Source organism: Tamandua tetradactyla, chromosome 23, assembly GCF_023851605.1.
Source record: "Tamandua tetradactyla isolate mTamTet1 chromosome 23, mTamTet1.pri, whole genome shotgun sequence".
In the NCBI taxonomy this organism is placed as follows: domain Eukaryota; kingdom Metazoa; phylum Chordata; class Mammalia; order Pilosa; family Myrmecophagidae; genus Tamandua; species Tamandua tetradactyla.
Genome location: NC_135349.1, coordinates 48,465,980 through 48,587,875, shown reverse-complemented (window position 1 = coordinate 48,587,875; position 121,896 = coordinate 48,465,980). Strand labels below are relative to the sequence as shown.

Genomic DNA, 121,896 nt, shown 5'->3' with positions numbered 1-121,896 from the left:
CCCGCACTCCGGTCGGGAGGCGGCTCCTGGCACGGAAGCACCGTGGAAAGAGAAGGGGAAGGAAGCCATTCCAAGGCGCAGGCCGGGCCCTCCCCTGGAAGACACCTTCCATCACCTTTAAATAACATTCCATTCGTCTTGTTTGTACACTGTTTCCTCCCAAAAAACTTTTTATTTAAGCTAAAACATGACTGGCTAGTGGTTTTTAAAAAAACAAACAAAAAAACCACCACCCAGGATTCTACATCAGCAGTGCTGCAACTGATGGGGGGGATACATCTCAGTAGAACCTTGCTGCTTATAAATGAAAAGGTTTCCCAAGCCTATTTCCAGGGACAGTAGAAATCTTCCTCGACTTCCACGTCATTCACTGAATTATACTTTTTATAGAAAATTTTTATTCAACATACAACATTTTCCAGCAAAAAGGCAATATACAGGAAGAGTTGGTGTACACTGCTGCTACAGAAACAAACAAAAATACTGGAAAAAGGATGAAAAATAAGTGTGATCTGCTGATTCTATTTTACTGCACTCAAAACTAGACACGCAGCTGGCATTAGCTCCGAAATAAAAGGAAACGAGGCTGGGACTGAAATAAAACGACACACAAGGGGTATCGGCATCAGTGAAGTTCACTTGCAGACTCACCCAACAGAAAGTAACCTCCTCCCAAGTGGTAAATTGTACACGTTCATTCATTAAATATACAATTTCATTTTTCTTTTTTATTTGAACTTTTTTACAAAGTCAACAGCTTACTAACCGACTAGTGAGCATGCCCTCTGCTAAAAAGGCTCTCCTTTTTTTTTTCTGTCTGTTCCATTCATAATGAAATTCTATTTATAATTATTTCCCCTGCTTTTACGAACGCTTGAGATCATCAAGTTTGCCAAGAGGCAGCATAGTAAACCTTAATTGTATTTAACAATGTTTTTGATTTAATAAAAAGACCCCCCAAACGTCTGTTGGGACTGTGCTCAGTGCATCCACTTTGCAAATGGGCTGCATAAGAGTGTCTGACCCAAACGAGACGAGTTTTTATTTAAAAAGACCCCAGGCAGCGGGAGGAGATGAACCCGAGGAAGGGCTGACACTGCACACAATGAAGGAGAGATTGCTATTTATTAGGTTGTGAGTTTCTCGGTTTTGCCTTTACAGATGCACAAAAGGTCATTGAAAATATAACTGAAGGAAATGTCAGCCGAGCCTACACGTAAGGCTTACTAGCTGCAGGGTTGGTGAAGCGACCCGGGGGGGCAGCCAGCCAGCTTATGCCACCTAGAGACAGACTAGAGACCTTTTGCCAGCGACACGCGTCTACTAACCTTTTCCCCATTACGCTGACGGTTGCCTTGCATTGTGGTTACCATAAAATAACTCTCATTGGCATCCAAGCTTTATAAAAACACCTTCATTTTGCTGAAAAAGGGCAGTCAATAGATAGAGAAGCCAAACTGAACAGCCTCAACAAAATAAAATTAACATCAGCAGCAAATCCTCTTGCTGAAGACCTTGGGTAGAGGGCACGTGTACCAAAGTCCCAGGGCTGGTAAGAAGGGGCACACACCCGCACGCTGTCCCTTGCCTTGAACACGCCGGGTCGAAGGTCAGTTGTGGATCTTAATAGCCTTTTCAAGGTAAGTGTAGCGACTCCTCTTTGGGGCTTTATTGAAGTGGTCAAGCCCCAGCCAAGGCCGAGGATGGGACATGTTACCTGGTGAGGAAAAAGAACAAAGAATGGAGACCCAGAGTCCAGCCTAGAGCCCCGGGTTCCACCGAACACCAACGTGCTCCAAACCCGAGAGCAGGTTCAGCCACATGTGATGGCGGCGGGAATGCATGGAATTCAGAGCTGCACACTCACAGGGCGCCAAGGCCACTCGCACCCTATCGTGAGCACCCCAATGCCCGGTAAAATACCGCGCAGCCCCGCCAGGCGGACTGGCAACTCAAGACAGAGCCAGCCACACCTCCACCAGGAGCTTGAATTTTAAAACCACCATTCAGCTCGTGCTCAGTGCACACGACGTACTTTACTCCTTAAAAGAAAAGCTGTGTGCAATACCAATCAAAATCCCAACAACTTATTTTTCAGAAATAGAAAAACCAATAAGCAAATTTATCTGGAAGGGCAGGGTGCCCCGAATTGCTAAAAACATCTTGAGGAAAAAAAAAGAAGCTGGAGGTCTCGCGCTGCCTGACTTTAAGGCATATTATGAAGCCACAGTGGTCAAAACAGCATGGTATTGGCATAAAGATAGATATATCGACCAATGGAATCGAATAGAGTGCTCAGATATAGACCCTCTCATCTATGGACATTTGATCTTTGATAAGGCAGTCAAGCCAACTCACCTGGGACAGAGCAGTCTCTTCAATAAATGGTGCCTAGAGAACTGGATATCCATATGCAAAAGAATGAAAGAAGACCCGTATCTCATACCCTATACAAAAGTTAACTCAAAATGGATCAAAGATCTAAACATTAGGTCTAAGATCATAAAACAGAGGAAAATGTTGGGAGATATCTTATGGATCTTACAACTGGAGGCGGTTTTATGGACCTCAAACCTAAAGCAAGAGCACTGAAGAAGGAAATAAATAAATGGGAACTCCTCAAAATTAAACACTTTTGTGCATCAAAGAACTTCATCAAGAAAGTAGAAAGACAGCCTTCACAATGGGAGACAATATTTGGAAATGATATATCAGATAAAGGTCTAGTATCCAGAATTTATAAAGAGATTGTTCATCTCAACAACAAAAAGACAGCCAACCCAATTACAAAATGGGAAAAAGACTTGAACAGACACCTATCAGAAGAGGAAATACAAATGGCCAAAAGGCACATGAAGAGATGCTCAATGTCCCTGGCCATTAGAGAAATGCAAATCAAAACCACAATGAGATATCATCTCACACCCACCAGAATGGCCATTATCAACAAATCAGAAAATGACAAGTGCTGGAGAGGATGCGGAGAAAGAGGCACACTTATCCACTGTTGGTGGGAATGTCAAATGGTGCAACCACTGTGGAAGGCAGTTTGGCGGTTCCTCAAAAAGCTGAATATAGAATTGCCATACGACCCAGCAATACCATTGCTGGGAATATACTCAAAGGACTTAAGGGCAAAGACACAAACGGACATTTGCACACCAATGTTTATAGCAGCGTTATTTACAATTGCAAAGAGATGGAAACAGCCGAAATCTCCATCAACAGAAGAGTGGCTAAACAAACTGTGGTATATACATACGATGGAATACTATGCAGCGTTAAGACAGGATAAACTTATGAAGCATGTAATAACATGGATGGACCTAGACAACATTATGCTGAGTGAGTCTAGCCAAAAACTAAAGGACAAATACTGTATGGTCCCACTGATGTGAACAGACATTCGAGAATAAATTTGGAATATGTCCTTGATAACAGAGTCCAGCAGGAGGTAGAAACAGGGTAAGATAATGGCCAATTGGAGTTGAAGGGATACAGACTGTGCAACAGGACTAGATACAAAAACTCAAAAATGGACAGCACAATAATACCTAATTGTAAAGTAATCATGTTAAAACACTGAATGAAGCTGCATCTGAGCTATAGGTTTTTGTTATGTTTTGTTGTGTTTTGTTTTGATTTTACTATTATTACTTTTATTTTTTCTCTATATTAACATTCTATATCTTTTTCGGTTATGTTGCTAGTTCTTCTAAACCAATGCATATGTACTAAGAAATGATCATGCATCTATGTGAGGATGTTAAGAATTAATGATTGCGGGCGGGCCGCGGTGGCTCAGCGGGCAAAGTGCTTGCCTGCTATGCCGGAGGACCTCGGTTCGATTCCCGGCCCCAGCCCATGTAACAAAAACGGAGAAACAGAATACAATAAAAACAAGAAAATGTTTAAAAATGTTTCCCTTTCTTCCTTCCTTCCTTCCTTCTCTCTGTCTTTCCTTCCTTCTCTCTGTCTTTCCTTTAAAAAAAAAAAAAAAAAAAAAAAAAAAGAATTAATGATTGCATATGTAGAATGGTATGATCTCTAAATGTTGGGTTAATTTCTTTTTTTCCGTTAATTAAGAAAAAAAAAAAAGAGAGAAGGGATAATTGGAGCTGAAGGGATACAGACTGTACAACAGGACTGGATATAAAAACTCAGAAATGGACAGCACAATACTACCCAACTGTAATGCAATTATGTTAAAACACTGAATGAAGCTGCATGTGAGGTATAGGTTTTTTGTTTTTGTTTCTTTTTTGTTTGTTTGTTTTCCTTTCTATTATTGTTTTAATTCTTATTCTGTTGTCTTTTTATTTCTTTTTCTAAATCGATGCAAATGTACTAAGAAATGATGAATATGCAACTATGTGATGTTATTAAGAATTACTGATTGTACATGTAGATTGGAATGATTTCTAATTGTTTTGTTAATTCTTGTTTTAATTAATAAAAAAAAAAAGAAACAAAACAAAACAAAACAAAACAAAACAAAAAAAAAAAAAAAAAAAGAAAAGCTGTGGGCTGGTTTTGTTTCCGTTGGTGCGGTCAGAGAAATGAGCCAGGTCGCCAGCCGTGGAGGTGGAAGAGTCTCGGGTGCTGAGTCGCGGGCCACCCACCTCCCGGCCGCCCACCCCCTGTGCCCACGACTCGGAGGCGATCTCAGGAAGCCGTCGCCATGAGGGCTCTTACCAGGCTGAGGCTCAAAGTCTTTCAAGTTCACTTCATACTCATCTTCATTTATGTACTGGTGTCGGCCCATCATTACAATTGCAAATTTAAACTAAAAAACAAAAACAAAAATGCCTCACTTTTTCTGAGTACAACTAGCAAAACTCACGACTCGGGCAAAAAAAAGTCTGAGCTATTTTACTGGGCAAGGGTTTAACCTGCTACGCCAGCAGTTCAATCACTCACGACCATCAGAGGCGTGCCTACCTTTTCAAACTCTTTCTCCTGGATGTCTAGCAGGCTCTGAATCCGCTTCATCACTTCTCTGAAATGCTCGCCCTAGAAACGCCCAAGGACACCTGTGGTCAGCGTGGGTGCCACCAAAACCAGTCACCCGGCGGCAAGGGCGGGAAAACACACTCACCCACAGCGACCGTAGCCTCCCAAGTTCACGCGAAATGCTCAGCACACGAGAGAAAGCAGTCTCACCTGGTGTATCCTCAGCAGGAACGGGATTCCGAAGGTCCCGAACACCTCCTTGTGGAAGTGCGCCACCGTGATCAGCATCTCGCTCTCCTTGTCTATGTCCACCTGGTCCAGGGGAACCTCCTGCAGACACACGTCACCGTGAGCGCAGCGGCTGGGACCAAACAGCCACTTCCAACTCTCACTCACTATTCTGACAGCAACTTACATCGTATTTGTGTCAAAAATGCGACACTTGGGTCAAGCTAGAATGATGAAAAGTTCAGAGTGAACAAGATAACCAAGCCTGTACACTAGAGAAAACACTGATTTAAGCGACCAAATGGCCACAGCTCTAAACTCAGCAGTGACCCAGTTTCTGCCCAGACTTACTAGATGGCTCAGGTTTCAAAAATTCATTTAAAATCTGAAAGAACAAAAACACCACCCCAGGAATCACTCAACCACTATTACTAATAAAAACAAATGGAAGCGACTTCTGTACTTGATTGTGACATTTAAAGGAAAAGTGAATGGGCCACTGCACACAGGAGGGTCCTGAATTCTTGCTGGTGCCACAAGGAGGCAGTTACCTCTATTCGAAACGTCCGACTCGTTGCAGGAGATAAACATTCTAATAGCTCATCTTCTTGATGCACACCGATAATTTTGTAGCTTACAATTTCTAGCAGCCTGAACCAAGAGAACCAAACAAGGGAGAAAGTGAACTATATATATATATATATATATATTTACTTTTTGTTGTTGTTCTTTTGTTTTCCATATGAAATATATATCTGCTTGATAACACAATTTAATAGGTTTCCAGAAGGAAATGCATGACCTTAGGAGGCAGAAAGATTTGCTTGCTTCAGAATTCTACGAGTTTCGGAGGATCTGAAGTATCAAAAGCAGGTATATGTGTGTGGGGGGGAGACAACACTGGTCAGATGATGGCAAAGGAAAACTCAGTGATCCCCTTAGAGTTAGGCAACTAAAGGGAAGTCTAAGAGGAGCCTTCCATCAGCACCAGGCTGGACTTACCAAAAGCCATCACATTTGGGCACAGAGCTGTGGGTTACACTAAGTCTCCTAGAATTGTGTAAAGCTTTCCCACGATGAAGTCACACAAGGTAGCACCTGCTATATTTTTTCACTTACTATTTAGAAAGCAGATAAGGTCTCACTCTTTTCTTAATACTACAAAAAAAAACATTTTGGGAAAAAAATAGCCCCAAAGAATGTTTTATCCTCCTGGCTGACTGTGAGGCAAAGTGGTAAGAGCAGTGTCCAATTTTCTGAAATAAAAACTGAAGGTCATCCCCCTCTCTACGTAGGACATGACTCCCAGGGGTGTGTACCTTGCTGATAACGTGGGAGAGAAATCCTAGAATGAGCTGGAACCCAGCATCAAGGGATTGAGAAAACCTTCTTGACCAAAAGGGGGAAGAGAGAAATGAAACAAAATAAAGTGTCAGTGGCTGACAGACTGCAACAGAGTCAAGAGGTTATCCTGGAGGTTATTCCTACTCATTAAATAGATATCACCTGTTTAGTTAAGGTGTAATGGAGAGGCTGGAAGCAACTGCCTGAAAATGTGGAGCTGTATGTTTCTTGAAGATAATTGTATGATGATACGGCTGTCGCAGTGTGACTGTGGTTGTGAGAGCCTTGTGTCTGATGCGCCTTTTGTCTACCTTATCGATGGGCAAGTAAAACATATGGATTAAAAATAAATAATGGGGAACAAATGTTAAAATAAGTTTAGAAGATTGAAATGCTGGTGATCAGTGAAGGGGAGGAGTAAGGGGTATGGTATGTATGAATTTTTTTTCTGTTTTCTTTTTATTGCTCTCTGAACTGATGCAAATGTTCTAAGAAATGATCATGATGATGAATATACAACTATGCGATGATAATGTGCGTTATTGGTTATATAACAAGAACGGAATGATCATATGATAAGAATGTGTGCGCATGTGGTTATGTATCATGTAAAAAATAAATTAAAAAAAAAACTGAAGGTCAAATCTGGGGCTTCTATGGCTGGAAGAAAAAACTGGCTAAACAGATCAAAAGTGACCTGATTTCTTAAATACAATCAAGAGTCGATGCTTTCAATTTACTGCTCCCTCACACTTGCATCACAGCTCTCCTCTGCTTGGCTTTTTTACTTGAAGCTCAGTATTTTTTTAAGGGGTGTGTGTGTGTTAACACCTTTATTGTAAAATTAGATTGAAATGCTAGTGATCAATGAAAGGGAGGGGTAAGGGTATGGTATGTATGAATTTTTTTGTTTTCTTTTTATTTCTTCTTCTGAATAGATGCAAATGTTCCAAGAAATGATCATGATGATGAATATGCAACTATGTGATGATATTGTGAATTACTGATTACATATGTAGAACAGAATGATCAAAAGTCAAGAATGTTTGCGTTTGTTTGGTGTTTTCTGGTATTTTTAAAAATTAATTTAAAAAAACCCTTATAGTAGTTATATAAATAAAATTTCACGTTTTAGCCATTTTTAAGTGTTCAATTCACTGGGCTCTACTGTATTCACAGCACTTACAACCATCACCTCTATCAAACTCCAAAACATTTTTGTCAGCCCATAAAGCAAAATCCAAACTCATTAAGCTGTCACTCTCCCTTCTCCCAGCCCCTGGCAACCACTATCTCTCTACTTTTAGTCTCTACAAATTTGCTTATTCTAGTTATTTCATATAATATTCATACTGTATGGGATCATATAATAGTTGTCCTTGTCTGTCTCACTTTCACTTAGCTTAATGCTTCAAAGTTCCATGTTGTAGCATATTTCAGAACTTCACTCCTTTTTACAGCTGAATAATATTCTTCTATTAATGGACTATTTTTTAACTTTTCGTTTTCATCGTCATTCTCCTTACTAGACTACAAGCTCTTTACAGACAGAGATGTTGTGAAATTAAATTCCTGACTCAGATTCACTTTTTCCCCCTTCTGTACTACATGACCAGTCTTTTCATTTTTAGATTTGTTCACTTTGGTGAAGCTTGAATAAGGAAACTACCTTTCAATTATCATTGTTAAATTGTTTTTTAATTCATTTCAGGTACCTTTTCTTGAACTACTCTAGTTCTTTTAATACAACAGAAATAAAACCTAGCAATTTTTAAACGAAAACTCACCTTTTAAATATAGTTATTTGGTATCAGGTCATTGAGAGAAAAAAAAATGCTTAAAATTTGCTGAAAGATCAGTCTGGAAAAACACTACATGGAATCTTGTGTTTATTTTCCATTCATGTGGCGCATTCTGGGAGAACTGCACCACTCCTACCTTTAACCTTTTGGTCTCTAGGGAACGAATACTTGCCTAAGTTTCCCTGATGCTTTCTCACCAAGCTCTACAGCCTTTTTACATTCTTCTAACAGGTCCCGCACGCACCCATGTTTGTCTGGATATAGTGTTATTTCCTAAGAAACGACAAGATAAAATAGACGCTTTAGAGAAAACATAGGTTTGTTACAAGAAACTGATTTTGCTTGACAAGAGAAAGAAAACTCAATTGTAGTCATCCTCAATTGTCTCTGGCTTGCCCACCACCTCTTTGTTCCCACCTGACAGCCCCAGATTTGTCAACTAGACCAACAGGCCGAATCCTGGTTCTGCCCAGGACTCAGGTAAGTTGGAGAAATGCTGCCATTTAAGGTACAGCTCTTCAGGAACTACCCCCCAGCAAGGCCATCTAAAATCCTCCTTAATTCCTTGAAGAAGACAAGGACATGTTCTCATACAGATGACTGGTGGTAAAGGCATAGCTATGTGATGAAACCAGGAATCAATGATTTTTTACTTCTGTTGGATTTTATGACATGTGAATAAAACTGTTTAAAAATGAACAGACAGATACAACTGCTAGAGAAAATGTGGAGAAAGCGATGTGCTGATTTACTGCTGGTAGGGAAGCAGAGGGCAGTGTGGTGGTTCCACAGGAGGCGAGGGGTGGGGTTGCCATAGGATCCTGAAACCCCATTGCTAGGTATCTACTTGGAGGAACTAAGTGTAGGGAGAGAAATGGACATTTACATACTGGTGTTTATGGCTGCAGTGTTCCCAATTAGTGATGGATGGAGGCTGCCTAAGAGTACATCAGTTGAGGAATGAAAGGGGGAACTGAGGTATATATACAATGAACTACTGGGTGGCTCTAAGAAAGAATTAAGTTGTGAAGCATGCAACTAGGTGAATGAACCTTGAGGATAGTCTGTTGAATGAAATGTTGGGAACAAAAGACAAGTATTATCTAATTTAACTTGTACTGTCAGTTTATTCAAAGACCATAGTTACATGAAATCTTGAATAGTTAGTGTGATGCCCCAATACATCTCAGAGTAATCTGGGCAGAAAATAAAAAAGATTTTTTGCAAAGTCCCCTTAGGGGACCGGGAGAAAGGAGAAAATATTAAACTTTCCCATCTCAGGAACTGATCTTCTTGCAAGCACTGGGGACAACCAATTCAATAGGCTAACCCTAGATCTTGGGGCTCACCCCTACAAAACTTACTTCTGTAAGGAAGAAACTAAACCTACTCATAACTACACCTTAGACTCATGTGCCCCCCACCCCCACCCACCCAGAACCTCTTCTGTTGCTCCTCTTCTGTGGCCTCTCGCTAAGCCAACTTCACAGGTGAACTCACTGCCCTCCCTGCTAAGTGGAACATGATTCTCAGGGATATAAATCTCCCTGGCAATACGGGATGTGACTCCTGGTGATAAGCTGGGACTGAGCGTCATGAGATTGAGAAAGCCTTCTTGACCAAAAGGAGAAAGAGAGAAACGAGACAAAATAAAGTTTCAGTGGCTAACAGATTTCAGAGTCGGGAAGTTATTCTTACGCATTATACAGACATCCCTTTACTGTTTATGGTGCATTGGAGTAGCTAGAGGGAAGTATCTGAACTGTTCAACTGTATTCCAGTACCCTTGATTCTTGAAGAAGACTGTATAATGATACAGCTTTTATAATGTGACTGTGTGATTGCGAAAACCTTGTGGGTGATGCTCCAGGGTATGGACAAATGAGTAAAAATATAAGGACAAAAATAAACAAACAATAGGAGTGATAAGGGGTTAAAAAAATTGGGTAAAGTGCAATACTAGTGGTCAATGAGAGGGAAGGGGGTAAACAGCATGGGATGCGTGTTTTTTTTTCTTTTGTCCTTTTCTTTTTCTGGGGTGATGCAAACGTTCCAAAAATGATCATGATGATGAATACACAACTATGTGATGAGACTGTAAGACACTGATTATATACGCTGGATGGACTGTATGGTACATGAAGACACCTCAGTAAAAGTACTTTTAAAATAAATAAATACATAAAACTCTCCCTGGTTCTTGGAGTGAGGAAAGGAATACATGCCAATCTAGATACGATCAAAAGCCTTTGTAGCCTCCTCCTGATCACTCCACAGGGATGAGAGTGTCTGTGATACATGTCTCAAATCTCCTGGTACTAGTGAGCCCAGAAAGGTTAAAGACTAGGAATCCAAACAGGCAGGGGCTACCTGGGCCAACAATCTAGCTAGATGAGATTTGGGAGGGTCAGAAATTAAGTTTCTGCCCCCAAAATCCAACTGCAAAGGGCAAGACAAGGCTTGGGGCTGAACAAGTACCTTCTGTGTGGGTGGAGCACAAAAAGTTGGACTGGCCATTATAGAAGCTTCAAAATAAAAATGGCAGAACAGAGTCAGGCCGGCTGTACTTGTCCAGGTCTGGCCAAGGCAGAAATAGTTTTGCATGTTTCTTTGAGAGAGACAATGCCCTGGGACAAGTGGCAATGTACAAACGTCAGGGTTTCCCAATCAGTGAGATAATGGTTACTGCAGGACTCGGGTAACTCAACACTGCTGTTCACCACGAAGGCTTCAGAAGGAGGTGGAAGGCGGGAGAAGACAGAGCTTGCTGCCAGTTCCAGTCTTCTAACCCTGCGGCCTGAGCCCTAACCCTTGCTCTCACTGCCTGATTGCTCTCCTTTTGTTGTTCTAGTTTCAAAGGTCAAGGGACAGACTGGAATAGAAAACAAGCTCTGATAAAAACAAAAATTTGTAATATGAAAGGGAACTTACCTCTTCCCTAAACTGGCTGTTTAACCATATACACTTAAAACTTCGCCTGTTTTCAAAGTCTGTGATTTTCATTTTAAGCTATTAAGAAAAAAGAGACTCATTTTAGAAATGCTTCATAAAAAACCCAAGCCTTCTCTTTGTATTACCCACAGTTACGTTAATTGGGACGCATACCTGCTGATAGTAAAGTTTCTTAGGTTGTCTAGGCTTGAAGAATTGTAGAAGATCTCTTAAAGTACCTTCATAATTATGTCTAAGAGGATTACCTGGGCCATCCCTATAACTACACAAGAAAACAGCATATAAATAAATGACTTGTTTATTGGCCTAAAACAAATAATCTGTGAGTGAGCATAAAAGCAAATCACTGGCTTCTTACACCTAGCCCTGACATATGGGCCCATAAGACCCCCAATTCCTGAGAATTCAGCCCCTCTTGCTGTCCCGCTTTCATCTGCTCTGTCTACAATAGGGACCAGTCCATGGCGGCGTGGCAGGCACCAACCCAGCTGGACACATGGGAGGTGCACTGATGATGTCTCTAAAGTGAGTCTGGTTTTAGATGAGGCTATCAATTATTTCGAAATCTTGCAGAGGTGTGGTCAAGATGTGAGCGGTGGTATTTCTATTTCTGAAACTAAGAAATGGAATGTCAGGTGAAGTGGCTAGCTACTTATTAAAATTAGTTTCAAGATGTTTCGATGAACTATGGAGAAAGCATGTGATAAAGAGCAAACAACACATGCCCAGGAGTATGGCTTACCCTTGAGACTTGAAAAACTGCAGCAACATTGGATCCGTGTTAAGCCTCTGTGCAACTGTCTTTGCAACCTGGGAGAAGGAAATGAATCAGAAGACAGAAAGGAAGACACACGTTTTGGTAAAGAAGTGAATTTGCTCATTAGCTTAACAGATGACTAAGTGTTTGGTTAAGTTAATAAAGGAATTAAAAGAACAGCCTGAATTTAAATTCTGCTAGAAATGTACCATACGACAGAAATAGGCTCAACCCCTTTGTTCATCGCCATAGGAACAGGGCCTCTGTGGCCTTCATGTCCATGGTGGGTCCTATCAGGTTTTTTCTTTTTTTTTTTTTAATTTTCAGATGTTTTTTAGTGGTAGTTTCTAAAGATTATACACTTGGTCTGTGGTAACTGAAGCAAAGACGTTATTAAAAACTACTACCTCTTAAATCAAATCATGCCAAGGGTTCAGAGGATGCTGTGGGACAAAAGCTCAGACATGGCACCACTACCATGGGAAAGGAATAAAAAAGAAGTTCTTGTTCCCATATTAGCACTAATCCACTTCAACCAGAAAACGTCCCCCCAAACACTGGGACCATAACAAGCTTTTTCTGAATCAAATCCATTAGACAGCTTCGTCAGCAAGCATTTTAAAGGAGAAATTGATCTTTCCGGTGTGAACTCATAAGGGAAAGGGGAATTTATTAAATACCTGAAAATAATTCATTCTATTTGATAACGTAACGACAAAACCAGGATCATTAGGGATCGTTTTATCACAGAAAATGACATCAACACGGTGGTAGAGGTCTCTGAAATATTCTTTTGCAGTGGGTAATTCACTGTTATCATTTTCTGGGTCATCCCTGAAAACAAAACAGTTTACAGATTGAACAGAAGTCCATGCTGGGGGTGTGGGGGGGTAAATGGTTAAAAAAAAAAAAAAGAAAGCATCATCTTCTACACAATGACATCAATAATTTTTTTTGCGAGATAGAGTCATGTCCCCACTTCAGGACACTAAGGAGCCTAATTCTAACCAGCTCTGTGTACAAGGTCCAAAAAGGACAAATTTAGCCAGAAGACGCACTGTTTATCAGGCACTGTAGGAAACTCCTTACTACAAAAATAAACAAAAAAATAAGCTAGCCTCACCCTCTCCTCTGTTACAGACAGGGAAATAGCCTTAAGACAAAGTGCCTTGCCCACAGAGCTGGCATCTGCATGGGCCCATTTTCCTGACCAGAGTCAGGAAACAACGTCCGGCTTTCATGCTAGAACAGCAGCACTGGATGCATGCTAAACCCGTAACATTCACTCGCTGGCCCCCAAAGCAGTTCCGCACGGTGATTGCTCCTGGCTCCTGCCCCCTTCCTGCAGCCTGGGCTCAGGACCACCTGCCAGAGGCTTGAGGGTGGGAAAAGGCCCAGAGCAACATGAGGTCCTTTCACACACCAAGTGCCAAAACCCCAGACTGTGCCTGCGGACACACATTAATCACCCGAGCAGGCATGTTCACAGGGAACTACGCAGCTTCTAAAGGAAGGAATGCAATTTTGCTATTCTGTAAAGATTTCTCTTTTTGTGCTCACAGTAATCATTCTTACATAGACACTTATAAGAAATGAGAGCATTAAATGATGTAAAAAGATCACCATCCATAATTCTAAAACCCAGAGAATTCAACTTTTGTCAAACATTCTCAGATTTTTCAAACAAAATACAGCTCAGGGTTGAGATACAATTTTGCTTCCTGGTGATAAACTCCTTTTAAAAAGGACATACTTCTGGAACACTATAATGTCACCATCCATCAGTTCATCAAGAGCTTTATCAAGAGACACGTCGTAGTCCTGGATTCTCTCTGTTAAATTCGGTTTAACTTCCTGTAGCAAAAATAGAAAATGGTTACAACGCAAGATTCATCTAATGTTTAATATGACCACAAAATATGTCATTTACTTTTTGATATATCTTTACACGCCATTCTATTCACCCTACAGTTTTAATAAGTTCGAGTGCTAGTGGAAAATACTAGTATCCAGAAGGACACAATAATCAAGGACCCTAAACAGAGACAAAAAACTGAATATAAAGATGGGATGATCACCCGAAATCACCCAAGTCCTCTAACAGTCACTGCAGCCTTAATGGTAGCAAATTCAGCACTAGCTAAACAATCTGTCTCTGCTACTAAGAAAAAATGATTATGGAAAAATAAACCATCCAAACCTCATAGAGGATAAGGCTAGTATCTTGGATAAATCCTGCTCTGTCACACATAACTGGGAGCAAGTCACCTAGGAAAAGGAAAAATAAAAACATCCATTACTGTATAGTACCAAGACTTTAGCAAGATCTACTTCAGAGGCAAGTGCAGTGAGGACTTACGTATTTTACAGGATATCGGCGTGTAGATATGCCCACAGTAATTCAAGCTCCGTGTTTTGGGATCATACATCTTCAAAAATAACATCACATCATCTATAAGGTACACAGACAGGTTTCTTAGGATCCAAACACTCAATACAACGTCAAAAATAAATAAATAACAGTAAGCTCAGCAGCACAGTGACTGGAAACGACAGCTTAAGACAACTCAGAGCTTACTATATCAGATGAGGCTGACTCAGTCCTGTGACTTAGAGATAGTTTCCAAACAGCAAATCCATGAGAAATGCTGCGTTTGAGGCAGTAAAGAAAGATGGTGCTAAGCATTTCCAAAAGAAATGCTAATTGTAGAAGATTTTTACAGGCTCAGGTGACAGCGTGAAAATTATACTTTGGCACTGAAGAAAATGTCCAATTTTATTTAACCGGAGCAAAAGGGAAAGATAGTGAACTCAGGTATCCTCTCCTCAAAACCTGGCGCTAACCATAACTAGCTAGTTGAGTGTTCCCATGGGCATGTGTGTCAGCGGCTATGTCTCTGCCAGAGAAGTGACCGTCCACAGCAATAAAGATCTTTAATTCTATAGCAACTGGCTGCTTCATACCACAGCGGCAGACAGACTACATGGCTCATGCTGCCTAAGATATCTGCCACCTGGCCTTTGATAGAAAAAGTCCGCGACCCTCCACTCTATATCATCTGTCAACCATACAGGAGACCAAAGCGATTAGCAGAACCTGGGGGCCGAGGGTAAAGCTCTAACATCTGTGATGGCTCAACCTAGCTGCTACCTTGGCCTTTGCCCACTAGAAGACATAGCCACAGTCCGATTTTGCTTTGTCAGGAAGCCCTGAACACAGTGGGAATTGGCTTTTCTACAGGGGAAGCACCTGTAAACCTGTGTGTGCAGAACATACAAGCAGAGACACGACTTTTCTGCTCTAAAAGTAACTGGGCATTTTGTGGGCACTTACGATCTTTATCAAACTTGGGTAATGTTGCGCCACTAGCGGCCAGCTCAGGGTCAACTGTTTCCAGGAATATTGTCCAAGGATTCTCATTATCGCTGAGTTCAATCATCTATTTCCAAAAGAAATGCTAATTGTAGAAGATTTTTACAGGCTCAGGTGACAGCGTGAAAATTATACTTTGGCACTGAAGAAAATGTCCAATTTTATTTAACCGGAGCAAAAGGGAAACAAGTTGCACTAACCGCAGAGGACAAAAAGCCTTCTGCATAATTCTAAATGAGATATGGTACCATCAACAATATTTACTGTTTTATTGCCGTCTGCTTCGTTATCTAACATTGCTGGCCGTTTTGTTCCATTACTCCTTGCTTGCATGGGCCATAATCGAATTTGATCTTGTGGAAATCCCTGGAAAAAATTAACGAATGAGTTAAAAATTAGCACACAGTTTAATCACTGACAACTTTGTGATTATAAGACAGTAAGTCACAATTTCAGCTCCTGTCATCAATTTGGACAGTGATGCAGCCCAAAAAACACAAAGGGAAGGATGAATATTCATATTCAACTCCCTTCTTTGCAGATTCTATTCAAAGATTAGGCCAAAAGGGCAGAAGCATGTCATTTCTGAAATCCTGTAGATTTACCTGTACCCAAGTCAAGAGCTCAGTATTTTCTTACCCACCTGTACTCACAACTCAGACAAGAACTGCCATGGGGTCACTGTTGTCACAGCTAGAAGGAACCTGCAAGCTCACTGCCCACAGAGGCCACCTAGGACTTTCCCTATCTAGTCACATACAGAGGGGCTGGGACTTGGGAGTCCAAGGTGCACCACCCCAGGACAGCTGCGCTCACCATGGTCTGGGAGAGGCTCTGGACGAACTCCGCAAGAGAAGAGTTTTTCAGCACTTTGAACACAGTATACTTCACTTTTTCTTCATCATACATATCGTTTCCTTGATGGCCACAGAACTGGTCCTCTGCGACGATCTAGAGACATGCATTGAAACACAGGACCATTTCCAGTTAACGTAAAAACAAACAAGAACCACCACATCCAATCAGACTGGATTTGAAGAGAAAAATGCTAAAATCAAGTAGTCTTTGGTTTCAAAGAAATGTCTTCAAGAAGATAAAAATATCATCAAAGGAAAAGAACTTAATCTAAGTACTTACAAAGACTAAAACAAAACAAACGCTTTATTTTAAACTGTAATCACAGCCATCACCTCACCCATGACTCATCTAACATGCACTAGCTTAGAGCTAGGTATCACCTGTGGGTGATCTCCAAATATGTTCTTAAGATACTTCGATGCAGTATACCTCTTTTCCAGATATTCACCTTGCTAACAGAAAGGTCTCTTTATATGTCCTTATACTGCAAACTGACTTGTGAACCACAACCATCTGAGACAAACCTCCTCCGACAGAGCTGTCCTTCCCTGCCCATCTGCCGTGCTTTTCCAGTCTGCCTAGAGGACCTTCCTCCAGCCCTTTCTTCACCTTGTACCTGCCCAGTCAGATTCCGCTTCTCCTCCAAACTTGAACTCGTTTCATGTTTTGCATCCTTCCACTGAACAACTCACTTCTCTAATCCCCTTTGCACTTTTTGTAAACACGAACCAACAACTCATCATTGCTCTGTCTGGTGGACTCAATTACTTCCCACATGTAAATCCTTCCTCCTTAACTAGCATGTGAATTCCAAAGGTTCAGGGAAGTGGCCTTAGCAGCCACCCAGTAAGTACCAGATTTTAAAAATGTTACGGGAGCTGCCCAGACACACTCATATGTAAGCATGCTGGTCTGTTAACCACTATTCCTGGCCTGAGACCCTCCTGCTGGTCCAAGCACCTGCAGCCGATTCCCCTCCGCAATGGCCCCACTACCTTCCCTTCCACCCGAGGGCCTGGGGCTCACAGACGCTGACCTGCACTTGCATGTAGAGGTGGGCTTCCTGCCGCTCCTTCCGCTTCTGAGCCTCGATCCTCTTCTCTTCTTGTAGTCGTTCCACCAACTGCTGAGGAATATCATGGTCTGTGACAGCTTGTAAAACTTCACCTGCAGTGACAAATGTGTCTTCTTTCACCTTTCTGAGGATTCTATTTCCCCCTCTTTAGAAGGCCCCAACTCTATGTCATAAACAAAATAACCTATTAAAGTGCAATTACTTGATACCCACTTCAAAATCCACAGCCCAACTCAAATTGCTTATGACATTGCAAGTACAGCAGTAAAGGCAGAAAATGTTACTGGGAAGGCAATATGGCTCAGGCCCACTGTTAAGTGGCATAAAATGCCAGGGCAGTGGAGGGATTCAAGGTACAAGAGGAAAAGCTCACCAGGGAAATGAATATCAAAACCAACTTTACTCACTCAGCTTTGATTCCCTGATATAAACTAACATATATGCATTAGTGCAGTGTCGGACAGACAGGTCATCGTCGTGACCCCCGTAATTGTGCTCAATGGCTTCCTCTTTAGTACACCTTGATACCACATCGTCATCAAATTTACACCACTGCAAAGAAAAGCAACAAGGCGATGAAAAGCGCTCAGCATCAGAAAGCAGCATTTTTCTAAAATGTATCAACCGATGATGTACTGCATGTGGACAGGCCTCTAAAAACTCACTTCTTGCCCATTCAATATTCTCTGCTAGCATCCACCCACAGGCAGTTAGGGTAATCTACTCAAGCAGACCATTTTCCACTCAGGCTCCATCGACTGCCACTACCAAGTCTTTAAGGAAATAAAGCTATATAAGAGCATGTATAACTCAGCTAGTAAAACTGAAATATCACGTAAGGTTATAAAATTAAATGAGACATTTTCATCTCCCTCATGACATTTTATCTCAGCTGGTAAGAGTCTGGCTTAAGAAAAACAGAAAAAAGGCCAGCACAACTTGTACATAACTAGTTATCGTCCCATCTTGGGCCAAGCCATTTTAAACGGGACTGGCTATGTCTATAGTTAAAGGTGCTCTTGTTGTGTTTAAGAGCCACCTGGTGCTTTGGGGATCTGGCCATCAAATGCCCTCAGGGTGTGCTGGGCAGGACCCTGTGGGCCCAACACCCTTGTCTGTGAAATGGGCATCACATCCTCTGAGCTGCCCACACTGCCAGGGGTTGGGTACAGGTCGAATGATGAGATTCCCTGAAAAAGGGAACTATGGAGCACTGCACAGGGTTGACAAAGGGGCATGCAGAAAGCATGCAATGCAGGCTTTCCCCTCGACCCAAGCCAGGGGGAGACTACTATTATTCATAAACTGAAAAGAAGCATCCTGCAGGACCTGAAGTTCATTACTCATAATGATGAGATGCCTACATAACATATGCCTCCCTTATTTATTGTTTACCATTCCAGTGCCCATAATTAAAGGGATAGGAAAACAGCACATGATTTAGCAGCCAGAGAACACATGTACAAATCAGAGGCCATGAAAGAACCTTATGGAACAAGTCCATCAAGCAGGAACTGGAAAAGGCTGAAGTTCAGCTTCCAAATGAAATTCCTTTCCCACTTCTCATTTACCAGTACCCACTCCCCCCATGCCCCTAGACTTACTTTGCCATCCCCTTTGGGGTTCAAATAGACCACATAGTGTCCACCGTGATTATCTCCACTGTGAACCAGGACTGCATGGAGAATGTAATTTGCTGGGTCTTTAGGATCTGTTTTTTGCAAAAATTCATCAAGTGGTAACTGTTCGGGGAACTCAAACCTATTAAAAGACATTTTTAAAGAAATCCAGCTTTCATTTACACGTAAAATACTTCACCTTTGGGCTTTTCTTATGGTAAGACCTTCTACTTAATGGTTCTTATTTACTGGGAAAAGCATGACTTTGACTGGGAATGCCTTCTCAACTAATCCTGAGATATCCCCTACTAATTTCACCTATTAATAAGGAATCTGAAGCTAAATTTCAGAGAAACACGCCTGGGAAACAATACAATCTCTAAATAATTTTAAGTTCAAGGGGATCACACAATAGCCAGTCTTGGAATATGTACACTGTCAATTTTCTAGGATGTAAATAATTTCAAATGCTCTGATGAATCAAAGCCCAGGAATGAGACTGCTAAGGATAAATCGCAGTCTGAAAACAACAATCGTTACCCTACGGTTTCTGAAGAAATAGTGAACTTGCCTTGGTTTCAAATTATTTGCTTCGTGAAAATATGACTTACATGGTCAAATTTAATCATCAGGGGTGCAAATCAAAGGGCCTTCCAAGAAGAGAAAGGAAAGGGGGGGTGAGGTGGGGGCTGCAGTCAAGTGCAGAACACATGTCCCCGCTTCCACCCAGGGGCAGCCACTGCCAGGCTTGGGAAGAATGGCCCCAGAGTTGCCAGATGCTCTGATTTCCTAAACCTAAAATAAGCCAGAAATCTAGATTTTCACGTGAAATTCAGTGATTTTTGGCTGTTGGCAACTAATGCCAAGTAAAACACAAACTAAAAGAAGGGGAGGAGCCAACGAAATACACCAGCAGGCTGGAACTGGCCTGCACGCTGTTATTCTTAAGCTGTGGCTAAAAGTGTTTCCTCAATATTCCTTCAGTAAAGGATGAGGAGGGGCGAGCAAAGACTCACTGGTGGTGAGTGGTTTGATTTGGTCACATTCTCCCTCAAATCTGAAGGGTGACGGGCCTACACGCATCCCATGCAGTCGGTGCACACACCCCTCGGGATGAACATTCAGTATTCTAAACAGGCAGGGCGACGCGTGTCATCGCTCTCACCCAGAATGCTGGGACAATGCACATATCCACGTCAGCATACTTGAAAACTAGCACACTCAACACCAACGGAAAGATCATAAAATATCTGAGAATCCCATTTAACATACACAATACCATTAAACCACATCTGAGGTAACATCCACATTCTGGCCAAGATCAAAGTTACTAGAAATCCCAGTAAAGGCAAAATCTGCGACAGAAAGAGCCCTAGCCTCATGGGCTTTAATCTGCCAAGCTCAGCAGGGCAACAGTTCTTGGAAGACACCCATGTAGAACTTCTAAACGTATCAGAGACGGAAAATGCAAAGACTAAACAATGTACTGAGATTAACCCCCTAAATCAGGATCAGGATTAAATCTTAACTTGTACATTCCACTACATATTACCTATCATTGATCTTGATGTTTTGGTCCGTCTGAGGGTCATACATAAATCTCATCAGCTGTAGATGTAACACTGGTGGCAATGTTAGGAATTTCACACCTTTCTCTGCTTCCTGAACATTTAAAAAGAAACGCAAATTTAGTTTACCTCTACTTACTTACTGAAGCAATGAAAGCAATAGCGTTTCACCAAGTTTAGAACACATCTGGACCTTTTGGTGGGGAGGGGCTTGGGGGTTAAGTATCCATCTAGGATGCCTTTAATGTCTATCAGGTTTCCTTACTATTTAAAAACAGACTGCAGCAGCGTATGTGTGCGAGGACGCCTGTTACTTTGGAGTGTAGTTTCCCTTTACGTCCAGCAACAGGGAATGCTTAAGTGAATTAAGATTTTTGGTCACGTGCTATAGTGTTTGTCACTAAATATTGTGAAAAACTATGGAGAAACATGAAAAAAGCACAGAAAGGAAAAGCAGAAACTATGATTACAAGGCAGCGAAATCAGGTGTGGAGCACCTGAACAGGTGCTAGGAGACCCTCCCTTAGGCTCCTCCTGACTCTTGCAGAAGAGTCCACACCATAGTGGCTCAAGAGCGCTTACTGCTCCATCTGCTCTGTAACAAATGTTCTGACTCAGACAACAGCCTGGTCCTTTCCCCAACCAACAGAGCCTTTCCCCAGGTACTGACAGCCTCTGTGCTCCCGGTCACCCCTCACCTCATTCTTGGGAAGGATCCCCACCTCCAGTGTTCTTCACTGCACTCAGCTCTGACCCATCTCTGCCAACTCTTTCTCTGTTCACTAACATAAGCCCCTGGAAATCACAGCCACTGCCCAGCTGTCATGGCCCTCACCACACATCTAAGTCACAGGAGTATTTCCAATTCCAGTCTTCCTTCTGAGTTGTAAACCCACATTCCCACAACCTTGCTAGAGAACCAAGGGACATCTACTTGGCAGTGCTCTTTGACGGGCATCAGCATATCTAAAAGGACAGTGCATGTCTGGAAAGATGAAAAAAACAAAAACAAAAAACCCCTGGAGCCCACACCACACAAAGGAATGGTGTGTGTTTAACACAATTCCAAAGATGAAGGAAAATCATTTTACTGCCATCCACAGAGTCTACAATCCTAAAATATGTACTGCTTACCCAGCCTCCAAAAGATCCAGGGTGGGTAGGGTATGTCTTCTGAGTTGACCTAAATGTTTCCTAAGCACAACCAGTCGCCTCTGTTTTAACTGACACTGGTAAAGCAGCTCTCTGATCTCTAACGGTGTTCTGTGTGGTCTGACTAAGCGGGAGAACATGCAATCTGTGGGCTGCTGCAGATGGGGCACGCGAGCACTGTCAATAGAGTCCTGATCGTGATCACTGGATTCCTGAGGGATGGGGAGCCACAGACCAGCCTGACGCCACCAGTGTCACGTGTCCTATCTGACGGTGGACTGGTGGCCGGTTCACCAGGCTCATGGCAATGTCAGAAGCCCAGAATGCCTGGAGGGCTACAGAAAGCAAGCAGGGCCAACAAGCATCCATGGAACAAATGTCAGAGAGAATGTGTTCCCTCCAAGACATGCTCCTCAGAAAATCACAACTCCATGATTGTTTTTTAACTTTTCTTTTCGGGTGCATGGTCCGGGAACTGAACCTGGGTCTCCCGCATGAAAGGCGAGCATTCTACCACTGAACCACTCTGATTTTTTTTAACAAAACCAAATAAAGTGATGCTATATAACTAAAGAAACGATGTTGTTTCCAGGAGAACTGAGAAAAAGCTCCAGCACTGACACCAGTGAGGCAAGGAATAATGACCAAGGAGGAAGCTGCTTAAAACCCTGTGACAGGCCCTCCTGAGGTGCATGGGGTGAAATGCCCACCTGAGGATCTGCAGTGCAAAGATCCTGTGAGCCCCTCCCTGCTCCTTCCCATTCAACTCGACAAATGACACAATCAGGGCCCTCTAAAAGATAATGTCCAGGCTATGAAATAAAGCCCTTTTGTGTTCTAAATACCAGAAACGTATAAAATGGGACTACTGGGTTATTAATTAGCTGTTAGGCAAAAGGTCTGAAAGTAAAGGGAAGCAACAGGGCATTGGTACTGAGCATCCAAGTTACCTGCAATCCATGCTCCCCAGCGTCATATTTATTGTCGCCATCTAGTTGTTCTACTGCCACATAATCCACAAATGATTCAAATACTTTAAAGAGAAAGACAGAGAAAGTGAGAAAGTTAGCCAGAGTGGTCACAGAAACTTTGATAGAACAGGCGATACAGGTATTTTTAAAATCAATATATTTAAGAACACTAGAGAGAAGAACAGAAAAACCTATAGCTGGGGACAGTAGCCCTCACATCTTGTGCCACTGCCACCCCCACTAACCCAGCAAAAGGCACCAACTCTGGAACCACGAGGATGCTCTCTAGAGTATTACAAATGGATAATAGGTTTGGATAACTCTCATAATTGCATTTTACAAAAGAAGATTTCCAAATTGCCCATAAGCATTTGAAAACATAACAACCTCACTATCTTCAGGGAACTGTAATTTAAAACGAAGATACCATCCTACTCCCACCCCAAATTTCCAAGTCTGATAATTGACATTTCTGGTGAGGTCGCAGGACAACTGAAACCCTCACACCTTGCTGGTGGGAATGAAACCGATACAGCCACTTTGGAAAACATGTTAGCATTCCCTATCAGACTGAACATATTGCACATGGATTCAGCAATTTCACTCCTAGGTATACACTCGAGATGCATACAGACATGTGACAGATCCAAGAATTGTCAAGCAGCACACACTCACATTCACAGTGCCACTGTTCATAGTGCCATTAATCACAATTGCCAAAAGATGGAAGCAACCCAAGTGTTTGTAAGCTCATGAAAAGATACACAAAATGTGGTACATGCATATGATGGATTATTCAGCCATAAAAAGGAATAAAGTTCTAATGCATGTGATAACATGGAGGAACTCTGAGGACATTACATGGAGTGAAATAAGCCAGACACGAAAGGACAAATATTGTATGATTTCATTGTTATGAACTAATTATAACAGGTAAACCATGGGATTACAGTCTAGTATACAGGTTGCCAGGAGATAGACTGGGGTTAGGGAAAGGGGGTTGATGCTTAACTTGTACAGATTTTCTATATATGCTAATGGTAAAGGTTTGGAAACGGAGGGTGGCGGTGGCAGCACATCACTGAGAGTGTTGTCCAGAACACCAAATTATGTAATAGAGTTCACTGTGTTTAGAGTAAGGACAACAGTTAATAGTATAAGAATGACTTCCGTGGATTATAACAAATTTTATGACATTAATGCAAGGGAGTATGTGGGGGGAAAAAAAGTAAACCTGACGTGCACCATAGATGAGAGTTAATGCTATCTGAATAATTTTTCAACAATTACAACTACTGTAAAAAAAAAAGTACAATTATAAAAAGTGCCACCAACAACTGTAACAAATGTTTCATACCAGCGCAAGGTGTTGGTGGTGACGTGGGACACGGGAACTACATTTTATGCAGGATTATTCTGTAAACCCACAACCCCTCTAATAAAAAAATTTTTTTTTAATTGTCAAGCAGCCTTACATGTAACAGTTTCAAACTGAAAACAACCCAAATACCAAGAATGATTTTCAAAATAACTTGTGTTAAAGCTGTAAAATGGAATACTACAAAGCAATGAAAATGATCAAACTACATGCAATCCGGATCAAGCTCACAGGTAATTTTTTTTGGAGAGAAAAAGAAATGAGAAATAAAGACATACATCTGCCAGGGTTACATTTACATAAAAACATAAAACATGCAAAATTATCCAAGATAATGCCCAAATGGTGGTGTCCTCCGAGGAGGGGGAGGGAGTGGCTGGGAAGGAACAAGGAGGGCCTTGTGTGGTGCTGTTAAGTGCTCTATTTCTTGATCTGGGTGCACTTCGAAAGTATACAGTAAATTGGTAAATTACATTTATGATTCGCACATTTTTCTGTGTGTATTTCAATAAAAAGTACTTGTTTAAATGAAGCAGTAAATCAAAGTAGAAATTATCAAAAGCATACATCATTGATAAACAAAACTTACTATTTTTCTTTCCTTTTATACTTAGCTGGATATCATAATAATCTTCTCTTCGATCAGATCTATAGTCTACTTCTTTACACTGGATATAGGACTACAAATAAGGAAAACAAGATGTCTTAAATGAAAAAAAAAATCAACACCTAAAAATCTTTTGCAATCTTTCATTAAAACTAGTGATCACATACCACCATTTTGCCTCTGAATAATTTAGGTATGGTGCCTTCTACACACGTGCCTTTCATTTTATTCTCTACATTATCGAGCAACTGAAAGAGAAAAATTTTGCCTTTAAGAAACTTGACAGCAGTTTATTTAGAAACTCTGACTAGGAAATGTCATGGCCAAAAAACTTCTAGACTACAGGTATTATGACCCTTGGCATGCAATTATCAAAGACATATACAAAATCTTCTTCCTTGGTTGGGTATTTACAAAAATATCTACATGCAACAATTGAGATTAAGCCCTTTACACAGCCCTTTGGAATGAATTAGTAATCTGTAGTGGCTTTAGAAGCATTTTATATTCATTTTACCTCTGGAAAATCATGTAAATTGATCACTAAACTTAACTCGAAATGGTCCACACCAAGAGATTAATGAGGTTGAGCCTGTCAACAGGATTGACTGGTTTGTCCATGGATATTTAATGAACTGGATTCAATCCAGCTAGTGCTGCAAAAAAGAAAACACACCTTGCCCAGCCAATCACCTTGAATAGCCATGTTGTGTGTGTGTGTGTGTGTGTGTGTGTGTGTGTGTGTGTGTGTGTGTATCTTTCTGAGAAGACAAAGATCACCTGCAGTGGAAGAACGAGAATTTGCTAGTGACTAATGGTGGGCACTGGGAGAACCACCAACACAGAAGTCTGCCTCAGTTACAACTTCTGTGCAAAGGAGAGATCGGTGCTATGTAATAACAGAAGTCACTATCTCAAAGTGATTCGGGTCAATCAGGATAGTCAATCCATCGTTTCTCGGAAAACTCATGGGCATGTGTCTATGTGTGTGCACACTGGACAACATCTACTACCCACTACCATTTAAACTCAACCCTTTCCTAATACTTCAGCTTCAAGTAACTGCTTCCCCCTCCCCATTCTTTCTGGCTTTTAAGCTAGTTAGATTCCACCTTTCCTTTCTCGCCTAGTTGTGGTTGTGAACAAAGATGGGTACATTTGAATTACAGTAATGTGAAGTAGGTCTGAGAGATTTTACTCAGTACCAACTTCTGACACTGCTTCAAAACATTAAATGTCAGAACTATACAAACTATTGCTTGAAACTTACCACTCGACACAGCTCCTGAACATCGTGCTGCATGAAGCTGTCAAGTGTTTCCCACCTTCGAAAGACATTAAAATAAGCACCTACATTTCAACTTCCAAATTTCAAATGAGAGTAAATCAAAAAGCAACTAAGATTTTAAAAATAAACTGGAATAAGCCATTACTATTAAATTCATTTTCAATGTTGATTGCTGGAGATAATTTATCAGTGAACAGTAAAATATCTACTATTTTTGTAGCTTGTTCTGAAAATCTTAATGCTGGGGAGGTGATATCTGCAAGTAAATGTAAATACAGTTTTAAACAGTATAGGTTATTTTCTTGAAAAGTAAAACTGTAAGTGGTGAAGCAAAATTCCAAAACAAAGCTTCTATTTCCAAACAGGTACAACAAAATACAATGGTAAAAAACACGGATATAATTAAATGGCTGTCTCTCTCAATTAAATGTGTACATCATGCTCTATTAATTCTTCTATTCTTCACTCATTCCTCTTTAAAAAAGGAGGCAGCAGAATGGGAAAGGGAGATTTCTCATACGTACCCGAATGACTTTGTTAGCTTTTTTGTTCCTACGGGTTTATCACTGTGCTGTAATTCATAGAACACTCTCTGTAATGCTAAAGGGACGCTTTTAGATGAATCATCACCCTCTGTTGGCATCATGTACACAGCCTAAAAGAATTTATTTAGAAGTAAGAATTTAATCTTATGTGAAGGTAGCATCTCTAACATAGCAATGGTTTAAAAACATAGTTGATCAGCTTTGAACTACTTCCAAGTAAGCCAGGAATTTTTTTTTTTTATTTAATCATGAAATTTGAAAATATCAGAGTTCAAAAACCAATTTATTGCCCATATAAGCTCACCAGCCTAAACAATTACTCATTTCATATTACTTCTTGGAGTAACATTTTTAAAATTACTACTCCATTACTTATGAACAGAAGATAGGATGAAAATGGATTACTATGAAAATTACCCACATGTTGCCATCAATAGTTTTTATATTTTCAAAACAACCTTTATGTCATAAGCTTATTTCAAGGACAATAAATCCAAGTTAAGTATGGAAATCACGGTAGTAGGAGAAAAGTTTTATTCATCTAAGTTAGCTTAAAAAGCAGATGACTAGTCTAAGTACTGGGGAATAAAAATACACAGCGTAAGAATTTTCTATGTGAGGACCACACACTGCGGTACAGGAAGGAGACAGTGGAAAGTTTGCTGAGAGGATTTTCTTTATTCCTTAATTTATCTGAGGAAAAAAAGAGCTGGTAGAAGGTTAAGGGAGAGAAATACCATTCATTTACCTTTCGTAGCTGATTTGTGAAAAACAACGTCTGCAGCAGGCTGTTCATGTAACAAGTTGCTCCCTGATTCTTTAAACCGACATAGCCCGTGTGCTTCTTCGAATCCCACCTGAAAGATCAGTTCGAGGTTGAGGGCAAACCAATACCAGGTCTGGTCACACAGCTGCGTCCAGTTGGTCACGCATCCACTTCCAGCCAGCCCCAAGTGCGTGGACCAGTGCACATTCAACCCCAGCGTCCCCGATCGGTACTCAGAGATGCTGCTTAAGTTCCAGATATTTTTAACAAAGGCCTGCCTGCCAGGGTTGTTTTCTTGCACACCCAAAGAAAGGCCACATGTGCGGGCAGCTGAAACCTAGCTTTTCTGTAGGGAGATGTGGACACGGGAAAAGATGGGCGTGTAGACTTGGCAAGTTTTACCTATGATTTCTAAGCCCAAGAGATTTTTTTGGTGGTTCTATTAATACTAAGAAGAAGCCAAAGGGCACCACCCCTTCCCCAACTTCACTCTGTAGATACACAAAAATAAAATCAAACACGACCCCGCCCAGTGTGCCCAATACCGGTAGAGACGCAGATTGTGAGGTTCAGGGTCAACAGTGCCCCATGATTCCAGGGTTAGTCTGAGGTCTTGGAAACAAGCACAGGTACCACAAAATATTAGCAAGAAAACGCAGGAGATCTGAACTACAGGTACTTATTTTAAAACCAAAAATCATCAAAAAAAGATTTACAATAAGTGGGTTTTGACAAGAACAGCGAAAAAGGAAATGTTTTGACTGGGTCAGCTGAAAATTCCAACCGAGTTTTCAGTCAGATGTGTGAGCACATGGGAAGCTTTTAAAAATGGGGGCAGGAAAAGAGTGGGCTAAGCCTACTTAAAATTAGGCCTAAGAGTCACCCCCAGAGAACCTCTTTTGTTACTCAGATGCTGCCCCCCTCTCTAAGCCAGCACAACAAGCAAACTCACCGCCCTTCCCCTCTCTATATGGACATGACTCCCAGGGGTGTGGACCTTCCTGGCAAGGCGGGACAGAAATCCTAGAATGAGTTGGGACTCAGCATTAAAGGATTGAGAAAACCTTCTTGACCAAAACGGGGGAAGAGAGAATTGAGACAAAATAAAGTGTCAGTGGCTGAGAGATCTCAAACAGAGTCGTAGAGGTTATCCTGGAGGTTATTCTTACGCTTTTTATAGATATCCCTTTTTTAGTTTAAGGTATATTAGAGAAGCTAGAGGGAAGTGTTTGAAACTGTAGAGCTGTGTTCCAGTAGCCATATTTCTTGAAGATGATTATATAATGATATATTTTTCGCAATGTGACTGTGTGATTATGAAAACCTTGTGTCTCATGTTCCTTTTAACTATAGTATGGACAGATGAGTAAAATATAGGGATTAAAAATAAATAAATAATAAGGGGAACAAATGTTAAGATAAATCAAGCAGACTGAAATACTAGTGATCAATGAAAGGGAGTGTAAGGGGCATAGAAATAAAATAGGGGAATCAAAGGCTAAAATATACTGGATAGATGGAAATACTAGTAGTCAATGAGAGGGAGGGGTAAGGGGTATTTCTTTTTCTGAATTGATGCAAATGTTCTAAGAAATGATCATGGTGATAAGTACACAACTATGATATTGTGAGTTATTGATTATATAACAAGAATGGAACGATCATATGGTAAGAATGTTCGTGTTTATATGTTATGTTTAAAAAATTTTTTTCAATATATTTAAAAAAAAATGGGGGCAGGGGGAGGAGAAGGCCTGCACAAACAATGTCAAGAGAATAAACATGTGCTTGTCCCCTACCCCAATATTTAAATACCACCCAAGCACATGCGTGAAGAAACTACCTAAGGTGTTCTGTTTCTGCTCCCTAGCTGAGGATTGATAGGAAAGTTACTTTTCTTGGGTTCAAAAAAGAACTCTGAGGAAGTGCTCCCTAGGTAATAGGTCGGGTCTCCGGCCACGGGAGGTCACCACTGGGACAGTTCCTCTAGCCAACAGACAGGGTCCCGAGTCTGGCTGCTCCAGCACCACAGGGCCTTGTCACCCGAGCATGGAGGGACACATGGGAGGAGGAGGGAGCTGCGAGGTCTGGAGACGAAAGGTGCAAAAATAGGATGCCGGGTAAAGAACTGTCATATCTCAAAACTTTCCAAAAAATTTCAGGACTAGCTGGTTGAATTTTACTAATTACTAATTTACTAATTACCTTTTGGAACAGTGAAGCTCTTTCTTACATCATACCAAACAGACAAAGAATCGTTTTGAGTGTACCTTTATTAGCACTGCCTTACAGGCCACCCCGCCCCAGGAGGTCAGGAACGATGAGAATGCACAGACCACCTTCGTTTGCTTTGGGTTCTAATGACTATTAATGTCTCATAATTAAACGAACCATTCATACTGGACATGTAGGTTATTATCATTCTAACTGGTAAACAGATGAGGAATTGGGTGTGGTATATAAACGTGCTGAATTAATTTCACAGACTAAATGAATTATTGGATCAAAAGATGCAAAACACCTATATGGCTCTTGCTTACTCGTTACCATCTTGCAATCTAAAAGGTATAGAGCCACTAAGCAATAAAGGAAGTCTCAGAAGCCCCAGGAGTCACCCTATGGGAGCTCTCACGATCCTTTCTATAAGTTATCTGACTCCGTCTCTGGAAGACTTCTTGACCTAACTTTGGTGGTCCCAATTGCGAAACCTTCTCTTTCTGCCCTCTTTCTTACTCTCCAGTCTCTTCGCAAGAGCTTTACCTTCAAATACCCCTCTGTTACTGCCACCTAAAGTCCTCTTTGGTAGAGCCTAGGGAGCCCGCAAGAGTCCACTGATAAGTGAACACAACCTCTCAAATCCATTCCCTTCCCCCAACCTTCACCCTAAATGGGCTCCCCAGGCTCCTATATGCTTCCCTTCACTCTGGAGTCACCTTTGCAACCACTCTTTTTCTTTGCTTCTAACTCCTCCATCAACCAAACAGTTGCCTGGTTCTGCAGGTTCCACCTCTATGTCACCTCATACCCACCTATGCTCTTCACTCCCAGGACATACACAGCCACAACAAATACAACCTGGGCAGCTCCTAACTTGGCCACCCTATTGCTCTTTCCCAGGTCATACCACACACTCTTGCCAGAAGATAATGCTGGGTGGAAACATGAGCAAGATACCAGTATCTGTCATATCTCAACTTCTCCCTATATTGTATTTTATTGTTTCACCTGCATACAATCACCTTAAAAACAAAAAACGGTCTACAACCTGATCCCAACTTTATCATCCTAGCCTTCAATTCCATTGCTCACACTCTCCATCTGCTGCTCAGCCCAATCCCAAGCTTTCCCACTGCTGTCTTCATGCACTGTTCTCCCTATCCTGAACTCCTTTTGACTCTCCCTCAATGAACCAATCCCCTACACTGCTGAAGGCTAAAACCACCCTCTTCCCTGGCCCGTGATCAGAGGCTGTACTCTGAAGTTTCTCCTCTGGGCTCACTGAGATTTTGCTTATCATCTGAACTTGGCATTTTTCCCTGCTCCCCCATCATCACACACTTACAGTGCACCTAGGTTTTTGCATCCCTGTCCCCTTCAAAATAAAAACTGATACAAAGCAAAGAAATAAAAAAGCACTCTTCAACAAGTAGTTACAGGACAGATCCCAGATCTCATGGGCTACCATACAATACAATAAAAAAAAGTTAAAAACAAAAACCCAAGCATCTCTGCTGTGGTCATTTATACACCGATGCTACTAATCCTTCTTCCAGTCACTAAGTTTTGGGGACAGAAAACCATGGCTGTCTTGCTGACCATTAATTTTATTCCCAGACCAAACACTGTGTCTGACATGTAGACAGTGCTCAAGAAATGTGTTAACGAGATGAATGCACTTATGAAACAGGCACATTGTCTGTGATACTAAATTTGTATGCCAAGGGCCAAGCACAGAGAGGGTGCTTATCTGCCGTATATATGCATCCCTATGAAACATGTGGACACTATTTCACCCCAGCCAAGATGCTTCTTCATAGCACCCAATTAAAGAAAAACTTACGCAACTCCATGGGGAGCATCAGCCTGCACGAAGACTTCAAAAGTAACTTTGTCATCATCTATAAAACCTTTATCAGGATCAGTCACTTCCTATAAAAAATAAGTAACAATATTCAACTTTCAGAAGAATGTATAAACATTTACTTAACTCCCAAAGAGTCAATTGCCCTAATCCCCTGCATTCAATGGATTAAAATCCTACTTTTAAAAACTCTCAATTTTGCTTCTAGTTTTAAAGTGCCTTGAGTTGTTTGAAATAACGTTCTCTGATCAGAAACGAGCCGAGGAGCCCCTTGGAAGGAACTCAGTGCCACGGTGTAGACAGCAGGAATCAGCACTGTGCATCTGGGTGTAAGGGCTCGGGGGCAGGGGGTGCTCTCACTCTGCTGCCTGCTCTAGTGGGTAAACCCCCCCAACTCCTTACAGAATGAGGCCAAGCTGACCTGACACAGGAATGAGTGAAGTTACACGAAACCGCCCAGCACTATGGTGGACGCGGACCCAGGGAAGAGGCCCATCAGTATTATTTATTCCAATACTTGCCATTAGGAAAGCTGCAAACTACCTTACAATCTTTGACTCAAAGCTGAGATTTGATTTCAGATACCTGCTGAAAAACCTAAGCTAGAAAAGTGGGGAAAACTATTTTCACAGATATCAGTCAACCTTATAAATAACTGGATTCTAAAATTAAGGAATCTGAATGAAAGAATTCAGGGAACAAGCATTAAAGTTCATATTATTCAGACTAAAACCACTGTCACTTACATTCCAGGCCATAAAATTTGAAAATCCCCAATCATTTTCTTTATGAAAGAACAAATGACTAATACGACGGCTGAATGACTTATCATCATCTCTGTAATTTATTATCTTCAGCACTGCTTGTGCATGACAAGACCACGACCTGTTTAAAAAAAAAAATCCAAGCCTTATTTGGTGTATTTAGCTGATGTCTATACATTTTTAAATACATTTAAAATATATACTAATACCAACACGTGAAAATTTTCACATTTCCATTTTCTTTTGGGGGTTTGGGTGGCTATTTACCCTTAAAGGAGAAAGAAGCTAAAAGGGTTCGGGGTGCCTATGTAATCTATCAATGAAGGTGTCACAATCACTGGTGGATCTCTGTATCAGTGTTTTAAATGCTTAAAAACAAACAAAAAAATACACTGCTTAGTAAATCTATTAAGTTAAAGGTTTAAAATAGGGCTTTTAAAATGAATAGTGACCACTAAACCCTGAAATCATTTAAGACTCTTTTGAAACAAGTGGTTAAGGAGGGATGTTTGCACTGTACTTTTTTTGCTTGCTTGGGATGCCTACCCTCACCAAGAGGTAGGGCTAGCACTGTTTCTCCAAACTACCAGTCAAGCTAAAGTGAACAAAACAAGCTTAGCCCAAATAGTCATCAGATCAGATGATGATGTGCACATGTGGAAGAAAAAGGAAAATCAGCCTCTCAATAGGAAATGGCTGCACCACACAGTTGGTTTGGTACGTTTTGGACATTAATGCAAACAGAGAAATAGAGTGAACTGGGTTCCCTGGGGCTTTATCCAGACACCAGGAGCCGATGTCCTTTGGGGAACAGCCCCAAAAGGCTCCAAAAGGCAACATTCGCAGTCCTTGTGGTCTCCCTGATGGAGTAAGGGACAGACAGACTGAAGACAACGATCCCCACCATCTGGAAAGATCTCTCAACCAGCTTTTGCTAAAAGTGGAAGAGTGACACAGCTGTTGTCAATGATGTTAAAGGGCGATTCATAAACTCCTGAGACCAAACCAATTGGTAGAACATTTGAAATAATCATGGAAATCTGAATCCCTTAGTCTACAGTTTCATCTGATTAGAAGCCTGAGATTTTATTCATTTCAAAGCATTTTATAATATACCTCTCATTTTAAAAAAATTTCTTCAAAATTTTTGAAGGCCCAAGTTATAAAAATCTCTATGTTTTACTTTGTTCTGAATAACTGATAAGAATGAGTTATCACACAAAGAAAAAAAGGTGGGCAGGTGTGTCAGCTTTAGGTTTTCCCTATAAAAACTACACTTTTCCCCTTGAGGAGTTGCCCTACAGGGTAAGAATTCAGCAAATCAAGCAGGTTAAACCCATGTGATTGGGTAATCCAGCAGGGCCCTAACTGGACGTTTTAGTAGATTCTACCACACAAACTTCCGTTTCTTATTTTCAAGGAATCTACTCTTTTCTGGTCTGGGGGTAATACCTTCCAGGGGGGTTGAAAGAAGGAAACATACTCCAACTTAAAACTAAAAGGGCTATGTAGAAGAAGCAAGGAAATTCAAAAGAGAAATTGAGTTAGGCTGGTAAGATCTGGTAGACAGTAACATCATGTAACTATCTGTGGGTATGCATTTCATCACTGAGGCCGTCTTACGTGGAATCAGATTCAGCATTGCACTGGAGAAAGAATCCTACGCTCTTTTGGTGTGGTCTGTCTGGATAAAAGCGTGGCATCACCATAATCTTCCATGGCAGATTTCGTACAAAACACGGAGGGCTCAGAACCGACTCACTCAGCCTGCTGAAGCGCTCCACGGTGAACTGAAAGGTGGCCTCAGAGCGCCAACTGGTGTCTGCAAGAAAAGGCTGCGTCAGTCACAGAGCCCTGGACACTCGGGGACAAACTGAAAGCACTGACAGAAACACGTAACGGCACAGTCTACACAACCACCATCTAACTGCTCATACTGCACTCTTCGGAAAAATGACAGTGCCATTCCCAACTTATCAGTAGCCTACAAGCATCAAGATGACATACAATTTCTCTATGAACGGATACTTCTTCAGGACATTCAAACCTCTCTCGGGTTCAGTATGTTAGGGGTGCCTATTCTACTACGTCTGAATTCACAAGTCATTCTGGGTAACAGGAGAGGGGAGATTTTGGAGAAAAGGAATAACAAGAAGGGTGTGTGGAGGGAAAGACTTGAGACTCAGGATTAGTCTGAAGGACAAGCAGAGCAGGTGCTGAAATGCCCAGGCACCTAAGGGCTCCGGGGTAAGTGGGAGACAGCCATGCATCCCCCTGGAAGCGCAGCACTGGTTAGAGGCAAAAAGATGGCTGAGAAGTTTAGCCTAAAAATAAACGTTAACTTCATTAGTTCACAATTTTTATGAAGTATCAGCCTGGACACTCTGCGGGGGATGATAAAAAATGGTATATTCTTTTCAACAGGAATAGTATAAATTGTTAGATGTTAGCAAGACTGAAGGTCAATCTAAGTAACCAACACTTCCTCTTCGCACACTTGTAACTGAAAGTCAGTTTTAAAACTTCATCTTTTATTGAGGATGACTATTCTTTTGCAAATGACTCCTGAGCTGTCAATTACAGCACTGACAATCCTGAAATGTTCAGGGCTTCCTACCTTTCTGAAGGAAGAATTCCACTCCACCCCACCCCCCACCCCAGCCTCCCAAGAAGTCACAGACGGACACTCCTATGAAATCTGCTAAACTGCTACAAAGCACTGTTTCCAAAGGCTTCCTCCCACTTTCTATACTACCTCCTGGTGGACTGAGAACAGTCCACAGACCAGCCAGGCCGCAGGTACACTCTAATACTCGGGGTGCTACAAGGCCACCTGTGGTTTAGAATCGGGTGTGGCTTTGCGCCCTTCCTGGCCCTCAGGCTCCCGAAGCACAAAGGGGGACTTGCAGGTCTGAGTGACGGAGGCACAGGCCTCAGTGAGAACACGCCCCCATCCTCCTTGCCCCCAGACCCCAAGGCAGGCACCAAACCTCTCTAAAGTACCACTCCTCAGTGAACAGAAATTGCTGGAAGTTTGCGACTAACTGAATCTGTTCTTTAAAAACATGTCCATCAGTCCTCATGAGAGGGTGGTGTTTACCAAAGCTACCAACAAAATCCAACAGCTTTGTATAACAGGTATCACTTGACCTCTAAAGAAAATCATCCCACATCTTTTTCCTCCAGTCACCCTGCTCTGCAGAGGCCCTTCGGAAGGAAAAGCTGCTTCAGGCCTCTTCAACAGTAGGGATCCCTTTAATCCCTTTGAGGGGCAAAAGTCTACAACCAGGCAAAAGACATATTCAAGGGAGGAATAGCTGGGATGGCTCAGGAGAAAAGTTACCATGTTTTACAGACAACACAAACACACCTGAGCAGCACCTAAATCCTGCAAGGGAAGTCAGGGCCGATGCGAATTCCCCCTTTATAGGAGTGGAAACTGTGGCTCCTTGAGGTTAAATTACAGCTTCTCAGTAATGTTTTACACAAAGAGGGTCTCAACATGTAAAATTTGTTGACGCTAACGTAATGATCCTGTCTTTATTTTTTTAAACATTATTCCCTAGAGTTTGAGACAGCACTCATGAAACCAGGTTCCAATAAAACTAGAGCATTGGCACACCTGCTCTATACAGGCTGAGGACCTGTACAAAAGAGTGGCAAAATGAAAGTCAATGCAGAACTCTCACTCCTGGAATCTACAAGTACCAATGTTAAGCTTCTCTTCTAATCACCTATTTTGTTTCCAGATACAATTCTGCTCTTTGTAGGATGAGAGTTTTTAAGTACACAAAATGGATACATACAAATGCTTTTTTGTTCTTCAACCCCAAACTTTAGTCGAATTCCTGAATTATTCTTCTAATTATTAAAGAGGACCAAATTATAGTGAAACTCAGTGTGGCACTAAACTCAAAGAAGAGGCAAATCCCCCGAAGGCAGAGCAGCCTTTCTGCAGTCTGTGCCCCTCTGTGCGGCCCCACGCGGGCACCCAGTGTCTCGCCCCATCTGCGGAGTTACCCACTAGAGACTGCTACCCCACGTTCAAGGCCCATTCTTAGAAGAGACCCATCTTGTGAAATATGCTAATCAGCAAATATAGTATGAGACTTCATGGGAATTTTTCCACCTTTCTGTGAGTCTCTATTTCAAAACAGAAATTTCTAAAAGAAGAGCACTGGGGATTAGCAGGGGTACCGTGCACCCTGAAGCACTAGTACCTCCTCCCAGCAGAGCCTCTCACCTGCCCTGGACACCACCACCAACTACAGAGCATGTCCCTTCAGCTGCAGAGGACGAGTCTGCCTGGATAGCCCACCACCTTCCCTTTCTGCACCCCGACCTCCCACGGCCAAAAAGAAAAAGAAAACTGGAGGTAGCAGCAGCAGGAGCTACGGTATAGCCCAAAGCAACCGCTGTGTCCATCCTTTTCACACTAATCTACCTTTGCAGGCGAAAGGCCAACGCACTGGCCTGGGCTTCAGTTACATGAGGAAATGAGAGGAAGACATAATACTTTGGGGGTTGTTTGTTTTTAAATTTTTATTGCATTCAGACATACACAACTCGGAATTTCCCATTTTAACCATTTTCAAAAGTATGCTTTGGGTTTTTGGGTCACAAAGGTTAGACAGTTAATTTTCCCAGTGACTCTCGCAGAAATTTTAGCAACTCTCAACTGTTCGTTATAATACAATTCTTTGCAAGTCCTAACTAACCCCCCCCCCCAAATTACTTTTGTTTCACAGGTACCAACCAACAATCTAAATCTAGAGCCGTAGCAGTTGCGTTTGCTCTAAAAACTTCTCTTGTCATTCAGGACAAATGGTAAACAAAAAACCAAATTCAAAGTAGAATAACCAGGTCTGACTAGAAAATGATTCTGATTCCTGCCCCATAATTCTGTGTAAACAGGTTTAACAAATGCTCTCTACCATCACTATACATTTTTCTAATCTCGCTGTGTTGTTAGCTATTTAACTTCTTTTGGATGGGCAAGCTATTTAACTTCTTATACAAGAAATTTCCCACACAAGGAAGGTTTCTTTGCAAAACTGATAATTTGGATACAAAAAAAATTTCTAAACCAGGATTCCCACATGTGTGCCCTCGTTTGATATATTAATCGCAAATGCAGGGAAAGGGGGTTTTGAAGTCAGTCTGGAAATCATTAATCAAAAAGAAAAATCTTCAGGACAGATAAGGTTAACATACTAAAGGCTCTGAAAAGTACTGCAATCAAGAAATTTGTTTAACTGAGCACTCCTCCAACTTTCCAGAATTCTCAACTTTTATACACTGCATCCTGAAGTGTTCCACAATATACATGAACTTGGAAAATGCCCGAAACTGAGAATTCTACTCCTAGAAGCAGAACAATCTCCCTCCTATTCTCCTCCCCAAAAAAGGAGGGTTAGAAAAGGAAGAAAAAGTTTGTATGTGCTGGGGGTGGGGAATGCACAAACTAAATACGTGACCTGCTAGGAAGGTTTGCCCTGCCATTAAATAGATAGGATTCTTACCACTCTTACTCCTTCCACCTTTCAAAAGGCACCTAAAATTCCAAAGCAAGAAGGTGGCAATGAATTCCCATTTGGGAATTCACACAAATGCATCTCTATGATCAGATCTTATGCTTTGGAACCATAATTTACTACTAGTAAGGTATGCCTCAAAGGAAGGGGATTTTACCTGTGTTATGCCTTCCTACTAGTGGTGCTCAACCAAGGTGACTGTGTCCCCCCAGCCGACATGTGACAACATCTAGAGACAGTTTTGGTTTCCACAACTGGGGGTATAGGGGATGAAGCTGGCACCCTATGACGCAAAGGACAGCTTCTAGAACAGAGACTTATATACAGCCCGAAATGTGAACGGTGCCGAGGCTGAGAAGCCCCGCCTTAGACCTACACCTTGCCCCTAACACTCCGGCTCAAATTCCGTGCGGAAATATCAGTATGAGTCTGCTCCGTGGAACTACATGGGTGCCCTGTCCGAGTCAGTTACTGTTCCATGCGCGACCAGAATCGGTCCTGACACAGACACCTGGAACAGCAGTCCTGGCCAAGCCTTCCAGACTGTGTCCTTGCCATCTTTTCGGCATCTCTGGTGACTGGAACAAAACCACGAAAAGCCCAACAACCAAGGAGACCACACCCGCACCAGTGCCCTCGGTCTGAGTGGAAAGCGCGCTCCACAGGTAACAAAGCAGCGGGTTTAGACCACGCCTCTTTACCTTCCTCAGATATTGCCTCAGCCAGCTGCCAGGGGGTAAACCGCACTGTGAGAGAACTCTCAACTACGGCTGCAGTTTCTCATGGAGGCTGAACTTTTGGCAGGAGGTCTGAACAGCAGTCCTTCTGGTGGTGCAGCCCGTGACTGATGGTTTCTTTCAACTGCCCCGTTACTCCCCTGGGAAGGACACAACCCTCATGAGGATTGATGGACATGCTTTTGACAGAACATGGTTTCATATTACACTGCAAGATTCCAGGGGCTGCATTAAGTGATTCCTGGCTGCTGGCTACCTTTTCAAAATTTTGACCTGGCAAATATACAGGTCACATAATCTGGTAAATTATATAGAAGAAACATCCTCGAAAGAGAAACAGGATTTCCTAGGCACAAATGTCCATGCATGTGCATATGCTTTTACAAATAGAAACTACAGACCAAAAGTTAGTGTGGGAAAATGAAGTCCAAAGCCCGAATTTGATTTCACACCTAACGGGAGTGGGGAGGAATTATCAGCTACAAACAACTGATATACACACTGCAATGAGAATGCAATGGAAAGCCAAGTTCCAAAGTCTAGAAGTATCTTGCTGCAAACAAAAAGGAAAGGAGAGTAAGCAGTGGCTGAAAAACTGCAGGAGTGAGTAAACACCATCTTTACAAACTCACCTAGGTTGGGAGAATCAACTTACCTTGAAATGTGAAGGTAACCTTGAAACTCAAAACCAAAAGACTCCTAAATTTTCCTGATACAACCTGAAAACTAGCTTCTCTTAAGAAACCCAGAAGCACAACGAATTAACATGGCTCGCACCTGCCTGTACTTCTGCCCACCATGTTTAACGAGCCCAGCATGTCACTCACCATCCTCCATGTCTTCCTCAGTGGTGGTGTGTCCATCGCTCATGGCTACATTTCCATTGATAACAGGGTTTTGAGTAATTCTTGGTGGGTCATCAGTATCTCCAGCTTTAAATAAAACAAAGAAATTCAAATGCTTTTACCTCTGTCCATGGATTAATTGAAAATATATCTATATTTGATGATTTCCAGTCATCACTGAGTTTCAATTTTACCATTAAAAAATATTCCAACCCCCAAAAATATTCTAACCCACAAAAATTCTAACCCAAAAAGTATGTACTATGATGCTGACTATAAATATGAACCTTTCCTATTTTCAATATGCTAAATGAAACTTAAACACAGGCTGTATCACATGATCTGCTCCATGGGCAGCACTGTATTTTATGTAGATTTTTTGTTTAACCGTTATTCTAGGATGGCTTTCTAATACTCTTTGCTTTAAAAACCATTATAATTGATACGGAAAGTAAAAATTTCACATCATCATTTTGAAACAGATTTCCTACACATTAAAAATCAATCAAAGAAAATTTACTGAGGTATGCTAAACATATACACAAAGCAACAAACATTAAAACTTTTCACATTGTACCCATGTTAGTGTGCCTTAAAAATTTCAACCTATTATTTTCAAACGGTCAAAGGAGAATTACTGAAAATTTAAGTATAAATCCATGCAATCACAAAGACTGGAGTATAGGGGGCAACAAGGCACTGGGGGGAGGTCTTGCTGTGGATGGCGTGTATAGAGTCTGGAAAGGAAAGAGAAACAGATTTTGTGGTTCTAAGTGCTTGCTGACATCTGGCTTAAAAAATGACATATAATCAGGTTCAAAACTTTTAAATGAAGTTTGTCCTGGTAACCGTAAGGCATGAACTCCAGATTTTAAAATATAATCTTCTCTTACACCAACACAGATCAATTAATTAACAGGAGGAAAACTAAGGCAAGACCAAGACTTAAATTGAGTCTACTGGCCAAGAGGGCTACAATTCGCATTCAATCTCACTGTTTTTCTTCCTCAGACTGGAAAAGCTTGCTTGTTAAAACTGCTTCTGATGATAGTGTGAGTTATTGATTATATAACAAGAATGGAATGATCATATGATAAGAATGTTTGTGTTTGTATGTGGTTATGTATCATAAATAAAAATTTTTTTAAAAAAAGTAAGGGAGGGGTAAGGGGTATGGTATGTATGAATTTTTTTCTGTTGTCTTTTTATTTCTTTTTCTGAATTGAAGCAAATGTTCTAAGAAATGATCGTGATGATGAATATGCAACTATGTGATGATATTATGAATTACTGATTATATATTGTAGAATAGAACGATCATGTTAAGAATGTTTGTGTTTCTTTGTTGTCATTTCTTAAAAAAAAATTAAAAATTAATTTCAAAATTTTAAAAACTAAAAAAAAAACAAACAACTATTTCTGGTCCCCATGGTGCCTCTTCCAGCTTTCCCTGGTATCACACACTCCAATAGCAATTAAGCGTCAGCTAAACAGGAGATCAGTTTTTTAAATAGCTAGGTGGGTGTGTGCTTGTCATCAAGTTTCAGAGCCTTTCTCCCATGCGGACCAGCCCTTGGTGTGGTTCAGCACCACGGAGAGCAACCCTCCACAGGCTGGGCGCTCCCCAACCCCAACAATCCGGACCCCTCCTAAGACTTCCCAAGTACCTGGCAGCATAGAAATCAGTCTTTCCTCGCCTCTGAACAATCTCAAAACATTTTAGAGATCATTTAAAGCCAAGAGGTTTTGCCACCTAAATTTAGACAGAGATGTTTAAGATCACTTCCAATCCTGATAGTTTGTTGTTTTATTAAATATTAACATTTACTTAAAAATGTTTTGAGGGAAAAAAATCCTATCAAGGATTTAAATTATGCCACATTCCAATGGAATATTATGCAGTAGTTTGAGTATGTTTTCAGTTTTCAATGCATCTATACGGAAAAAAAAGAATCAAGATTCCAAGCAATGTGATCCACATGCAATCTTTGTTATAAAAGGTGAGAGGAGTATGCAGGCACACACTCATACTATGTGAATGTCCTATAAATCTTTAAGTAACCTGCTTTAAGTGTACCTGGTTACACTCAGCCCAAGTCCGTCCTACTACAACTGCTTTAAAACGTGATTTATAATGCACAAATGCAAAAATGACAGAATTTCCTGCAAAGAAACAAGAATCACATCTAAAACTAGGATGATAAATAAATGGAAGCAAACTAAATGGTGGTGAGTCAACTGTACAACTGACCCATAATTCTCAAGCAGAGACAAAGTTTAGGGTTTCATGAGTTCCAATAAAATCAGATTATAAAATCAAACGAGGCCCCGCACTAAGAGAGTAGAGTAAGATGCTTCAAGGGCTCCATCCTCTGGCAGCAGCTTTGAGCAACCAGCAAAAACTGGCAGAAACATCTTTCTCCAATTTCCAGAACACAGTTGAAGGACTGCAGAGCAAGCCCTGAATCAAGAAAGAGGCAAACTGGAAGATCTGGAAACAATGTAAAAAGGGCTCCCACAAGCCAAAAATGAGAATTTGAGGAACAAAATAAGTAACTGATCAAGCAAACTGAATATTTATACATTCATGTTTCAACAATAAAAACACAAAAAGCTAAATTTAAAAAGGGACCCAAAACCCTAACCAACACCATTGCTGTTAACCCTAAAGAGCACCCAGGACTCTATGTGAGAGCCTACAAAAGCTACACGGACTAGGGTTACTCTGCAGAAACCTAACACCTTCAGATGGTTCCTAGGCCACGGAGGTCATGAAACCCAGAGCCTCTGTAAGAACAACTAGTTCCATCTCCCATCCCATATTGTCGACACACCTCTTCAACATGAAAAAAGTTAGAATGGGCATAACGCAAATAGCACTAAAGATTGGGAGAAGGATCAAAGGAGAAGGAGGAGTTATAAAGAGAAGATACGATTTAACAAACGAGTATGACTGCCGAATCATTATATTGTTATTTCTCGTCAGTGTTCAGTTTCTTGGAGCAGCTAGAAGGAAAAACTTGAAATAGTGGAACTGTAACCCACATCAACAGATTTCAATGATTAATGACGATTCAACAGATTTCAATGTTTTATAACTACTTGCTGAAATGTACTTAGAAATTTATTTCTTTTTTTATATATATGTTATATTTCACATTAAAAATGTTAAGGAAAAAAGAAAGAGTCACTTTCTGCTATGTAATATTCCATTGGAATATGGCATAACTTGTTTAATAATCCTTCATAGGATTTTTTTTTCCCTTAAAACATTTTTTAAGTGGAATTCAGATCTTCTGACCCCTGGCTGGCCTCTCCCCTATCACCAGCCCAGCACAGGAGGGAGCTGGCCCACTGCTCCCAGACAGATTCCTGCTCTTGTGCACCCATTACGTATATATGACTCAATCTGTCTGGGGGTAGCCTGAGAGACTTGCTGTCCCAGAACCTGCCCTACATGCAAAAGGCAATTACAGAGCTCGCCTCTCCTACAGAACATACTGGGAGAGAGGCAGTCAAGTTGTGCTGACTGGGGCAAGGGACTGCTGGCTGTAGGACATGCAGTGCAGTGCCAAGGACTATGAAGAAATTCCTAGGGGAGAGGAGACATTTGTACCCTTGAACAGTAGAATTCCCAGGGCCACATGTGTATGCCTGAGACAAGGGGCATGCACAGATAGTATCAGAAAGGCCCCTATGCTTCGGCCTTGAACTATTCTCTAAACTCACTGTAAGGATAAGCCCTGAAGGAGAGTACTTCACAGGTCAGTCTACAGAGTTGGAGAAGCTGTAAAGGTACCCTCCTTTCTTCTCTCTTATTTTTTCTGTTGGCTCCTGGCATTCAAAGTTCTGTTATAACACTAACTGGACACATCATTAAGAAACAGGTACCTCGGGTTCTAAATCCAAGCAACATGTTACAATGCATTAAAATGGTCCAGGTTTCAACAAAAGGTGACCAAACACATATAAAAACAGGAAGCAATGGCTCCAGCAAAAGAGCAGATTAAAGAATTAGAAACCACTGATAAAGAAGACCAGATGTGAAACATAGCAAAGGACCTTTTAAAAATGGTTCTGAACAATGACAACGATTAAATGTACAAATATAAGGATGTTTTTGCATTAGAGAGAACAAATGAATGTCAACATTGCAAGGTGTTGAAAATGGGATGGCATACAGGGAAAAAAATACAATCAGTGCAAACCAGGGTCTAAAGTTAACAGTAATACTGTAATCTGAGTCCAGTGAATATAACAAAGGCAGTAAGCCAAAACCAAATGTCAATAAACGGGGATATGGGAGAGTGGCAAGGGATTCTCTGCAGAAGAAAAGGAAATGTTCTCATACAGACTGCGGTGGTGAAGGCATGGTATGAGATTACACCAGGAATGATGTGTGAATAAAACTGTTTAAAAATGAACAGAAAGGTACCAGCGCTGGAGGAAATGTGGAGATGTACCTGTTCACTGTCAGCAGGGAGGCAGAGTGGTGCAGCCAGCCCCTCCAGAGAGCAGTGTGGTGGCAGCGTAGGAGGCTAGGGGTGGGGTTACCATATTATCCTGCAATCCTGTTGCTAGGTGTATACTTGGAGGAACTGAGAGTAGGGACACAATGGACACTTGCATGCTGGTGTTTACAGAGGCAGGATGGAGTTGGTCTAATGGTATAAGGAATGGAAGGGGGAATTGTGGTACATACATACAATGGCCTAATGAGCGGCTGCAAGAACGGAGCTGTGAGGCATGCAACCAGGTAAATAAACCTTGAGGACAGTATATTGAATGCAATTTCAGAAACAAAAAGACAAATGTTATCATGGCTCACTCATATGGATGAATTATAATGTATAAACTCTGAGAACTGAAGTCGAGAACATGGGTTATCACATCGGGGCCTATTATAAAGGGTCCCAGATTGTAAGCCCTTATAGCAGTCACATATATCCTGGAGTTATAACTGTTTTTTCTAAATTCTGAGATGCTGAGTAATTTGTATGACCTGGTCGTTCCCTGCAACTTCGGGTATTTGTGTGACACCTGAAACTCGGAGTTAGAATTCCGAAGCTGTGAAAGACAGCATGTTTAAAAAGCTGTATAAGTGATCAGACTTCGTCTAGAGATGTAAATGAAGTTAATCTGGATAGGCCTAAGGTAAATTAGAATACAGGGTAAAGGATGATATGGTCTCTATTTTAAAACTTCAACTTCTGTGTGAGATAAAAGAGATACTTATTTGGTGCAAAATTTATATTTGGGGTAGCACACTATCTGATTTAACTAGTATGGTCAATTTATTCAAACATATAATGACATGGGATCTTGAATAAGGAGTGAGATCCTAATGGTTTCAATAGGTTAGCGTAATGCCCCAATACATCTCTCTTTTGTTGCTCACATGTGGCCTCTTTCTCTATGCCAACTCAGCAGGTGAATGCACAGCCCTGTCCCCGAAGTGGGGACATGACTCCCAGGGGTGTAAATCTCCCCGGCAATGTGGGACGTGACTCCTGAGAATGAGCCAGGACCCAGCATTGTGGGATTGAGAAAGCCAAGAGGGGTAAGAAAGAAACGAGACAAAATAAAGGTTCAGTGGCTGAGAGATTTCAAACAGAGTCAAGAGATTATTCTGGATGTTATTCTTATGCATTATACAGATTTCTCTTCTTACTTTTTAGAACAGCTAGAAGGAAATACCTGAAACTGCTGAACTACATGTATTCCAGTAGCCTTGATTCTTGAACACGACTGTATACCTATATAGCTTTTATAATGTGACTGTGTGTTTATGAAAACCTTGTGTCTGATGCTCTCTTTGGAGTATGGACAGAAAAACATAAAGACAAAAAAACAAATAAATAATGGGGAAGGAGAGTAAGGGGTAAAAAGAAAAATTGGAAACAGTGTAATACTAGTGTAGGCAATGACAGGGAGGGGTAAGGGGCATAGGATATGTAGGGTTCTTCTTTTTCTAGAGTGATGCAAAAGATCACGATGATGAATACACAACTATGTAATGACACTGATTGTAAACTTTAGATATACTGTATGGAATATTAAAAATACTAAAAAGAAAACAAGCCAGGAGAGGTTTAACAGCATACTAAAGTTGACAGAAGAAAGAATCAGTGACGTGAAGAAAAGAGAATTGCACTCAATGGGTCTGAGGAACAGAAAGAGGGAAAAAGAAACATAAACAGAGCCTGAAGAAGCTGTGGGACACCACCAAGCATACCGATATACACATTATGGGCACCCCACAAGAAGAAAGCAAGGGACAGAGAAAATACTCAAAGAAATAATAGGTGAAAACTTTCCAAATTGAATGAAAGACATCCAAGATGCTGTACCAAGTTATAACCAAACTGCCAAAGGCCAAACAGAAAAGATACTGAAAGCCGCCAAAGCAGCAGTGTGTCAGGTACAAGGGAGCCTTGAGAAGTTTAAGTGTCTGTTTCTCATCAGAAACCATGAGGCAAGAAGACAGGAGGAGGACATTCTAAAGTGCTGAAAGCCAAAAATTGCTAACCAAGAATTTTGTACCTGGCAAAACTGCCTTTCAAAAAGGAGGATGTTCTTCCCGGTCAAGATGGCGGCTTAACAACGTGCGTGTTTTAGCTCGCCCTCCAGAACAACTACTAAATAACCAGAAACAGTACAGAACAGCTCCTGGGGCCACATCAGTGACCGGACACACAGCGTACCCCAGTCTGGACCAACTGGACCGGCTGCGAGCACCCCCCAGAAACGTGAGTTCCCAAAGCTGCGGCGGCCAGCACCCTCCCCCACAGGCCGCTTCCCAGAGGGGAAAGGAAAGGACTTTACCAGCAGCAGGGACTACTGGGCACAATCAAACGCCAATTGTGGAACTAATTAACAAATTCTGACTGCTAAAAATAGGCCCCCAGCTTAGGTGAACCTGATCAAAGTGGAGGTTGCTCATTTTTGCCCCAGCGCCAAGGGACAGGGCTGACAGAAAAAGGGGGAAAAAAAAAGGAAACAGAGGTTTTTGTGGCTGTATATCTACAAAGGCTTGACTACCTCTGGATACAGCGGCAGGACTTTTCAGGCTGCAACTGCCCCAGGCATAGGCAGAAGTGAGCTCTTTTGGGGGCTTGTCTGGAGCCTGTGCCTTCCCCACGGGAGGGGTGAAGCCCCACCCAGGTGGAATCCCTCCATCAAGGAATTCAGACATCAGGACTTGGTAATTTGAAGCCATTAAAACCAGCCTACAACCTCTCCTCTGTCTCCACCATGCCCCCAGCAGGGAGAGTCTACCAAAGTTAAAGGTACCACATCATCTTACGCTGGTGGGACTTGCAGTCAGACAAGCGTCACACACAGGGCAGGATAAGAAAAACAGAGTCCAAAGACTTCACAGGAAAGTCTTTCAACCTGCTGGGTCTCACCCTCAGGGAAAACTGACGCAGGTGACTCTTTCCTCCTGATAGGAGGCCAGTTTGGTCAGGGAAAATCTGGCTGGGGTCTATAATATCTAAGTAGACCCTCCTAAGTGTGTGTGTGGGGGGAAAGGCACCACACAAGCAGGGCAAGAAGCAAGAAGCAAGAAAACAAGAACTGAAAAATTCTCCTCTGTTAAACAAAACTTAAGCTAAAGGTCCAGATAAAGCTGAACTGAACGTCAAAGAACAGATAGACAACAAATTCATCCAGCAAGAAAACCCTAGATAAAAGAAGTGAAAGCAATCTCCAGAATAAACTAATTAAGGTAACTAAATGCCTAGATGCCAGCAAAAAATAACATCACACTAGGAAAATTGAAGATATGGCCCAGTCAAAGGAACAAACCAACAATTCAAATGACTACAGGAGCTGAAACAATTAATTCAGAATGCACAAACAGACATGGAAAACCTCATCAAAAACCAAATCAATGAATTGAGGGAGGATATAAAGAAGGTAAGGAAAGAACAAAAAGAAGAAACTGAAAGTCTGAAAAAACAAATCACAGAACTTATGGGAATGAAAGACACAGTAGAAGAGATGAAAAAAACAATGGAAACATACAATGGTAGATTTCAAGAGACAGAACATAGGATTTCAAAACTGGAGGACAGAACATCTGAAATCCGACAAGAAACAGAAACTATAGGGAAAAAAATGGAAAAATATGAGCAGGGACTCAGGGAATTGAAAGACAATATGAAGCGCATGAATATACGTGTTGTGGGTGTCCCAGAAGGAGAAGAGAAGAGAAAAGGAGGAGAAAAACTAATGGAGGAAATTATCACTGAAAATTTCCCAACTCTTATGAAAGACTTAAAATTACAGATCCAAGAAGTACAGCGCACCCCAAAGAGAATAGATCCAAATAGACATACTCCAAGACATTTAATAATCAGAATGTCAGAGGTCAAAGCGAAAGAGAGGATCTTGAAAGCAGCAAGAGAAAAGCAATCCATCACATACAAGGGAAGCCCAATAAGACTATGCGCAGATCTCTCAGCAGAAACCATGGAGGCGAGAAGACAGTGGGATGATATATTTAAATTATTAAAAGAGAAAAACTGCCAACCAAGAATTCTACATCCAGCAAAACTGTCCTTCAAAAATGAGGGAGAAATTAAAACATTTTCAGACAAAAAGTCACTGAGAGAATTTGTGCCCAAGAGACCAGCTCTACAAGAAATACTAAAGGGAGCACTAGAGACAGATATGAAGACAGAAGAGAGAGGTGTGGAGAAGAGTGTAGAAAGGAAGACTATGAGTAAAGGTAAAAAGAAGGAAAATTAGATAGGACATATAAGATCCAGAAGGCAAAATAGTAGAAGAAAGTACTACCCATGCAGTAATAACACTGAATTTTAATGGATTAAACTCTCCAATCAAAAGATATAGTCTGGCAGAATGGATTAAAAAACAGGACCCATCTATATGCTGTCTCTACTCAAAGGACACGAGGCCAAGGACACAAATGGACATTTACACACCAACGTTTATAGCAGCATTATTAACAATTACCAAGAGATGAAAACAGCCAAAATGTCCATCAACAGACAAGTGACTAAACAAACTGAGGTATATACATACGATGGAATATTATGCAGTTGTAAGACAGAATCAACTTATGAAGCATGTAATAACATGGATGGACCTTGAGAACATTATACTAGCCAAAAACTAAAGGACAAATACTGTATGGTCTCACTGATATGAACTGACATTAGTGAATAAACTTGGAATATGTCACTGGTAACAGATCATCAGGAGATAGAAATAGGGTAAGATAGTGGGTAATTGGAGCTGAAGTGATACAGACTGTGCAACAGGACTGGATACAAAAACTCAGAAATGGACTGCACAATACTACCTAACTGTAATGTAATTATGTTAAAACACTGAATGAAGCTGCATGTGAGAATGATAGAGGGAGGAGGGCTGGGGACATAAATGAAAACACAAAGAAAGACAGATGTCGAGATGGTATAATCTAGGAATGCCTGGAGTGTATAATAATAGTGAAATATACAATGTACAAATTTAAAAAATGTTTTGGCATGAGGAAGAACAAAGGAATGTCATTATTGCAGGGTGCTGAAAATAGATGATAATTAATACTTTAAAATGTCACCTTATGTGGGAGACTAAAGCAAAAAATGTTTATTTGATACAAAATTTATATTTTGACTAGAGCACTTCCTAATATAACTCATGTAGATAGTTTGATTGAATGTCATAAGTACTTGGAATCTCAGGTAGGAAATGAGATTTTGTTGGTTTGTCCAGAGTGATGCCCCGATGAATCCCAGAGTGATTTGATCAGTGACTGGAAAAGTATTTGCAAGCCCCCTTTGGGGAATGGTGAGAGTGGGGAGAAATTCAACTTCCCCAAGTTGAATTCTTGATATTCTCACAAGCAGTGTGGACAACCAAAGCTATAGGCTGGGCCCCCAGTCTTGGGGTTTGTTCATATGAAACTTAATCCCACAAAGGATAGGTCAAGTCTACTTAAAATTTAGGCCTAAGAGTCACCCCTAAGAGAGCCTCCTTTGTTGCTCAGATGTGGCCTCTCTCTCCAGCCAACATGACGAGCAGTCTCACCACCCTCCCCCTCTCTGCGTGGGACATGACTCCCAGGGGTGTGGACCTTCCTGGCAACGTGGGACAGAGATCCTGGAATGAGCTGAGACTCAGCATCAAGGGACTGAGAAAAACCCTAGAATGAGCTGAGAATTAACATCAAGGGATTGAGAGAACCTTCTCGACCAAAGGGGGAAGAGTGAAATGAGACTAAGTGTCAATGGCTGAGAGATTCCAAACAGAGTCGAGAGGTTATCCTGGAGGTTATTCTTATGCATTAAGTAGATATCACCTTGTTGTTCAAGATGTAGCGGAGAGGCTGGAGGGAACTGTCTGAAAATGTAGAGCTGTGTTCCAGTAGCCATGTTTCTTGATGATGATGGAACAATGATACAGCTTTCACAATGAGATTCTGTCAATGTGAAAACCTTGTGTCTGATGCTCCTTTTAGCTACTATATCAACAGAAGAGTAGAACATACGGAATAAAAATAAATAATAGGGGGAACAAATGTTAAAATAAATTTAGTTTGAAATGCTAGTGGTAAATGAAAGCAAGGGGTAAGGGGTATGGTATGTATAATCTTTTTTTTTTCCTCTATTATCATTTTATTTCTTTTTCTATTGTCTTTTTATTTCTTTTTCTAAATCGATGCAAATGTTCTAAGAAATGATGAATATGCAACTATGTGATGAAATTAAGAATTACTGATTGTATATGTAGAATGGAATGATATCTTAATGTTTTGTTTGTTAATTTTTTTAATTAATAAAAAAGTTAAAAAAAATAAAAAATAAAATTTTAAAAAAAATGAGGATGTTATACAATAAAAAAAGAGTAGCTTTATAGGTTTGTTTATTACTTTAGATAGCGGTCCCCCCACTCCAAATCACGGAAATATTTAAAAAAAAGAGGGAGGAATCAAGACATTCCCAGATAAACAAAACCTGAGGGACTCTGTCACCACTAGACCACTCTACGTGTAAGCAATGCTAAAAATGGAGTTCTGCAGGTTGAAAGGAAAGGGCACTAGAAAACTGACTACATGGGAAAACAGAAATACCAGCACTATTGTATTTTTTATTTGTAACTCCCACTTTTTATTTCAAATAGGATCTAAAGGGCAAATGCATAAAATGTAATGATAAATCAATGGCACTGGACTCATAATGCATAACTATGTAACTTGTGACAAGACCTACATAAAGGGGAAAAGGGACCAAGAGGTATAGGAAGATAAGTTTATGTATGCTTACTAGTTGGTAAATTGGTATTAAAGCAAACGAGTTTGTTAAGATTTAGGAAGTTAAATTTAAGCCTTATGTTAACACCATGAAGAAACTACTGTAAAATGCAAACTCAAAGAGACACAGACCAGAGTACAGGTTACCAGAACTAGGGGGAAGGGGCAAAGGAGAGTGATGCAAACTGAGTGTAGGGTTTCTGTTTGGGTGAAAGGGAAGTGCTAGGAATGGACAGTGAAGGTACTGCAACACCGTGAATGTGCTGTAATCCTAGCGAATGATATGCTTATATATCTTTTCACAATTTAAAAAAAAGAAAGAAGCTAAAGCAATATCAACAAATGTAATACCTGATACTGGATGTGGCTCTCTAAGAATGGAGGAGAAAAGGCTCAAAAGGACATTACTGGACCATATGAAAAATTGGAACATAGAATGTAAGCTTTATATCAACATTATCAACATCAGACTTCTTAAACTTGATTAACTGCACTTAAGGTTATTATGCAAATGAATATTCCTGTTCATAGGAAATGTACATGACAGTATTAATTGCTCAAGGAGGATGACAGGAGCAACCTGCTTTCAAACGTTCAGAAAACAGATAAGATGGATGATTGGTTGACAGACAGATGATCTGGTAAAAGTGGTAAAATGTTAAACTTGGTGGATCTGGATATCTGAGTGATTGTTGGAGTTCTCTGTATAGGGTTTGAATTATTTCTGCAACTGTCCTGTGTGAAATTATTTCAAAATAAAAAGTTTTAAAAAAATCAAAAGAGGGCGGGCCACGGTGGCTCAGCAGGCAAGAACACTTCCGTGCCATGCCAGAGGACCCAGGTTCAATTCCCGGTGCCTGCCCATGTATTAAAAAAAAAAAAAAAAAAAAAAAAAAAGAATTCTGATTTTAGCTGGAAAAAGGATTTCTTCATAGGTCTGTCACTTCAGATGGTGTTTGTTCTTTTTTCACCAAAAGTCATGGCAATAATAAAAAGTGTATGATCCATTCATGAGATTTATGGATCACTTTACAGTATAGGGGTGGGAAAAATGAATAAATGGTAGCTACCCCAGTTTTTCTGGTAGTAGGAGTAATTACAACATGGTGACTTAAAAAAAAACCTTTATTTTAGAAAATGAGGGATCCTGTTCTAGTGTTAGGACAGGCTTTCCCTACAGCTGGCCCCTAAAGAGGCAAGGCAAATAAAATTCTCCGATGGACCAGATTCACCGGAGCCCCTTTGTGCTAGAGTACCCACTGCTCCACCAGCGTGGGCAGATCAGGATCCAGCTAACAACCGGCCCATGAAGCTTCCAACCAATTGCCAAGGGACCTGTGCAGAGGAAGTTGGCAATTCAAGTCTGGCTCCTAAGGGACTGAGTACCCAGTTAAAAAAATCTACTTATAAAAGAGTAGGTTCAGCAAGAGGATTAAAATTTAATTAAGATCTGGTAAATCTCTGGACCAGAAACAAATAACAAAAGCCAATACCCACACGGTTTATACTAGACTCCCAGAAATACCCTAAATGATAAGGTAACTAACCATTAGCAAACACTGTCTTCTATTGTCAAGGACAGTTCCTAAGACTGGCATATACCTTTACTTACTGCTCTATATGGCAATTTGCACAAGCCCATCTTGTTGGAATTGTCTCAGGCATACTATGATGTGTCCGAAGGAACTAAAACACTAACACAATCATCTCAAACAGGAACGCAAACAGTTCGTAAACTGGCAGATGTCAATGACAAGAGGCAATCTTGGAACAAGTTCCTGATGGATATGCCAAGTGTCTATGGGTAAAAAATAAAGCAATTAACATACCAATATATACATGTCACACAAGAAATACAAAGGAAGTTTGTATTACCCATGATTGGGAAACCTTTGACAACAAATCTTGTGATAAGTATCAGGCACAAAATGCCTTTTTTCAAGAGTGGCTTTAGAGAGACACACACCAGGCCACTGTGGCTAGGTGTAAGATCTATATTTATTGAGGATGCCTACACTTTCAGATCTTCCCAATGACTTCTGTTTATGATGTCATAACACAAGAATTCACCAACTGCTATGGAAATGATGACCCTAACACTAATCAAGCACCTGAATCTCACCCCTGCTTAGATAGCCGGAACAACAAGCAAAATTCCAATTTATTAAATTTGACAGTTTTTACTCACTTCACAAAGATTTTACCAAGCCTTCCCCAAAAGGCTGGGGAGACTAAACACCATAATTAAAGCCTCAGAGCTTCCCAACTAAGAGTCCTTGTGTGTTGTCACTGGGTGGTGCCCTGGCCACAAACGCCCAGCTCTGTCTCAGACTCAGCAGTCCAACCCGCCCCCCAGATTCCTCCTTGAATTCTCCAACTAGTTATGAAAGCTAGTGACTCAGTCTGAGCTCCATGAAAACAGAACAGTGCACAGGGCCGGCTGGCTGACTCTCAGTCCCTGGATCGGTCAAACGGACTTTACAGCACACTTTAACCCTTAACTAAGTTCACCCTGAATTCCAAGTCAAAACCCCTCTGGCTTCTGCTTCGCCCTCTACCTCTTCTCTCCCAGCTCCTCCATCCCTTGTGCTGCAGGTAGAAGGAAGAGGAAGGAAAGCAAGGGAGTGGTCCTACAGAAGGAGAGGGTCCGGGAAGGACCAGCCTCTTACTATAGTACTTTCCTTCCCTCCAACTACCTCGCCCTTCTCACCTCAAAGGGGCTGCAGTTCATCTCCCACTGCCATGCCCCTCTCGACAACCAGAGACTAACTCTTCTTGCTGAATTCTATGCAATGTGACTTCCTAGAGCTTAGGTGGTGGTGCTTCTTAATTCCAAAAACCTGATTTCATTACAAATGACAAAAATAAATGTTTCTGAACCCATTTAAGAACGTTACTAAAACACGGGTAGGAAAGATAAATTAGAAAACTGGCATCTTTCTGCATATAAATTTTAGCCTGCAACTATTTCTCGGTTGGCAATCCCAAACGTATTCTGGAAGGAAGGTTTAGAAACATAGGCACTGGTCCTCGGTCCCCTGGTGGCATAACCTGAGAGAAATTACCTTCGCATCCAGGCCTGTGGTTCCCAGCCATGTCGGCATGGCTCGCCGGCAGAACCCACAGGGCGGGGGAGGGGAGAGGCCCTCCCTCCACATCAGACTGCACGGAATCTCTAGGAGACCCGCCTCACCATTCTTTTTCTTTCTTTTTTTTTTAAAGCTCCCCACAACATTCTTGGTGTTTAAGATCAGAAATACATTTAAGCAACCTCATCTATTTAGAGAACTGCCTTCAGAGGTAAAGTAGTCCAGGAACAGAAAGAGGAGGTTAAGAGAAAAGCTGGTGAAATTCAAATAAAGTCTGGAGTTTGGTTCATCGTAATGTACTGATGTAGACTCCCTAGTTGTGACGAAGCTACCCTAATGATTTATGGGGAAACAGTGGGAGATACATGGGAACTCTGGATATTAACCATAAATCCAAAATCATACCAAAATAAAAATAGGCCAAAAAAGCGGTTTCCAGTGTAAGAAGCAAGGAAAATAATATAAAACTTACAAATGAAAATTTTCATTAATATACATTCACTAAAGTAACTTTTCAAGCAATTAAGAGTAGGACAAAAAACAAGTCGAGAGACTGAGGCATGAAAAGCTCCCCTCCCCCAACCCAGACACCCAGGAACAAGGGCATAAGATGGGGGTTGCTCAGGAGAGGTGGGCACGTGTGGGAGAGAGAGCACTTGGCACATGAGATGGCTTCATAATCAGCTTCAAGTATTTCATGAATCAGTGAATGCCGAGCCCTGGACAAACTTCACGGGTAGTCAACCCTCACCCCGAGGAAGGCAAGGTAGGCTGTGGTCCCGGTTTACAGATGGACACACAGATTAGTGGTCACCTCACCACACTGGGCCCACTGCGGGGACCCAGGTGGCTCTGGAGCCTCGGCTTGTTCCACATTCTCTTCTTCTCCCCCACAGGGAACACCCAGCCAGATGGCAAAGGCAATGACCCTCTTCTCAAGGAGGGATGGTCACCCCTCGGAGGCAATAAAGTGCATCTTAGATGGGGGCCCCATATGAAGCAGGGGGGACTAACTGGGCAGCAAAAATAGAAAAAAAAAATCTGTAGCAAAGGGGTAGGATAATCTGACAAGACTGAAGTTCTTTACCTGTTCGTTCTTTTTAAAATGAATACTCCTAAAACAACATGTACTATAGCACAATCTCACTGCTCTCAACCTGATTCCATTTTAATCAATTTCTTATTTTGTGAAAACTGTGAGTCATGCACAGTCATATGTAATAATCCAGATATCTGCGTACCCTTTACCAGGTTCCCTCCCATGGCACCACCGTGCAAAACTACAGAAAAATCTCACAACCAGGATGTGACCTTGATATAATCCACCAAATCTACTCAGGTTGGCCCAAATTTACCTGTGCATGTTCCTATGTATTCAGACCCACAGTACTTGATCACCTGCATAGGTTCCTGTGTCCACCCCCAACAGCTGAGATACAGAACAGTTTCGACAACACGGCCCCCTCAGCTGCTCTTCTGTAACTACCTACCCAGCCCCAGCCCCCAATAACCACGAACTAATCTGTTCTCCAATTCTAGAACTTTGTCATTTCGAGACTATTACAAATGAACAGACACAGTCCGTACCCTTTTGAGACTACCCTTTCCTCGCCCCACGTAATTCCTTGAGACGCACACGCTGCTGCCTGCACTAGCAGTCCCCTCTTTTTTGCTTCACAGCACGCCCCGGGGAACAGATGTGTCCATGGCTTGTCTTGAGTTACTCACATGCTGACAGCTGAGCTGTCCTCCACGTTTAGGCTATTACAAATAAACACTGCTGCGACCATGCGTGCATAGGCCTTGGTCTCATAGTTTTTTCACTTTTGGAAGTTTTTTAAAGTATGAAATGCTCATATAGCAAGTCAAGAGTGACTAAGGTGAATAAGAAGTTAATGACCTTCCCTCCTCTGCCTCTAAGGGGCCAGGAAACCCTTTATATGTGCAAAATGTGTAATTAGGGAGAACTTAAACGTTTGGAAACAGAGGTGATGCCAGCACATTATTGTGAGTATAAATAACAGTGCTGAATTGTGAGTGAATGTGGTAGAAAGGGGAAGTCTTAGAGCCATGGATGTGACCAGGAGAGCGAGAGATGAAAACAAGGGAATATATAGCACAGTGAAATCTTCTGTGGACTATGACTGTGAATAATAATACAAAAATTAAAAAGTTATCTTATGAATCAGAACAAATATAGAACACTATTACAAAAGAGTTAATAATAGAGAGGTCTAAGATATCCATTTTTTGGTGGTTCTAAAAGATGGCTTGTTTTCTTAAAAAAATATATAAAAAAGGAATAACTGTAATAACAACAGAGGGGTATTTGGGAGAAAATGTACCTATTGCAAACTATGAATGCTAAGATTTTTTTAATTTATTTATTAATTAAAAAATAAGAAACAAAATAAAACATACATAATCAGTAATTCACAATATCATCACCTAGTTGCATATTCATCATTTCTTAGAACATTTGCATTAATTCAGAAAAAGAAACAAAAAGACAATAGAAACAGAAATAAAACGAACACAGGAAAGGAAAAAAAGATTATACCTATCATATCCCTTATCCCTTGCCTTCATTGATCACTAGCATTTCAAACTAAATTAATTTTAACATTTGTTTCCCCTTATTATTTATTTTTATTCCATATATTCTACTCATCTGTTGACAAGATAGATAAAAGGAGCATCAGACACAAGGTTTTCACAATCACACAGTCACATTGTTACAGCTGTATCATTACTCAATCATCCTCAAGAAACATGGCTACTGGGACAGAGCTCTACATTTTCAGGCAGTTTCCTCCAGTCTCTCCATTACATCTTTTTTTTTACAGCTCAAAACTTTAATGTGTTTAAAGTTTTTTTTTTTATTAATTAAAGAAAAAAAAATTAACACAACATTTAGAAATCATTCCATTCTACATATGCAATCAGTAATTCTTAACATCATCACATAGATGTATGATCATCATTTCTTAGTACATCTGCATCGATTTAGGAAAAGAACTAGCAAAACAACAGAAAAAGATATAGAATGTTAATATAGAGAAAAAAATAAAAAAATAAAAATAATAATAATAATAATAAAAAGAAAAGGAAAAAGAAAAAAAGACACACAAAAAAACCTATAGCTCAGATGCAGCTTCATTCAGTGTTTTAACATGATTACTTTACAATTAGGTATTATTGTGCTGTCCATTTTTTTTTTTTTTTTTTAGAAATCATACCATTCTACATATGCAATCAGTAATTCTTAACATCATCACATAGATGCATGATCATCGTTTCTTAGTACATTTGCATCGGTTTAGAAGAACTAGCAATATAACCAAAAAAGATATAGAATGTTAATATAGGGAAAAAAAATAAAAGTAATAATAGTAAGAACAAAACAAAACAAAACAAAACAAAAACCTATAGCTCAGATGCAGCTTCATTCAGTGTTTTAACATGATTACTTTACACTTAGGTATTACTGCACTGTCCATTTTTGAGTTTTTGTATCTAGTCCTGTTGCACAGTCTGTATCCCTTCAGCTCCAATTACCCATTACTGCTAAGATTTTTTAATATCCTCTCATCAACAGTAGCAACCGTACCATTCCAATGCCAGGGGTCAACAATGGGGAAGGGGGGGAATAAGGGGTATGGGAGTGTTTGGGTTTTTTCTTATTTTTTTATTTTATCGTATTATTGGAGTAAAGAAAATGTTCTAAAATTGAGTGTAGTCCTGACTACACAACTCTGTGATACTGGGAGTCCTTGAGGATATCCTTTGGGTGGATTGTATGGTATATGAATACATCTCAATAAAATTTCATTAATAAGGGGGGGTGGTGTTAAACACACCAAAAAAATGGGAGTGTGCAGTTGATACGAAGGACCGAGGCGGCTGGCAGCACGGAGCCCAGCGCACTTACCATTTTCTTCCTTCCCTGCCTCGTGAAAACAAGTATGTTGGGCAAAAGAGTAATTAAAATGCCTTCCCATCCGCACCCCACCTGTCAGTAACAGTGCTGCAGCACCTCCACTGTCTTTATTCTCAACCCATCCTGGAGAGGCTCTCCTGAAGGACATTTAAGTTCAGAAAGGTTCAGGTGATGGCCGGTTAAGTAGTAGAACCAGAATCTACACATGCCCTCTCCTGAAGATGGGGGCTTCGGGGTACTGTGGCTGCTCATGGGGGCTCTAACAACCCACTTCAGGGCCAAAGGAGGAAGGAAGGCGAAGGGAGATGCATGTTCCCCATGAATCCCTCTCTAGCCAGACTTGCATGCAACCTGGGGAGGGTGGCGCTGTCCCCACAACACCCCTGCAAAGGAAGGATGAATTGGGGAGCAGAAAACCCCAGGAAACTGGCAACCAAAAGGAGGCTCAGTGGCCACACTCCCTACAAATCCAGAAGCTCTGGAAATCCAGAACTGGGAATGGCTCAAGGACATGATTTCTGGACACTGTTAGAAAGTCTACAATTCTGTGAGAAAGACTGGAGGCTGTGCAGTGATTTACAGTTCCCTTTGGGGGGGTTCTTACCCTAAGACAAAGCAGGGCTCAGGAGAGACACTGGAATAAATCCTGTCCTCGGACAGAACCTGGACGTCACAAAGGCAGAGGAAAGGGTGACATTAAGGTCAGAAACCACAGGTTTAACTGTCCCGGCTCCCCACCCCAGGTCTAACCATCCCAGCTCTAGGACCCACTGGCTCGCCAGCTTCACCGCCCCTCGCATCATCACTGAGTGGAACAAAGTTGCTGTGGCTCAGTAACATTAACCTTGTTGACGGACACACGAAGTGGAGGCAGACCACGCCGCCTGGGGGCCAGGAGCAAACACCCCAAAGTCCGCCGGTGCCCCACTGACAGGTAAGTGAGACCTCTGCCAAGCCTCCAGCTTCTGGACATCGTTCCTAGGCATGAAAACTCAACTCTATTGCAAAAATCTTTGTTAAAGATCATTTAAATCCACTATCATATCACCAAGGGTTTTGCGCATGTCCCTGAAAGGCAGGCATGCCCTATTTGTCTGCAATTACAGTAATAACTCCATTAATGAAGACATTTTAATTACTCTTTTGCCCAACATACTTCTTTTCACGAGGCAGGGGCAGTTGGTGAGGTCACAGCTCCCTTCTTTTGGTCAACCCACTTCTCCAGTGCCTCCTTCTCAGGTTTCAGGGGCCACATGGGCTCAGTGGGGAAAGGAACAGACAAGCTCTCTAACCTGGTGGTGCTCACTTTCTCATGGGAAGAGTTGGAGACAAGTAAGTGTTTCAACACAGATAACTGCCACGGAGGGAAACAGAGTGCAGTGACTGAGCCACAGGGCCTGGACATATAACCATTAGCCCTGAAGGAGGAGGCACCACCTAAGTGAGACCCACAGTGAGGCAAAGATCCCAGAGAAGCACATTCTAGAGGGAGCATTTGCACAGCCACGTGCCAAGACAGGAACCAGGGTAGTGGGTGAGGGGTGAAGGCGGGAGACTAAGGTACCAATCAGATGGAAGACAGGCAGGGCCAAGGCCACAGGGGTCGTGGAGGCCATGATGAGGACTGAATTTCATTCTTCAGTGTTCCCAGTTGGCAGGTGCCCTGCCAAACCAAGAGGAAGCCACCCTGTCCTGGAAGGCACTCCACCCATCTGGAGTGACTGGGAGGCTCAAAGAACAGCCCTCCTGTGGGTCAGAAGTGAGCCAATCCCAGTCCCCAGAACTTGGCCGCCAACCTCACCCCCCTGCCGGTCCTAATGACCAGGCTTGCCCTGCCACCACCTACAGGTGGGTCTGGGGGAAGGTGTCCTGGAGAGGACCTATGTGAGGTTGTTTGGATACTCTTGCTCCTCCCCACTGGTCTATCGACCTGAAACACAGGTAGAGGTTAGCACTGGGGCAGCCCTCAGTAACTGTGCATGACTTTGGTTGTGTTATTAACAAAAGAACTATGGTGGGTGCATGGGTGGTTCAGTGGTAGAATGCTCGCCTTCCATGTGGGAGACCGGGACTCAATTCCCAGATGATGCATCACTCCCCCACAAACACACACGGAAAAAAAACAACAACTGTGGTTTAATCAACACCACAATTCTACAGTGCTCGGGGTTTTATTACTTTTATAATTTTGTACACTGTGGTTATTCAACTAAATGACCCCCCCATGAGGCCACCTGGAATCCACTTCCAAGTGACAACCTTACTCTACTAAACTGAGTCCACTTTGGTCTTTTTGCCTTGGGGGGGGAGGGGGGGGCGCTGTGCCTGCTCATCTCCAAGCCAGCAGAGGCCACAGGCAGGAGGCAGACCCGCCTGGCTGACACCTGACAGTTGGTGCTGCACTCTGAAATAGTCCTGATTTAAATCAGTCATGTGAAAATAAAGCTCCAAAGGCGGCCGCATATAATTTGTGTTCTTGAAATAAAATTGTTTGGGGCTTTCAGTTTGGTTTATTATGTAAAAATCATCTATTCCCTGGGGGATTGGTCTAACTACCAATTCAGTCCGTCCACAAACTGAGTGTCTGCTTGGTTTCAATGGTATGCTGGGCAGTGGGGGGCGTGAAAGGTTGCCCAATTTAAGAGCTTGTAAGTATGCCTGTCTTGCTTTCTTACACATGTTGGTCCTGCGTCACAAAAAGAAAAAAAAAAGAGAGAGAGAGAGAGAGAGAAACAACTGCATTATCTGCTAAATTGAGTACTGCAGCTCAAGTGTTGGAGCACACAAGAGAGAAGTTCTGGCGTGCCTGGCAACTGGGACAGGGCTTTATGGAAACCAGGGGACAGGTTTGGAAGAGAAAGTTCAAAGTCTTTGCAACATGTAAAAGCTAAAGGATTAATACCCAGAATACATCAAGTCCCTGAAATTCAAGGAGAAGAAACTCAACTAAAACAAGGGGAAAATTTGTAAGGAGAGCAAATGACTAATTAATATGCTTTCCTAATCAATGCAACAGCATTTTTCATCTACCCAATTAAAAATGAAAAGTACATACATGTCCAAAGATATACACGAGCACTGTATTTCTTACACTGAAGCACAATTCCTGACAGTGCAAAATTAAAAACTTAACACCCAGCAATCCCAAGGACCACATATCATGCATGCTTTAGACCCTTTATACCTTAGAACAGACAAACCTACGGAGACAGAAAGCAGACCAGCAGCTGCCTAGAGCCAAAGGAGGATGGGGGATTGGGGATGTTATCTAAAGGGTATACAATTTCTTTTGGGGGTGATAAAAATGTTCTAAAATTAATTGTAGTGATGGCTGCAAAACTTTGAATACTCTAAAAGCCACTGAGTCATATACTTTAAATGGGCGAACTGTACGGTATGTGAAGTATATCCCAATAAAGGGAAAAAAATGAAATAAGAACTTAAAAAGAATAGGGTGGGGGTAAAGAATTCCATACATCACAATTATTGCTCAGGATTCTGCATAATAAATGACACTTCATAATAAACAATGTGCATTTTTTTCTCTAAAAATAAACACTTTGGTATTTTAAAAATTAACTAGAAAATTTACTTAAGTATATAGATATATTCCACAGTAATGTAGTTTAAAGAAAATGTCTATCAATAGAGAATTCATTGACCCTGTTACCGTAATGACCTTAAGGAATGACTGTGGCAGGTAGTTCAGTGGTAGAATGTTTGCTCCCATGAGGTAGGCTCAGGTTCGATTCCTGGCCCATGCACCCAAAAACAAAAGGATGAATGATGAATGAATGTGGACCGAACGATTCCACTCCTAAGTCTATACCCCAAATAACTGACACAGTACTCAAACAGATACTTACACACCAATGTACACTGCAGCACTATTCCAACCAAAACGGGGAAACAATCCTAATTCCCATCAAATGATGAATGGACAAACAAAATGTGGTATATCCGTGCGCTGGAATACTATCCACTGATAAAAAGCAATGAAGCTCTGATATGTGACACAATATGAATTAACCGTGAAAACATTACAACCAAGAGAACCCAGATGTAAAAGGTCACATAGTATACGATTCTCTTTATATGAACCACCAAGAATAGGTACATTTATAGAGAAAGAAAGCGGAACAATGATTGTCAGGGGTTAAGGGGAGAGGAGTAATTGGGAATGACTACTTAAAAGATGCAGAGTTTCCTTTTGGGGTAACGGAAATGTCTTGTAACTATACAATGGGGATGGTCCCACCACTTAGCGAATGTACTAAAAACAGTGTACATACTTTTAAGTTTTTATGTTATAGACTTAACTCAAAAAATACCCACATATCCATCAATGGAGGATGAATGGTTAAACAACCTGTGGCGTATCTATACAATGGAATATCATTCAGCCATAAAAAGGTATAAAATTCTGAAACATGGAAGAACTTTGAAATCATTATGTTGAGTGAAATAAACCAGATACAAAATAAAACAACTATTGCATGACAAATATTAAATGATTCCATTTATATGACTTACAGAAAGGGCAAATTCAAAGACAGAAAGCAGATTAGAAGTTCCTGGGACTGGGGTAAGGGGATGGAGATTTATTGCTTACGAAAGGTACAGAAGCAGAGTCCTCGCCTGCCACACCAGAGACCCGGGTTCGATTTCTGGTGCATGCCCATGCAAAAAAAAAAAGAAAGGTACAGAAATCCATACAGGAACTGTTTAAAAAGTTGAAAAAGTGATCAGACTTCAAGAAGAGATATGAATAAAGCTGATGATAGGACTAACGTATAAGAACAGGATAAAGGATGATATCTATATTTTAAAACAAACTTCTGTGTAAGACTAAAGGGAGAGATGTTTATTTGGTGGGTGCAAAATTTGTATTTGGATAGTGCGTTTCTTAAATTTAACCTGTATCATCACTTTAGTTGAACACCATAAGTATATGGAATCTTGAATAGGGTATGCGCTTTTGTTGATGCCCCAATATATCCAGAGTAATTTGGGCAGTGAATAAAGAAGTATTTGCAAAGCCCCCTTAGGGATGAGAAAAGAGGAAACATGAAACTTCCCCATTTGGAGAATTTCTAATATTCTCAATAAGCAGTAAGGACAACCAAATCAATAGGCTGAGCCCTCGATCTTGGGGTTTGCCCCTATGAAACTTACTCCTGCAAAGCAGAAGCTAAAACCTATATGAAATTAGGCCTAAGTCAACACAACAAGCAAACTCACTGCCCTTCCCCTGTCTACGGGGGACATGACTCCCAGGGGTGTGGACCTACCTGGCAACATGGGACAGAAATCCTAGAATGAGCTGAGACTAAGTATCAAGGGATTGAGAAAACCCCTAGAAGGAGATGAGACTCGGCATCAAGGGATTGAGAAAACCTTCTCGACCAAAATGGGAAAGAGTGAAATGAGACAAAACAAAGTGTCAATGGCTGAGAGATTCCAAACAGAGTCCAGAGGTTATCCTGGAAGTTATTCTTACACATTAAATAGATATCACCTTGTTAGTTAAGATGTAATGGAGAGGTTAGAGGGAACTGCCTGAAAATGTAGAGCTGTGTTCCGGTAGCCATGTTTCTTGAAGATGATTGTATAATGATACAGCTGTAACAATGTGACTGTGTGATTGTGAAAACCTTGTGTCTGATGCTTTTATCTACCTTTGTCAACAGATGAGAACATATGGAATAAAAATAAATAATGGGGGAACAAATGTTAAAATAAATTAAAAAAATTTTTTTTAATAAATTTTTTTGAAAAAACAATGCCTTTTCTAATACAACTTAGGTAGATAGCTTGATTGAACACTATAAGTACTTGGAATCTCAGGTAGGACATGAGATTTTGTTGGTTTGTCCAGAGTGATGCCCCAATGAATCCCAGAGTGATTCTATCAGTGAGTGGAAAAGTATTTGCAAAGTGGAGTGAACGGGGAGAAATTCAACTTCCCCAAGTTGAATTCTTGATATTCTCATAAACAGTGTGGACAACTAAAGCTATAGCTGAGCCCCTAGTTCTGGGGTTCGTTCATATAAAACTTAACCCCACAAAGGATAGGTCAAGTCTACTTAAAATTTAGGCCTAAGAGTCACCCCTAAGAGAGCCTCCTTTGTTGCTCAGATGTGGCCTCTCTCTCCAGCCAACACAACAAGCAATCCCACCACCCTCCCCCTGTCTAGGTGGGACATGACTTTCAGGGGTGTGGACCTTGCTGGCAACGTGGGACAGAAATCTCAGAATGAGCTGAGACTCAGCATCAAGGGATTGAGAAAACCTTCTCCACCAAAAGCGGGAAGAGTGAAATGAGACAAAGTGTCAATGGCTGAGACATTCCAGAGTAGAGAGGTTATCCTGGAGGTTATTCTATGCATCAAGTAGATATCACCTTGTTATTCAAGATGTAATGGAGAGGTTGGAGGGAACTGCCTGAAACTGTAAAGCTGATTTCCAGTAGACCTGTTTCTTGAGGATGACTGAATAATGATACAGCTTTCACAATGTGACTGTGTGATTATGAAAACCTTGTGTCTGATGCTCCTTTTATCTACCTTGTCAACAGACGAGTAGAACATATGGAATAAAAATAAGTAATAGGGGGAACAGATGTTAAAATAAATTTAGTTTGAAATACTAGTGATCAATGAAAGGGAGAGGTATGGGGTATGGTATGTATAATTTTTTTTTCTGTTATTTAATTTCTTTTTCTGTTGTCTTTTTATTTCTTTTTCTGAATTGATGCAAATGTTCTAAGAAACGATGAATATGCAACTAACTGATGATATTGTGAATTGCTGATTATATATGTCAATGCTTTAGTTCGTTTGTTGAATTTTTTTAATTAAAATAAAAAGCAATGCCAATTATGTCACACCTCAATTCAAAAAAAAAAAATTAGGCCTAAGGGTCACCCCCCAGAGAATGTCTTTTGTTGCTCAGATGTACCCCTCTCTTCAAGCCAGCTCAGCAGGTGAACTCCCCACCCCCATCCCCACCTCCAATGTGGGACAGGACTCCCAGGGGTGCAAATCTCCCCAGCAACTAAGACAGGATGAGCTGGAACCCGGCATCAAGGGACTGAGAAAGCCTTCTTGACAAAAGAGGGAAGAGAGAAATGAGACAAAATAAAGTTTCAGTGGCCGAGAGATTTCAAACAGAGTTGAGAGGTTATCCTGGAAGTTATTCATTATAGATAACCCATTTCAGTTTATGGTGTATTGGAGTGGCTGGAGGGAAGTACCTGAAACTGTTGAGCTGTGTTCTAGTAGCCTTGATTCTTGAAGACCACTGTATAATGAATGATAAAGCTTATAGAATGAAAATGTGTGATTGTGAAAACCTGGTGTCTGATGCACCTTTTATCCAGGGTATGGACAGATGAGTAACAAAATACGGATAAATAAATAAATAAATAATAGGGAGGACAAAGGGTAAAATAAATTGGGTAGATTGAAATACTAGTGAATAATGAGAGGGAAGGGTAAGGGGTATGGGATGTATGAGTTTTTTCTTTTTACTTTTTATCTCTTTTTCTGGAGCAATGCAAATGTACAAAAAAAAATCATGGTAATGAATACGCAACTATGTGATGACATTGTGAGCCACTGACTGTACACCATGTATGGAATGTATGCATGTAAGGATTTCTCAATTAAAAAAAAAAAAGAAAGCAACGAAGACAGAAAAGATAACCAAAGAGCCAAGAAATTATGACTAGAGCTGGATTATTTGATACTACTGCCCATATTTTGCAGTGTCAAATGCACAACTAGAATATTTCACCTCCCAGGTTCTATCTTTCTCTCATGTTAATTGTACTTTTTGTGTATAAACAACTCTATATAAATTTGACAAATTCCCCAATGTCATATTCACTTCAAACCTGTTACACCTTATTTCAGTTAGGAATGCTTTCAGCTACAAGAAACAGAAAAGTGTAAGTAGTTTAAACTATTAGGACTTTGTATACTTAACAGGAAGTCCAGGGACAGAGTATCTCAGGGTTGTTCCAGCAGCTTAATAAATGTCCTTAAGAATCCAGGCTCATCGTTCTACTCCAGCACCTCAGCCTGTTAACTTTTCATTCTCAGGCCTATGCCCCATGAGCACTACAGGGCGGCCACATTTCCTTCCGCCATAATCTTCAATGAAGGATGGGCAAAGGGAGAAGAGGGTATACAACCAAGCTGTCCTCTTGCTTACGTTCCTTTTATCAAGAAATAATTTTTTTCCTTGAAGGGGTCCTCCAAAAGATTTCCTATTACACTGCATTAGACAGAACTCACACAGCTAGCCCTACCTAAAAGGAAAGTTGGAAAACCGACTGCGTCTTCTGAACTTCTATAGTGGCAGAGGAAGGGAGTTAGGACTGACTTTTGCGATCCAACCAACGGTTATGTGTAAAATGCTAGTTAATTACAACTAAGTGCAGGACCTTTAAGAACTCTGGTTTAGAATGCAGCACCCCTGTGCTGAGTAAAAATACCGAAAAATTCTGATGAAGGAGACAGATTTCAAAGGGACTGGGATGAAAGCTACAGCTGTTTCACACAGTGCTGACAGTGCTGAGTTGCAGTCAGATTATAACTGAAAAGTAACCACAGCCAAACCCTATTCAGAATGAATGGAAAAAATCGTATTAGTGTGCATAACGCATGTCCTGAAACCCTCCAGAAACTTTAAGAGTATGCTAAGGAGAGACCTATCCAGGGTCATAGTTTTTAAGGAATTGGATTTTGACTAATTTTAAATAGTCAAGCCAATGAGATCAGCTAATAGTTAACATTAATGGTCTCAGTTATGATGTGCCAAGTACTAGGCTAAGAGCTTTACATACATATCTCTAATCTCTCAGCTACCCAAATGAAGTACAGGCAGCCATTAATTTACCTACCACATAGCGAAACTATCACACATCTTAATCACATCACATCACTGTTTGTTGCTATATTTTGCTCTCCTCAGTATTTCCTATTTGTTATATATATTTAATCATTCAGATTCATAAAATTTAACTCGTTTAAAAATTGTTAAAAAAAAAAAGGGTATAGAATTTCTGTCTGGGGTGGTGGAAAGGTTTTGGTAATGGATGGTGGGGATGGTAGCACAGTACTGTGAGCCTAATTAATGCCACTGAATTTTATACTTAAAAATGGTTAAAACTACAAGTTTTATGGTATTTTACTACAATTAAAAATGAATTTAAAAAATCAAGATAATATATGATTAGTAACACATTTTATCAAAACATAAGATTTGTAGACTTATAATCCTTTTTAATTGTTACCTAAGTGGGTAAAATTAAGGTTCCTTGGTACTTAACGCTGTGGCACATTCCAGTCTGACTGAAACCAAAACCTAAGAAAGCAGCGCATTTGATTACTTGGTTCTGCATGCGGAGAAACCAAGGTGTAGAAAAAGGACTCGGACAGTCCCTGCTCTTTACGATCCCAAAGCCCAATGGGGGAGAAAAACCTAGAAATATCACACAATGCCATGATTAAAATACAATGGCTGTAGCCAGGAGAACACAGAGAAGGCGCCTCTACTCCCAGCACTAAGAACTTTGCCTGTGCTGCCTGTACTTCAAATGCAGGAATTCAAATCCTAACCATCCCTTAAGGCCCAGTGCCGGGGACACCTTCCTCATGCCCATGGCCTGGGGTAAACGCCCTTTGGCTCCCAGAACACCATTTCATCCCCCTCTACCTCCCTTCCCCCACCCCCACCCCCTTGGCCGTCCAGGCAGCCTCACTTTTGGCCCTGCAGTCACCTGCACACACAGCCTACCTAGACCCCGTTGGCTTTCCTGAAGCAGAGACGCACACCTTGTCACCTCCCCGTCTTTCGGTCTTCCTCTCCACCCCCTAAAGCCCATGGCAGGTGGCAGATTACCAGCAAGTATGCCCGAAGCCGAGCTGGCTGGGCATCTTTCTCTCCTGGTTGTTTGGGGTGAAAATGCTTGCTTTTCCTTCTAAACAATCCTGATCAAGACGGAGTTCCGGTTTAAACAAATATCCCTAGACAACCACAGCTAAAGCCTGGGTCACAGGTTGAACCTACAGCTAACAGTCCCAGAGAACTTTCTGTCCAGCACAGCGGCCAGGAGCCACACATGGCTGCTGGGTCGGAAAACGAGCACCAACCCTTCCTCTCACTTTACTTCCGTGTGAAGAACCACATGTCCCAGGGCCACCACACGCACCAGTGCAGCCCTGGAGCCCTGTCCCCTCATCTGTGGAGCAGGGGCCATGACAGACTACCACAAAACTGTGACCTGGCAGTCTGCATCCCCACAACCTAAAGCCCTTTTCAAAAAAAAAAAAAAAAAAACTCAGAGGAACATTAAAAGAGCAACTAGATTTTAAATGGCCTCTGGTTTCCACAGGAAACACTACCCGTAACAGAACTGTTAGACCCGCGGCCCTCATTCTTCCTCACACACCCCCGAGATGATTAATATCCCCGATTCCAGACCACATTCTGAAGGCTCTGGACCCGGTGGGAGACCCCAGGCCAGCGCCTCCTCCCACGGAAGGGGCAGCCACCTCCAGGGGCATCTGCCTCGCCTCCCTGCCTAGGAAGCCCAAGGGTCACCTCCTCATATGCATCTTCTCCAGATGCCGCAGTCAACTCACCTGAAAGTGTCCATTTCTGCCAAGCCACGGGCCAAGGCATTAGCTGCACATCTCTGCAAATCAGCATTTGTTCTGCTCCTGACCAAGTTCCCTGAGGCCAGAGTTCGTGCCTCTGTCTTCCTGTTTTGCCCCAGCAGAATCTCACACCCAGTGGCTGACCAGTAACTCAGCATCCGACCACTATGTGCACACCCATCCACACTGCGCCCTGACCTGACAGGAGGGCAGATGGCAGAGGCAGAACACAAGACCCAGCGCCTGTGTGTAGTGAACAGAGGAGGCAGCAGAAAAACAACTGAGACCAAAGAGACACGTTTTTTAAAAGCTTTCCTGTATCAGAGACTTTTGAGGCATGCCTGAAATAATCCAAGAAAGGATTTCTATATTTAAAATCGGTTGCTACAGTTTCAGAACGCTGTAGTCACTTCACAAACTAAATATGTTCCCAAAGTTGCCTACAAAGCAATCTATATACATACGTCGTACTTTAAAGAAGTCATTGCCAGGGAAAGGGACCCAAAAGGAAAATATTCAAAACATGCTGCAGAAACAATAAACACTCACAGCTACCTGGAAGTTAATGAGGCAAAGAGAGAGCCTCTTGAGTCACCTAATTTCTTTTCAACACCTGCCCAGCAAAGGCATCCCAAGGCCCTGGTACCTCTGACCCAGTTTTCCTGGTTCGTTGTGAAAGCTGCTGTTTGAAGAAAGAAAGGAGGTGATTCAGACCACAGGAAGGAGACAGAAATACAGCTGGCTCAGGGCTCCGACACTGCGCCGAGAGCACCAACCTGGGCCTGGCATCCGTGAGTGCCAAGGGGCCTCACAGACACCGGGAGCCCCAGCCTGCCCACTACGAACGCAGAGGGTGGTGGAGCCACCACGGCCTGGGGACCACACCTGGAGCCACAGTGGCCCACCCCAGCGCCCGTGGGCCAGGTCTTCTGAAACTCAGGCCTCCTGGGCCTCCGCGGCCAGCGCCCAAGACACAGGCTGCTTCCAACTAAACCCCTCCATATGCCCAGAGCCATGCACAGCCCCAAAGAGGATGGATGCTTAAGGGGGGATTCATTTCAGCTCTAAGTGAAACATTACTGCTGTGACAACAAGGATGGACCTGGAAGACACCAGACTGAGTGCCATAAGCCAGACACAGAAGAACAAATATTGTGTGATCTCACTGATATAATTAGAATAAGCAAACACACAAGAGTCAGAAACTAGAATATAGGTTACCAGGGGCAGGGTGGGGGCAGGGAATGGGGAGTTAATTCCTTAATTGGTACAGAGTTTCTGTTTGGGGTGATGGTAGCACAACATAGTAAATGTAATTGTAACTCCACTGAAATTACATATTAGAATGTGGTTAAAAGAGGACATTTCAGGTTATATATGTTACTAGAATAAAATTTTTTAAAAACCATAGGACTATACAATACAGTGATCCCTAATGTAAACTATGGTTTGTAAGTTAACAGTATGGCTGTAGTAACGTTTCATCAGTTGTACAAACATACCACACTAATGCAGTGTTAATAATAAGGAAAACGGGGGCTAGGGGGAGTGGGAAAGTATATGGGAATTCTATTTGACATAACTTTTATGTTACAACATCTCTAATAAAAATATTTATTTAACACGTTATTGCTTAATGAATGCAGTTTCCACTTTGAGAGATGAAAAGGTTTCGGTAATGGATAGTGGAGATAACACAGCACTATAAACATAATCAGTGCCTCTAAACTGAATATTAAAAATGGTTTAAATGGTAAGTTTTGCTATATATATGTCTCTACAATAAAAATAAAGAATAAACACATTCCTGAATACCTGGTGCAATCCTCAAAGGAAGAAGGCGTCTATCTTAAAAACATAATATTTCCCTCCATATTTTCTTATGCCACCAAATTCCACTTGCTGAACTCTCCGGTGGCCTCAGCCTATTTTGGCAGTGAGCTACTTTCTATATTCAAAGCATGTGGTGAACCGCACAAACGTTCAGAATAGGAAGCCAACTGCAGTTTACCACTTTGGGATGGTGAGGTAGAAATGTGGGAGAAGACAGCAGGGGCGTTCAAATAAAAAAGCAGTAACCGCCACCCGTAGAAGCAAGGGTATCCACCGGCCACTATGAACCACAAACAGCTGTGATGCCAAACTGCGCGGTTCAAATCCCTTCTCTACCACTTGCCCCATGCCCTGTTCTGCTCTGCCACGAATGGGGGCACAGGCACACCTATCTCAGCGTTGCAGTAAGGAGCAACTGCAGCCCTTCCAGCACACTCCTGGCACACAGCCAGTCCTCAACAGGAGGGAGCTGGCAAACTCAAGGCCCCATGCCGCTCCCTAAAGGTTTCCAGGCTGGCTACACTTACTGCGCATCCAGGTAGTGCTTCTTACCCAGCTCCCTGGACCCTTAAACCATCACACACTTATCTTAACAGTCCAGAGGTCTGAAGAGGGTCTCCCTGGGTCAAAATCAAGGCTTTGACAGGGCTGGTTCCCTCTGGAGGCTGTGGGGGCCATCTGTTTCCATGCCTCCTCCAGGGTGCTGCATTCCTTGGCCCATGACCCCTTCCACCTTCCAAGGTGGCAATGGCCAGTCCTCACAGGGCCTCTCTCTGACTCTGACCCTCCCCCACCTCCCACTTTCACTTTGAAAGACCCTGTGATTGCACTGGGGCCCCTGTAATATAGTAGGATCATCTCTCTATCCACACCCACAAAGTCTCTTCTGCCATGTCAAGTGACATTTACAGGTTCTGGCCATTAGGCTGCAGACATCCTTGGGGGCCATTATTTTGCTTGTGAGGAAACCTGAACTTCTAGGCATAGAGGCTTGCAGTTCCCAAGCCCTACTGTCATGCTTTTTGGTACCTCCACACCAGCCCCTCATTTCAGCCACGTCCTCTGGGAAGACCCACTTGACCCAGCCCTCACCAAGTAGTCCAGTCTCCTATCTGCCTATGCCCAAGCCACCTCCTCTTTACTGTACCACCAGGGCCTCTGAACCCCGCCCAGCTGCCGTGTGTGTTTGATGAACTAAGTACGCCATGCCCAGAGTCTGCTGCCCGGATCCAGGGGAAGGAGATGCCGGACCCCACCACTCCACGCAGAATCCGCAAACACCTGACCTCTGGGGGGTGTCACAGGAAGGGGGAGCCAGTGTCTGCAACACTTTTACAGCACTTGGACTTTGCTTTGCCGTGACAACCAAGAAAGTCACCAGAGGTCTCCTTTTGTCTCTGACCAGAACAGGGACCCTTGAGGGTTGACAAGCAGGAGTGGCTGCAAGCTATGAGGTATATTTTAGGGCTCATCTCACTGTAACCCCAAAATATAAAAACCCAGAATCCATTTCTTTCACTGAAAGACACTTCAGCACTAAGTGTGGAGCATAAGTTATTGAAGCTGGCTACAGAAGAAGCACTGGAAATAAATGTTGGAAAATCACTTTTAAAATATCCTCCATTCTTTTTGCCCTGAGACTGGTTTCACTGAGTATTAATAAAACAAACACAGTAATGTTTGAATAAACACCATCCTCTTGGAGTAGCAGGGATGCTGTCCAACCAAGCAAGAAGCCTATTTGTTACATTAAAATCATCAAATACTTCTACATGCAGTGCCCACTCAAAGTGTTCCTCTACATTCTTTAATACAGAGATTTGCTGTTTTACGCAGAATTTTGGTTAGTTATGACACTGGAATGACAAAAAGTTACAAGTGCCACTGCAATACTTTGTATTAATCGTGTGCATACTTTCACACTGTCATTTCCCCTCATATGTACATTCCGGCTGAAACTGTGTAAGTGCAATTTTACATGTACTGAATCTCATTTAAAAAAAAAAAAAATCAAGGCTTGTGCTCTGTATGTCTTTTGTTTCATTTCTAAAAAATAATCTGTACTCTATTTCTACAAATGTATTGTCCACAGTGAACTGGAAATTAAAGAAAAACAAAAACAAAAACCTGGTCCTTCACCACAAATACTTTAAGAAGCCCTGCTCCATGGAGTTCACCTGACAACCCCATTTCCCCCAAGTTCCTAACGCTTTTACTCATTTTAATTTTGCTTTTTTGGGACACACATCTTTCCAACGCTCAGTGACAGCCTTGCTGCCAGGAACGCCTTTCAACCAAGGCTGCCACCCGGGTGGCTGCGGCACCCCTGCAAACAGACACAGCCACCCTGGGGGCCGCTTTCTGCAGCTGCTGCCCGTTCCCAGGCGCACGGCCACTGGGCATCTGAAATGTGGCGACTGAATTAGCGAACGGATTTTTTATTTTTTAATTTTACTTAATTTAACTTTGAATTTTAGTCATCACATGTGGCTAGTGGCCACCATGTTGGACATAGAGTGTGGGGTTAGATCTTAAAAATCTTCTTTCTTAGTCTGTACATTAGGAAAAAGAGCAACATTCTGGAGAAAAATGCATTTGAAGGATAAATCTATTCTCCACGCCTGATGGGCTTTGGAGAATCGGAGGTGTCCTTCTGGAGAGGGCATGTGGGGTGCCGCACCTCTGGCTCCCACTGCCCAGAACACTGGGCGGGGGGGGGGCCACAACAGCTGGGGCTCCCAAGGAGACAGTCACGCTTACGCCTCTCAAGGGCATTCTCTAGGTCAGGCATTTCAGTCCCTATTTGTTTGCCCTTTCAGTCCTTACGAACTCAAGACATAGGAGAAAAAGACTGAGAATCTCAGGGGAGAGAGTTCTTCTGGCTTCAACAGTCATAAAACAGCCAATGGACTTAGGAATATTTTTAGCCACTTTACACTTACTTTACTTATTGAATAACTTCCCCCAAAGCTGGTAAAACTTACCAATTCTACCCTACTTGATCATGGGAGCTGGACTACGCAAACAGGTTAACATGTTAAGTATTGCAAATGGTTGTTTTCAAACAGCAATTGGATAGGGTCAATTATGAGGCTGGAAATATAATTTATTCCCCAAAGTCATTGATGAAATTACTTGCAACACTAAGTAAATGCCCATAAGTCTTTTCATAAGTGACTGTCCAGGAGAAGGGGCTGCCAACACAGAGCAATGCCACTCCTTGGTATGAGACCCATTCAAATTTCTCTGAAAATACTATGAATGGGGGTGGGGTGGGGTTAGAACAGCACCCAGACACCTGTGGCTGTGCCCTGGCGCGTAATCACACTCGGCAACCCAGGTCGGCTGACTCACAAAGCACGCTGCAGACCAGCTGCCGGTTCAGCAACCCTGCCCAAGCAACCCTGCCCGAGCGAGCCCTTCCCTCAGCCGATATTCTGGGGCTTGGTACAGAACTCAGAACACTGCCTTCCCAGCATGAGGATGTTCAGGAAAACCAATTTAGAACTGGCATGGAATCAAAATAGAGGGACCTGGGTTTTGAAAAGTTTATACCAGACAGGAAAATCCCCCAGAATTCACTTGGTCATACCAGGGAGCCCCCTTCTCTACAGCTTTCATCTCTACACCCAAAAAGGACCACCGCCTTGAGACTTAGGGCACTACACTTGTTCTCACTCCTCCTACATTTCCAACTTGTACCAAGTTAAAGGTCCTCTCACTCAGAGCCCTTTGGCTCTTGAAAGGACACCTGGGCACCTATCTCTATGACCAGTAACAGCTGCGACCTCCTAACAGCAGCCCCACATTCCAAAGGTTGGTCTAAGAAGTGAAGTAGCCACAGGGCTCAGCAAGAACCCAGCTCGGCGACTCTCCCCTTTCCAGGACGCTTCTTGCTTGACTCGTTCTCAGGGATGGCATCCTACGTTCTGGAAGCATCCGCCCTTGTCTAGGTCAATATATTTCCCTGCAGAAGAAACTTCCTAATTACCCCATTTCCAACTACCAAAGAAAAGTTTAAATTACCAACCCTCAGAAGTAGGCCTGCTTCTCTTCAAGAGAATTTCAACACGTCTGACTTCTCATTAACCAAGGCATGTGTTAACTCACTAGAAAAATGGCATAACTTACTTTCTTGCCTACGCATGACACTTAAAATCCTGCTTCCTCCAACTTTTAGAAGTCCAAATTAGTTCAGAACAAGAAGTTTATGAAGTAGGTGACATTTAACATTTAACTCTCTCATGGTACATCAGAAAATATCTGTTACAACTGTTCACCAGAGTAAAATGTGGAGACCAAGCAAGAACATACAGGCTACACCCTACCCACCCAATGAAACCAAACAATACAACAAAAAATAAAATGTAAACATATTAAAAAAAAAAAAAACCTTCAGTAACTTATGAAGACCTGTCAAGTCTTTATCTGGAAAACAGGTTTTTCTTTCAAAAGGCTCAAAAATGCCATTTGAAGCTAAGTTAAAAGCTATAAAACTGAATCAGCAGCTATCAAAGTAATACTGGTTTATGGCTTTGCCGTTTTCCTCACCTGCCACCTTGCCAGCCTGGGCTCTGCATGTTAGTCTGGCCTTAGAATTCACTGAAAGTGCTTCCTGCTGAGGAGCTCCCACAAACAAGCTGAACAAAAAGGGACAAACACACTCATCATCAGAGCCAAAAGGGAGGCCACTAGGCCTCTGGTGAGCCCACAACGCACGGGGGGGGGGGGGGGGGGGCAGGGAGTAAAAGACTCACATGGCTTAGGAAGGAAATGCCAGGCCCAAAGGTGTAAGGGCAAGAGGGCACCTGACGGGGTTGTAAACCTCTTTCCTGCAATGTCTGTTCCTGCTCACATTCGGGGGGGGGGGGGAAGGCCGCTACCACGTGCTCAAGTGCAGGGAGCACAAACGCCCGAGACGAACCCCACTTGCAGAAGTGTGCTTGGAGCATGCTGAGCGCTGGTGCGAGGCTGCACAACATCCTACAGGGAAGACAGGACATCCAAATCCTTTCAAGCAGGGCAAAGCAGTCCTGTGGGCACCCAGTTTCCATAGCTGTGTGAGGCTCAGGAAGCATGGGTGCAGAGTCCAGGAAGAAGGCTACGGCAAAGTCCCAGCACGAAGCAACAGTGCCCCGATTAGGGCGGTGGCTGGAAAACTGAAAAGGGCTTGGTAACTGGACACAGGGATGCAGAGAGAAGAATTCAAGGCGCCACCCAAGGTTTCCAGACTCCAGGGCCATGACCTGGCTTCCCTGCTACAGAACAATTTCCAACTTCAACAACCTCATCAGCAGATGTTCAACACCAATGGGAAAGCACAACACTTATCAGAGAGGGCCACAGAGCGGACCAAACTTCACTATCACCATCACGCTGCACCAAACCCATGGCCTCCCCAACTAGCCTTTCACTTTTTCTGTTAAACTGGTGTACATTTAACCTTAAATACCTACTTAGATACAACAAACCCACGATTTCCTGAGTAACACTGCTTGGACTGGGGCTGGTTATGGTTTTTCCTAATGCACACTGGAATATAATTACATAAGGCATTACTGCTCACCACCGAGAGTCATCTCACCAGTGCCACCTGGGCGTATGGGCCATGCTCTGGTCTTCACCTAAATACATTCATTCCTCAACTGCAGATGTTTGCCCATCTCCACAGCTCCATTTAATGAATCACCTCTGCTCCAGGCTGTGTGCCTGGCACCCTACACGTCCCTCATCACTTCACCCTCACAACAACCCTGCAGGTCTGGGTGACCTTCTTTTTGAGGCTACAGAAGCTGGGGCCCCAAGAGCTTAAGCCAAATGCAGGAGGTTACCCTGCTATTAAACAGCCAAGTCCTGATTCAACCCAGGCCAAATGCCTGTCCCCCAAGCTAGCCACCATGCTGCCCACTGGGAGTTTAAGTCAGCGACCCCTTCTCCTCCCTTCCAAAACCGATTCCAAAAAACTACCAACCAAGAAAGAAAATACACACTTTTTTTTGCCTCAAATTTGCTGGGAGCAATCGTATGATTAGAGAGAGTGAGTGAGAAAAAAAATCAGCAGCTTGAAAGAAACTGGAGAGCTGATGGCTTTGGGGAGTAATGCTAAATCATTAAAACCCGATGAGCTCCTAGGTTTAGTGGAATTTCATCTATACTTGCGTTCTCAGAATTGATGTTCCTTTTGTAACTTTGCAAAGAATTATTTATGCCAGCCAAGCCAAGATAAGAAAACGTACATGAAAAATCAATATTCTCACTATCAGCTGATTTGTGTCTTTTTTAATATATATATGGTGCCATCCGAAAAAGCCGCTTACGTTTTAGGTATAACAGCACAAGTTTAACTTATCTGGGTATGCAAGAGAACACTTCCACTCCCAAAACAAGCTTCAGCTGTAAAGTGTAACTTGAAACCTGGACAACCCACAAGTTTGGAAGAAAAAGAAACCCACCCCCCAACAACAAACCAAAGACGTCAGTTATCAATCCTCTTCAGAAACTGCAATTGTCTCAGATTTTCTCACAGCTTAGCATCCTGATAGTGGTGGTCTGAGTGTTGTACGAAAGTTAAACAAGCTGTCTCCGCAGGTCCCAGAGATGGCTCTGAAACAGAGACCCTTACACAGGCAGACAAACTAGACCAGGAACAAACACCAGGGTATTTACATTTCTGCAAGCCAGCAGAAGCGAGGTCTGGGGAAAACTTGGGGGAGCTTCCTGTTGACTCGGCAGGGCACACACAGACCAGATTATCGCCTCTCCAAGCACTCAGAGGCCAGAGGGACCTTGAGCACCGCCCTCCTTCAGCCCCTCAGCCTCAGGTGCCACCGGCAGTGGATAAATAAAACGCCAAACAAACCCATTCCTGGCCAGACCTATCAATGCAACCAACTCCACAGCTCTACCTGCCTCAAAACTTGAAACGGGCAAGCCTGACAGGGAGCAGGTGGCCCTAACTCCAAGGAACTGCCAACATGTCCCCGTCTCCCTCTCTGCCCTTCACTCTTCGTAACTCTCCTAACTGCGGAGAACAAGACATTTTTAATAAAACTAATCCAGGACATTGTTATTCTCCAGCGGATATGTAAGGACTGTGCAGAGTTCGGTCAAAAGCAAATGCAACCTCCAGAGTGGGGCAGGAGAGGTAACTGACACTGACCTATTGATAGGGAAAAAGTAACCAACCTAACCAGTCTCCCAGCCTTCCTTGAAACCACCCTGCCCAGGAGGGGCGGGCAGGATGTGCCCCACTTCCAACGCCTTCCCTTCCTCAAGGTGATCGGAACCCTGACAGTTTCCAGCTGCTGGTTCAAGGCAAATACACCGAACAGGTGCGAGCTACCAGCTACGCCCAGGATCCATTCACAGCCTGGCAGATGAAGCCAGAGTTGTTCTTCCCTGAAATCCACCCCATGGCTTTTTGCGTTTTAATTGGAAGGATTCTTTCACTCCGCCTGATGCTAAGTTACCATACCTAAGACAAACACCACACTTTCAGAATGGGAAGGTTTAGAAAAGGTGAAATAAACTGCCTATGACATAGGCAGCTTTTTAAACCACATACTTGTGGATGGAGACTTACTGTGTATGGACAAACATCGGAAACCCCACTGATATAAGGAACCGTCTGGGACAAAAGCCTATGCAGGGGGGAAAAAAAGTTTATATTTAAGGAACCAATATAGCTTGAAAGCTTTTGCTGCCCAATGTGAGATTCAGGTATGCCTGCAGAGTGGTGCAAACTGACAGGAAACATAAAACTTCACGAGAAAAGTAATCTCGAAAGCACACAGACTCCAGGGAGAAAACTTCTGAAAATTCTCTTGCCACTCTTGAACATTCTCTCGTCTTTTAGAAAAGACCGGCAACTTGCAGAAATGAATTATTTTCCCAGAGAGGCATTTCCGGATCAGAAATAAGCTCTGCAGTGATGTACATGTTCATTAATTCTCACTAGCACTCAAAAACATGGGGATATCAATATGCTCACAGTACTGGATTTTTGTCTTGTTTCGGTGCTGTCCAAAAAGAAAACTAAAAAGTTTATGTTTTACGTTTTAGGCATGTTGCAAAGCATGGCTTAAAAGAAGCAAAACTCTTTCAGCAACGAATTCCTTCAGCTACTTATTTGGTTTAATCACACATGCCAGACGCTCCACAAAGTTACTGCTTTACTGGGGCCAAGAGAAATAGGCTGGTCCTTGGTGTGGCCCCCAACGCTGCCGCTGCTAAGTATCAGCTTCTGCAGGCATCTCAGCTACTTCACCTCTTGCAACCTGGCAAGCCATTTTTTTCAGCGACCATCCAATTATCCCTATCAAAGTATTCACAGGCGAATACCAGTCGTGGTTAGAATCCCCACCACTAGTGAGCAGAACCCACACATACAAGCCAACCTAGAGGACAGATTCAGGTAACTAGTGCCTCCATTCATTTATGCAACCCCAAGTGGCATGCAAAAAAGCAAGCCTGGCCCAAAATATCCAATGTCCTATTCATTCAGGTGCCCCAACTGTACTCCTTCTGCTAGTCTGACCCCTTCAACAGAAGTAAGAAAAGTACTTTTTTAAGATTACTTTGCTCTTTTAAGTCTCCCAGGCCATGAAAAACAGATAAATGCCTTCCACTGACCAACTCTGCTGGAGCTATGTAAGACCCTTTTTTCCTTTACATAGCCTGACCGCAAACCTTTCTAAGCGAGACCTTATGTCTCAAACTCAAAGTACACTACCTTGGAAAATTTCGGCCTCATGGGCTGAAAATTAAGTTACCTTTAGACAGGTTTGAGTCTTACGTAGGTAGCCAAGTGTAGTGGAGCTTTCACAGTTTCAAACACACACCTGGCCGGAAGCTGACTGTGGCACATACAGTCAGGTCCCAAACTCCCCGAAAAAAGGAAACAGGTAACTTAGAAAAGCAAAGAGCCGGGGGTAGGACGCCTGGCCAGTCAAAGGCTGATGCTTTAAAATCAAGTTTGACGCTAGGCAGGGCTGTTACAGAGGGATCTGGGGAACACTTCGAAGCCCCTGTGGGCTCTCCGGGGGAGCGCACAGAAGCAGGTATGGGTAAACCCCGAGTCCAAGGAGTTCCCGAGTTGCCCCAGCTCCCCGGCCAGAACCAGGGCAAGAGAGACGGGCCCCGGGGACGCCCGAGAAAGGGGACGGTCCCCGGGGCCCGGACTCCCTCACTCCGCGGCCGGAGCGCCCTAATTCACCACTCCGGGCGTCCACTCCGGGTCCCCCCGAGCGGCACGGGCTCTGGGCGCTTTGTGCCGGGGAGGCCGAGCGCCGGGGCCGGACAATGCTCCGGTCCGGAGGGCCGGCGGCCGCCTCCCCAGCCCGCGGGCCGGGCATGACGGTGCAGCCCGGGCCGGGGCGGCCAGGCCGAGGCCCGGCGGCCGCCCGGGGCCTGGTTAAAGATGGCGAGCCCCTCGCGTGGCTCCCGCGGCTCCCCCCGGCACAATGAAAGGCGCCCCCCGGCCCCGCCGCGGCCCGGCCCGCGGGCCTCACCTTCCATCTCCATGTCCTCGGGCTCGCTCAGCTGCTGCTCGCCCGCTTTCTGCTGCTGCTGCTGCTGCTGCTGCTGCTGCTGGTGGTTCATGTCGGCCGCGGCCTGGGCCTCGCCTGCGGCCGGAGGCCGGGGCTGTGGGCCCGGCGGGCGGGCGGCGGCGGCGAGCCGGGGCGGCGGCGGCGGCGGCGGCGGCGGGGCGGCCTCCTCCTCCTCCTCCCGCGCGTCGTCGGCGGCGGCGGCGGCCCCGGGTCGGCCCGCGGCGGGCGGCGGCGGTGGCGGCGGCGGCGGCGGCAGGGAGACGCGCACGTACTTGCTCGCGATTCGCCCAATCTCGGCGCCGAGGCGGGCGGGCGGCCGGCGGGCCGGGCCGGGCGGCCTCGTCGCGGGCTGCGGCCGCCGCCGCCGCCGCCGCCGCCGCGGGGCCCGCCTCCCGCCGCCGGGGCCGGGGCTGCGGGGCCGCGGGCCGGCCGGGGGCGGAGGGCGGCCGGGCGGGGGCCGCGGCGTCAGCCCCGCCTCGGGCCGGGCGCGGCGGGCGGGAGGCCTGGCCGGCCGCGGCGGGCCTGCGGGGCCGGGGGCCTGCAGAGGCGGCGGCGGCGGCGGCGGCGCGGGCGGGCGACGGGCCGGCCGCGCTCGGGGCGCTGCGGCCTCCGCCTCCTCGGCGTCGTCGTCGGGGCTCCGGCAGCGGACGCGGCGCCCGGCGGCTCGGCTCGGCTCGCTCTCAAAATGGCGGCGGCGTGAAATGTCACATCCGCATGGGGGGCCCGAGAGCGAGCGAGCGAGCGAGGAGAGCGGGCGGGCGCCGAGCCGGGGGCGGAGCAGGAGCGGGAGGGCGGAGCGGGGAGGCGGAGCGGGGAGCGGCCCGCCCGCCGCCGCCGCCGCCGCCGCCGCCGCCACCGCCGCCACCGCCACCAGCGCCGCCCGCCCGGCCGCCGCGCCCCCCGCCCCGCCGCCCGCCTCGGGGCTGTCCGCGAGCCGCGAGACCTGGGGTGGGGGCTCGGCCGCTGCCCGGAGGCCCAGTCCCTCGGCCCCCCGGCCCTGGGGGCGGCGGCTCCGGCGTCTGCCCCAGGCCGGGCGCTTGCCCCTCGGGACAAGTCACGGCGGCCCTCGCGGGTCGAGCCCGGGAAAGGTCTGGTCCGGGTTCCCCTCCCGGCCGGTGACCGTGGGCAAGTCGTGGATAAGGCTCGGAGGAGATCCCGAGACGGAGTGGTTTTTACTATAAGTATCTTCTTCCCACCCATCCCGATCTGGAGTTGATTCACCCCATCTCCAAAGAGGGAAAGCGTGGTTTCTCTAGTCAGCCCCAACTGGCCAACCCAAAGCGCTCCTCATCTGGCATGAGGTTGTGGCCTTGATATCAACTCAGTCTGGCTGAGATTACCCAGCTAGAAGCTTCCCGATCCTGGAGAGCTTCTTCCGCGCACAGCTCCATCCTGTCTCGGGATCCTGCAGAAACGCTCCGGATGAGGGGCTCAACTCGATGGTAGAACAAGGCAGCGCGGGTGAGGAAGAGAAGGAAAAGGCTACGCGTCCCTATACATCTGTGCATCTAAATGGCCGTCTCAAGGGAGAATACGATTTTTGCCCTAACATGGCCAGCAGTAGGCTCTGTGATTTCTGCCCCAATCTGTCTCCCACCCGCCTTGGCCTGCATTATTCTTCTCCACTTTATTTACTGTCGCCTTTCCACCCCCAGCAGCATGCCGGTTCACTGCTGTATCCCAAAGGCAGTGGGATACCAAAGGGATGTAGCAAGCGCTCAACACGTATTTATCGAATGAATGAATGCACCCTTCAAATGTGAGTAGGGCCCCTTCCCCAAGCATTTTTGCACGCTTGGAGTTTCCCCACGAGCAACTTTACTGATAGGACAGAGCAGGAGTTAACTTCACCAGAAATCCATCCCATCTCCTGGGTCACTGCATTCAGAGGAGGTGTTGTTATTCACAGGAATTCTCACAGATGCTAATGAACAGTTGTCAGATGCAAAGGAGTACTTCCCTCCTGCTCTCCAGAGACTGGGGGAGGGAAGAAAGGATATTTCAGACCAAGGAAGAGGGTGTCTGGTTCCACACTGGCCAACTTTATCTTCATTTCTGGGTTCAAAGCCAGCCAGGGACTTATTAGGATTAAACAGGACATCTTGCATGACAGCTGGACTAAATGGGATATATCCATATGATGGAATACTATTCAGCAATAAAAAAGAATGAACTTACATGTTACACCATGGATGAACCTAAATTATGCCAAGTGAAAGAAATCAGTCCCAAAAGACCACAAATCGGATGGTTCTATCGATACAAAATGTCCAGAATAGGCATGTCAATCTACAGAGACAGAAAGTACAGTCGTGATTGCCGGGGTTGGGTATGGGTCAGGGGGTTGGGGAGTGATTGCCAATAGGTACAGGGTCTCTTTGGGGGGGCAAGAAAAATATTCTAAAATTAGATTGAGCTGATGGTTGCGCATGTCTGGGAATACACTAAAAATCATTTACTCTATACTTTAAATAGGCCAACTGTATGGTATATGAATTATACTTCAAGAAAACTGATTTTGAAAAATGCAAAGATGAGAATGAATGAGGAAGACCAGACAAGAAGCTGCTTTATAGTCAGGCAAAAGATGGAAAAGGATTCTTCTAGGACTATGGTAGAGAAGGAGACAAGAAGGCAGGATCAGAACATGTTGGCAGGTCAAGTTGACTGGACTTGGTGATGAAGATGATTCTAGTGGGAAGGAAAGAGGAATCAAACATGGCTCCAAGTTGCTTGAGCAGCTAGGTGGATGCTGGCACCATTAAGAAGATTAAAGGAAATTCAAGAGTTGGGTTTGCTTGGTTTGGGACTGTATGAAGTTTGAGATGTCAGGCTTTCACGTGGAAGTGGCAAGGCGTCAGTGCAACAAGAGTCTAGGGAGGGAATAGAGATGTGCAGAGATGGCACGAGAGCCAAGGCCGGAGGGCCACTGAGAGAGGTGACATTAAAGGCATGAACCCACCCATCCAGTCACTCCATCCCAGCACCTGCTTTCTTTTTGCATGGTACTCACCACCACTGGGACACCCACAAGCATTTGTTTCCATAGTATGGTAGGCAGAATTCCAAGATGGTACCCGTGGCCTGCACCCAGATACTACTCCCGTGACTGTGGTACATTACAAGGCAAAAGGGATTTTGCAGATGTAACCACTGTTAACTAGTTGACTTTCTGATAGGCAGATTCTCCAGCTGGGCTTAACCCAATCACATGGCTTTTAATAGCAGGGAGTTTTCTTTGGCTGATGGCGGAGGGAAGTTAGACAGATGAGAAGTGTGAGATCGAGGGGACATGAGGAAGGACCCAAGGGTGGCCTCTAGGAGCTAAGCACAGTCCCCAGCCAATAGCCAGCGAGAATACGGCATCCTCGGAAGGGAATTCTGCCAACGACCTGAATGAGTGTGGAGGTGGGTTCTTCCCCAACACCTCCAGATAAGAGCCCAGCCTGGCCCACGCCTTGGCTTTGACCTTCTGAGACCCTAAGCAGAGAACCCACCAGGCCTTCTGACCTACAGAACTATGAGAACATAAATGGGTGTTGTTTTAAACACTAACTTTGTGGTCATTTATCATGCAGCAATAGAGAACAAATACAAGTAATATCTGTCTCCCTTTCTAGCAGCACTTTGAGGGTAGAAACTGTCTCATTCAGGGTTTTATCCTCATACTTCCTAGTAGATATTCAATAAATATTCGCTGAATGAAGGATTTCCCCTCACCTAAGGTTCACAGCTTTCTAGGAGCTAGGGGCTGCCCAGTATATGAAGATGGCAATGTCAGGACCTGCCTCCTTTCTAAGCTTTGCATGGGAAGTTGGTAAGACAGTGCTTCTCTGCTTCTCCTCCTGCCCTTCTCTTTCTTCATTTCCCCCCTACCACTGAGGAGTGGATGGTAGGTGGAAAGTTCACTTCTTGGCCCCCATGCCTACCAGAAAAGCACACCAGTGCCCTTCTGAGGCTCCCTAAGAAGGCCCAGCCTCCAGTATTCTAGAAGGCCCTGCCATCTTCCTCTCTCCTTGGTGGAACTGGGTTTGTCTTAGCTATAAAGCCCATTTGCAAGCAGAAGGGGCCTTTGGAAGAGCTCTGCAAAAGGAGCCAACCATCCGAGTGCTACCTGCTTCCTCCGAGGCTCAGTGACAGGATGCTGCCTGCAAGGGGGAACAGGATTTAGGGCACCACTTCCTATCACTGCCAGTTTTCCTAAACTCCAGAGTCCCTTCTCTGGTTTGGAGACTGGGAGCCTAGAGGAGAGATGTAAAACCGGGGAGACAGGAATGGCCAGAAGCTGCCTTCTCATTAGGTTGAGCCAGTGAAGTGCTGGGAGGGGCCACCCTATCGCTACTCTCTGAGCAAAACATATTTTACTGCTCAGGGGCCCGGACCATGACTTGGCATAAACAGCAGAGTTGACTTGCCTCTCGAGAACCGAAATTTTTATCTACCTGGAAGCTATGTTGGTCCGGGTCTAAAATAATTAATGGAAGTGGAAACGAAAGGCTCTTTGTTATTGACAAGATTAAATAATCCATACCTAGAAAAATAATCTAATCCCGCACCACGAAGTTAGTGGGGACAGCTGGGGTTTAGTGTAGAGAAGGGACAGAGCCAAGGTCAGGCAGCCAGCTAGCAGTCTGGGGAGGGAAAGGGGCTTTACAATGCGGAGCTCTGCAAAAGCGACAACCTCTCTGACTTCAAAATTCTCATCAGGGAAATAAGGAAGACAGTTTCGAACCTGAAGAGGCTGCTGTGGGAATCAGTTGTGGGTTAAAACTTCAAGGTCTTCGAACACAAGCCACAGAGGGTGTGAGATGTTGCTTACTGTGAGAGCAATGGCAGAATGAGATGTGACGCCAGCCCAGGCTCCTGACCCACAATCTGCCATTAGTTCACTCAGAACTACTTATGGGTACAGTACCAGGGACTGTGCTGCCCCGAGGTCACACGGGAGCAACACAGGACAACCCCAGGGTGGCTAGTGAATGCCGGGTTGCATGATCGGCATGATCAGCGTTCAGTTCATCTCAGCTGTTTTGGGAAAGGAGACCCAGCAAAATGCTAGCGCAAGCTCTTTGCCAGAACAACAGCTCGCGGTTGACCAGGTGGATGCTGGGGAGCTGGTTTATTTTCACACAAAAAAAATTGGCTCATGAATATGTTTCGATAGAGTGATTGGTTGACTTATATTTTAAAAACAAAAATGTCCAACCGACATCCATGGTAGCACTGTTCCCAGCGGCCAAAGGTGGAAGCAACCTAGCATCCACCAGCGGATTGAATGAGGAACAAAATGCAGTCTATCCAGACAATGGAATATTACTCAGCTATAAAAGGGAGTAAGGTTCTGATCTGCATGACAACGTAGATGAATCTTGATGATATCACTCCACTTAAATGCAGTGTCTACAATTAGCAAATTCATAGAGACAGAAAGTAGATTCAAGGTTACCCAAGGCTGAGGGGGGAGGATGTAGGGAGCTGTTGCTTAACTGGGGGCATGGTTTTTGTTTGGGGTGATGAAAAAGTTTTGGTAATGGATGGTGGTGATGGTGGCACAATATTGGGAATAAAATCAATATCGCTGAATTGTATATATATAAGTGGTTAAAATGGGGAATTTGGGGTTGTACATTGCCACGATATCTTAAAAAAAAAAAGGTACATAATGAAAGACAGGTAAGAACAGTGGCTTTTTTCCCCTTTCTTTTGTTTCTTTTTGGGAGAATAAGTCAAACCATTACTTCTCTTGGTCAGACCCACTTAAAAGGGTAAAAATACGGAACAATGGAATATTTCCTATAATGTGAATTTGAAATTATGTGAGTTTTCTTCCCTACCCCCCTTTTTAGGAGAAAATTAGTCAAGCTATTACCCATTTCTCTAGCTAGTCCCTCTTATGGGTAAAAATATGGAGAAATGGGATATTTTCAATTACGTGAATTGGGAAAAACAAAAACAATGAAGTACACACTTAACCAGGGACTTTCTAAAGCTCTTCTAGTGTATTAACTCATTTAATTCTCACAATGACTCTAAGAGGCAGGCTTCATCATTATACCCATTTTATGGATCAGGTAACTGAGGTGAGATTATGAAGTGCTTTGATCAAGGTCACCCAGCTAGTAAAAGAAAGATCCAAGAAGCCTGGAGCCTTATAGGATAGAAAGATAATAACATAATATTAATAAGTAAAAGCTAATAGATAAAAATAATATATAAAATATTAGATCATAACAGATATTAACGAAAGACTCACTTAAAATCCTGCCTGTGAAAAATTCAGAAATGGATAGCACAATCCTACCTAACTGTAATACAATAATGTTTGAACACTGAATGTGAGAAGGATAGAGGGAGGAGGCCTGGGGGCACAAAATCAGAAAGAAAGATAGATGATAAAGACTGAGATGGTATAATCTAGGAATGCCTAGAGTGTATAATAATAATGACTAAATGTACAAATTTAAAAATGTTTTTGCATGAGGAAGAACAAAGGAATGTCAATACTGCAGGGTGTTGAAAATAGATGGTAATTCATATTTTAAAACTTTAACTTATGTGTGAGATTACAGCAAAAAAATGTTTATTTGGTACAAAATTTATATTTTGACTAGTGTATTTCCTAATATACCTTATGTGGACAACTTACTTGAGCACCATAGTACATGGAACTTTGAGTAGGGCATGAGATTTTGTAAGCCATACAGGGTAATGCTCTGATAAATCCCAGAGTGATCTGAACAGTGAATAAAAAAGTATTTGCAAAGTTCCCTTGGGGGAACGGTGAGAAAGGGGGAAAATTCAACTTCCCCAAGTGGAGAATTCTTGAAATTCTCACAAGCAGTGGGGACAACCAAAGCTACAGGCTGAGCCCCCAATCTTGGGTTTGTTCATATGAAACTTAACCCCATAAAAGATAGGCTAACCCTACTTAAAATGAGGCCTAACAGTCACCCCCAAGAGAACCTCTTTTGTTGCTCATATGTAGTCTCTCTCTCTCAGCCAACCTGACAAGCAAACTCACTGCCCTCCCCCTCTCTACGTGGGACATGACTCCCAAGGGTGTGGACCTTCCTGGCAACATGGGACAGAAATCCTAGAATGAGCTGGGACTCAGCATCAACGGATAGAGAAAACCTTCTTGATCAAAAGGGGCAAGAGAGAAATGAGACAAAATAAAGTGTCAATTGCTGAGAGATTCCAAGCAGAGTCTAGCAGTTATCCTAGAGGTTATTCTTACACATAATATAGATATTGCCTTTTTAATTAAGGTGTAATGGAGAGGCTGGAGGGAACTGCCTGAAAATGTAGAGCTGGGTTCCAGTGGCCATGCTTCTTGAAGATGATTGTGTAATGATACAGCTTTTGCAATGTGACTGTGGGATTGTGAAAACTGTGTATCTGAATCTCCTTTTGTCTACCTTATTGACAGACAAGTAAAACATACGGATTAAAAAAATAAATAATAGGGGGACAAATGTTAAGATGAATTGAATAGATTGAAATGCTAGTGATCAATGCAAGAGGGGGTAAGAGGTATGGTACATATGAATTTTTTTCCTGGTTTCTCTTTTTTTCTTTTTCTGAATTGATGCAAATGTTCTAAGAAATTATCATGATGATGAATATACAACTATATGGTGATATTGTGAGTTGCTGATTATATATGTAGAACGGAATGATCATATGGTAAGAATGTTTGTGTTTGTATATTGATATGTTCAATAAATAAAATTAATTAATTAATTTTTAAAAATTAAAAAATAAAGAGCATAGTAAAAAAAAAAAAAAAAAAAGATCCTGCCTGTGAAGTGCACCTCCCCTAATAAAAGCATTCCCTGGGCATCCCACACGTCCACAATTGTATTTACACTATTTCCTCATCTGCCTTCGCGGGAGAACAGATACCAGGCCATCGTTCTAGAACTGTTCTAGAATCATGCAAAAGCTTCTTCAAGAACCAGCCTTTACTTAGAATGCAACCACTTCATATTTTTATCCAGCCAATATTAGCCTAGAAAGTTGTCGCATTGCATGCAATATTGACAGAATTTTCTCAATACGCATTGTAAGCCAGTGATAACTATTCACAGGTAAGATGCTTGAGGTGGATTACCGTAGTCAATGCTCACAACCAGGTAATAGCAATGTGAATAACTGCTAATGTTTATTGAGTGCCCTCCCCGTGCCAGGTGCCATTCAAACGCTTGACATTAATTCACTCGTTGAATCCTCTTCAACAACCCTGGGAAGTCAAATTAATCCTACTTTATAAGTGAGGAAACTGAGGCATAGAGAGAGAAGGTGCTCCAAGTCCCCAGAGGTAGCAAATAGCAAGGTGAGGATCCTCAATAAGTTAAACATAGAATTACCATATGACTTGGCAATTCCACTCCACCTAAAATAATTGAAAACAGGCATTCCAACAGAAACTTGTACGTATGTGTGGGTAGCAGCTCTCTGGACAACAGCCAAAAGGTGGAGACAACCCAAGTGAACAGGAACAGATGTGTGGGTGCATGAAACACGGCCCGTCCACACAACGAACATCACTCAGACACAACAACGAATGGAGCTCCGACCCGTGCTGCATCAGGGACAAACCTTGAAGACATTATGCTAAGTGCAAAGAAGTCAGGCACCAAAGGGCAAACGTTGTGTGATTCCATTTACATGAAGTGTCCAGAATAGGCAAATCCATGGAGACAAAAAGGGGATCCATGGAGACAAAAAGGGGATCCATGGTTACCAGGGCCCTGGGGCATGGGGAAATGGAGAGTGACTGCTGGTGGGTTCAGGGTTTCCTTTTGGGGTGAGGAAATGTTCTGCAGACAGATAGTAGTGATGGTTGCACAATTAGATGGTTGTACTAAATGTCATTGATGTTAATTTATAGTACTTGTGTTTTACTATAATACAAAAAAAATAGCAAGGATTGGAACAAGGCTATTCTTGCTCCATAGTGTATGCCTTTCACAACATGCCGTACTGTAGCTTCTGGAAGGCAGAATCATCCACATTTTACAGAAGAGGAAAACGAGGCACAGCTATGAAATGGTGGCAATGGGATCCAAACTCAGGTCTGTTCACTGCAAAAGTCCAGGCATCAGGTTCTGCCTCCCAGTTTCACTAAACTCCTTGCCTTGGCACTTTTGGCGTTTTGGACCAGATAATTCTTTGTTTGCGGGGAGGTGGTGGAGGGGGGCTGTCCTGTGCATCACAGGACATTTAGCAGCACCCCTGGCTTCTGGCCTCTGCCCACTAGATACCAGCAGCACAAACCCACCCCACCCACCCCCAGCTGTGACAACCAAATATGTCTCCAGACCTTGCCACTGGAAGTAAACGACTCAATCTACTTTTCTCATAATAACTCTAAAAATAAACGACTGACCTGAAAAAATGAAATTATTTTCAAAGACATTTGTATTCAAAAGTAAGATTCATTTAAAAGTGCTGAACATCAAATTCATTCGTCCCTTCAACAAATATCTACCAAGTGCCTCTCCTGGCCCCATGTCCGAGTTAGTCTGTATTAGAGGTTTCTCTACCGGGAGAAAGGGGACTATAAGATGGACAAAAAAAGAAAAGTTGCTTAGGGACAGTAAGACAGGCGGGGGACCGTCATTCATCTTTCCAGCCAGAGATGGCCCTTTCTCAGAACCCCGCCTCCCATCTCTCAGGACAGTCTTAGAGGGAGCAGCTTGGCCACCAGGCTCTGAGCCCGAGTCTTCCACCCCATCCCTTCCACAGCACTTGCTCAGTACGTGCTTTTCAATGCATCAGTGAACACACACGCTGGTTCCAGTTCAAAGCGGATTTTTGCACCACAGTAAAAGTTCAGTGTGTATTGCAAAGGACAGGGGCAGGGGGCACCCAATGGAGCAGATAGGGAAAAAGTCTCAGGCAGGTGCCGAGGGAAATGAACCACAGGACGGGACACCAATGACTCTTTTGGGGTTGAAGAAAATCATACTTACTCAACAGATGTTTACTACATACTTACAATATGAAGATTTGCTCCGATGCATTTTCCTGGCTTGTTTTATTTCATCTGTCTACAATAACTCGACTTTAATAATATCCCCATTGTGTACAGCAATTCACTCCCAGGCACACCCTGGGATCCCATAGGAGCCAGATCCCGTCCAAGGCTCCCAGGCCAGGCTTTAACTTCAACACTGTGCACGAGAATCTATCAGCTGCGGTTTCTTCTAGGGAATAGGACTGGGAATCAGGGGTACCATGTCTAGGTCCCACTGTCATCCCTTTTTCTTCTACGGGGACCAGCAGATTATGGCCCGTGGGCCAAATCCGTACGTGCCTGTTTTTGCAAAATAAAGCTTTTTTGGAACACAGCACATCCATCCCTTTACATGCTGTGTACCGCTGCTTTATACACCACTTTCGCTACAACAGCAGAGTTCCCACACTGCAGTAGACACTGGATGCCCAGCAGAGCCTAAAATATTTACCCTTTACCTGGCCCTTGGCAGATAGCTTACAGCCCTGCACTATTGTTTGACTTCTTTTGCCAGTTACATGTAGTACTCTTATAATTGATAAAAACACTTGGAGGAAACACACACCAAAACTAAAGCATTAGACGTGGGGACAACCAATTCAATAGGCTGAGCCCTTGACCTTGGAGTCTGCCCCTATGGAAGTTATTCCTGCAAAGGAGAAGCTAAGCCTACGCATAATTATGCCTCAGAGTCACCCTCAGAGAACCTCTTTCGTTGGTCAGATGTGGCCTCTCTCTCTCTCTCTCTAAGCCAACTCAGCAGGTGAACCCACTGCCCTCCAGGCTATGTGAGCCATGACTCCCAGGGGTGTAAATCTCCCTGTTAATGTGGGACGTGACTCCTGGGGATGAACTGGGACCCAGCATCATGGGATTGAGAAAGCCTTTTTGACCAAAAAGGTAGGAGAGAAATGAGACAAAACAAAAGTGTCAGTGACTGAGAGATTTCAAACAGAGTTGAGAGGTTATCCTAGAGATTATTCTTATGCATTATATAGATATCCCTTTTTAGTTTATGGTATATTGGAATGGCTGGAGGGAAGTTCCGGAAACTGTTGAACTCTGTTCCAGTAGCCTTGATTCTTGAGGACAATTGCATAATTACATAGCTTTTACAACGTAATTTCGTAATTGTGAAAACCTTGTGTCTGATGTTCTTTCTATCCAGGGTATGGACAGATGAGTAAAAAAAAGAAAGAATAATAAATAAATAATAGGGAGGATAAAGGGTGAAAAATTGAGTAGACTGAGATTGAGATACTGGTGTTCAATGAGAAGGAGAGGTAAGGAGTATGGGATATATGAGTTTTTTCTTTTTATTCCTTTTTCTGGAGCGATGCAAATGTTCTAAAAATGATCATGGTTATGAATACACAACTATATGATATTGTGAGTCATAGATTTTATACCATGGATGAACTGTATGTGTGTGAAGATTTCTCAATAAAAATATTTAAAATATATATATATATTTTTTTAAATGCAGGCAATGGACATTGGGGCAGTAAAAACAAAACTAAACTAAAAAAAAAAGCTAAAAGCATTAGAGCTACAAGGGCAAGGGAAGGGGTGTTAATTTTATTCATGAGAAGGCTGAGACTGGAGGAGATAAGAGGTGAGAGGGCTGCCCAGGGTTTTTAGAGTTGAATAGATGACCCTTACCTGAGAGCTCCACCCCATCACCATTTTTCTGGAGGTGACCGACTCAGTGGAGATAGCCAGCTCTCCAGATTCTTTCTGCCAGAGCTGCCTGAATTAGCTGCTTCTTTTGCCCCTTTTTGCCCCGGAGCACCAGGACTTCCCAGCATTTTCTGGTCCAGGATTGCACAAGTCATCCTAAAGCAGTTTCTCAGAGTCCGGCCCCAAATCCCTTTGCACCACTGTCCCCAGGAAAGGCTGGCTAAACTGGCAGATTTCCAGTCCCGCTGGAGATCCGATTTCACAGGTTTGGGGTGGGGCTCAGGACAGGCACTTTTAACAGGTGTCCCCAGGAGATACCCACTCACACTGCTGTGCAGGCTGATGTGATCTGCTGGTTTCTAGCAACCCCTGCCAGCACACAAAGCTTAGTAAGCAGCCACATAGATGCCTTTGCTAATTAGAACAGCTCGTGTTTGATAGGCTGTTATGATGTGCCAGGCCCTGTTCTAGTGCTTTCGTGTAGAAATTCATTTGATTGTCACAACCACCCTCGAGCAGAGCCACAGTCCACAGTCGTGTGGTTTGTGCATGGAACAGTAACTGAGGTGCAGGTCCGTGGTTGCCAGCTTGCAGGATGGGGAGTAGGTGATTGCATGGGTTGCACACAAAGGTTTTTGGGGTGATGGACTATTTGTTTTAGCCATGGGGTAAGGGACACATGACCCTGTGCCTTTGTCAAAACCCATAGAACTGTACATCACAAAAAGTGAACTTTCTGTATGCAAATTTAAAAAAAAAATCAACAGGATGTTGGGGAATCCCAAAATGAACCAGTGGATCTAGTGGTATTGCAAATGTATGATGTCAACTCTCTAAAGGAGGTGGAGGGGCGGCCGGGGAAGGCGCTGAGCTAAATAACTTTGGAAAATTGTACTTTGCATGGAAGCTCTAAAGTTGAATACAAAAAGAAGTGTACATTAAAAAGGGGGTGGAGGGTGAAAGAAATGAGAATGTTCTCATACAGATGGTGGTGGTCAATGCGTAACTGTGTGATTACACCACAAGCCGTGGAGTGTGCGCTTAGGATGGATTGTATGGTGTATGAATAAAGCTGTTATTTAAAAAATAAGGGAGGACGGGAGCTGAAATCCAGCCTAGGATCCCCGGGGCAGGCTTGTTCTGGCACCTTTTCTTGTCACAAAGTTTCCACCAGATTCCTGCAGCCAGGGGAGGGGGCGGTCTATGGGCAAAGGGCACCTCTTTCTAATCTGCACAAAAGCTCTCTGCAGGCTCGTGTGGCCCCTGCTTATGGGCATGGGGTGCTCTTAACACCCTATTTTGTAGAAGATGAAGCCAAGGCAGCGAGAGGTGAACTTGGCCAAAAAGTGATCCAGGAAGAGGCCACCCAAAGATTTCAACTCTGGAAACAACCCAATTGGATAATGAGGCATATAAAATAGGGTACAGCCGTATTTTGGAATTTACTCAGCCACGAAAAGGAATGAAATACCGATATATGCTACCAACAAGGTTGGAACCTGGAAAGCATGATGCTCAGTGAAGGAAGCCACGTATTCTATGATTCCACTAAATGAAGTATTCAGAAGAGGCAAATCCATACAGACAGAGAGCGGTTTGTTGGTGGCTCAATCAGAGGGTAAGTGGGATGCCCAGAGTGACTGCTAGGGCCTTTGATTTGGGAGGGTGGGAGGGTGGGAGTGAAAATGTTCTAAAATCAATTATGATGATGGTTGCACAACTCTGTGACTATACTGAAAAATCAGTAACTTGTACACTTTCAACAGGTGAATTGTACTGGAATTATCTCAATAAAGCTGATATTGAAAAAAATAAGATAAAAAAGCAGCCTGAGTCAGATGGGAGCTCCTAGCAGTCACCCCCAGGCAGACCGGTCAAGATTTCCAAACCCACACCCAAGGAAAACCCTGAGTGAATATTACGGCACCAAATTCACACCCACAGCCATGGTTTTCCCCTGTTCCCTCTGTGCCGAGCACTTTTCTTATACAGTGGGCAAGTTAGTTTCCTGACTACCTTGTCTTGACTTGGTGTAAATTAAAGCTAATCATTTGAGACTAATCTTGAGAGAGGGGAGGAGCATTTCTGTTTACCAGCCCGAGCAGAGAGCCCACTCACGCAGTCTCAGCCCACGTGGGCCTGCCTGCCTTGAGGTCATGGGAGCCTTGAGGAAACAATGTGGGGAGGTAAGGAATTTGTACATGTCACTTAAGGCAAAAAAGGGAGACTGACAGGGGCCTAGATTGAAAGCAGACACATTGAGTCCGCAGTGGTAATTATTATTTCTGGATTTTGAGAGGCTGTTTTATATAGGCATAACCTGGTATTTAGAGATGAGAACAAAGCTGATCAGGTTGGGATTAAGGTAATTCAGAACACAGGGGTAAAGGAAGACAGCGTGTATGTTTTAGAACTGCATCTACTGTTTGAGACTGAAGGAAGGGTTATTTTGTCTGGAACCTAAATTTTCTGTAGCACATAATCTAACTCAACTGGTTTGATAGCTCATTTGAACAATTGAAACACAGGGAGTCCAGAATAAGCATGAGGGCCTTTAATCCTGTATAGCTTAAAGTAATGCCCAGAGTATATTAAGCAGATCATCAAAAAGTATCTGCTTGGAGAAAAAATATGGAACTATTAAACTTTACCATCAGAGAATCCTCTGATACTGTCAAACATTAGGGACACCCAAATCAATAGGCCAAACCCTTGATCATGAGGCTTACTCTTGTGAAGCTTATGTACGTAGCAGAGAAGCTTAGCCTATCTATAGGCATGCCTAAGAGTTACTTCTGGAGGACCTCTGCTGTTGCTCAGATGTGGCCTCAGTCTCTCTAAGCCCAACTCTGCAAGTGAAATCATTGCCCTCCCCACTACGTGGGACATGACATCCGGGGGTGAAAGTCTCCCTGGCAGCATGGGAGATGACCAGTCCTGGCATCATGGGATCGAAAATTTCATCCTGACCAAAAGGGGGGAAAGAAGTGCAACTAATAAAGTATCAGTGGCTGAGAAAGTTCAAATAGAGTCGAGAGGCTGCTCTGGACATCACTCTTTTGCAAGCTTCAGTTAGACATTGCTACCTCTCATAACTTGCCAAACCCCAACCAAAACCATTCCAGCCAATCCGAAGGAACACCTAGGACAAGATACAAGATTCCACAAAAGTTCCATGCAGTAGGGTGACTTTCCAGAAAACTACAAACTCCATTTGGGTCCCTGGACCAGATAAATCCTGTAACCTAAAGGGCCCAGCCTCTCCAGGACATCAGCTAGTTCCATCTCCCGACCCTATATTATTGACAGTCCCTTCCAACATGAAAAAGTTAGAATGGATATAGCCCAAATACCCCTAAAGAGTGGGAGAAAGATCAAAGGTGATGGTGGAGTTATACAGAGAAGGTAGAGTTTAACAAATGAATATGATGGCTGAATCATTAAATTGATAAATTTCTTTTAGTCTCCAGTATCTTTGAGCAGCTAGAAGTAAAAACTTGAAATTGTAGAACTGTGACCCCTATCAAACTCTGAAATCTGTTCTACAACTAATTGTGCTGTGCTCTGGAATATATTGCTTTTTTTTAATGTTTTTTAAATTTTAAAAAAATTTATTAATTAAAAAATAAAGAAACAAAATAAAACAACATACATAATCAGTAGTTGTATTGCTTTTTTGTATATGCTATTTTTCACAAAAAAAGAAAAAAGAGTTGATTGCGATGATAAAAAAAAACATTCGCTCCTTCTACTTTTCAATGTTCTGGAGCAGCTAGAAGGAAAAATCTGAGAGGATGGAATGGTAACCCATGACAAACTCTGGGATCTGTCCAGTAACTACTTGTTGAAGAGCGCTTTGAAAATTATTGCTTTTTTCTTTCTTTGCTTTGCATATATATTACACAATAAAAAAGTAAAAATAACAAAGGGAGACTGTACTCATCTTTTTATTGCATTAATTCAAATTTGCCCAGAAAATGCAAACCCTATATGACTATCTTTCATTTGTAGAGAGGTGGAGCAACCTGCCCAAAGCCACCCAGCCAAGGAAGTGCTGGAACCAGAATCCTAAGTCAACAAGACTCCAAGGCTGGGGCTCTTTTCTCTGCCTCCTGGGGTGCCAGCGCCCTCCAGTTTTCCTGGACATTTGAAAATGTCTCATCCTCTCTGCGTATAAATTCAAAGGGAAGAAGTAATCCTTTCTAAAAGTATCTGCTCGAAGATGCAATCACTGAAACCTCGGTGACTTAGAGTTTAGAGTCTAAAACCTCTAAGAGTTTAGATCCAAATGGAAGCTCGAGGCTTCCACCCAGCCTGTTGTTCTCATCTTGTTTTTCCTTCTGAGCATTTGTGCGTGACGGAGTCAGCCCACGTGGGCTCACTCGCCAGCCCTGGAACCCCAGCTCTGTGCCCTGCATGGATCGAAGGCAGATCATGCCTCCCTGCCCACCTCCCCAAAACTCAAATGGGATGAAGTGGGGCTTGGCAAACTATAGTCCACGGGCCAAATGCAACCGGCTTCTTTGCTTTTATATAGCCCATGAGCTAAGAATGGCTCACGTTTTTTAATGATTGGAAAAAAAAAAAAAAAAAAAGAATTCTTCACAACACGTGAAAATGACATAAAATTCACATTTCAGTGCCCATTAATAAATATTGGAATACATCCAGCTCCATTCATTTATAGATTGTCTGTGGTTGTTTTTGTGTTACAAAGACAGAGTGGAATAGCTCAGCAGACTGTAGGACCCAAAAAGCCCAAAATATTTACTATCTGGACCTCCAAGGAAAAAGTGTGCCAGCTCCCGAGATAAATATGCTCCTGGTAAGACTTCGCATGGCATATAAATATCAGCTCTTAGTTATTCTTCCTTATTAAGAATGTTCATACACACCAAGTGCTTTTTAATTACCCGTATGGTATATTTTTTAAGTTGTGAAATGCAACATGTAACCAAAAAAAACAATAATTTTCAAAGTATCTTTTTTTTTTTTTTTTCTTTTTTGCGTGGGCAGGCACTGGGAATCAAATCTGGGTCTCCGGCATGGCAGGTGAGAACTCTACCTGCTAAGCCACCCTGGCCCACCCAAAAGTACATTTTAACATTAAATTAAGTAGTTGCTAATCTGTTGCAGAACAGATTTCAAAGTGTGGTATGGGTTCCAATTCCAAAATTTTCAGGTTTTTCCTTCTAGTTGCTCCAAAACATTTGGAAGCTAAAAGAAATATCATTATAGCAATTCAGCAGTCATACTCATTTATGAAATCCTATCTTCTTTGTTACAACTTCTCCCTCTCCTTTGCTCCTTCTCCCAACCTATAGGGATCTTTGGGCTAGGCTCATTCTAACTTTTTCATGTTGAAAAGGAGTTTTGATGATATAAGATAGGGGGGTGGGATTAGTTGATGTTCTTGGAGAGAACTGTTCTGGTCCCTCTGGATTTCAGACTTATCTGGCCTAAGAATCCTCTGGAAGTTATAGGTTTCAGGAAAGTAAAATTAGTGCATGAAACTTTGTAGAATCTCAGTTAGCGCCCTAGGTATTTCTTAGGGTTAACCGAAATGCTGTTGGTTGGGGGTTGGCAAAATGTGGCAGCTAATAATACCTAGCTGAAGCTTGCATAAGAGTAGCCTCCAGAATGGCCTCTCAACTCCATCTGAACTCTCTTAGCCATTGATACCTTATTTTGTTACATTTCTTTTCCCCCTTTTAGTCCAGAAGGGATTGTCAATCCCACGATGCTAGAGCCAGGCTCAACCCTGGGAGTCATGTCCCATGTTGTCAGGGAGACTTTCACCCTGGGATGTCATGTCCCATGTTGGGGGGAGAGCAATGATTTTCCTACAGAGTTGGGCTTAGAGAGGGTGGCCACATCTGAGCAACAAAAGTGGTTCCTTGGAAGCAACACTTAGGCATAATTATAGGTAGTCTTAGCTTCTCCACCACAGAATAAGTTTCCTAAGGGCAAGCCTCAAAATCAAGGGCTTGACTTATTTTCTTGGGAATCCCCAATGTTTGAGAGAGTATCAGGTGTTTCCCAGATAGGAAAATTTCATATTTCCATATTTTTTTCTCCAGTCCCCTAAGGGACTCTACCAATACCTTTTTTAACATGTTCGAATCATATAATATAACTTAAATACAAAGCAAAGGAAGAAAAAAGCAATAATCAAAGTACACTTCCACAAGTAGTTACAGAACAGATCCCAGAGTTTGTCATGAGATAACATTCCACCAGCTCAGATTTTTCCTTCTAGCTGCTCCAAAACAGTGGCGGCTAGAAGGAATATTATTATGGTGACTCAGGGTGGGCCACTGTGGCTCAGCAGGCAGCGTGCTCGCCTGCTATGCGGGAGACCCGGGTTTGATTCCTGGTGCCTGCCCAGGCAAAAAATATGTATATATATATATGGTGACTCAGCTGCCTTACTCATTTGTTCATTCCCATTTTCTCTGTTATACCTCCTCCTTCTTCTTTAATCCTTCTCCCATTGTAGAGATCTTCGGGCAATACCTGTTCTGACATTTTCATGTTGAGAAGGGGTGTCCACACTGAAGGGATGTGATTAATTGATAATCCTGGAGAGGCTGGTCCCTCTGGGATTCAGGATTTATCTGACCTAGAAACCCTCTGGGAATTACATGTTCCCAGAAGGCAAACCTACTGCATGAAACCTTTATAGAGTTTCAGGTCAAGTCTACCAATACTTTTTAATTATCAGCCCACCATAGTCTGGTACATCTCCAGGTATTATACAGAATTACATGATGCATTCCTACAGGGTTCCTTCTCTTTGGGTTTTTTGAATCAGCTATCCAGACAGGTTGAGTTAGATTAACTACCTGAATATATATATTTTTTATTTTTAAAAAACGGCTTTATTGTAAAATAGAATGTATATACAGAGCAAAGAAAGAAAAAAAGCAAGTGTTCAAAGCACACTTCAACAAGTAGTTACAGAACAGATCCCAGAGTTTGTCATGGGCTACCATTCCACCATCTCGTATTTTTTCTTCTAGCTGCTCCAAAACACTAGAGGCTAGAAGAAATATTAATACAGTGATTCAGCAGCCATACTTGTTTGTTAAATCCTATTTTTTCTGTTATACCTCTTCCTTCTCCTTTAATCCTTCTCCCAATCTATAGGAATCTTTGGACAATGCCCATTCTGACTTTTTCATTTGAGAAGGGGTGTCCATGCTAAAGGATAGGGGGATGAAATTAATTGATAATTTTGGAGAGGCTGGTCCCTCTGAGTTTCAGGATTTATCTGATCTAGGGCCCCTCTGGGGATTATATGTTCCAGAAAAGCAAACCCAGTGCATAAAAAACCTTTATAGAATCTCAGTTTAAGACCTAAGTGGTTCTTTTTTCAATTTATTTTTTATTATCAAACCAAAACAACATACAAACCTGAACATTCTTAACATATAGATGTTCCATGCATAGTGTATAATCAATGGCTCACAATATCATCACATGGTAGTATATTCATCACCATGATAATTTTTTAGAACATTTGCATCACTCCAGAAAAAGAGATAAAAAGAAAAAAGAAAAAACTTGTATATAACATACCCCTTACCCCTCCCTCTCATTGACCACTAGTAATTCCATCTACTCAATATATTTTAACCTTTGTTCCCCCTATTTTTTTCTATACCTCTTACCACTCCTTTCATTGTTCATTGGCATTTCAATCTACTCAATTTATTTTAACATTTGTTTCTCCATTATTTATTTTTAATCCATATTTTTTTACTTATCTGTCAAAATATCATAGATAAAAGGAGCATCAGACACAAGTTTTCATAATCACACAGTCACATTGCGAAAACTATATCATTATATAATCATCTTCAAGAAACATGGCTACTAGAACACAGCTCTACATTTTCAGGCAGTTTCCTCCAGCTTCTCTGTTATGCCTAAACTAAAAAGGTGATATCTATTTAATGCGTAAGAATAACCTCCAGGATAACCTCTTGACTCTGTTTGAAATCTCTCAGCCACTGACACTTTCTTTTGTCTCATTTGTCTCTTCCCCTTTGGGTTGAGAAGGTTTTTTTCTATCCCTTTGTGCTGAGTCTCAGCTCGTTCTAGGATTTCTGTCCCGTGTTGCCAGGAAGGTCCACACCCCAGGGAGTCATACCCCACGTAGACAGGGGGAGTGCAGTGAGTCTGCTTGCCAGGTTGGCTGAGAGAGAGATAGGCCACATCTGAGCAACAAAAGAGGTTCTCTGGGGGTGACTCTTAGGCCTAATTTTAAGTAAACTTAGTCTATTCTTTGCAGAAATAAGTTTGATATGAACAAACCCAAGACTGAAGGCTTGGCCTATTGATTTGATTGTCCCCACTGCTTGCGAAAGTATCAGGAATTCTCCAAATGGGGAAGTTGAATTTTGCCCCTTTGTCGCAGTTACCCCAAGGGAACTTAACAAATACTTTTTTATTCACTGTTCAAATCAATCATCTATCTTTCCTTCTGGTTTCATTTGTGTTCCTGAATATTTTTAACATTAGATTTATTTCAGAATGTGCATTTTCTTCTCTAAGTTGACATATAACAAATCAGGAAAAAATACTCATAGCATAGACAAAGGAGAGAAATCCTTGATGTGAAAAGAATATATTTAGATTTATAAACATTGATCTGGACACTAAGGCAAATAATAGGCAGTGAACAAATTAAAAGATGCTTCAATACAATTAGTAACAAAGAAATTCAAATTCAATAAAAGATACTCTTTTTGACTAGCAGATTGGCTATGATTTAAAAAAGGATGATACCCAGTGATGGAAAGGATGCAGGAAACGCACACTCACACATTGCCTGTGGGACATTCCTCTGAAAACCAAATCAGTGTAAATGTTTTTCCTTTGCATTTAAAATGTGTTTAACTTTAAAAATATTTGAGTTGGAATATAGACTGAGAGCTTTATATCAATGTTGATATTTTTGCACTTGATAACTGTACTTAAGGTAGGTCCATATATTTATCTTTTAGAAATGTTCTTAGGAAACGTACAGAGAAGTATCATATGTTCAACAAGCATAATTATAACCTACTCTCAAATATTTAGAAAACTGATAAGTAGGCAGATACATAGATGGACAGATAGATGGACAGATGAAATGATACAGCAAACATAGCAAAGTGTTACTATTGGTAGATTTGGGTATGGAGGTGGGTATGTTGGAGTCTTCCGAGTGTGTGTTGTACTATTTTTGTAACTGCCCTTTAAGTCTAAAACTATTTCAAAATAAAATATATATATTAAAAGAATATATATGTATATATATATACACACACACACATATATACACATTGGAAAAAATGAACATTTGGATTTTCTTTTTTTCTTGAAGTAATGAAAATATTCTAAAATTGATGTGGTGATAAAAGCACAACTATGTGATCATACTGTGAATCATTGATTATATACTTTGGATGAGTATATGTCACGTGAATATTTCTCAATAAAATTGCATTCCAAAAGTGAAATATGAATACATATATTCATGGAAATACTATAATATATACTTATACATAAGTATAAATATATAAATCAGTTTTGGGAAAAAACATGAAGATCTTCCATTCAACAAATATTTCACAAACATGGAATGAATGCCACACCACAGGAAGGATTTACATTTGATGTGATTATGATGGGAAGCCGTTGAAGGGTTTTAAGCAGGAAGTGGCGTGGTCAGATTTAAAAAGATCCCTTTGGCTGCTGGATGGAGATGTGGCTGCGGAAACAGGAAGGCCAATTAAGAGGCCTCGCAGCAGTGGAGAGAGATGAGGAAGGTAAATAAAGTAAAATATAAGTTACCAGAGGCCCCCTCGCTGCCCAGCCTGGCCTTTCCCCTTCCCGTCGCGCCCTTCAGTGTAAACTGTTTCCAACCTTTTACCACAATGCCCGGCCCTAAAACAGACGTTCCAGACCAGCCCTGTCCAAGAGATGGCGTCACATTTTAAAAAGTGAAAAATCAGATACTCAAAGTTAAAGAGTTGCGATGTGACCCTAGACCAAGAGAACTGAACTCATGTGTCCAGCAAAACCTCCTATAGGAGTGTTTATGATGGCACTATTCATGATATCCAAAAAGTAGAAGCAACCCAACCTCCATCAGCTGGTGAATGGATAAACAAAACATGGCCCATCCATTCAATGGAATATTACTCAGCTATAAAGGAATAAAGTACTGATACATGCGAAAATATGAAGGAATCTTGAAAACATTATAAGCAAATGAAGCCAGGTACAAAAGGCTAAATATGGTACGATTCCATTTCTATAAAATGTCCGGAATTAGCAACTCTAAGGCAGAAAGTAAATCAGTGACTGCCAGAGGCTGGTGGAGACAGAGGTAAGGGATGGGAGGTAACAGCTAATAGCTATGGGATGACTTCTGGGCCCAGTAAACATGCTCTGGAATTAGATAGCGGCGATAGTTGCACAACTCTGCATATACTAAAAACCACTGAACGGTACAGTTTCAAAGTGTGAAATTGATGGTGGGTGACATTTCAATTATATATAGCAAAGAAAAGAAACGTGAAATTAATTTTAATGTCCTGCATTTGACCCAACCTATCTAAAATATCACTTCAATATGCAATTGGTATAAAAAACTGAGATAGCTTACAATCTTTTTTTTTTTACAACACTTTTTCTTACTGAATCTTCAAAACCGGATGTATATTTTATCATTTCAGCTGAACTCAATTCAGAGGTAAATACTTCCATAAAATTTAGTTGAAAATGTAGGGTCACGTACCTAAGTTGTTCTGAACACACGGAAAGGTTTTCCAACCACAGAACCGAGCGTGGGTGTTTCCTACGTTAAATTTAAATTAATATTAAATTAAAAGTCCGGCTGTGTGATTGTGAAAACCTTGTGTCTGATGCTCCTTTTATCTACCTTGTCAACAAACGAGTAGAACATATGGAATAAAAATAAATAGGGGGAACAAATGTTAAAATAAATTTAGTTTGAAATGCTAGTGATCAATGAGGGTGAAGGGTAAGGGGTATGGTATGTATAATCTTTTTTTTTCTGTTGTCTTTTTATTTCTTTTTCTGAATCGATGCAAATGTTCTAAGAAATGATGAATATGCAACTACGTGATGATATTGAGAATTACTGAATATATATGTAGAACGGAATTATAAAAAAAAATTTTAAAGTCTGGGCCCCAGGTCATACAGACCAGGATTCCTTATGAAAACATAAGCAGGTTCAGGAATTGGAAGCCTCTGGGCACCGTGTGCTCGTATGGATCACGCAGGTCTCCGGAGGGCAGGGGCCTTAGGTTTCGGGGTTTGCAAAGCCGCCGGCCGCGCTCGTGCAGCCTTTTCGCGCGTGGCGCCCCACCCCGCCTCCTATCCACTCGGAATCCAGTCCACCGCCCGCCGGCACCGCCGCGTCCCGCCCCCCGTCCACCGGCAGGTTTCTAATAGCAGCCCCAGCGGACCCGGCCTGCACCACCTCGCAGCCTTTCCTTCGGCCAGACTCATCTTTCCAAAATGCACTTCATTTTGGAGGGGAAGAGGGTGGAATGGGCAGCGCGCCTAATGGGTGAGGGATGGAAATGCCTGGATCTAAAGCAAGGTGCTGGCCGCCCAGCGTTATGAAGGGACCAAACGCCACTGAATCGTACACTTTAAAATGGTTAATTTCATGTCAATAAATGGGGACGGGGGCATGAAATTGGAAAAAAAAAAAAAAAGTACAGAAATCGTCATTAGCCCATCAATAGTTCTTAAGTAAGCTGATACTTCCTAAGCGCTTGTAGACTGTAGAGCAAACTTGTCATTTACAAAATGCGGTTCCGACGGGTCACTCCCCTTTCTTAAAAGCTTTCATTCGGCCTCCGAAGCCCGCCCGTGCCTTATCTGGCCCCTCCCTCCCCACCCGGAATCGGTCAGCGCCTTAGGGCGCCTCTGCCCAGAAATCCACTTCCATCCGCGTGATCCCAGCCGAGGTCTCGGGATCTCCTTTGCGAACCCATCGCTGTACATCTGCCTATCGCAGTTGGTAGCTGTCTGGGTGCCTGATTAGAAACGCTGCTGAGTCGCCCCGTGTTACTGGGTGTTAGCACCCAGTTCTACTAGATAGGAGGTTCTCGAATGAAGCGGGTCCCCTGCCTGCCTCGTCCCCGACACCCAGCACAGACAGACGCCCAATGACTGTACGTGAGCTGTACTTTGTTGTAAACGATTAAAAAAAAAAAAAAACCAATAGCGTACCCTCCCATCGGAATGTAGCTTCAGCACTCTTCCTATCTCAGTCAGCAAAGAATTCATGCGAAATAAATGGATTTTAGTTCAGTGGATTCACGCTTAGGTTTCTCTGCGCGAGGTTATCTCGACACCTCCCCCAGCTACAGAGTTGCAGCCCTGCCCCCTCCGCACCCCAGCCCCACCCCTCTGTAGGGGTTTCCAGGGCTGTTGCAGATTCCCCTGGTGGACAAAGCAAGGGAAACCCTGGGCACAAAAGCTGGGACGCGGAGACCTGAAGATTGTTTAAGTGTCCGAGTCCGGCCAGGTTTGCCAGAATGGCAATTGCAAAGAAAAGAGTGAGGTCCTGTGAGCTGCAAGTGAAATCAGGGTAGGGGAAACTCCTTGCAAGCTGAATGGAGCTAGGCAAATGTTCAATATCTTTACTATTAACCTGTTGCTTCAACTCTGGACTAGTGCAATTCCCAGATTTAAGGATTTTTATTTATTTGGTGGCGGGGTGGGGTGGGGTGGGTTGTATTTCTAAGTTCAGTTGCCAATTCAGCAGTGCTCAATGCAGGCCTTGCTCTCTCCAACTTGGAAGATAATTGGATTACAAAGACTACAAAAGTGGTTTAAGGGATTTTCAAGGGTGATTATCAATGACTTTCGCCCTTGTGGGATTCTTGGAGCCTCCCTTCTATGGAGAGGTCCTTTAGCCATTACAATGGCTCAGACCACATCACAACTCATCCTTTACTCGCCCTCCTGCCTCTGATTTCTCTCCCACACCCATCCTTCCAGGAACCCCTCGACCCATTTTCATCAACCCGACCAAATTTCCAGGAACCACTGTTATAGATAACGGGAGAGCCAAGACACAGTGAGGCTCCACTCCTGCAGAGGAAGAGGCCAGACATTTATTTGCAAACGACTGCACCCACAAAATTCTCCAGAGAAGACATGGAAAAGTCATGGAAACTAACACCAACACTTCAGCAAGGTGGCCAATGGCAAAATCCATGCCTGTGACATGGACAGCTCTCTTATAAACCAGCCATAAAACCGGAACATGCAATTTAAAAAGTTCGATCCTACCTTGTCTTTCGTTGCAGCTTCTCCAGCTGAACTGTCCCAGCAGACACAGGGACTTGAAGCTGGTGCTGGGGACATCAGGGGGAAGTTCCTTGGGAAGACGCTGGGGTTTGCGCTTCGGACAAGGCTTGTAGCTCTGGACTGATGTCCGCTTCCGAAGGGACCTCGACTGCATCGAGAGACTCGTGGTGGCGAGAGCTCTGGGGCTTAACAAGTGTCCTCCAATCTTCCAGAGAGATCTAGCAAAGAGGCAAGCAGGCTGGTCCAGCCTTTTATAGCGCCCACCCCCCATGCAGAAGATCTGAACTCTGGTCTAGAACCCTTGCCTCATTTGCATAACTTAAAGTTTACTGAAGGTGTGGTCCCGCAACAAAAGAGCTGGCTGCCCTGAAGAGTTTGGAAGCCTCCACCCCTTTTTTTTTTTCTTTTAACTTTTATTATGGTGACATGTATGCAACATAGCATTTTCCATTTGAGCCACGGCCTCCACTGCTTTTTTGGTTTTCGTTTTACTTTTTTTATTGTATAATATAGCGCATATACAAAACAAAGAAGGAAAAAAGTGACAGTTTTCAAAGCACTCTTCAACAAGTAGTTACAGGACAGATCCCAGAGTTCGTCTTGGGCTACTGTACCATCCTCTCAGATGTTTCCTTCTAGCTGCTCCAGAATATAGGAGGCTGGAAGGAATAAATATTTTTTATCATCACAATCAACTCTTTTTTGTGAAAAATAACATATATACAAAAAAAGCAATACATTTCAAAGCATGGCACAATTAGTTGTAGAAAAGATTTCGGAGTTTGATATGGGTTATAGTTCCACAATTTTAGGTTTTTTACTTCTAGGTGCTCTAAAATACTGGAGGCTAAAAGGGTTATCAATTTAACCATACTCATTTGTTAAACCGTACCTTCTCTGTATAACTCCACCATCACCTTTGGTCTTTCTATCCTACTGTTTAGGAATATTTGGGCTATGGCCATTCTAACTTTTTCATGTTGGAAGGGGCTGTCAATAATATGGGGTAGGGAGATGGAACTAGCTGATGTCTGGAGAGGCTGGGCCCTCTAGGTTTCAGGACTTATCTGATCCAGGGACATAACTGAAGGTTGTAAATTTCTGGAAAGTTACTCTAATGCATGGAACTTTTGTGGAATCTTATATATTGCCCTAGGTGTTCTTTCGGATTGGCTGGAATGGTTTTGGTTGGGGTTTGGCAAGTTATGACAGGTAGCAATGTCTAACTGAAGCTTGCAAAAGAGTGATGTCCAGAGTAGCCTCTCAACTCTATTTGAACTCTCTTTGCCGCTGATACTTTATTAGTTACAGTTCTTTTCACCCTTTTGGTCAGGATGGAATTGTTGATCCCATGGTGCCAGGGAAACTTTCATCCCTGGATATCATGTCCTCTGAAGAAGGGAGGGCAATGATTTCACTTGTAGAGTTGGACTTAAAGGGAGTGAGACCCCATCTGAGCAATAAAAGAGGTCCTCCAGAAGAAATTCTTAGGCATGCCATAGGTAGACTAAGCTTCTCTGCTACATACATCAAGGACTTGACCTATTGTTTTGGGTGTCCCTAAAGTTTGACACAGTATCAGGGGTTTCCCTGGTGATAAAGTTTATTAGTTCCATCTTTTTTCTCCCATCCCTCAAGGGACTTTGCTAATACGTTTTGATTATCTGCTTAATATACTCTAGGATGTAGCCAGGCATTACTTTAAACTATACAGGATTAAAGACCCTCATGCTTATTCTGGGTTCCCTGTGTTTCAATTGTTCAAATGAGCTATCCTGACAAGTTGAGTTACATTTTATGCTACAGAAAATTTAGGTGCCGGACAGAATAAACCTTTCTTCCTTTGGTCTCAAAGAGTAGGTGCGGTTCTAAAATATAGACAAAGTCTTCCTTACCCCTGTGTTCTGAGTTACCTTAATCTCAGCCTGATTGGCTTGATTCTTATCACTGAATACCAGATAATACACATATAAAACAACCTCTCAAAATCCAGAAGTAATAACTACCACTTGGGACTCGATGTGTCTGCCACAGGAGCTTACAGTCTAGGCCCCCGTTTCCTTATAAGCATTTCCTAAAGGAGACCATACAATAATTGTTCTTTCGTTTCTGGTTTATTTTGCCCTCTCCCATTCTTTGAAGCACAGTGCAAGAATTCCTGAAGACTAAGGGTTCTCAGTCTCCAAATACTCAATATGACACTTTAAAAAAACAAAAAACACAAAGTGCTAGCAATGATGCGAATAGCGTCTGCCGTGTACATGTTGTGCGTTTATTTCATTGCACCCCTTCTTCCCTGGAAGGGTTGGCCCTTTCTGGACCCCAGTGTGGCCTGCAGGTGCCTGGGGGCCACCAAATCAAGTCGGTTTTAGAGAGTCTCCTTGTTGTCTTTTTTCACTGATTTCATTGTTTAATAACATGACCATACAGGTTCTTTGCATTGTGAACGGAAACATCATTTTGTGCCGCATGGCACAATATTGTCGCATTCCTCACCTCCTTGCAGCTGGTGACTTCATTAACGATGCGTGATACAATGCTTTCTGTTCTGCAGAACTCCTTAACAGGTTGTCATATGGGCGTTTCAGAATGCTTTCGTCATATATTTAGGATCAGCTGAGAATGTGTTCCTTCTTTTTTAAGTAATGGAATAAACCCACCACCAAAAAAAATAAATAACTGGAAACAACCCAAATGTCCAACAAAAGGGGAATGGGTATTTGCAGTATGATAGTATGAGGTAATATGATGAAGCAATAAAAAGTGACATGTTATCGCCACATGATGAATCTCACAAATGTGCGTGATTGTATTTATATGAAACATAAATAAGAGAACTTAGAATAATGGTTCTCATCGGGTGGGGCTGGGTGCTGAGTGGGAAGTGGCACCCCAGGGATCTTGGAGGTGCTGGAAGGTGCTGTTCTTTGGTGTACATGGTGACTGCAGGATGGACACTGACCTGTGTTCTTCAGTCACTGACCAGGGTACTTAGGATTAGTGCACTATACGTACTTTTCTGAATTTTTCTATGTCTCAATTCCATCTGTTTATTTATTTGGGCAGGGTGCCTGGTCCAGGAATCGAACCTGGGTCTCCCACATGAAAGGCAGGGGTTCCATCACTGAACAACCCGTGCACCCTTATGTCTCAATTTTTTAAGTGTTTAAACAAACAGAGTGTAGGTTCTCCAACACATTTTCAAGAATGGACTCAAGTACCATACCAATGAAAAATATCATCAATGGGGGCGGGTACGTGGGAACTCTGTTTTTTTATTTTTCTATTTTTAAAATTCTTTTGTGAACCTACAACTTCTCGAACTAAAAGGAAAAAGAATGGACTCAATTACTGACACTGTTCTTATATTTTTATCTCTCTCTGCCCCACCCCCTTTCCTGAGTGTATACTGTCTTTGTTCTTCATCTACTCCACCAACAGTTATTCATTGAATGCTACCTGCATGCTGAGACATGGTCCTATGAAATCAATGACAGAATTCTCTGAAATTAAAAGCATCCTCTTGGGTACGATGCTTCTGCAGAATTGCTAGCTGATTTTGCTCTTCAATGGAAATAATTTGGGCACCTGTTAAAAAATCAAAATTCCAGTGGTACAAAGAGGCATGAGGAGACGATTTAAAGTTTCTTGCAGTACAAGGTGGTGTCAAGTGGGTAAGCTGGTCCGGAGGACTGCCTGGAGGAGGCATCTTTGTATTCACGAGCCTGTAGGGTTTAAAAAAATATATGTCTTGCACATCTTTCCATGTCAGAACATGCAAACACATAAATCTATGTCTTGCTGGCCGATTCCTTAGCTATTAGGGTCAATACATGCTAATTTCTCATTACACTCTGGCTGGCCAGGAACGTCTTTGCTTGCAGCCAATTCATAGGATGAGTTTCCATCCTATAATTCATAGGATGGAGTTCCCCAACCCCTGCATTCCACCATACGAAGCGTTAAAAATCTCAGAGTATGCCCTAGGGATGGCTGTTCCCACCTCAGCTTTCCCCTTAAGGGAGGAGACAGCTGTGTGAGGTCCCCCCATCCCCACCCCCCACCCCGCCACGTGCCCCCAGCAGTGGTCAGTAAGGAGATTCCTTTCTTAACCTCTCTCCACTCCCCGGTGGCTGGAAGGGGGCTCCCAGCTCCAGCTCCGGCAGTTCTTGCGATTCTTAGGTCCACCAGCCTCTCCCTCTTGCTCTTGACTGTAATTTCTTAAGAGTTAAATTGCCGAAGATTCGATCCTTAGAAGAGAGGATTGCGGACCTGAAGGTCGGTGAAAAATGAGAGTGAGCGCTTGTGCTTTACTACACGCCGGCATGGCTGTAAGCACTTGGCAGGTACTATATCATTTAATTCTCACGACAGCCCCGTGAGATGGGTCCTACCAGGATTTCCACTGCCGCATGAGAAATTGAGGCACAGAGAGGTTAAGTAACTTGCCCAAGGTCACACAGCTGGTAAGCGGCGCAGCCAGGCTCCAAACGCGCTCCGTCTGGACTCTAAATACCCATAAAAGGGTAAGCTAGGGGGTTAGAGCACTCTCCTAACCTCCGAAGGCCGTGCTGTTCTCTAGAACCCCCACGGCATTCAAGGCCCTTCCAGTCTGGTCTCAGGCACACTGTCGTCACTCGCTCCCAGCTGCCCCGACCAGACCGTGATCAAACACAATCCACGAGTGTGCCCCGGCTGCTCCAGGCATACCGCCCCTCTGCCAGCACCACTTCTCACTAGTTTCTCTGCCTGAAACGTCTCTTACTCAGCTGCGTGGAGCAGGCCCGCTCACCCCCCCACCCCTCAACGCATCTCCCGTCTAGTTCTTGACTAAGAAGTCTCTCTCACCAGTAGATTTCACTCCTAAAGCCTGGGTGGCTGTCATTCATTTCCGAATCTCCAGCACTGACCACAGAACCTGCCACCTGGTAACTACTCAGCAAATATCCGTTATGCAAAGTGAACAAAGCATGTGACAAAAGAATATGTACGAGGGGCTAAATAATGCATTATGCAAACAGATCACAGTTCAGAGGAGATTTCTCAAAATCTCAACAGTGACTTTCACTAAATAAGGAGGGTGACAGGTGATTTTTATTTCCTTGTTGGCATATCTGCCTTTTCCTAAATTCCCATCATGAACATGCCTTCCTTTTTGCAATAAGGAAGGAACAAATACATTATTATTATTATTGTTATATTTTGTTCCCCCTATTTTTTTCTATGTCCCTTACCACTCCCTTTCATTGTTCACCAATATTTCAATCTACTCAATTTATTTTAGCATGTGTTCCTCCTATTGTTTATTTATTTTTAATCCATATTTTTTACTCATCTGTCAACATCGTAGATAAAAGAAGCATCAGATACAAGGTTTTTACAATCACACAGTCACATTGCGAAAGCTGTATCATTATTCATTCATCTTCAAGAAACATGGCTACTGGAACACAGCTCTACAGTTTCAGGCACTTCCCTCTAGCCTCTCTAATACACCTTAAACTAAAAAGGAGATAGCTTTAAAAAGTGTAAGAATAACCTCCAGGATAACCTCTTGACTCTGTTTGAAATCTCCCAGCCACTGATACTTTCTTTTGTCTCATTTGTCTCTTCCCTCTTTAGGTCAAGGTTTTTTCTATCCCTTGATGTTGAGTCCCAGCTCATTCTAAGATTTCTGTCCCACGTTGCCAGGAAGGTCCACACCCCTGGGAGTCATGTCCCAAGTACAGACGGGGAGGGCAGTGAGTTTGCTTGCTGTGTTGGCTGAGAAATACCCCACATTTCTCAGCCAACAAAATGAGCAACAAAAGAGGTTATCTGGGGGTGACTCTTAGGCCCAATTTTAAGTAGGCTTAGCCTATCCTTTGTGGGGATAAGTTTCACATGAACAAACCCCAAGGTTGAGGGAAGGCTCGGCCTACTGATTTGATTACCCCCACTGCTTGCGAGAATATCAGTAATTCTCCAAATGGGGAAGCTGAATTTTCCCCCTATCTTGCCATTCCCCCAAGGGGACTTTGCAAATATTCTTTTATTCACTGTTCAAATCACTCTGGGATTTATTGGGGCATCACTCTGGACAAACCTACAAATTCTCATGCCCTATTCAAAGTTCCACGCATTTATGGTGTTCAATTAAACTGTCCATATAAGTTATATTAGGAAATGCACTAGTCAAAATATAAATTTTGTACCAAATAAACATTTTTTGCTTTAGTCTCACACGTAAGTTAAAACTGCTGTTTTTATTTTTGAATGGGCAGGCACAGGAAACCTGAACCCAGGTCTCTGGCATGGCAAGGAAGAACTCTGCCACTGAGTCACCTACCCGCCCAAGTTTAAGTTTTAAAATATGAATTCCCTTTGACATATTGACATACCTTTGTTCTTCCTCATGCAAAAACATTTTTTAATTTGTACATTTAGTCACCATCATTGTACACTCCAGGCATTCCTAGATTATACCATCTCAGTCTTTATCATCTCTCTTTCCTTCTGGTTTCATTTGGGTCCCCAGCCCTCCTCCCTCTATCCTTCTCACATGCAGCTTCAATTGGTGTACTAACATTATTGTATTACAGTTAGGTAGTATTGTGCTGTGCATTTCTGAATTTTTACAACCAGTCCTGTTGCCACAATCTGCATCCCTTCAGCTCCAATGACCCAAAATCTACCCTACTTCTATCTCTTGATGGTCTCTGTTCTTGAACTGAAATTCTCCAAGTTCATTCACTAATGTCAGTTCATATCAGTGAGACCATACAGCATTTGTCCTTTTGTTTCTGGCTAATCTCACGCAGCATAATGTCCTCAAGGTCCATTCATGTTGTTACATACTTCATCACTTTATTTTGTCTTACATCTGCATAATATTCCACCGTATGCCAATACATTATTTTCAAATTGCGTTTAAATGAAAAAAAAAAAATTCTTAGAATCCTGTTTTTAAACTCGGAACTCAAGTCCCAGTCAGGAGCCCCCCACCTCGTGGGCAAAGCAGCAAAGGCCAACAGTGGGGACTGAGATCCAGGTGCCTTTCACTGCCCAGCTCGCCAGGCCTCAGGCCACTTGCCCGGAGGAAGGGGTGTTGCTTCTACTTCTCCCACCTGGAAGATGCCTTCAGGTCATTTGCACAAAAGGCCCCCTCTATGCTGGCTGCAGCCCCCCAGGGGCTCCCCACAGTCTTGGGCCACCTCTTATCTGCCTGTCCCCACCCCACCCCACCCCACCCCACCCCACACCTGAGTCCCACTGAACTGTCCCAGACTGTGACCTGCCCCCCTCCTGCCGCCTGCAGGCACAGTGACCTTGTCCTGACAGCCGCTCCCAGGTCCATGGGGTAGTGGTTTCGGGGGAGTCATCTCAGAACACCTGGGGTGGGTCGATGCCCCTCCTCCAGAACCCTAAGCCCCCTCTACTCACCCCTAAAACAGCACCTCCCACCTTGTCATTGCTCCTGGCACTTGCTCACCCAGCTCAGCGCTCAAGGGGAAGCACGGCTTCGGCACCCAAATGGCCCTAAGTTTCCACACTGAACATACATTCATTCATTCTTGCATTCCACAGTTATCTATTGAGCACCCACTGTATGCAGGGCGTGGCATTAAGTGGCAGGACTATGAAGATGACAGGTTCTTAGTGCCTGCCCTCACCCAGCTTCCAGGAAACATCCACATCATCGTTGATTCTCTTAAAGAAGAAGAAGGGGCGGTGGGCAAACAGACAACTGCCGGGGCTGATTATTCCACCTTCGTCCAAATGACCACCCCGACACTATCAGGAGTCTGAAAAGAAGATTCCCTACCGACAAAATTATATATTCTACACAAAACATTCAAAAGAGTCAGGGAAAGAGTTTTGGTGACTCCTCAAAAAGTTAAACATAGAAATGATATGACCTGGTGAATTAGGTGTACACGCTAAAGAACTGAAAGCAGCATGATTCTCAGTAGCCAATAGGGAGAAATTGGCCAAGCATCCATCGGCAGATGAATGGATAAACAAAATGTGTCTGCCCGATGGGTGGAGCACTATGCAGCCATGAAAAGGGGGCGAAGCGCTGATCCATGCGACAGCACTGATGACCCTAAAAGACATCTTGCTACGTGCAGGGAGCCACACACAAAAGGACACATGTTGTGTGATTTCACTTGCGCGAGGTACCTAGAATAGCAAATCCATCAACAGAAAATAGAATAGGAGACCACCAGCATTCTTGAATTAAGATATTGATCCCTGGATGCCTTTGTTTGGACATGTTTATAGACTCAGAACTGTAAACTTACAGCTTAATAAGTTCCCCTTTTAAAGTTTTTAAAAAAAAAGAAAAAAAGAAGTTACCAGTGGCAGGGAGGAGCAGGGATTGGGGAGCTCTTAATGTGGACAGAGTTCTGCCTTGGGGGCGATGAAAAAGTTGTGGTCATGGTGGGTGCTGTGGGAAGCACAGTATCGTGAGTGTAATTAATACCACAGGATCGCACAGTAAACAATGGTTAAAATGGTAACTTTGATGTCCACATATGTTACCACGATTAAAAAAAAAAAAAGGAATAAAGTTCTGACACAGATGAACCTTGAAAATATGCTAAGTGAAAGAAGCCACATATCGTATGATTTCATTTGAATGAAATGTCCAGAACAGGCAAATCCATAGAGACCGAAAGTGGACTCGTGGCTGCCTGGGGCTGGTGAAGGGATGGGGATTCTCTGTAAATAGGCCCGAGGGATCCTTTTCAGGAGGAGGAAATGTTCTAAAACTAGATTAGGGTGATGGTTATACAACTTTGGAAACCTACTGGAAAATCATTGCATTGTATACTTCAGATGACTTTATTTTATTATATACCAAATTATACCTTGATAAAGTTGCAAAATAAAACTCTTCTTGGTGATCTGCAAAATCTGCTGCACATATAGCACTTAGATATCAAATGACTCACTAGCCTCAGAAGCTGCTGCTCCCTAGAAAATTCCTCAGGTCAGCCTCCCAAGGCCTGCCTGGCCCTGGGCTGAGGGTCCCGCCTCCACACCCTGTTCTGGCACCTTCTTTCCTAGGTCTGCAGTCCTTCCTCTCCCTCCACGCCCCCAACAGGGAAATCCTGGCCATTTTTCAGGTCCCTGCTCCAACCTTTGCCCTTCCTGAAGCCTCCCCTACACCCCCACCCCCCACCCCCACCCCAAAGAATTGATTGTCCCTGCCTCTGGCTTTGTTCATTTATAAATACAGCACTTTCCATATATAAAGAAAGGGGATCATTGAAAATGTGTTTGTGGAACCCACTATTGTGAGCTTTACATCACTTTCATCTTTTTATTTTCCAGGCTCTAAAAGAGTGCATGGCATCTAGCAGGGGCTCAGGAGAATGGCAGGAAGGAGGGAAGGAAAATTAGAAGGAAGGGAGAGAGGGAAGGAGGGAGGAAGGGAGAGAGGGAAAGAGCAGATAAGGATTTTGTCCCCAAAACAAATATAATTTAGCAATGAAAAGAAGCACTGGAATAGTTTCATTCATTCACTCAGAAACGATGTATTGGGCAGCGATTATGTGCCTGGCACAGTGCGAAGTATTAAGGACACAAGTGTGAACAAACCAAGTCTAGCAATCTTTCCTGAAAATAACGAACGGAGCTAGAAGCGACATGATTTTAAGGGGTAATCAGGCTCGATTTATTTCTAAATCACATTATTTTCGGCTGTGTGTATCATGCCAACAGCAGGGGGATGATTCATCTGAAAGTGCTCCTTTTGCCTCACTTTGTCGTGGGGCAGAGAGTCCATAAATGAAGACATCTGTAAATGTTGGGAGGAAAATAAGGCAGGAGGGAAGGGGGGCAGGGTACAGCCTTCTGAGGGGGTGACAGAGAAGCTAAGGGTTAGAGGGCCCTGGGTTTTGCAGGCAGGAGGCCCGGACATCTCAGGCTTGAGACCCCTCTCTGCTGCATGTTTGCATTCTGGAAAACTGGAGACACCAGTGACATCCCCGTGCAGCTACCGTGAAGATGGAACGGCCCAGAGTGGGAACAAGAAGGTGTCCACAACCTGACCTTGTGCCCCCAGCTGGGAGCAAGGCCAGCTCATCGCTATACCTCCGGTCCCAGAGAAAGAACTAGAGTAATTGTTCGGATGTTTATTCAGTGTCCGTCTCCTCCACCCCAAGTGCCCCAGGGGACAGGAAGGCGCGCACAGGCCCTGTGCCTGGGTCCTTCGTCGCCGGCCAGGCGGGGGACGCTGCAGTAGGCTAGGCTCTCCTCCCGGTGCGCGCTGCCCACGTGGCCCGGGGAGGGCCCAGGGGCACAGCGAGGAGACGCGCTCCTGCGCCCCGGGGACGCGGCTGGGGGTGGCGGGTGGGGGTGGGGGGCTCCCGCGGCTGGCCGCACCCCGCCCTGCCTGGTCCCCTGCCCGCGGCCGTGGGAACACCCCGGCTCGCCCGGCGCGCTCGCGTCTCAGATCTGGGTTTTCATTCACTCACCACGGGTGACTGAGCGCCAGTTAGCGGACAAGCGCTGGGGGAGGTGAGCGCGCCGGCGCACGCTCGGGTTGGGGGAGACGGACGTTAAATAAATATCTGAGCAGATGACAACTGTTCCTGTTCTTTCGGACAGGAGGCGGAGAGTGGGGTGACCTTGCTCCTCAGTTCGCGGCACAAGCTCGGCGGGTCAGCAGAGCCCCCCCTCGTTTTCTGGTTCCCCCCACCACCACCTTTCCCCTCCCCTCCTCTCCATCCCTTCCCCCCTCCCTTCTCTTCTCCCCTCTCTTCCCTTCCTTTCCCCTCCCCTCCTCTCCTCTCCATCCTTCCCTCCCCTCAGGCCTTTGGGGATTTGACATTTAAACTGAGTTTTAACCCTAGAGGGAGGGAAGAACCCAGAGGCGGAGGCTCTGAGCCCTGTAGGGGTGTGAGGTCTGCAGAGCTGCCCACCCCACCCCACCCCCACCCCGCGCCTCAAGCCCCAGGAAGATAAGGGGGGGGGCGAACAAAGGGTTTATCTGAAAGATCCTGAGCTGCTGAGCGGAGCTTGGATTAGGTTTCTAATCCCCACCTCCCACCCCAACCTCTCCATCTCCAGGCAGCCCCAGGTCCCAGGCCCTGTGCACCTGCTCGGGCTCCTGCCGGATTCCCACCTGGCCGCCCGCGTGGGCTCCTGCCCCCTCCCCCTGCAGGGTGACCACTGAGGGGTTCGGCCCATATGTATCGAATGCCTCCCCCTGGGTGCCAGGCTCTGTTCTGGTGCTGGGGGGACAGTGGAGAGAAACATCCCTGCTCTTGAGGAGCTCACTGTAGCTGGGAGTTGATGCCTGGGGGAGCAGTGCCTGGAGATCTGAGCATCCTGGGGGGAAAGGCGGGCGGGAGGGGCAGGGTGGGTGCTGCCAGGAAGCCTTCCGGGGTTATGGCTGGGGAGGCCCGGGCGTGCGCATGTGAGGAGGCAGAAGGAGGGGCGACAGGGATCTCCATTGCAGGTTCTAGGACCAATGGCCTCAAGGCAACGAGGGAGGGGAGGGCGTGAGACACGGAGGTTAGGAAGGGGGGGGTCTTGTCAGGAGCAGGGAGGATGCTGGAACCCCTTGTGTCCAGCTGGGTGGAGGTGGTCTTTCCTGGGGGTGGCGAATGTGATCGTAGCTCCCCCCTGCTTTAAAGCCTCAGTGAGCCTTGGCGAGGGGCAGCCTGCTGCACGGGCCTCTGCTCCGCCACCTCCCCCACCTGCTTTACCTCCCCCCTGGGAGCCGCCTCCTGCCACAGGGCTTTTGTGCGGGTGGCTCCCCTCCACCCAGAATATTCTCCCCGGGACCCCATCACTTCTCGGTCTGCGACTCCATCACTTCCTCCTGGACACCCGCCCGACTCCCCTCCAGTTTGAACCTGTGTTTTAAGCCCCTCCCAGGTACTGTCCTCCCCAGCGCTTGTCTGGGTTGTAAATGCCCATTTATTTGGCCGAGTGTTTTTTTTTTTTTTTTTTTTTTTTAGAGAGAGGGAGGAAAGGAAGGAAAGACAGAGAAGGAAGGAAGGGAGGAAGAAAGGGAAACATTTTTAAACATTTTCTTGTTTTATTATATTTTGTTTGTTTGTTTGTTTTTTACATGGGCTGGGGCCGGGAATCGAACCGGGGTCCTCCGGCACGGCAGGCAAGCACTCTTGCCCGCTGAGCCACCGCGGCCCGCCAAGGCCGAGTGTTTAATATGAGGACACCAGCGGGGTCTGCTCTGCTCCCTGCTGACCCCCAGTAGCTGGACTAGGGCCCTCCTGTTGGGGCAAAGCTCAAAGGATGAAGGGACAGAGGGTGGCGGGAAGCGGCCCGGCCGGTAGGTCTATGGCTTTAGGGCGGCATGAAGCCTCGAATGGAATCCCAGGCCAGCCCCTCCCTGCCCTGGGACCCTCCCGGAGGCACACGCCCTCCTCCAACCTCAGCCTCTCGCATTTGCAACCAAGAGCTCCTATCCTACAAGGTTTTTATGAAGATTTTATCATGCACGTGAGCCTTCGGCATTGGGCCTGACCTAAGAAGCATTTGAGAAACATTCTTAAAATTATTAATAGTAGTATTGACAGTGATAACCCTAAACTGTTATTTCACATTTGCCCCACAACAGGCAGCGGTCTGAGCCCTTGACACATGGCAACACGTTCAGTCCTCACCGCGGTCCAATGAGTTGCTGGTTCTGTGATCCTCATTTTGTGGATGAGGAAACTGAGGCGGCACAGGACAGTGTGGTGACCTGGGGTCCGCCATCCAGCGGAGCCGGGGATCGAACCTGGCTGCAGAGCCTCCCGTCCTGCACCTCCGCGCCAGGCCGACCTCAGGCCCAGCTGGGGCAGCTGGTGTTTTTCCCAGAATTAGGGCGGGGCAGTGAGTTAAAGTTTCCCAGGGAGAAACTGGGGCAGGACTTCTGCCCAGCCGAGGTGCCACCCTGTGGGTGACACAAGCCTGCCACTTAGGAGGAAGTCCCCCTCTCCCTCCGACCGGCCTTGTCTTTGATGTGTGGCCTCGCTAGGCCGGAGGCAGGTCATAAAGACCAGCTGCCGGAGGACCGGCCGAGCTGCCCAGACCGCAAACCACCAAGCACCCGTTCAGTCCCGGCGGGGGCGAGAAGGCAGTGACTCAGACCCGGGGCTCAGCGTCCGCGTGCGTGCGTGCACGTTTGCCATCAGGAGGAAAGGACCCGCCAGGCAGCGGGTCGGGAGAAAGAAGGAAGAGAAAGGCATGCCCAAGCTCCATCCCTTCCCCTCCGCCTGCCTCCTCGAAGATGCTCCTACCATCCCAGACAAGGTCTGCCATTTGATTTTTACTGCTGCGTTTCTCTACCAAGAGTTTATAGGAACGGTTTTCAAAGTTAGCCAACCCAAGAAACTCCTTAAGAAATGCAGATTCCTTGGCCCCACCCTGCAGAAATTCTGATTTAATCGGGCTCGGGTGGGGCCGGGGATCCACAGATGCAGGCAGCTCCCCTCCCCAGACACATCTCTCCACCCGCCAAGTGACTGATAAACCCTTTGAGAAACCCTAGAATACAGAATGGCATTTTTATTTTAAATGGAGATAGCTAATCTGGGTGGAAATGTTTTTCTTTCTTTACCTTTGTACCACCCGATGTGATCAACCCAGGTCTAGGAAATGTATGCGCTCTTAATTTCCTATTACTCCTGTAATAGTAAAAGCAGGGGCAAAGATTTATTTAGGACCTACTATGCATATTTATATGACATTTGTGCTGTGTTTGCATTTTTACCCTCACAGCACTCCCAGGAGGCAGGTAGTACCTCCCTTTCTTCAGAAGCAGCAGCACGAGAACTCTGCCAAATCCACCCCATTTGTAAGCGACAGAGCCGGGATTCGAACTCAAGTCTGAGCACTTAGCCACCATTCCATGCTGCCTTCGTGCTCCAGTGCCCCACAGGCAGGAAGAGCAGGAGGTGCGGCCACGCTTGGGGAAGGTGTTTCCCACAGCAGAGTTAGCAGCGGGACCTCCCATGCTTTCCCTCCAGCCACGACAGAGTATGGTTGAAAGATACCCCTAAAGCCCCCCAAAACTTGTTGATGCCCGGGAAGGGCAGTTGGGGAATTGAGGCATGGAGCTGAGATGACCACAGTTTGCTTCCCAAAGGCAGTGGGTTTATTTTCAGCCCGGCACCACTCAGAAGAGGACAGCTTTTATTCATAAAGATGCTCCGACATGTAGGTCAGGGTGGTCTAATAATTATCCCTCAGGCAAGCCACATGGTGGGAAGGTAACGCAGGCAGCAGGATCAATCAAAGCAGGCAGCTCCTCTGCGGAACTTGGGGATCTCTCAGAAATCGCCCTTATTTCTGTGTCTTTCAATCTGGGATGGCCACATGTGCTCTGTGCCCCAAGGCAGCCTGGGGCAGTCAGCAGAGCCTGGAAGTCAACAGCCTGGGCTGTCTCTCTGGGACAGATAGAAGAAGTAAGGGGATCTGATCTGTGGCTGCTCCAGGCATTGACCTCGGCAGATGGGTTTTGTCCTGGGCAGAATAACGCCCCCCAAAAGACTGACTGTAGTCTAGCAGTGTCTTCGACAGACTTCTCGCCTCCAGAACTCTAACATAACGCATCCGAGTGCTTTAAGGCCCTACACTGATGAAAACTTATTACAGCATCAATAGGAAAATCAATACTGGTGCCACGTGTTGACCTCGGGCACGGTGACCAGGGAGAGAGAGTCAGCACCTTTTGAAGATGACAGCTGTAGCCATCAGGATAGGTTGAGTTACACTGCAGTGACAAATGACCCCAGCATCCCAGGGCCCCAAAACAAGGAAGATCTACTTGCTCATACCACATGTCCATTGCCAGCTGCTGAGAGGTTCTGCTCCTAGCAGTGACTCAGGGACCTAGGCTGCCAGAGCAGCCACCAACTTGACCATTGCCGGACACAGAGGAAGAGAGGAAGGAGAGATGCAAAAAGTCTCACATGCACAATGAACTGTTCAGTCACTTCTACTCATGAGCCAGGCTAATCACAGAGCCCCCCACACCCACTCTGGGGCAGGAAGGGCCATCCTGCCACGTGTCCCAAAAGGCAGACTTGAAGAACATCACTTCCATCCATCACGCAGCCCTTTCCCTTGGCAAAGGGTCTCTGGCAGGCGTGTTTGTCCAACGTGGCCCTCCCCACCAGCAGCTTAGGGGTCTTACGTTGGATACCTGACTCATTTTGAGCTAAAGGGAATCCCTTCCCTGGGAACTTGGAGTTTGCACTGAATAAAGGAATGGTTACAAATGTGAAATTTGGAGTCAGGCGGCATGAACCCAAATTCCACCGCCACTCAAGACCTATGGGGTCTTGAGCAAGTTACTTCAGCTCTTTAGGCCTCAGTTTTTGCATCTGTAGAATGGAATGATCACAATGGGACCCAGCTTGTGGGATGTTGTGAGAAGTAAATGAGTTTACAAGCAAAGAGCTTTGGACAGTATCTGGTACGTCGTAAGCACGCAACGTAGATTTGTTATTATATGTTAGGGTTCTTCAGTTATAAACAACATCATACAACTTTACTCCGACCACTTTAAACATAAAGGCATTTGTTGGAAGGAGAGAAGGTAGATTGAAAAATCAAAGGAAAAGTTGAACAACCAGGTGCCGACAAGGTTCAGATGCCACGGCAAGCTCAGCCCCAGCACACATCCTTAGCCCTTGGCACCTGCGTCGGAAATCCTATCCAGGCTGCCCGGAGCGGGAAAGAGCAGGGCCTGGAAGGAAAGCTGTGGTTGAAGGACGAGCTCAGATCAGTTTCCTCGGACAGGCTGACCCTTCCTTATCCCGCTGCTTTGTGTGGACTGGAGGAAGACCTCCTGGTGGGCAGAGGTGGCCACGACTGGGTGCACGGCCTGGTGAGAAGAGGAGGGACTGGGTTTTGGGAGGCCTTGTCCGGTGCAGCACCTGCTCAGCCATGCGTGTCCCACCCTGTGTCTCTGCTGAGGCCACGAGAGCGCGACTGGGAGAAAGACACGGTGCGGCTGGGACTAATGGGCAGTCCTGGGGAGCGGTCCTGGGAGCAGGAGAAGCCAACCTGGAGAGAGAAGGCTGGATCCAGTCTGCACAGAGAAGCCAAGCCAAGAGGCTGCAAGAAGGAACCTGGCCGGCTTCCCTTTCCTGACCCTCCCGGGACTTCTAGGTTCGGCAAATGCCCGTGTATCCTTTAGAGCAAGCCCCCTCTTTTTGTCTAAGCTGGCCCCACCCCTCCCCCAGCAGCCTCCTAACAACAGCTGAAGCATTTGACTTCAATTTTCATTCCCTTGGGCCTCCAGGGACAGACTTTTGCCAAACACCCTGGGGAGGTAAGAGTTGGCTGGTAGCCAGTTTACAAAGGAAGGGGGCTGGGGCCGGGCGTCCTTTGAGGAAGCGATGAAAGATGACGTTTGATTCTCTGCGGCTGATGGATGAGAATATCCCCACTCCCGCCCCCTCCTGAGCCATCGCTATTCTAGGAAGGAGCTCTGGTGGCAGAGAGGAGTTTCCACGAGGAAAAGGCTCTGTGGGTGCATTTAAAGAAACCCTTTTGATGAGACCTGAAAGCATCTCGCTAGATAGTTTGACTCCAGGCCTTTCCTATTTTCTGGATCCTAAGGCCCGGACAGAGAGCCATGTCCAGTGTCACGGTCAGCATAGCGATCTATGCATCGTCCAGAAAACACGGTGGAGTGAGGGGGTTATGGTTGTTTTGTAGACGGCCCATGATTTCACACTAGTGATTGATCTGTAACCTTGTGCAAAGCAAATCGAAACATCCCCTCTCTGGGTCACGGTGCCCTCCGTGATAACACGACTAGATGGAGGGAGGGGGCGCCGTCCCTCCCCTAAGAGAATGCGTAGCCAGCTGCCCCCTGTACTTTCCCACATCCCTTTCTCCCCACAGGACTCAGGCTGGCCAAGCGGCCCACCCCACTGGCCACTGGATTGGCTCACAGGACAGTCATGTGGCCCAATCAGGCTCTTCTCTGGGATTGATAGATGGATGTAAGGAGGCAATCGTTCTCTCTCTATTGGGGCTGCTGAATTGGAAGTCTGAATCCAGCGGAGGCTATTGTTTCTGCTTCATGGAAAGATTATCCATGCAAAAGAAAGCCAGGCAGCAAATCACAGAGCAGAGGGGGCGTGAAACCTGGTCCCCCCTGGAGTCCTGGGACTTCCACCCATCAGTTAACCTTTGGGCTTAAGCAACTGGGGTTTGCACCCAAAGGAGAGATTCAGGTTTTGTGGAGCCTCCAGCTTATGTGATTTTGGAGGGGCCCTCCATAAGGAAAAACAACATTTTAAACTACAGTTATATAATTGCTAGG

General features: G+C 43.7%; 1 protein-coding gene across 3 annotated transcripts; it reads right to left on the bottom strand.

Annotated features, from left to right (window-relative positions):
- Positions 1–375: 375 nt before the first annotated feature.
- USP7 (ubiquitin specific peptidase 7) lies at positions 376–79,649 on the bottom strand. Of its 3 annotated transcripts, none has more exons than XM_077141852.1 (31): positions 79,520–79,649; positions 39,180–39,284; positions 33,705–33,903; positions 32,064–32,202; positions 31,297–31,385; positions 27,219–27,327; positions 26,450–26,580; positions 25,908–25,962; positions 24,805–24,885; positions 24,620–24,710; positions 22,632–22,714; positions 20,514–20,623; positions 18,947–19,103; positions 17,750–17,894; positions 17,304–17,434; positions 16,226–16,360; positions 15,674–15,775; positions 15,371–15,476; positions 14,396–14,488; positions 14,237–14,304; positions 13,790–13,890; positions 12,717–12,870; positions 12,022–12,089; positions 11,433–11,541; positions 11,259–11,336; positions 8,500–8,600; positions 5,733–5,832; positions 5,164–5,283; positions 4,942–5,013; positions 4,696–4,786; positions 376–1,717 (listed from the first exon to the last, which is right to left on the bottom strand). In XM_077141852.1, exons 1-31 carry the CDS (start codon positions 79,608–79,610, stop codon positions 1,611–1,613), a joined length of 3,321 nt encoding a protein of 1,106 aa, XP_076997967.1. In that variant the 5' UTR covers positions 79,611–79,649; the 3' UTR covers positions 376–1,610. The 3 variants fall into 3 exon arrangements, with proteins under 3 accessions (XP_076997967.1, XP_076997968.1, XP_076997969.1); XM_077141853.1 differs by lacking the exon at positions 79,520–79,649 and adding an exon at positions 53,547–53,670; XM_077141854.1 differs by lacking the exon at positions 79,520–79,649 and adding an exon at positions 38,317–38,492.
- Positions 79,650–121,896: the final 42,247 nt, after the last annotated feature.

Excerpts from the sequence above, each read along its gene's own strand:
- USP7 (XM_077141852.1), bottom strand. The coding sequence starts at position 79,610 with ATGAACCACCAGCAGCAGCAGCAGCAGCAGCAGCAGCAGCAGAAAGCG. Across the intron at positions 14,305-14,395 it reads GCCGATATCCTGTAAAATAC|GTGACTTGCTCCCAGTTATG; the intron begins GTAAGTCCTCAC and ends TCCTTTTCCTAG. Across the intron at positions 11,337-11,432 it reads AGAAACTTTACTATCAGCAG|CTTAAAATGAAAATCACAGA; the intron begins GTATGCGTCCCA and ends TTTTCTTAATAG.